The following is a 144,179-nucleotide window of genomic DNA, read 5'->3' on the forward strand; positions in this document are numbered from 1 at the left end:
TAGAATACACGCTTTCTCGTTTGCAACCATCCATATGTTTTGTTTTCTACTTGATACACTCGTACTCCGAAATTGTCGCACGAAGTCATTTTTCAGTGTTTCTTTCGCTATTAACGTGCAGTAGGCGATGCCATGCCATTGTCAAATATTGACGCATAACGAGATTCTGGGTGGAACAAATTCTGATTTTATTTGATTCGTTTGAACATGGAACCTTCTATATTCCGATCAACTTGATTGCTGGATGTACTCGTATCGAGAACAACAATATCGAATATTAAACTATTGTGCATTTGGTAGCCGGTGAATTTCGATTGATAAGATCGCGGCATGCGCACGGAAGTGGAATTAGTTCTAGCCCAGGGGTAGCCGACCAGCGGCCGTTGAAGAAAATTTGTGCAGCCGTCAACACGTAAGTCAATTAGTATGTGTTGGCGGCCATCGTCATGCAAATTGAATTTACGAATTGACCGATGTACTCCCAAAATGCTTCGCGAACGTAAATCGGAAATGTACCAATGCCGCCAAAATCGCTGTTGTAATCTGCAAACAATCGCCGCGATGCGAGCTAATCAACGCGAAGCCAGAAATCGCAAGAGACAACTATATTGATTGTCTGCGCGATTTCGCGTTTGTAATCACCATCATTGTCTGCTTGAAACCTCATGGTCGAGAGTTGTCATGTATTAATTGCGAACTTGCCAGGCCAGTGCGTAGCGTATTTAGTTACTCACAGCGCATTGCGCGTGAATAACATTGATAAAACTCCAAATTCTCGGTGACGTAAATTCTGATTTCTGTTCGGTGCATTCCGTCGGACAGACTAGTAGCGCAGTTATATTGTCGTACAATCGTACTCTCGTACCGTTTTAAGATTCCATTTAATAACTCGACTGCATGGTTTGATATTAATGATCACAGGGCTGGTATTAAAACGCCACACGAATAGTTTAACGCTGCACATAAACCAGCGGCATGTAGTGAAGTGCGTTTTAGTGCGACGATGACGTCATCGATATGGAACAATTATGACGTCACAAGACTTCGCCACCTCGTAAAAAAATAAAAGTCGGCGCCTATGTGAGCTGCTATATTGAAATGACCGGTCTGGAAATGACAACTTCATTGAAAAATCTGTTTCTCAATTTTGGTGCCATATAATAAACCGCACAAGTAGCCTACAACACACGCGCGTCCACGTCGTCCAAATATCATATGATCGACCGAAAAGATCATCGCTTCATCAAATATGCCGGACCTGATGTGTGGAACAGTATCCCGCCGGCCATCCGACAGTCGACGAGCATGTCCACATTCAAGTCGAAATACAAGCAATTGCTACTAAATGAATACAGTCCATCCTCAAGATTACCGGACCACGACTGACCTATCGATCTCGCTTCCCATGACATGCCGCCCTATTTCTTGTCGCATTCTTTTTCTATACTATCTTCTTTACTTTCATTCAGTGTGCATGCCTCCTCTTTACATCGCCTAGGCCAAGGTGGGTGTCAGATTCCATAGACTACTCCTTGTCGCTTCGACATCTTCCTGTCTTTTCATTGTATCGCATTTTTGTGGTGTATTGAACTGATAAAATTGCTAATAAACCAATGATGATGATGATGTTGCGATCGTGCTCAAAGGTATCGTCGGCAGCGTCAGGCGTTAACATTACATTCGCCTCCAAGTTTGTTCATAAAATTTCATCACTTCAAAACTGCAATACAATGAAAGATAGGAATATGCCGAAACGACTAGGAGTAGTCTTTGAGATCAGACACCCACCTGGGCCTGGGCGATGTAAAGAGGAGGCATGCATACTGAATGAAAGTAAAACGACAGGTGGCAAGTGACAGATATTTGCGCAAGACAGATGACGGTTGCAAGATTATTGAGCTAAATTTGAACTAAAACTTGAGGGGGTCCGTGGGGTCCGTCATGGTACAAAAGGGGTCCGCGAAGACAAAGAGATTGAGAACCGCCGCCTTATGGTGAAGCGTTACAGCGAGAGCATGGTATTTTGTTCAGTTTTGCTGACGGAGACAGGATTTCCAGTGAATCGAGGGGTAGTGGAAATAACAAAGACATGGGTTATAAACCATCGCACGCAATGTTTGAAAACAACCCTGTTGACATATTCACTACTATTCAATAATTGTTTAGGTCAAAGATGGCTCCATTCTCTGATAGGGTGACCTCGAAGACATCCGTGAAAAGGTGTGGGTCTGTTTATAAGAATTCCAGTTTTATTGGTAATTTAAGATGCGAGCAATTGTTAAACAGCGATGGATGATCGTATACGCGGTGTTTGATGATAAATTCTTGAAAATAAAATGCTAGGGTGACAATGCGATTCATTTGCGGTCGGTATACTGTGACGGCGTTAGACGGGATTCGTATCCAGCTCACAATACGACAAGATAGCGTTGGACTCACTCGGTAAATTACTGATTTGCTGTGTTCCGAGTAAACTGGATAATAGTTAGTCTGCTCCAAAGTCACTCAACCAGATTTGCTAAATAATTCTAGTTGTCTAGGTAGACTATAATTAGAGCGAAAGCCGCGAATGTAGTTTCAATGTCATTTGTGAAATGTTTTTATTTGCTCTCATTGTAGAATGCTCCACGAGAACTGCATAGTGTGAAATGAGCCAAGCTACGTGCATTATGAGAACCAACTCAGGTTTGATATGAAATGTGGACTACTTGATTTTGTTGTAGGCCTACTTGATTTTACTTCGGAATTGAATTCAATTTCTAAATTTTTGCCAATTTGGTAATTATATTCTAATTCGGAAAAAAACGGAATGGATCGGCTATAGAGTTTTAATTCTAGTCTAATGTGGAAGAGCTGGAAATGTCTAGATGTCCAACTTTGCACTCAACAATGAGATGAGTGGCTTTAGTCTGATCATAGGAAAGTGAACACAAATGCCAAATAGAGGCTGAATAATTTCATTGCTATGCACGCTAAACGTGGAACTTGCCTACTGCGGTCAACTAAGTATTGAAGCAAAACATTCGACATTTACTGAATAGAGTTGTTGCCATTTTTATCAAACCAATTGCAGAACTGGTGCTCAAATGGTCCATGTATAATTTTAGATGTAGTTCTGGTCTCGAAAATTGTAACTTCTGCAAATTTACTAAAATAATAGCAGAACTTAGATGCCTTTATTTTGTCAGCAGAAAGAAAAAACATGCCATTGTAAAGACAAGCGGACAACTGAACTTTTTTATCAGCGAGGTAGGATCGGACATTCGCGATCATGGAGTGCTGGTTCAGAGAGGATTGTCAGAAGGCATTTGTGCAGTGACGCTATAGCGTAGGCCTACCACTGAACTTCAACCACAATAGTCATTATACAATAAACATTTTTTGCAAGTCGGAGAAATGGTATAGTTATTCACAGTGAGTAAAACGTCAATCCAAAACCGTTCTGTGCAATTTACATGGCGCTCTAAGACTATAATGTAGCTTACATGTCTGTGGTCGCACTGCTAAATAACTTCTGTACTTCAAAGGGACCCGGCCTCACAAAGCGATTCGGTCCGTTCTATCTACCGAATGTGCATTTTCAAAGTATATTAGTTGCCGTAAAAATAATTTCGACAATCTTTCGTTTTCTTTAGTGCCGCCAGCAGAGGTGGTAAGGTAGTTTTCAAGTAGAACTAGAAGTAACGCATAAATTTCAACTCAACTCTGATGAAAGTAACGATTCCCAAGACATATGCGCTTCTACCCGGGGACGATTATGACTATATAGATTTCTACACTGCGGATAGACGCGAAAGGTTATGGGCAACCGGATACGGTTAGAAAATTCTGGTCGATTCGTAAACGGATTTACATCGATAGGTGGCGACTTGCGACCCGAGCGCCAACTTTATTTAAGCTGTATGACCTTAAACAAAAGCCACTGTCGAACTTATTCCGGAAATATATATTTTAATCTCATTAGGGTACTGGAACTACGAATAAATTGCCTTTAGACTCGGACGTCGGCATTATTTGGAATCGTGATAGCGCCGCAATACAAGTAGGTCTAGAAGTCTACTCGAAACCAGCTCTCTTCACCATCCGCATTTCTCAGTTTCCGGATTTTGCCTGTCCGTATAAGAGCGTGTTTATGACTGCTTTTCACAACTAGTCTACTAGCTTACTTGGGCAGGTTTCAAATCGAGCAAATTCCGCTTCAAGTTGTTTGCGACTGCTTCTAATAGCACTATACTTCCACTCGTACTTGAGTCGTATTTTTCGTCGCTACTTCTATTTCTACTTGAGTACCTTTCTTGGCTACTTTGACCGCCTCTGTTGTGAGATGCATGCGGACTTGACTGAATCGGGACATTGGTGGTCAATAAGTGGAAAGTCCCATGAGGCAAATCGATGCTGTATTTGACATGGTGTATTTTCAAAGAAGTGTTAAAACTACTTGAAGTAGAAGTAGAAGTAGAAAATGAAAGGCCTCAAAAGTACTGAAGTATGTGGTTTCGAATAGTAAGTTTGCGCGAGATCTCACATATTTTGAACTGTAATGAAACTAAAAATAGTTACTATCTCAGAGAATATATTCAGCAGCTACTTTGGTCACTGATATAGATCCTAAATTTTGCAACAGCATTCGACTATGATTCAAATCATGACCACCCAAACCTTGACCGAGACTTTTAAGGCCTAAGTCGTCGTGTCATATGCCGACCCTTTGACTCATACTTTTATCCAGGGTTAAAACGTATGCTTTGTAGAAGAAGCGTGGTCGATGTCAGTTTATTAAAGAGGTTTCTGATCTATTTTTCAGCTTCTAACTTCTGAAGTTTTGCATCGTTTGTAGATTCAGATGGATATCATGGTCCGTTTCTTGCTGTTTCTATTTGTCTTCAACAATTCTCCAACGTGGGCAAGAAACGCACGAACCTCGCGTTTCTGCAACCGGTGCCAGCAACGGTGTGAGAACACGGATTTGATCACCACGGGAGGCACTAGGGTGGGTAATGCTGGATCTACGGAATCTCGGGGTTACCCTTGGGTTGTCTCTGGTAGAGGCTGGACTGTAAGTTGAATGCGCGAATTTTGTAGAAAAATGAGATTTATTTCTGGTTTCGTAAAAGGTTTTCCAGCGAAGAATGAACGGTGATGTCAATTTCTACAGAGGTTGGGATGATTATGTGAATGGATTCGGCCATTTGCAAGGAGATTATTGGTTGGGTATGATTTGTTGTATAACATTTGTTGCTGGTTATACAATTATAAATGTATTGCACCCAGACACCCATAGTGACTGCAAGGAGGAAGAGCACCTGATATATTTTGTGATATTTATTACGACTCCTGATTCGAGGGAATATGAATCGAGCTAAGTGGACTGCAATAGGTCATAGGCATGGTTCAATATTACAAATATTGTTTCTGAAGAACACGCCATAGTTGAAGGGTTGCAATTTTAACCGGAACGTTGAGATCGTGAGTCGATTACGCAATCAGAATAAGTCTGCCAGGACACGACTACTTTCTTACGCAATAGCTAGGTGCCACTATCGAGTGAAAGTTCTACTACAGTACGAGTAAGAAGTAATGCTTTTCGAAGTAGCGCAGAAGTAATTGTAATGGATTTGAGAAAACAGAATTTGGCTACTCTGGCTCAACGATTTGACTTTCTTTCTATTACAATGTAGCGGAGTCATCAAAAATCCACCGAAAATATAAATTCAAAATCACCCGAGACAATGTTTTCTTGCTGTTATGTGGCATTAACCAACAAAGATGGTGCTTTGTGGTATATATGTCAATCATAAGATAAAGAAATTGATATTATATCAGTATTACGCCATAATGTATAGCAGATGTGGTCAAAGTCGCGAAGAAAGCTACGCTAGAAGAAGTAGTGACGACAAAATTCTAGTCAAGTACGACTAGAAGTATTGATTTTCGAAGCAGTCCAAAATGACTTCAAGTGGAAGTAGAATTGGCTAGCTATGCGAGCTATGTAGAGAACTGAATTCGTGCTGCTACGTCCCAGGAGGTATGAATTTCCAACAGCATAAGACTCGACCCGCTTCACATGGTGCAAATCAGTGGCGGCTCGTCCTATAGGGCAACTGGGGCATTGCCCCACCTAAAATTCTGTTCAATAACAATTTAACCATTTATAGACGCACAGCGCTCAATATATATCGAGATCACAGCGAAACCCGCGTTCTTCTTGTGCTTTCGCTTGCAAATGCCCATACATAGCGAAGTCTCCGCGAAAATCGAATTCTCTTCTGTGTTTTCGCTTTGTGAATGCCTAGCCGGGGCTTGCCCCGGTAGCGCTCATAACAAGCTTTCACTATCTATTCTCTCAAAGCTGCGCACAATTAAGAAACGTTGCTTTACTCTCTCCTATTCGTAAAATGGCCGAGCAACCGGGGCAAATATGCTTGCTGGCCCCTAAGGTGTGATGTAACAATCGTATCTATATCTGAACTCGGATACCGTGATATGCGTTGAGTCGACCGTTGCTAGTACAGGTCGATTTTGATGGTGTTTCACACCATGATAATTCTTGAAACTTGGTATGTCATGTCGTGATGGTGGTATTTAACACTGTCCTAAGTTTCAGGGTTTCTACTCAAAGTTTAGGGTAGTAATTCCGTTTCCAAAGTCGAGTGTGTGCTGATCGGTCATGTATCGCAAACATATTTCACGCAAAGCCGGTATTGGTCTCCATCGATTTTAACGATGCTCCTTAGCTAGATCCGTCATGAACTTTTACATGGTATGTCTTGATTTTAGTATCGAACGCTGTGCCAAGTCTCAAGGTTGACACTCAATGATTAGGGCAGCAATTTCGTTATTAAGTTCGAGTATGGTAGAGATGTGCGCTGATCTGACACTTAGCCTACCTAACGCATTGCGGATTTCACGCAAAAGCCGGTGTATCTGTGTTCCATACTGAGATAGGTGATGAGATGATGATATCATGAAACAGTTTACTAACATCCTCGGTTTGCATTCAAATATTTAGTTTTATTTTATATTCTCCAATGTCAATTTCACCGTGGAATGGTGGCCTTCGGGCCATTTGCTCACAATTACAACCCCTGTCAAGCGCGATAGCTGTTTCGTTTTCGATGGCGGCTAACAGCTGATCGCTTGATCAGCCGATTCCTCAGTAAATATTACGCAAAATTCGGCGTTGATCTGTTCGTATTAATTTTGACAGTGTACCATACCGAAAACGGTCATGAGGCTATACTTCTCGATGATTTCATGTAACAGTGTACCAAGTTTTCGGCTTTCATCCACGTATTTATTCGGTAATATATTTTCCGAAGGCGATTTTGCAGCAGACATATAGACACTATAGACCGTAAGCCGTATGTGTCGTGTGACAGTCTCCAGCCTCAAGGCCAGAATCTCCCAAGCTGTACCGGGACCGAATTTCCGAGGCTGCTATCCGTAGTTCTTCAGAATGATGTTTTGGATTCAATATGACATTTCCTTGTCCAATCTATGAGATAACAATTGCGTATGTGTCCGAACTCGTTGACCTTTCCAGTTAGGCATACGCAATCTCTCGATTTATAGTCATTTCCATTTCTGCAGATAAGTAGTCAGGTCAAGTGCGAACATGAATCGTGTGGAATCTTTGCTCCGTACGCCGTTTAGCCAGCTGCCTTTAGAGCAAAAATTAGAGGTAAAGCGACTAGGTCCGTATCAGCCTAGAAATTGCCCATTGATCCAATCGTACGCCGGAGGAAAACGCACTCGTGCCTTTTCTTCAGCGCATTTCGATAAAAATGAATGGCTTACTTATGGCGAGGATAAAAACGCCTTGTTTTGCTTTTACTGTCTTTTATTCGACAGTGCCGGTACCGGAAGCAGTGGCTCTTGTTGGAACAAAATTGGTTAACGCGATCTGAAGCATTTGTCAGAGCGTCTGAAAACGCACCAAAAATCCCAAGTGCACATGACTAGTGCAGTTAAATATAAATTGTTTGGCAGAGTAAATGTAATGTCGCAGCTCAATGAAAGTTATCGCGTATCAGTCTGGAAGCACAATGAGCTTGTAGATAAGAATAGGAATGTTCTCTCTCGGGTGATTGATGCCATTAAATTTATTGGAGTTCATGAATTGCCCCTTCGAGGCCACGATGAGAAGGAATGCTCTCTCAATAGGGGGGTATTTTTGGATCTAATTAAATACACGGCTTCCATTGATAGCATTTTGCGCGAACATCTCGACACCGCGACAGTAGCTAAGGGTACCTCAAAGACTAGTGAAAAGTGAAAAATTCATCAAGATGAAATAATTTATTCATGAAATTGTTTAATGCGATATGTGCTCGCATTTCAATTTAACAAAATGCTTTGATTCCTGCTTGAATGATGGCAGGCAGACTCGTAATTAATCTTCCATGGATAACAGCTGGCTTTTTATAATGTTTTACGTTTATGGGTGCCACCGCTTTGATTGCCTATCCCCTGGTCGTAACGCATCAGGATCGTGTACCAAACACTTTCGGACGAGGGCAAATCGATTTGACTCGCTTTCGGGACGAGAATCCATATACAAATCGGGTCGGAGGCGCTGCAGCACTTTACAGAATTGCTGAGCATGGAACGATTAAAACACCACAAGGTGTCATGCGAATGCTCTTTGTAGGTAGTTGGTCTGTGTATTTTTGGTATAGTCTTACTCGGCGCTTGCGTAATCTCTACCACGAAATCATAACGCATGCTACTAAGGATAACCTGATGATTGATTCGTGGCATGGGAACGATTCTTAGTTCGCGTACATTTTGTAAAATAATCATTTGAATAAAAAACAATGAATAAAACATTTGTTACCGCACTTCAAGTCACGCCACCGGCAAACCTTTCGCGGCACCTACGTTAAAAATCATTGTTTACGGGAAATTCATGTGGCCATCATGAACGTTGAAAAACGCTACTGTGACGTCATATTGATAACAAGTCGCTTGCGGCCCTTGCCCCACCACCCGATATTGTCACGAGCCGCCACTGGTGCAAATGATGATTTTGCATTTAACAGTGGCTTCAACTGAAGGCCTCATGAGCTGCACTGCGCTACACTCTGGACTATAGCCACGATATCGAACTAGCGTCCCATTGTCCCCCGGTATTTTCTCTCGTCAGTGACATAATCGCCTCAGGGCTGGCAGTGTCCACGTCAATAACCCCTTGCTATTCCGGGTGGAATTGAACCTGGGTAAAGCGTACCAATAAGAACAGTCATGTTAATTCTCAGTCTCTGTCATGGGAAGATCCTGATACTTCTATTTGAGAAACGGTAAATAGCGAATAGTAAGCCGGTAAGTCACAGAATAGGACTAGGTAAAAGTAGTGGAAAATTAGGTGATTAAGGGCTGCAAGTAGATGAAACTGCTTGAGTACCTCGTAAAAGTAAAAGTACTTCGTTATTAGTTACCAACTCTTAGGTATACCGAAGTATGGATAGAAATTAAAGACAACTCTCATGTTAGTGACTTTTTTCAGGCCTGGAAGCAATGCATCAAATGACAAAGAGAGGGAACATGAAGTTGAAAATCAAAATGATCACGAGAGATGGAATTTATAGGGTTGCTAAATACAGGTGAATGTCAATTCGTGTTTTTTAATGAGCCGTGTTGCAGTTGGTATTTGTTCGATTTACCTTCATCAATTGTGTCAGTTGGATTTGGGTGGATTTCATAGAAAACATATTAGACATACACTCTTAGCGAAAAGAGTGTATATTTCCACCTGTGTACCATCCCTGATATACGGGTGTGAATATGCACCCAAGACATGCGAAACCAGAACTTGTCTCAAACTTATGCCGCGGTATCCAAATTATGCACGAAAGAACGTAGGATTTGTGACCAGAATATAATTTTGAATTACGCCCTGAGAGTGTGCAGTTAGTCTTTGTTCGATTTACCTCATGATAAGCTACATCAGTGGTTCCCAACCGGGGGGGGAATTCCCCCTTGGGGAATTTAGAAATTTTCCGGGGGGAATCTTGCTTTGGCGTTGTATCGGAAGATACACAGGGTTCACAATGTGTGGCGAGATAGCGCAGTGATAATCTCCACAGCTGCAACACCAATGGGTTCTGGGTTCGATTCCGACCGCGGTCGACTCCAGTATTCCTACCTAAGTGTTAAAGGCTTTATCTAGGCTCCTCCTTGTTATCTCATCCGTGTAAGCGGTGTCTTATAAAAGCCTAGAAGTGGTCCGTGCTGTAAGTCGGCCGCTACGGAATAAGAAAATGTAGGAAATTTGCCTGGTGTATATGACCATAGTAGTCAACACACACCATGAACACATCAAAACAAACAAACTGGGTTCACAAGGTTGTTAGATTTTTATGGTAGGACTGTTATGTAGAAATTAATTCTTTACAATTGTATGTTTCTTTGGCGAATTTGCATCTGGGTGTATGTTTAAATGCCAGTAGTTAGTATGATCGCTCGCATGCGGCTATTGGTTCTTATGGGCGGGGTGGCGAGCTAACGAGAAACCGGGGGTGGCGAACTACGTTTTCGTCTTATGGCGGGGGTGGCGAACTAACGTTTTCGTCTTATGGTGGGGGTGGCGAACTAACGTTTTCGTCTTATGGCGGGGGTGGCGAGCTAACGTTTTCGTCTTATGGGCGGGGTGGCGAGCGGCTGGGAAACCCGGGTGGCAAGCGGCTCTTTTGTCTTATGGCGGGGGTGGCAAGCGGTTATTGTGTCTTGTGGTCGCACGGTAACCCTTTTCAGCATAGGGATCGGTCGCAAGCGGCTCTTATGTCTTATCGCGGAGGAGTACTTTCAGATCGGATTATTCGCACCTTGTATACCGCTGTTTCGCACCTACAGAATAGTCTGCTGTTCACAGTCGCGACTTCACCGCGATAGCGCAATTTTCGCACCTCGACCAGTAGAACAACACCGCGCTGATTCGAATACCGACAAATTTTCACTTATTTCTGCCCCAACCCTAATCCTCTGTGAAGTTGACGCTTATTCAAAAAAGGTGTGAAATAATTGTAAAATCCTACGTCGGTGACGCGATAATGCATCAGACATAGCGATCTAGTTATAGTACGGTGTCGGAATCCATTCGCGAGATGTTCTATAGGTAAATTGAGATAATCCGAAACGAAATATTTTGACTTTGGCGTAGTGTGAATTGAAATAGGATTGACAAACATGACCATCAACTTTCCCACAGCCCCATATTGATATTATACGCACATTGATTTGAAACAAGTAATGGAACATTGCAACTCTATTCCCGATCCAGCTTTCCGTTTGTCAAAGCGACATTTTAACATCTTACCATACTCAAAAGAATTATTCACAACATTAACAAGTGTTCAAAATCTAGTTTTCACTTACTTGATTATATCACTGCAACTCGCAAACTTGAATTAATTCATCTGGTTGTATTCATAGGACCGATAATTTTTATCCAACTGTAAAGGTCGTTATACTATTCTGTAAGACAGAGTATTTACTAATCGGTGCATATACGATTTGACTTGGGCATATTATATTTTGAGTATACGAGATTTGAGTGTCAGAACAATAACTGAGAATTAAATTATCACAATTGAATCCGTATACGACAGCGTAAAAGATATTGGGATGTCAGCATCTCTGTACGGTTATAGTTACTACCACTAATTTACCCGACCAACTCGTCATGATCATTCCTGAAATCAACACAAATATGACCACTGACTTGAGTTAACCACAAAACAGCATCAAGTTTTAAATCCACTCGTAGCTTACGGATTATTTGAATGCTGGTTATGTTTTGTTGTAATTGAGTTAACGAAATCGTATTACGTCTCGACATCTTACCATCTTACCATATTCAAAGAATCAACCACGAAAACATTGTCAAGTAAATCCGTTAACCGACCAACTCAAACAGTATCAATACGAAAAACAACCAAACATACACGAATCCATACAATCACTAAAACCTAAAATCCATAACAAACTCGGTTGTATTCATATCCCAACGCATCTTTTTTATTCAACTTGAAAAGTTGTCACTATTCTGTAAGATAGAGGAATTACTACGCGATATATTCTGCAAGACAAACTAATTATTACTCGGTATATTTTGTAAGACAAAGTAAATACTACTCGGTGTGCGGTTTGGGATTAACATAATATGTTTGAGTAAACGAGATTTGTCAGTCTAACCGTCGTAGTTGAGAATTCATTTCTTACAATCGAACGCCGGTGCTACATTGAAAGTTATCATGTTGTAAACATCCTTATTGACACATTGATTTGACATATGTAATAGTTGCTCATGACTTGATTATTAAATTATTTGCATTAATTAGATCTGCATTGTGGTAAATGTTATGACAGCAACAAACTTTTCAGAAACATTGTTATTAACATATTGATTTGTAAAACTATGCGTGTCTGAAATGTTTTTGATTTGAAAGATATTCCGTGTTTGTACAAATCACTTTACGTATTACGGATATCAGAAAATATTTTTACAAATGTAGTTGTTTCCAGTAACCAACACTAAAGATGGCACAACAATTTCGTTATCCAAACATTGAACACCCGATGCAAAATGCTTTATTGGTCAAATTCGTGACGGCTATAATTGAAACGACTACGTATAGAGTCAGTATATTACAATTTCATGTCGTTACTATTGAATCCAGCAATTGATACAATTTGTTGTCGGAGTTGTGACAGCGCATTGAAACATACACAACTTACAGAGTGTGAAAATATCACTTTGGGTATCGAGTACCGTTTGAAGCGTGCGATCAATACATAATTCCGTTCGCACTCTCTAAGACGTTGTGAAGTCTACAGATTTACACTTCAAGACTTTGATCAACACATATGCAATTTGGAATATCTTTACTGGATGCATCCTATTCGACTAGACTTGAGTAATACACAAAACTCATAGCATTAACAAAATCGCAATAGGCGCTACACTGAAATCTACGAAATGTTTTTCTATTGTTGTTAGTGATCATAAATTATCATTTGAATAAGTAATTGTAATCATAAAACCAAACTTGCGAAAGTCATTACCATAACAAAAGAATATTGTAGGTTGCTTGCTAAATGTATGCCGGAAATATTTGTAGAACGCTCACGACCAAAGAAATTGGAAATTTTCCCATTGTCATTCGTCAAAGTAAATGTCGTCACAATAATCAGTCACTAAAATACCTTACTTGTATGTGATTGAATCGCCGACAATTAACTCGGTAAATCAAACCCCTGAGAAATTTCACTCAGTCATTGGATAGGAAACAGCGGCACTTAATCGGTGTGAGTCGTTTTTTCCAAATACTAATCATATCTGTCCACCCAAGAACAATTTTCACTCACTTGGGTAACGAAACCAGTGTCCAATATCAATACAAGATATTTTCGTCACACAAAAATAATCAACTTCACTCGATATTCCCGTACTACGAAACTGTACAATGGTTTCATATTTTTTGTGTGACATGGAATTAATACCGATCGAAGTAACCGTATTGGAAATAACTTTTAAACAAACACACTCTACGTGGTTAACATTCTCGTCGATTCTATTGTGATTAATGTATACTTCATGTGATCTGGATTCATTTCGATATGGCTAAACATTCAACCTCGACGGATACGAATTGTCACACACTCAAGTAATATCATACCAAATAGTTATTTACAAGACACAGAAAATTTGTTATGGTCGTTTCGACTTTATTACTGGAGATACTCATCACTTCGCTTAATACAATCTAGATTTAAACTCCATCGAACCTTTGGTGTCTATCGTTTTGCTGGATACGAATTATGTTAGTCTAAGAGTACACAATTTTCATTATCTTGGGTTATGAACTCAGTGTGTTAGCGATCATTCAATATTTTGTAGTATCAACTAGCTACTTCGTAGGATACGAATGATCATCCTCAGAACTCTTACAAAAGTACGAAGGATATTTACATCACACAAAGTAATCGACTTTACTCGATATCCTCACACTACGAAACTGAATGGTTGGTTTGACTCTACAAACTGTTCTGATGTCACAAGAACTTTTTCATACGAATGGTTACGTATCTAAATATTCAAATAATCCAACACACGACTATAGTACTTACAGAAATATCATAGTTCTTGTAACAAAGTTGTATAAGTATAATGTTTATCGTAAGTCCTACATAGCCATGATATCCGTCCGAGTTTGACTTTTAGAAAACATTATACCGACATCGCGACATCTTTCGAAATTAAAACCACGGTGACTGCTTCAGAGACCTACCAATGATATTGCAGTAATACAGTTACTTCCACAAAAGAGTATGTATTCGAATTACTTACCACAAATCTAACGCACAAAACAATTTACTTTACTAACGAGAAGCGCCGAGCCTCACATCAAAACAACTAGAAAGTGGAACTATATTAAAAAACGTCGCTAACCTTTGTGCACCAGCTGTAAATCACACAAGCAACATGTTTCAAGATTCTGGTTATTGAAAAACGTTAAAGTGTTTCTCCTGCACCAAGTCGTTATGTCGACGAAAGCGTATATTGTAATACCATGATCGATTTGCATTCGTTGGTCACAAACTGTCACTACTCTAAATAATTCTTTTTCACTCAAACACAAAAGCATACTTGTCACCAATCGTTTTCATCAAGCACGAGTTCAAGAAGCTTACTTACTACGACATGAATTGTTATTTTTATGTTGTGTAAATAGGTAATAATTTATTTTAGTAACACTACATCAACATCATCGAGTTGTGCGAATAGATTTACATGTGGTTTTAATCGAAGTACACAGCACGGTCTAATGTAGATTCATCTCTATTGTACAGCAACTCGGTAATCGAAATGCATTAACATTTAAACAACGATCTTGGTTCGTCACGCGAAAAATATCTTTACTGTCGCAACACTCTGATACTCTGCACAAGATGTGTAAATCCTTTTCATACTCATAATAATACACTAACGGGATACCGACGTCAAGCAACAACGTTTAACAACATCACTGACACTGAACATACGATACCTACCCAAGTAAAAATAACATTTCAACCAGGAGGTCAGTCGTTACTTGTGTACAATTACCATTTCCCTTTGGAGATTTATCGTTTACCCAGTGTAACAAAACCATTTTCACTTGGAAATATATGTTTTCCCTCAACAACAATCCTTTTTCACTTGGAAATCTATTTTTTTCCCTGGGTAACGATCCTTTTTCACTTGGAAATATATATTTTTTCTCTGGTTAACAAACCTTTTTCCCTGAGCAACACACCATTTTGACTTGGTGGTCGTCGTTTACCCGAGTAAAAATATCATTTTCTTCTGGAGATCCGGCGTTTACCTAGTGTAACAATACATTTTCACTTGGAAAAATACTTTTACCTAGAGTAACTAATCATTTCTCCTGGGTAACAAACCCTTTTCGTCTGGAAAACTATCATTTGCCTGAGTACCAATACAGTTTTCACTTGGAAATCTATCTTTCACCTGGGTAACAATACCATTTTGAAAACTGACAGCCACACCGGACAATTTGATATTTTTGTATATTGTTACAACGGGCAGTGACAAAATATACACCAACAACGACTCCGATACATTTGTCTAATCAAATATTCACTTGCTCTGATGCATCCCATCAAAATCATTGGTTACTCGCATGCAATAACAATGCGCTGTTGTACATCGATATGTATGTTTTCGTAATTGGCGAATAAAGGGGTTTCCGATATGTCCGCGATGTCCGGGTTCGCGCTTTGGATTTTCCAGAGTCAAAAGGTCTGAATAAAACACCTCCTCGACTTTGGTAACTGGTTGGTACACGGATAATGATGTTCGGAAAACGGATGAATTTATGTTCCCCATCGCGCTAACAACTCCGGGTTACTTGTGGGTTTCCTCAGGTCTGTTTACTATATTGTGTCTTTACTGGTCAATACATGTCGCTCCAGTCAGCTGAAACCGGATCACTAATACGAGAAAGTGTGTGGGCCTGATCCGGATATTCACTCATGAACCAACGACCAATATTCAAGTAAACATGTTACAGACCGTGTTTTTGTCTCCATGAAAAATACCAATGCATACACCATCACATACAAGTAACGTCACGATTGTTCACAAGTATTCACGTAAACGAGGTGTACATACAATGTGTCGGTGTACAAACATCATGGAAAACAAATTCATGTTCTCAAGTATCATCATGCGACGACTCTGTACATTCAATGTGGGCATAGATGAATTGGAGACAGGCAAGCAGCCATATTTGGACGTAACACGATCTTAGTATGAATCGACCTCCACCCAACTCGCGAAAAATGAATCTCACACGAGTACAGCCCTTTCACGGGTTCACACCTTGATTTTGCAAGATTGTTCGGATTCTCAGGTAGACTTGCATCGTGATCCAGACTTCGACATAATCGGGTTGTGTAACTCGCTCAACCCCTGCGTATCGTTGGCCATAACCTGCTAACTTTTTCGCCGAGACCGCAGTGTTTCACCTGGCATAATGTATTTGGCGATCATCATCGTTATCAATCTTTCACGCGATGAATATGTCAGATGTCGCTACTCCCACATAACGACTACAGCTAAACATCGTGAGCAGTGACTCCGGATTGAAATCGTAAACAGGGACTCTGTGTGTGTGTGAATCTCGAGTTCGATTACGATTAGATAATGTAATCCAGGGTGTGTCTCTGCGAGCTGAAGGCTTATTTCGTGTTAATCACACCGCAAGAGGGTGCTATCTCGTAACTCGACAGGTCAACATAAATCGCGGTTGGAAACTTTTGGTCTAGTTGATCCAGCTACGTATTGAAACGGTTCACCCACGCAGACCACTGAGAAAGCGTTGTCGTTACCTGAGTATATCCACGAGTAAATATGGGACTACGCGTAACTGTCCATAGATTCCTCTGGCCCCACACCGTTGTTTTACGACACAGACAAGATGCAGCGGTGGAAATATTGAAAATGAAAAACGATACCTTGGTGACATTCGATTTGGATTTTACACCTGATGAACCATACACTCGATTGGTACATTGGGATGACAACTCTATCGTCGAGGTCGAGGGAAAAGAAATGTACAGATTTGTTGTTGTTGTGGATATTCAGCGAAAATCGGGATGCGTGATAGTACACGGTTCACATATTTGACTGAGAATATATCGGTATGCATAATGCACTGTCCATTGTATCATGTCGTGTGTCATCTATGCCCACATTGAATGTACAGAGTCGTCGCATGATGATACTTGAGAACATGAATTTGTTTTCCATGATGTTTGTACACCGACACATTGTATGTACACCTCGTTTACGTGAATACTTGTGAACAATCGTGACGTTACTTGTATGTGATGGTGTATGCATTGGTATTTTTCATGGAGACAAAAACACGGTCTGTAACATGTTTACTTGAATATTGGTCGTTGGTTCATGAGTGAATATCCGGATCAGGCCCACACACTTTCTCGTATTAGTGATCCGGTTTCAGCTGACTGGAGCGACATGTATTGACCAGTAAAGACACAATATAGTAAACAGACCTGAGGAAACCCACAAGTAACCCGGAGTTGTTAGCGCGATGGGGAACATAAATTCATCCGTTTTCCGAACATCATTATCCGTGTACCAACCAGTTACCAAAGTCGAGGAGGTGTTTTATTCAGACCTTTTGACTCTGGAAAATCCAAAGCGCGAACCCGGACATCGCGGACATATCGGAAACCCCTTTATTCGCCAATTACGAAAACATACATATCGATGTACAACAGCGCATTGTTATTGCATGCGAGTAACCAATGATTTTGATGGGATGCATCAGAGCAAGTGAATATTTGATTAGACAAATGTATCGGAGTCGTTGTTGGTGTATATTTTGTCACAGCCCGTTGTAACAATATACAAAAATATCAAATTGTCCGGTGTGGCTGTCAGTTTTCAAAATGGTATTGTTACCCAGGTGAAAGATAGATTTCCAAGTGAAAACTGTATTGGTACTCAGGCAAATGATAGTTTTCCAGACGAAAAGGGTTTGTTACCCAGGAGAAATGATTAGTTACTCTAGGTAAAAGTATTTTTCCAAGTGAAAATGTATTGTTACACTAGGTAAACGCCGGATCTCCAGAAGAAAATGATATTTTTACTCGGGTAAACGACGACCACCAAGTCAAAATGGTGTGTTGCTCAGGGAAAAAGGTTTGTTAACCAGAGAAAAAATATATATTTCCAAGTGAAAAAGGATCGTTACCCAGGGAAAAAAATAGATTTCCAAGTGAAAAAGGATTGTTGTTGAGGGAAAACATATATTTCCAAGTGAAAATGGTTTTGTTACACTGGGTAAACGATAAATCTCCAAAGGGAAATGGTAATTGTACACAAGTAACGACTGACCTCCTGGTTGAAATGTTATTTTTACTTGGGTAGGTATCGTATGTTCAGTGTCAGTGATGTTGTTAAACGTTGTTGCTTGACGTCGGTATCCCGTTAGTGTATTATTATGAGTATGAAAAGGATTTACACATCTTGTGCAGAGTATCAGAGTGTTGCGACAGTAAAGATATTTTTCGCGTGACGAACCAAGATCGTTGTTTAAATGTTAATGCATTTCGATTACCGAGTTGCTGTACAATAGAGATGAATCTACATTAGACCGTGCTGTGTACTTCGATTAAAACCACATGTAAATCTATTCGCACAACTCGATGATGTTGATGTAGTGTTACTAAAATAAATTATTACCTATTTACACAACATAAAAATAACAATTCATGTCGTAGTAAGTAAGCTTCTTGAACTCGTGCTTGATGAAAACGATTGGTGACAAGTATGCTTTTGTGTTTGAGTGAAAAAGAATTATTTAGAGTAGTGACAGTTTGTGACCAACGAATGCAAATCGATCATGGTATTACAATATACGCTTTCGTCGACATAACGACTTGGTGCAGGAGAAACACTTTAACGTTTTTCAATAACCAGAATCTTGAAACATGTTGCTTGTGTGATTTACAGCTGGTGCACAAAGGTTAGCGACGTTTTTTAATATAGTTCCACTTTCTAGTTGTTTTGATGTGAGGCTCGGCGCTTCTCGTTAGTAAAGTAAATTGTTTTGTGCGTTAGATTTGTGGTAAGTAATTCGAATACATACTCTTTTGTGGAAGTAACTGTATTACTGCAATATCATTGGTAGGTCTCTGAAGCAGTCACCGTGGTTTTAATTTCGAAAGATGTCGCGATGTCGGTATAATGTTTTCTAAAAGTCAAACTCGGACGGATATCATGGCTATGTAGGACTTACGATAAACATTATACTTATACAACTTTGTTACAAGAACTATGATATTTCTGTAAGTACTATAGTCGTGTGTTGGATTATTTGAATATTTAGATACGTAACCATTCGTATGAAAAAGTTCTTGTGACATCAGAACAGTTTGTAGAGTCAAACCAACCATTCAGTTTCGTAGTGTGAGGATATCGAGTAAAGTCGATTACTTTGTGTGATGTAAATATCCTTCGTACTTTTGTAAGAGTTCTGAGGATGATCATTCGTATCCTACGAAGTAGCTAGTTGATACTACAAAATATTGAATGATCGCTAACACACTGAGTTCATAACCCAAGATAATGAAAATTGTGTACTCTTAGACTAACATAATTCGTATCCAGCAAAACGATAGACACCAAAGGTTCGATGGAGTTTAAATCTAGATTGTATTAAGCGAAGTGATGAGTATCTCCAGTAATAAAGTCGAAACGACCATAACAAATTTTCTGTGTCTTGTAAATAACTATTTGGTATGATATTACTTGAGTGTGTGACAATTCGTATCCGTCGAGGTTGAATGTTTAGCCATATCGAAATGAATCCAGATCACATGAAGTATACATTAATCACAATAGAATCGACGAGAATGTTAACCACGTAGAGTGTGTTTGTTTAAAAGTTATTTCCAATACGGTTACTTCGATCGGTATTAATTCCATGTCACACAAAAAATATGAAACCATTGTACAGTTTCGTAGTACGGGAATATCGAGTGAAGTTGATTATTTTTGTGTGACGAAAATATCTTGTATTGATATTGGACACTGGTTTCGTTACCCAAGTGAGTGAAAATTGTTCTTGGGTGGACAGATATGATTAGTATTTGGAAAAAACGACTCACACCGATTAAGTGCCGCTGTTTCCTATCCAATGACTGAGTGAAATTTCTCAGGGGTTTGATTTACCGAGTTAATTGTCGGCGATTCAATCACATACAAGTAAGGTATTTTAGTGACTGATTATTGTGACGACATTTACTTTGACGAATGACAATGGGAAAATTTCCAATTTCTTTGGTCGTGAGCGTTCTACAAATATTTCCGGCATACATTTAGCAAGCAACCTACAATATTCTTTTGTTATGGTAATGACTTTCGCAAGTTTGGTTTTATGATTACAATTACTTATTCAAATGATAATTTATGATCACTAACAACAATAGAAAAACATTTCGTAGATTTCAGTGTAGCGCCTATTGCGATTTTGTTAATGCTATGAGTTTTGTGTATTACTCAAGTCTAGTCGAATAGGATGCATCCAGTAAAGATATTCCAAATTGCATATGTGTTGATCAAAGTCTTGAAGTGTAAATCTGTAGACTTCACAACGTCTTAGAGAGTGCGAACGGAATTATGTATTGATCGCACGCTTCAAACGGTACTCGATACCCAAAGTGATATTTTCACACTCTGTAAGTTGTGTATGTTTCAATGCGCTGTCACAACTCCGACAACAAATTGTATCAATTGCTGGATTCAATAGTAACGACATGAAATTGTAATATACTGACTCTATACGTAGTCGTTTCAATTATAGCCGTCACGAATTTGACCAATAAAGCATTTTGCATCGGGTGTTCAATGTTTGGATAACGAAATTGTTGTGCCATCTTTAGTGTTGGTTACTGGAAACAACTACATTTGTAAAAATATTTTCTGATATCCGTAATACGTAAAGTGATTTGTACAAACACGGAATATCTTTCAAATCAAAAACATTTCAGACACGCATAGTTTTACAAATCAATATGTTAATAACAATGTTTCTGAAAAGTTTGTTGCTGTCATAACATTTACCACAATGCAGATCTAATTAATGCAAATAATTTAATAATCAAGTCATGAGCAACTATTACATATGTCAAATCAATGTGTCAATAAGGATGTTTACAACATGATAACTTTCAATGTAGCACCGGCGTTCGATTGTAAGAAATGAATTCTCAACTACGACGGTTAGACTGACAAATCTCGTTTACTCAAACATATTATGTTAATCCCAAACCGCACACCGAGTAGTATTTACTTTGTCTTACAAAATATACCGAGTAATAATTAGTTTGTCTTGCAGAATATATCGCGTAGTAATTCCTCTATCTTACAGAATAGTGACAACTTTTCAAGTTGAATAAAAAAGATGCGTTGGGATATGAATACAACCGAGTTTGTTATGGATTTTAGGTTTTAGTGATTGTATGGATTCGTGTATGTTTGGTTGTTTTTCGTATTGATACTGTTTGAGTTGGTCGGTTAACGGATTTACTTGACAATGTTTTCGTGGTTGATTCTTTGAATATGGTAAGATGGTAAGATGTCGAGACGTAATACGATTTCGTTAACTCAATTACAACAAAACATAACCAGCATTCAAATAATCCGTAAGCTACGAGTGGATTTAAAACTTGATGCTGTTTTGTGGTTAACTCAAGTCAGTGGTCATATTTGTGTTGATTTCAGGAATGATCATGACGAGTTGGTCGGGTAAATTAGTGGTAGTAACTATAACCGTACAGAGATGCTGACATCCCAATATCTTTTACGCTGTCGTATACGGATTCAATTGTGATAATTTAATTCTCAGTTATTGTTCTGACACTCAAATCTCGTATACTCAAAATATAATATGCCCAAGTCAAATCGTATATGCACCGATTAGTAAATACTCTGTCTTACAGAATAGTATAACGACCTTTACAGTTGGATAAAAATTATCGGTCCTATGAATACAACCAGATGAATTAATTCAAGTTTGCGAGTTGCAGTGATATAATCAAGTAAGTGAAAACTAGATTTTGAACACTTGTTAATGTTGTGAATAATTCTTTTGAGTATGGTAAGATGTTAAAATGTCGCTTTGACAAACGGAAAGCTGGATCGGGAATAGAGTTGCAATGTTCCATTACTTGTTTCAAATCAATGTGCGTATAATATCAATATGGGGCTGTGGGAAAGTTGATGGTCATGTTTGTCAATCCTATTTCAATTCACACTACGCCAAAGTCAAAATATTTCGTTTCGGATTATCTCAATTTACCTATAGAACATCTCGCGAATGGATTCCGACACCGTACTATAACTAGATCGCTATGTCTGATGCATTATCGCGTCACCGACGTAGGATTTTACAATTATTTCACACCTTTTTTGAATAAGCGTCAACTTCACAGAGGATTAGGGTTGGGGCAGAAATAAGTGAAAATTTGTCGGTATTCGAATCAGCGCGGTGTTGTTCTACTGGTCGAGGTGCGAAAATTGCGCTATCGCGGTGAAGTCGCGACTGTGAACAGCAGACTATTCTGTAGGTGCGAAACAGCGGTATACAAGGTGCGAATAATCCGATCTGAAAGTACTCCTCCGCGATAAGACATAAGAGCCGCTTGCGACCGATCCCTATGCTGAAAAGGGTTACCGTGCGACCATAAGACACAATAGCCGCTCGCCACCCCGCCCATAAGACGAAAGAGCCGCTTGCCACCCCGGGTTTCCCAGCCGCTCGCCACCCCGCCCATAAGACGAAAACGTTAGCTCGCCACCCCCGCCATAAGACGAAAACGTTAGCTCGCCACCCCCGCCATAAGACGAAAACGTTAGTTCGCCACCCCCGGTTTCTCGTTAGCTCGCCACCCCGCCCATAAGAACCCCATAGCCGCATGCGAGCGATCTATATAACTACTAATGCCTTCCGTAGATATATACACCCCCTTATAAAGTGAGGCTCGCGGGACGATTTCGTTGGGCCCGCGACAACCTCCCGACCAAATTGCTACTAAGCAGGAAAAAGTCAAGCCGAATTCAGCACAAGGCCGCTGATGAAATTGTTTACCTTTTTAAGTCAATATATGAGCCAATGTGAAAAACATCAAATTCATCGATTCGACTCAAGGCCATAGCAAGCGGACATAGTGATTTATGTTTCGTCAGCGGCCACCCGACCGGTAAAAAAACAGTCAAATTTAGCTGTACATTACCACAGTGTAGTGCGGTCCGCATTCGACATAGTTCAGACGTATCTGAATATGATTGTCCAGTAATTGCTCAGTCAACAAATGGTTGTGCGTTAAAAAGCACGTTTTTAGAGACAGGCAAATTTTTCATAGGGGGGGAATTTCAGCTCAAATATCGGCCAAGGGGGCCACGAGACGAAAAAGGTTGGGAACCACTGAGCTACATGTATGATGAGATAAGCCGGAATTGTATGATAAGAACTTTTGACTTTAAACCCGCATCTGAACTTTGACCTATGCGTTTGACCTTTGGCCTATACGTTTGACCTTTGACCCGAATTTCCAATTCTCATTTCCAGCTATTTCCGCATCGGCCCTGGATCCGACAGGTACAGACTGCACGTATCCGGATTCTCCGGGAATGCAACCGGAGATGGTCTCTTACGTCACGACAATTTCCAATTCTCAACGAAAGACGCAGATCACGATGCTTGGTCGTCAGTGAATTGCGCCTCTCACCACGAAGGAGGCTGGTGGTATGACAGATGCGCCTGGAGCAATCTGAATGGAAACTTCAACAAAACAGGCTCCAAGCAGGGATTTTGGTGGTATGGCTATTCCTCTTCCTCCGACAGCCTGCGCTTTTCGGAGATGAAGATTCGCAAAAGATCAACAAAAGAAGGATAGACTTCAACATAAGCGATATCTGAAAAATGCATGAAATCTACTTTGTACATAACTGCGGCCCCTACCCCCACTTTAGGCTTGCCATGACATTCAGAAATATATCGTTATCTGTCGGATTGACGGTCATTCTCATTAGTTTTCGAAATGAGTACTCGAAATATGCTAGAAACGAAGTCGCTTTGAATTCGAACTCAAAATTCAAAAAATATTTCGAATATTTGATTTTCATTTCATCGCATTTTCCGCATGTGACGTCACACAGAGCTACAAAACCGTAAAATGATGACAAACCGAAATCTTGATCGCAATCGATAGACACTTGAAGCGAGCTGCCATTCCTAATTTCGATTTCACGTTTTACATTTTGGTAAGGCCTGATCATGAAATATTGGAATGGAGTCGAGTTTCGATTAACACACCAGTGGATTCAAGTGAAACTGACTGAGATTGATTGCAGGACGGCTGCTGGAAAGACGTAGACTTGTAGAAACCAACTCCTGGAATTTAATTAATTCTAGTTCTAGTCGCGGATACTGAGAAGAGAGTAGTAGTTTTAATGGTGCATTGTGATAATCCAGTAGTATGTACATTGCACAGGTATGCTCCCTGCGATACACAAGCATCGCCCGGGGTCCTCTTCTTTGCATCTCTGCATTTCGACACCAGAAAATTACCGAAAAAAGTGGGTAATTCGGGAGTCGAGTCAAAGTGATCACTTTTTTTAGTCAACAACAAAATTTCCAGTATATATATCAAAATTTGCTGTTTTCAATTTCGGTCAACTAACTTTTATGATTTGGTAAAACTGTCCTCATTTCCCGAATTCTAAATATGGTAACCCTAGTTATCATGCGTTCTCCTTTAGGAGGGTTTGTCCTCCTTTTCAGGAAATCAATAATGTCGTCCGTTATAGCTTTGACAGCCAGGCTAATGGACTGGTACAAAGAAAAAACGCCACAAATGACTTGAAATCTGAAATCTGCAAAGGCGTATCTTTCGATAGTAGGACTAGAAAATCACCTTTTCTTAGTCAACACAACATAATTTTCCGTAAAATTCTAGTTTCTAGCAGTATTCTAGTCCGGTAATATAACTTACGTAATTTGTAAAAAGTGTCCTCCTGTTCTAGATCCCAAAATATGGTAACCCTTATATCCATTCCGAATTCCTTACGGATTCAGTGACTCACAGTTATACATGACTCAGAGGATCTGATACGACTTTTCTGCGTTAACGGCAGCAAGTTGCATCCAGCGTAGACAACACAGGTAAATTAACCGCAAGGGCTGGCGAACACGCAAACATAATTAACAATGTACTACGTCTTAACATAGCAATCAAACAATCATTGACCTAATCCACAAATGAGAGAAACAGAAATAATGAATGAGAGTTCACAGGTCATAAGCACATTAAGCTTGCGGCTTTAAACTACAGAGCTCAGAGAGCTGTTCCGTGGTGGCAAAGGTCTTCGCGCAGTAGTAGTAGCTTACTAGGTATAGGCCTAGGCATTCGTAGATCAGATCGAATTTTGCTCATTTCAAGAATTCGGCGTGGGAGTCGTGTCGGACTCGAACTCCATTTTGAAGAAACACGATTGGTGACGGTCTAGGGAAGCTGTCATTTCCACGCACTATGGCCTAGTTTCATGCGATTATGGAAGTGAAGGCATATCGTATGACCTTGATGAGTTTGCAGATGATGATATGATTGGATCGCGAGGTCTGTGTGGTGTATCTTATAGATATGTTCTAATCAGGTCATCCTGTATCTTAGGGTTGCATTTAAAACAAAAAGCAATTTAACAATAAGGCCCTTGTTTGAAACATGTTTTTCATCGTTTTGTATTGTTTTTTTGTCAAGTCATGACGTCACCAATATTCAATTCAGGGATATCTAGATATACCTGATTAAGTTGTGACGCCATAGTGGATTAACATTGACTATTGAAAATATAGGGTAAACATGGCTCCTTTGACGAAATACGCTTCCAACCTCTGTCATATACGGACCAAAATATCTTTAACCATGACTTTACATCGTCATGCAGCATTCTTACGGAAGGCGATCATCCTCATCAGAACATTCATTCCGTACCAATGATCTAGATGTACGTACTACGACTATTTCGAGGGTTCCAACCATTCCATATCGTATGCGCCGGCCATATTGGGCGTAAATCGTCCGTAGGCTCATACTAAATGTTTTTTGGAAACTATTTACACAATTATGGCATAATTATACAACGTGAAAAAGAATAATCTTTTTAAAAGGCCCTGGATTTAAATGCAACCTTACATGTATCGGTTTATCATTGCTTTCCTAATTTTTAGTTTCCAATTCCCCTGTTACTTGAAATGCTACTGTTGCAGACAGAGTATAATATAATTGCCATTCACAATGTACGCTGGGATTACAGTTAGTAAAAGTCTACGAAACCGGAGTGTTGTGCACACGAGCAAACGACAGTCTGTGATACCGGCTGACAAATTTCTTGAATGTATACCTGTACCTGTTAACGGAATTTCACCCTTCACCATGAATTAATATTTTCATACGAATATTGACCTACCGCTCGACTTTGGCATTGGTATATTCTGTGTGTCGGTCATGTTCGCTAAATCACAAGTAGATTTGTGCCATCTTCTGTCCTCTGGATTATCGCCGACCATCCAATTCTCTATTGCTCCACCACAGCTGCGGATTACCACAAACTTTAATTGTTTGTAGGCGTTCATGATGACGTTTGTAATAGTTTGATTTGCAATATTACTGTTTTCGCTGAGCACTTGGCCTTGTGACTAAAGACAACGATCAGATTTCGAAATATACTATAGTTGATCGTCATAACGGCCCCATCGTCGCATTACAGAGGTACTCTGATAGGCGTCAATTGTAAAGCTATATCGACGGATCAGCGATGGAGTGTAATCAATAATCACGCATCTGAAATATCTGCGGAGGTGAGGTTTCGGAGAAAATATTCATTACCGTTTTTCAAGATTTCCTGAAATGTTCTAATCTAATTGCAGTCATTTTCGATTGATTTACGTCAGTGATTCACAAACTGCAGGATTTGTTATCTTTTTAAAAAATATATATGTAAAAGGAAATGACGTAGTTTATTTTTGTCCATGATGTTTTATTGTGGCATATAATACACCGACTCATGATATACATACGAGCTGTGCATATGCATCAGTGTTGGGATGACTCGAGTCATGACTTGACTCGAGTCAGACTCGAGTCACCTTTTTCGTATGACTTGACTTGACTCGAGTCACTTTGCTAAAATGACTTGACTTGACTTGACTCGGCGAATCAGAAATGTGGATTGACTCGTGACTCGAAGCAAAATTCACGAGTCAATTTCAAGTCATTAAGCAATCGATGTCGATATCACTGTATCTTACAATCGGATTGTTCGCGAAACGCTGGTGTAACCTGTGATAGAGACCAATCATTCAATGATCGTGCGATTTACTGAGCCTCCATTGTTCTCTTACAAATAAGTTGATCGCTAACCAAGTGATCGAAGCTAACAGCTTACGCTGTCGTAAACTAGTATAGTAAAGTAATTTAATAACAAAATGTATATTACTGTTCTCAGTTGTTACCAGTGATGAGCGGATAGTGCTTTTCGAGACTCCGAATCCCTCCGACAACTTTAGTGTCTGAGGAAAACTCCCTCCGACTCCGAAGAGCTCAAGCCCAGACTCCGAGATACTCCGATGAATCTCGTCAAGTATCCGAAACAGTCCCAAGCATGGTACACTTAGTAATGTGTTTTACTAAATTAATGTGATAATATGGTTACCCGTCATATTACAACTTTACAAGGTGTCAACTGTCTGTGTTTTGGTTTGTAATCACAATCAAGAGTGTATTCTGGTTGGACCTATCCAAAGATATCGGAGACAAAAGTTACAATACTCCGAAATTCTCCGAAAAAATATTTGTAGTAAACTCCGACTCCGCTCCGACTGTCACAAAATCAACAAAACTCCGCTCCGATGCTCATCACCGGTTGTTACCTGAACCAAACCTCTTGTTTTATTGAAATTGTGAATTATCGAAGATAGTTTATATAGTCCTCAACCATTGACGTAGGCTCGAATTGTATCAATATGTAAATGGGTAATGCATTGCATCTTGTCAATTCGTTTCTATTTTCTATTTTAGCTGGTAACTATAAACTGAGACTATGCAATTACTTACGTAATTTAGCATTTCTACATATATGTGAGCTATACAGCGCCTTCTGGCGTGTGCATTTAACTTCATATTCGTTCATCGGTTCAGAAACAAGGACCACTCAATCTGTATTTCAGACAGCTAGCAAAATGCAACAGCGTGAGCATGCCTCATACTTCGAAAAGGCAACTTGACTTGAAATGTGACTTGACTCGTGACTTGACTTGACTTGACTCGACTTGACTCGAGTCACCTCCAAAAATCGGGTGACTTGACTTGACTCGAGTCACCTTCGAAAATCGATTGACTTGACTTGACTCGAGTCAAAATGTGCCATGACTCGAAATGACTCGTGACTCGAAGGTAGTGACTTGATCCCAACACTGATATGCATACCATGAGTGCATGATGTGCATATGCCGCTGGACAAAGAAAGTGCAGGTATAATTTCGGATGTTTCCTTCGAAATCCTATTCTATGATAACCGCAATCAAATTTTTTTTGTCATTTGCATCCTGTTTTTTTTTTCGTTTCGGCTGAAATAAAAAGCCGTACCCGAGAAACAGCTTGGAAAACGACAAAATACGGGTATGTTTGTCAACAATTAAACATCGTTTCCGTCGAATACATTTTGTATAACCAAGCATAGCATTCGCATTAACGCGTGAATAGATTCTTCAAGCAGCTTCGTTGTAAGTGTGCCGCGAGCGCGACATAATTTTTCTAGTCTGCCCCAAACTGGAAAAGTTTACGAACCACTGATTCACGTACTTCACCCAGTTTACTGTTGGACGGGCTCAAGTATCATGTTTATAGTGGTGAGGTTCATGTCTGCCCAGAGACATTTTTCGTTTCAGGTTTTAGACATACACTTAGGATTGCATTTAAAACAAAAATCAATTTATAACAAACATGTTGAAAACAAGACCCTTGTTTAGAACATCTTTTTTATTGTTATTTTTTGTTTGTTTTTCAAGCCATGACGTCGCCAATATTCAATTGTGACGTCATAGTGGATTGAGATTCACAATTAAAAATGTAGGGTAAATATAGCTCCTTTGGCGAAATATCTACATACTATAGATGTTGAACCGACTATTTGAGGTTTCCAACCTTACCATATCGTATACGTCGGCTATACAGGGTGGTAGTCGTCCGTAGGCTCATACAACCTGTTTTACACAATTATTGCGTAACTTGAACAAAGCACAATTTTTCTTTGTTTAAAACATGTTTTAAACTAAGTGTTTAAACAACCATTTGTTTCCAATACAAACCCTTCATACACTTTGATGGTGAAACTAACACATTCTGTTTTATACCTTGAATGTAATCTGAAAATGATCACATACGTCAACAATTAGAATTTAAAATTCAAAGACCATATAGTTATGATTAAGATGCTAGTTTTGATATGAGCTCGGGCAAAATGTAAGTATAGGAACGTTCTGTGCATTCAAATCATACCTGAAACATTTCACTATGTCTCTGTAGTCTGTATCCAATGTAATAAAAACCAGCCTTCGCCATTTCTGTTGGTCGCACTACTAGGTTCTTCGGGAAGATTTGAAATGTTGCAAGCCGGCATTGCTCTCTTCGCGGGTCACCTAACAATACACGGTATTATTCTTAGGTATTCAATTAAATGTAGAACGCTCATTGTTCCTACATAGTTCATATGTATCTACTTTTCGTAGCACTTGAGTAAAGCGCCCTCTGTGACATGGCTAGCATGGAAAATCTATAGGCTTTGCTAACAGGTCACATCGCGTTAGACAGGACAGTCTTTGCGCTTGCTTTCTTACATTTCCACAAGCATAAACTAATATATACCAGTCAAATTCTAAGATTTGAAAACTACACCTGGAGGTATACACACGCTCACTTGTCCCGGCGGGTCTCTGTCCAGTCTGTCCTTGTTAAGAAAGGGTTTATTGTTTACATTGTCCCGCCGTTTTATCATGCTTCGTTACGGCGTTACTTTTACACTGTACTCTATTTCTGTTCAACAGTTCCATCACGAGTGTTGTCGATTGACTTTATATACGATATACATAGCAATTCATGACGCGAATTCGAGAGAACCTTCGTTCTTACGAGCACTCGAGCACGTAGCGAATTTAATAGTAAACACAGAAGCTATCTCATTGACGTAAGCAGACCAGCTGACTTCTAGCAGGATACGTTTCCGAGGTTGCGCTGTTTACGTACGGTCAGCGGTCACACATGCTACCAATCAACATAGAAAGGTTTAGGACAGGGGTGGCTAACCTGCGGTCGTAGATGGAAATTTGTGCGGCCGTCGACACGTAATTCAATTACTGTATGTTGGTGGCCGTCGACACGCAAATTAAATTTACGAATTGTCTCCCGACTTTTTGAGAGATTTTAACTAATCTTGAAACCTTTTTCGACTTCATTTTTCGATTGTAATATAGTAGCGCCCTTAGCATTCTGAGCTCCAGAGAACAGATGTGAACAGTAGGGCTCTTCAAAAATGACATTTTTTCTCAAATCCTGCTGGCTACTTGATAAAATTGTTAGGTTACCTAATTTAAGCCTACACACTAAATTTGGGTCAATTCCAACCAGTAGCCGCATTGCTACAGGAGGAGAAAGTTTCGGTTTATTATATAAAAATAAATAATGAAAAAATTGAAAGTTTTCTGTTCGCCCCATGGAAGTGTTACGTTGTCTATAGGAACGATGCTCAACAAATTTGATTCAATTCCAACCAGTGGAAGCGGCGTTATTGCCGTCGAAAAATTTTGGATTTGAATAAAATAGTATTTACGGTGACCGATTCTTTGTTTATTTATTATAGTTGTGCTCACCGTAAATACTATTTTATTCAAATCAAAATTTTTCGACGGTAATAACTCCGATTGCACTGGTTGGAATTGAACCAAATTTGGTGAACATCGTTTCTATAGACCACCTAACACTTTCACGGGGTGAACAGAAAATTTTCAAATTTTTTGATATTTATTTTTATATAATATATAGAAACTTTCTTCTCCTGTAGCAATGCGGCAACTGGTTGGAATTGAACCAAATTTGGTGTGTAGGCTCAAATTAGGTAACCCAACAATTTTATCAAGTAGCGAGTACGATTTGAGAAAAAAAGGTCATTTTTGAAGAGCCCTAGTGAACAGCAGAGACAAATGATGCGCCTCATACCAACTTGGAATCGTGTGCTCCTCGCGAATGAAATTTGTTTCTTCTACGCTTGGGCGATTCCAACACCGACAATCCTGGTGGGAGGTCAATAAATAACATCATGCAACAAAGTGACTAATAACAATCGGCCCACCCGAAGATGCATCATCAGTAGTAATATGTTTGGGCGATCGACGCCCATTCACGATTTATAAAGAACAAACAAACATTATCAAGATAATAAACAGTGTAAGAATTAGCTCATTCTCAATTTTGCAGCAATACTTTTATGACCTTGTGTGCGGCAATAAAAAAAGGGGGAATAATTAACGATAGAGAGAAAACGAATCTGGATTGACCTTTGTACTCAGACTGGAGTACTTCTACTTGTACTTTTCCACTCCTGATTCTACCTCGCCTCTGGACACGAGACTTGTGTATTTGATAGTTATTATATTTTCCCACGAATAACAATGGATCGACTTTTAATTTCAATGGTGTGCACGCCGACGAATCGGTATAGTTCTCCTGGCTTGACTTGTCGCTCCGCGGTGGGTTGATTAATCCAATTGCGTGTAAACATGATGGGATTTGGGAATATTTGCCCGTCAAACATGACGTCAGTATAGTATTTGTTCCTTCGGATCCGTATGGGAGATCCCGGCTCGTGTTTTAGGTGGATGGTCAACGCGTTCGGCCAGACGAAACGATGCAAGGTAACGATTCTGGTCTGCGTCATACTGTCGTAGTTGACCTCTTTTGCTCCCTGGATAGTAGCGAGTATGATCTTTATGATGCCAACGACTCCTCGAGCGCTCGTAAAAAAAGACTATAACGTATGCTGTACAAGGTTTATTGAACATACACAATCTGAAAATACAAGTCACGAGCGTTCACAAAGTAGATTTTTCTTTGTTTACAAAATCAAAAACGAGGCGATCATTCACACGTTTATCAGAACCAAAAGCATCTAAATAATCGAGGGTGCCTACACCTTGACCCTTTCTAATTAGGAAAGCGATACAATGTTCGCCGCACACAAACGAACGTAAAGACTGTAATTGCACACTGGTGAAGGTATAATCGTCCGCGCCCAATAACCTATAGATCTCCTTCTTCAGAGGCGGAATCCCGAAAGAGTCGTGAAAGTGCGTGCCATCTTGATCGGCGAAGATACAGATCCAATGCGAGCCGCCCTTCGCGTTAGGGTCGTAATTGATAACGACTGCGTACGGCTTAAGTAGCTTTGCTGGTAATAAATCGATAGCGAAAGTCCCGGCAAATAAATCTCGCGTGTCGCGATGATTGAATAAAATATGATTAATTTGATCGGTGTTCATACGGACACTACTTCCCGCTTCTCTGAGATCTCCAAAAGTTGTTGGTATTCTTTGAGACACAGTAGAGTCGCTCCTTCCGGCAACCCCGCGGTCAGGGTCATGTGAAGCTTCACGGACCCGGTCTTCTCGAGTTGAAAGCAGCCTTGATGCGTACGGTCTGGGGTCAAATCGAACGCAAACAGAGTGTATCCCGCCTTATAATTCTCAGAGTCGATAAAAAGATCTTCCTGAGCATCCCACTTCCCGGTGGATTGGTAGACGCTGAAAAACCCCTCGAGGTTTGTGTTTTTATCAAAATCGAATCTGAAATTACGCCCGTACAAAAGCTTCCCGTTCACGTTGATAGCCAGATTTCCGACGTGATAGTGACAGAAATTAAAGGGGTTTCGAGTCTTACTACCGTTATAGGCAGCTGTCGGGACCAGACCAATCACGATACGTCGAGGCATGACCCCAGAAATCAGCGTTTTCTCAATGGAGGTATCACCCGCTCCAAAAGAGTGATTACTCATTTCGAGCTTTATAATAGGGTATTTCGCCGTGTGCGTACGAAGCATCGTTTTGTGTGCCAAACTGACAGAGTCTGAAACTTGAATTTGCTTGACGTGCAATTCCACTTTTTTCAGTATGATTTTAGAGTCGGCAGACCCGAGGAGACAGAAATCGTCATCGTTACGGATCAATCGCAACGACAGATCCACGTTATCTAGTAAATATCTGTCCTGGTCGAATAAACCGAGCGGTATCTTGCCGATGACCTCGAGCGTTGCACTGTCGGCGGTCAGGGCTTTTCGTGCCGTGAAGCCGACGTTGTCTGCCGTGAAAGTATCCTGCTGTTTCATCGTATCCGGGATCCAGCCGATACATTTCAGATAGGTTTCGCCGGCCGCGCGAGAGCTATTTAGTAGATGAAAAATGAAGCTTTTGTAGGCGTGATTGTTGTCCGATGTGGTGATCAGCTTCGAGCCCAGATACAGATCGATCTGCTTGAATAAGGCGTCGAATATATCCGACACGACAGCGACGTTGTCTCCCCCGATCGTGGTGCAATCTTTTTTGGTGACTTGCAGTTGTATTTTCATAAACGAGCTGGACAAATCCAAGTAATGATCGCTACCTTTCACGTTAATCTCAATGACATCGCCCAATTTATCCGGGGTGGCGATCAACGTACTGGTGTCGGCGACCGCCGTTTGCGTCGGTGGTACCGTGAAAATATCTAATCCGCTGTTGAGGCACTCGGCCGAATTTTCGTGCATCAATTTAGCCATCGAATATATCTCTCCGTCTACGTTTCTTGTTTGACGAAGTACCTCCCCGCGCGCCCTTTTTAAGCTTTTTCGTGGCTTTTCGTTTACGACCCCCGATCGCGGTATCGAGAAGCTCTAGACCTCCTTCTTTACTCCGTGATATAGCAGATTGCTTGAACGAGCGCCCGGCCACCAAATCTTTCGCGATATTCGACCCGGTACGGAGGATTTGTTTCCCCAGTATCTTGGAGCCTTTTGACACTAGAGGTAAGACCGCCCGGCCTATGGTTCGAAAAATCGACGCGAGTCCGCTACCGCTTTGCCTGGACCCCCGGTAAAACCCGTAATTCCCAGCTCCGGTCTGATAGTGGTGCAATACGGCTTCTCGGTCACAACAATAGTGCACTTTCATAACGACACCCTGAGATGTATCGTGAGGTCCAAACCCGAGATGTCCAATAATTCACCATACTCGTCCCTTATATAGATGTAGAAATACTCGAAACGGTCGAGTCTGACTTTGGCGTAGTATCGATTTTGAAATATATGGTTTTGTCGCTCCCCCTCGTGTAGCGCAACGACTCTTAGCAACGGGACCAAAGCGTCACCCACCGGCGTCGACTCGATGTCATTACAGTAGATAAAGGCGTAGAGGCTTTCGCGCGACTCACGAACAAAGTTTATCTCCATAAGAGCAATCTCAAGACCTTTACAATCCATTCCGTGGGGTAGGGTAAATACGGGCCCGTCACCGGTCAGTGTTTGGAACGTCATCTCGTAAGTGGAGGGTCAATTCAATGTCACCACATTTAAGTTCTTTTCCAAGAGAATCTCTTACGCTGATGCGTACGCTACGGAAGCTCTTGGCATCGGAGGGTAGGTAAAACGGTTTCCTGAATGATACGTGCTGTCGTTTCATTTCCGGTACCGTAACGGGGATGATTCGTAGCAGTCTGGACATATAATCACCTACCGGGAGATGGCGCACGCAATCGCAATATATAAATAAATACTGAGATTTTACTATCGACGGGATATACCACGCATCGAATTCGATGTGCTCAACCTCGCGTAATGAGATCGGAACCTCTCCCTCCTCCGCGATGATGTCGTCAATATCGTATCTCTGATGCTCGTGTATGAGACGGTAGTTACCGAAATTCGCGTAAGGTCCGAGCGTAGATGTGAGCAGAGAAGAATTCGGTGGGAATCCCTCGCATACCAATCGATTCTGGCTGGGCGTAAAGTACCAGTGATAACCGTTCACGAGTTCCTCGCTAATTCTTTGCATTAATTGGTCGACATTATCAAAATCTCCGGTGGGTAACTCATACACTTCGGTGACGTCTTTGACAATCGTATTCCAGAAGCTCATGGCCGGGGTGGGTTCTGTGATTACAATTCTTTCTTGAAAATCGTGGTTGAAGCTAATTTCACGGAGAGCGATTTGTTTACCCTCCGATTCGATTTCAACCGGTAATTCAACCGTGAAATCGGGTCCGCTTCCGAATATCGTGATATAGCTCATAACGCTTTGACGGCTCCTCGACGGATCAGTAAAGTCACTGTAACGGGAGCTGTTTTAAACGCGACAGGGTTATTGTTCTTGTCCCGAAGATATACTCGTATATTTCGAATATTACTCTTGGCCAGGGGAAAAAAGTAAGGTTTATCATAGACACAGTGCTGTATTTTTCCTTCTTGCGCGGTGACCGGAACGCTTCGAAGGAGAGGTACTAGCTCGCTGCCGAATACACGAGGTCTGATCAGATCGGTGTATATATAAACGGTGTCTACATCTTTCACGATGGTTTTCGGTCTGATTAAGAACTCTATTGGTTTTTGTTTCTTCAAAACATGATGTTCCACTGTAAAATAACGCGGAAACGTGTCCTCGATGCTGGTGAGACGCGGACCCGCACCACTGATTTTTTTGACCCGTATCAAGGGCTCGTCGGCCTGTGGAAATCGACTCTTGAGATACCTAAAGCTCAAGCCGAACACGCCACCGGTATATTGCTTGATTGTAATTTCTTTCTCGTATCGCAAGCGAAACTGCTCCAACAGATCCGGGACACTGCGATACTTGCCGGGCGGTATGTAATACACGTGACGATGCCCGCTGTCAGAAAATTCGATACCCGCCCGCTTGTGGTCTACCGTGAACGTGGGCTGGAAGCTTACTGGGAACATGACCTCCGCAAGCGATGCCTCATATCTTTCTGTATCATATTTTAACTCGGAGAATAGTTGGGTTACAAAATCGTTCGCGGTGTTACCCTTAAAAACGCTCATTGAAGAATTACTCGGTAAAACCAGAAGAGTCATCCTCGTCGGCGGTTTGGAGAGACAGTACCCTAGTTAGCGAGGATAGATCCGTCTGGGTTTCGGTGAATAAGTTGTACACAGTTACCCCCACGATAAAAAACAGTATCGCGAGCTGTAGAACCACCAAAGGTATCCGTAACGTACCCCGCTGCGATAAATCCATGATTACCACGGTCGAGTTGTCGTGTCTGTTTTATACAAAACCGTCAACGTAAGAGTCCATCGATTTTGGATAACCCTCCCAGCGCACTAGATATCTCCGCTTGCGCCCCCTCCCGATCACTTTCTGTATCGATTCGACGCGATAGACATCGTCTTTTTTATCGATGGCTTGTAATTCACTTTCGTAGAACGTTCCACTAATTACGTCCCCGTTATAATCTCGGATGGTGTACGTAGCGGGGCTCCCCCATTTCCGTGTGTGTACGTAAAATATCTCGCGAGTCCAAGACCCCGCTGTCCCTTTTGCAAACGTGGCACGTCGGGTGGTAATTCTCACTGGTTGATCGACGGTTAGCTTGGGTGACACCGGAGGTCCGGTTCCGTTGTATAGTCTATCGAACACCAGAGACGCGTTGCTATTGGTAACCTCCGACGGTCGCATTAAAATCGCGGTGTGATACGTTTGGTTATAGCTCTCTGCGATATCTCCCAGCACGTCGATGTAGCGATGTGTGCGGTTCTTGACAAAGTAGCGATTCAATATATTGCGGGTCGTACGAATTACACGCTCTACGACGCTAGCCTTAGTATCGCTGTTGGTAAAAAAGTGCTTGACGTGGTTGTCTCTAAAAAACCTCTGTATAACCGACCCCGTGAATTCTTTCCCGGCATCAGTCTGAACGACGTGTGGCCTCTTATGAGCGAATACCTGGTTGAAGCCCTCGATCATATCTATCGGACGCTTTCGTTTCGTGGCGTATAAAAACATGTATTTCGAAAAACAACAAATTGACACCAACACATAACGATAGCCATCATTGCTACTAGAAATATTAGACAAGTCCATGAGGTCACTCTGGATCTGAATAAATGGCCCGCCGACGATCGTCTTCTGTCGCTGAAATTTGCCTGTATACGGATAGAACAGGGTGTAGCTATCCTCTTGTTTCAAATCCTTCTTGTCGGGGTGCAAGTATTTACCTCGATAGCTCGCCGGGGCTTTGATATCAAAATATTTATCCTTACTCGTCATCGTCGTAGGCCGTCCACGACCCGTAGAGCTGGGGCGGCTTCCTGTTAGCTCGACGGCTACGTTTGATGATCTCTTGCAGTGGCGGTGATCTTTTGGCTATCTTGCTTGTGGTGGGAGTACTTGGAGACGACGGGGCTTTCGGTGTTACTTTCGAGGTGACCCGACCCGGCTTCACTTCGTGCAGTAATTCACGGAGAGTGGCTATCTGATCGTTCGTGAACCCGTTGGAGGTGTCGGTCATCTTCATCTGAAGAGGCTTGTCGATCTGACCCCGTTGACTTTTATACTTTGAGATGGCAGAGTTATATAAGGACAATTTCTTGTCGGCCGAAACGTCCATAGTCAAAATCGCACTGATCGATCGGTCCAACTCGGAGTTCAAATCAGTCGCGTTAGAGAGAGCCAGAGGGTTAGGCGATATGATCACTTTTTTGAAATTCATTTTTTGCCAAAAACAGATTTCAGCAACGATGCCGCCAAGGGGAGGATTGACAAGATACCGCTAATAAAACCGCCTCGTTGGGTGTTGGCGTGTAATACACGTCGCTTGGTCTTCAGGCTCAACTTTTTACTTGTCAGCTTTCGAATTTTGTCTTTATGCGGGTGTAAATTTTGTATATGGCGTTTTGACAGTCGCAGATTGCCGTTCAAAACATTCACACAGACTTCACAAAATGCCTTCACCAAACCGGAAGAGCTTCCCAATAATATATCCTTCCTTACCGCGGGCGACGCCTTGGACAGAAATTTCAAAGTCTCGCCGTGCTTCTTAATATAACAGTGACGTTTCGGCAGCGATTTGGTCCGAGCCATTATGAATATAGTGTCAAAAGTGTCGGCACTTTCGCTATTTATAGTGGCGTGTACAACACGAGTTCATCCCCAGGAAACACCCCTGTTTTAACACGACTAGAATCGGGTGTGGCTTGGGTCAAATCTATAAAAATGTACCCGTGAGCGTTCTTTGTCGCATCGGCATACGCGTCAACTAGAAATTTTGAGTTACCGGGGTACATTTGCTTGCCAAGAACTCGAATCTGAGATCGATCTCTAGGATTACGCATGATAATCAAATACTGGGTACTGAGACTGAGGTCCCTCGATCTTTTGGACTGGAAATATAGATTTTGGACCGCGAATATTGTGGTCACCGAGCCGTGATTCGCGTAGACTGTAAAAAAGGGGGTCACCCTGTCCGAAAATTCCATTTTATCATCAATAATTAATAGAGTAGGACACGGGCGGCTTGTCGCCAACTCATCCAAAATGGAGAGATCCGAGTAAAACTCAACGCCTTGTAGCTCGTTAAAGGAGTCTTGATAAGCCGTATAGCAATAGATAATTCTTTTAATTCGCCCCTTTGAAAGCTGATCGATATTTTTTATGACTTTAAATATAAAAGTACTCTTCCCCGAAAACGACGGTCCTGCCAAAAGACACGCCCTCCCTGTCGAGAAATCCATCACCAAGGCTGTTTTGACGCGACGAGACATGTATTCACAAACACACTTCTATATATAACAAGAATAGGTACACGAAAAAATATGGCGATTCAGAGCGTCACTCAAACCGTCCACACAGCGAATCTTACAATGTCCACGACCCCGTCTTTTTACACCAGAAGCGAGGTGTCATAATCGACGCGAGAAGACGTGGCATCATCAGGGCTCAGCGGTGTCATGGCCAAGACTCGAGGTCTACGAGGGGGAGGGTAAGGTGATACCCGCCCGGGTGACTTTTTTGTTACGATTTTAGTCAGATTCGGTCTTGGTAGCACCGGCGACTGATGTATGATGTCTCTGGCACGCTGCGGTGTCGCCACGACAAACGGGGCGTCCACCACGGTAGGTGATGTGTCAACGGATTTAGGGGCGCGACGATCTTTTCTATGACCCGATCGGAGATAACCCTGGTTCATGAAGCGGTATCGGGTGTTGTCGTTTCTTTCGTGAGTCAAGCGCTGATCACGGCTCTGTACGCTGCAGGCGGCACGATCGGTTGGGTCTGTGAAGCCAACTTGACGACGATTCAAGATACGGGCATCAGTCAGCAGTCGGCTCGTCACATCATCGCCTTCATATGTGAACACAGGTAGAAACTGCAGCTCCGTCACACACCGCAACAGGTCGTCTCGAAAGCTCATCCATTCTAGAACACAAAGGATAGTTACACATATGTTGGGTAATGACTATTACTGCTTGGTTACCTGGTCTCAAGGTGGTGGCAGTGTGTAGACACTCCTGCAACTCTTTCTTGAAGTGAATCGTTTGCTGATCGGTCAGATTGTCTTCCAGCAGAATATCTTTCAGCACAGAGACACGATGCCAGTTGGCTTGGGTGTCGCGGTGAAGCCTATCGAGTGAAAGCTGACCACAGACATGACTAATGAAATCGGTAGCTGAATTATGAGTCATCTGGAAAAAAACAAAAATAACACACATATTACAAACTGAAACGCCGCCTTCGAAAACTAGTCGCAAGCGACAGGCGTTGATGATAGAAAAAGCGTTCAATATGGAACAAAATTTCACAGTGAGCACCAAAAGATAAACAATGTATGCCAACAAAATAGTGTCTTCGTTTTAACATGTCTTTGACGTGCCGCCGAAACACTATAAAATAAAATAATAGTAAGACTCCATACTTGTGTCACAATATACAACCCCACCTGTTTTTAGGAATTCCATGTGACTCGACAGGTCTTGTAGCTGAGACGGGCGAGGAGGACGCCAGCAGATTCTTGTGTCTATGAATAAACGTGCCTTAGCAACGACAGAGAGCTAAGAGCATATTTACACACCCCCAATCTCCTCCAAGATGTTTCTGAGTCTTCTGGCGTCCATGTTCAAAGCCTCTATCTTCAAGACCTCAGCCAAAAGTTCCACCCGGTCTGCCCCACATTCGTGTCGTATGATCAGGCCAAACAGAACGCCAATCTCAAACTTGTCTTTCTGCTCGCACGGAGGTAAATGATCGTACCCAGACATGTACTCCCTCAGTGGGAAGAATTCTGCATGATCAATGTATTGATCCATCTGAGAATTGCGACGATTATGATTTCAATTTATGATGAATCATAACAGTTTCAACTCACCGCGATTCCTTCTATACACTGATAAAATCTGAAAAGAAAAAAACTCATTGTATTATACAATCATGAAACACAATACGCTTTTCCCCACCTGCTGTAAGCTATTGGCCTGTGGAGTTAATGCTATCATCTGTAAACAACGCGAGAAAACGAGCACTATTGTGAAAGATGCATAGAATAATTCGAGTCAACATGAGAGCATAATGCGAAAACAGGTTTAAAAAAAGCACAGAATACGGAAAGTGCACATTTGAAAAAATCATAGTTCCAAGGGTCTCGTATGAATACCGTCTGATTCGACTATTCGTTTACAGTAGAAGTGAGACAGGGCCGATCGAAATTGCTCATAGGTAAAAATGGAGGCATTTTTCCGTACAAAACCCGAATTAATATCCCCATGCGGTTTTTTCTCAAACAAAACTTTCCGGTAGATGTCAGCAGTCAGTTTGTTTACTTTTGAGAGTCCTTTGCATGAGTACTTATCCTCATTGCAATAATAAGTCTTTGCGGACAGACCAACAAAAATATTGGATTGTGCCTCAATTTTGAAAAGACCACTGGTCCGTTGATCATATCGATTACGAGCTTTACAACAGGCACGTTTATCATTGAACGAGAGAGGATTGGACAAAAATTCATTACGGTGCTCGTCACAGGCGATTGCTGGAAAATATTTGTGAAAATTTTCAAAAAATTCTGCTTGTTTTTCGGGTCGTACAACTTTTAGCAGGCTGTCAGAGGAGATAGCGCCGTACCAGGAATCAGTGTCCGAGTATAATAGTTCAATGGACCGTGGCAGGAGGTAGGTAGACAGATACGAATGGAACCGTAATAAGGCCAATTTCGCATAACCATAGACAAAGTACCCAATGTGGTTAGGTTGGCTCCAAACATGTTTTCTCAATTTCATGGACACCTCAAAAATATCTGGTGACAACTCGATCATTGATTTAAATCTGGAGTCATTTACCAAGACCATAGCTTTTTGACGGTTAACAATCTTGACATCAGAATATTTTGTACAATTCGAGATAGTTTTACCTATACAGGAATTTGCAATGTCTTTATAGAACTGCCCCAGTGGCTTCTGAGACGGGTCATCGTCAGCCCGTCTTCTAGCCTCGGTTATCGTATCTACAAGAGAATTGAAACATTCAATGGGTTCAAACTCGATAGCTTGAAATATCTTAGTAACGATTAACCCATTCTCGAGGTACCACTTCAATAGTGGTGTTATTAACAATGTTTTTGTGGCCTGCAGAGTAGCAATCAAGAATTTCCGTGGCCGTTTCAAAAAACCATGTTGTTCAGCAAATGCTTTCATGTATGGACCTATATCATCACGACTTACGTAAGCATGTTTGAACAGGGGACAGAACTCACTAAAATGCTCCTTGAGATGACTAGGCACATGAATATCGACCTCAACGGCCCCAAAAAATTGATCTTTAGACACCAACTCTAAGAGTTTCGAACTTGAAAGGACCCGACATTTCACCATTTTACTAGATTCAAGAGTTTGAATAAAGGCAGCTATATCACTTCGTTGGCGCATAATGACCCATTGACATTCTGTGATGTACTCCAATTTATACCCCACTTTTTGAATATACTGGATTTTACGCTGCGTCGCGGCCCAGCGGGCTTGACGATCCGGGCTGGCTCCCAACTCGCAGCCGTGACCATGGTGAAAACATCCAAACAGCTCAAGTGCAACAGGCCCTTGTGGGGTCCTATAATACCCATCAATACTAATCTGGAGCAGGCCGATACGATGCTCAGGACCATTGAATTGATGTTGGATTTTGACCCCCCGACAGTGCGCAATGTAGCTTAGCCATTGGTGAGCCATTTTTCCATAGAGCGGTGCCGTTTTTGTCCTGGAGAATAGAGTAAAATCTTCATTAGGTGACCACAGACAAGGATAGCCCCCCGGTAATCGTGAACGGAGAGTATCCAAATAAAGACAATTCGCATCGACCCCTAGCACCTGTTCTACAGATAGAGCGTTATCGCCATAGATTTGGGGTTTGATTTTTGTGACTTTAGCCTCTGCATATCGCAATGAAACAACAGAAAGCCCGCCCCGTAGATTTTCACGTATCAAGGTGTGTATATGGCTATACTTTTGATTCAACAAAGTGAATACAGGTGGTATGCTATTAAACACAAACCTTGAGGCCAGAGAGGGCAATGATATACCGTCTTTACTCATGTCAATTGAGTAACGAGCAAAGAGTTGCTTGTGCTTTGTGAGGGCCTCCAGTAACGGGCCGACATCTAAACTGACATAGAAAGAGAGATAGTCACGAAAAGTAGTCATTTGATGTTCCGCCCACTTTGATTGACACCAAAGATATTGTTCATCAGTTATATTAGACCGTTTCAGTTTGTTATAAAAATGTATGTGGTCTGGGAGAGATTTTTCATCCAATACTGATAAATCAGTGAAATAGTTATACGGAAAAAAAGCCTTCGTTGAAGCACAGTTATGACAACGTGTGTATGCGTCATAACTTGTGCCAGCGCCAAGATACAAGGTCACATCCAAAAATCGAAATCGATTAGTCGACAAGGACATATACGACGTGCCCCTCTTAATAATACTGATAGGGTCTGATAAGTACTCCACCAGATATGGGATAATCAAAGGTATATCATAACGAGACCCATTGAAAGAGAATACAGGTAATTGACCCAAATAATTCAAAAAACGATGTTTCAATAAGGTTGCTGGGCTCATACGTTTGACATCCGGCTCAGCGGTATGCATTTCTTCAGCAATACAATCTAATCGCTCCAACACGTCATAAAATTGTTGACATAATGCCTCAAAACACTCACTTTGGATCAATTCAAACCGTGACATCATTCTAGCAACCAGCGCTCCAGGGTCACCATCACTAATCAGTACTTCTGGAGTCTCGTACCCCGGGTAATTACATGCGAAGGCCACCGCGGCCGGAATATGACAGTCCACATAGTGCACATTAGCAGTATCGTTTGGAGTTGAGCCTTTTTGTAATATACTTTCATAGTCAAAAACCAAGTTATACGGGTAGAAACGAGATGGTTTGGGCACGATTATCCCCAACTCGTCCAACGCTTCAAATATAGTAGGCTCAGGCTTGAACATACCTCCACGGTAGTGATTAGGAATGTCTTTAAAACAATTATGACGTTCGAGATAATATTTTGAACTGAACAGGCGATGACAAGTCTCACAGCTATAATTCTTGCAATATGAGTTCACGTTTTTAATATAACATGAATGTGTTCCTTCTAAATGTATGTTAATTTTCAACCCCTCCCGAGCACCGTGTCGTAGTATATAACCGACTCCTTCTTTCAATGTATAGACACAAATAGATACTTTAAGACATGACTCGACTTTATGTAAATCGCTCATGCATACACCCGAATCAGGGTCCCCATATAAAGCAGAATATTGTGCCACCAAAGAGAGCGTTTTAGACTGTAAGTCACCACTACGGTGATTACCACCACAAAGCATAACAGCGACACAGCGGAATATACAGTAATTATCGTCATATGGTACACCACGTCGATTTTTCATTAAAGTTAAAATAGCAAGTGAATTCACAATAGACTCTGGTATGTTGAATGTACTACACCCAATTAATCTGAAGTCTGATTTGTACACATAAAAGGTCACGTTTGTGACTTCCAAGACAACAAATTTAGTATCGTCTCTTTGAAAGCGAGCACTCTCGAAGCCAGCGGCCAGGTCTATATCGTCTACAAATTGGTCAAAGTCACTACGATTGGCAATCATTTTAGGTGTATCCAACATAACACCGGCGTTCTCGGACGCATGATAGTATCTCAATTCGCTTGTCTCAACATTATCAAGTATGTGGGCAAAGGCGTAATTGATTCGAAAACCATACTGTTGTGAGACGAAGATGTCCTGTAGATCGTTGATGACGTCACTTGGGCTGCGGCCGAGTATACGGAAATTGTGTAGACTGCGTATACTGTGCGGTGCGAGTGTCGAGCTGCGAATGGAGTGCCAGTTTTCTTCCACGATCTCGATCAGATTTTCAGGTATACCCAAGCTGCTTGGTTGTGCAAAATCAGACACAATTCTAACAAGGCGTCGTCGACTAGACATTCTGGAAACAAAAATACACAGATTCAATAACAGGTAGCACAAAACACACATATATACATATGATATTACAGCATAAGCATGCGATTAAAACATGATAGCACACCAAAACAGTTACACATTCGTATAAAATTTCATGGTGGCTCTGGCAGCTGACATCTCTTTGAGAAAGGCAACTTTCGCCCGCATGATGCGTTCCAAGGGTAATTGCATACGCAAATCCTGACCGTTCGACTGAGATAGTATTTGCGAAATTTCTTGTTCTATCCGGTTATAATCTTGAGTGAATGTTTCATGAGAAGGAAAACTAGATCTTGAAAGTATATCATCCACTTCCCCCAGAATAGTGAACATCGCTTCCGATGGGGCGATTGAGATAGCCTCAACAATGGTCGCCTTGAGGTGCTCCATCATTCGTCTACTATATTTCCCAAACCTCTCACCCCCAGGTCTACGTCTGGATGGGAATGCAGGAGGTTGGGCTGGATTTTCTATATTTTCTGGAATATCATTTGCAGGGCTAATCGCATCGAGCAGGTCTACCGGATAACCACCTTCCATCAATTCTGGTATCCCGTTATCAGCCATAGTCATGAGCAAAGATTTGTGATGGTAAGTTCAATTTACACTTACTTATAGACACTGTAGCCACATGACAAGCAGAAGAAGGGACTCAACACAGTTTAACAGTGCCAGCAAAACGCGGGGAGGAATTTTATGACCCTCCACTCGCCTTTTCCCCCAACCACTTGAATATACATACAAGCCTCTTTTTTTCTCTCGTGCCATACTCGCATACCCAATTTACACTTACTTATAGACACTGTCAGCCACATGACAATTGGAAGAGGGTATTTAAAACAGTTAAACAGAGCCGGCAAAACTTGGCAAGAAATTTTATGACACTCTACTCAGCCTTTTTCCCCCAACCATTTGAATATAAATACAAGACTCTTTTTCTCTAGTGACATACTTACAGGCATAATTACATCATGGCATGTAAATACAACCCGTACGAAAATACTGCAACCAAGCGCAAGCTAGATATTGACTTGAAACGGGCTACCCCATCTCATATTCCAAATTTCGACAATGCCACCAGTTTCTATGGCACGCAAGTCAGCTTCGACGGACGTGTACAATTGGCGTCGACTAGGCGACATGGACCCAAGATGACTTATGTGAAAGTCTTGATCACAGATGGTAAAAAATCTCTACCAGGGGTGATATTCAATGACAAATTACTGGACTGCATCGAAACTGCATACAGACAAGGTCATACTATGACATTCTGTAACATCAAGATCACTGCTGACGCAAGAACTGATGCCCCGTCATTAATCATTGGGCGCAATTCTACTGCTATGAAGAGCAAAGCACGCTTACCTTGCCCAGAGATGGTTGAATTCCGGTACGTGTCCGCAGAAGATATCCAAAAAGGCTTGTACGACGACAAGATTGTTAATTACAGAGGTCTCTGTAAAGCCCAGGTCTCGTGTCCAGAGGTCAAGCGAGGTAAATCTGGAGGCGAGTGGAAAAGTACAAGTAGAAGTACTCAAGTCTCATGTCTAACCAAAGTTCCAAAGGTCAATCGAGATTCTTTGTTCGTTTTCTCTCTAGCGTCAATCCCCCTTTTTTAATTGCCGCACAGTCAGAAGGGAATTCCCCTTGAGTATTGCTGCAAAACTGAGAATGAGGTAATTCTTTAATTAATTATTATATTGATAATCTTTGTTTGTTTATTATAAATCGCGAATGGGCGTCGATCGCCCAAACATATTACTACTATCATCATTTATAACTTGACCTAAATTTTCGAAAACACTCATTCCATCAACTCTACCGGTGAATCTGATCACATGGGCTGAGAAATGATAAATATTTGATAGTAATATGTGAAACTACTAATATTAACGACGCAATCATTATGTTTCCCACTAACTATACATAACATGACCACTCGCGATTTCGGTGCTTATAGGAAGCTGACATGAAAAAGTAGGTTAGTACGGAGTTTACCGGAAATGGACATGGACAGTTGAACATGGGTATTTATATTTCGGTATGAACTATAACTGAAAACCAGGTATCCTGCATTTGAAGCTCCGTGTTATCAGATTACTGTAAATCAACTTCGGCAATTGAGAATTGACTCCTTCCTTCTGCATAATGCCAGTTGTGTGACAACTCAAGTAAACTTCTTCATATGACTTTGCTTGACCAGAGTCACTTTGCAAAAATGACTTGACTTGACTTGGTGTATGAAAATGTGGATTTACTTGCGACTTCAAGCGAAATTTTTGAGTCCATTTCAAGTCATCTAGTAAATGATACCGACCTAATCGCTGTACCAGTATACATGTACGAGTGTACGTAATGCTCTCGACATAGTGGTGTGACCTGTGGGAGCAACTACAGTCAGTCAACGACTGCGTTCACCGCAGCCTGGTTTTACTGAGCCTCCGTTGGCATTTTGCAAACAAATTGACCGCAAACGAAGTGATTAGAGTTCTATTGTCGTAGACTAGTAGTAATCTATCACAGTGCTCTTCAGCCTTTTCGCAGTGGTGAACCCTTTTAACGTTTACTGAAAACTCGTACACCCCTGACCACATAATACACCAATTCCATAGTAAGTCTAATCCCGGGGTGTTCAACCATATTGCTAAACACGGCCGCATTTCGATTGCATGTATACGATACACTCTAAATTGAAAGCGTCGATTTAGACACACAATTGAGCATTGACAGTAGGGATGGTGTGAACCTCTGAAAGGTTCGGGTTCGTGTGAACGCGAACCTTTTTGAAAGGTTCTGTGTGAACACGAACGTGAACCTCGTGACGTCATATTGCTAATTCCAACCCTATCTTTCAATGAAGTGATAGCCTATATTAATGTACACGATACCTAGCGAAGACTCGGGCCACATAATGTCGCATTGCTGTAGTAGGCTACATATTGGCGTTTTAAACGTCGCTAAATGTATCAACCGCGGTTATCAAAGGATATAATAATCTCATAAAATCAATACATTCCGTCGCTTTGCCAACAATTTCGACGAGGACTTACCATGAAATATAAGCTTACGCCTCAATGGTCTTAGCCAGACCGGACAATGTGTTCGGAGTCTGAGTATTGCTACATTGATGTTGAGCAGAGTGTAAAACGGGTTTCTATACTCGCTACCGATACCATAAACAACAAGTTATATAGCAGTAGCCAGCACCTTAATCGCACGGATTTGGTTTTAATGATACAGTAAAGATATGAAGTCAAGATTGACCCCGTACGCCCACTCGATATTTTACATCAGAAAACGATATCAATGTCATTGATTGGTTGAATAAGCATCATTCGTTGACTACGTATATCGCTCGTGATGTTGTGTGATTGCGGGTCAAGCTCACAGCGGAGAGTCACTAAATATTCAAAACGGAACGCTGAATATTTCGAGAAATTTTTGGTAACAAAAAAGCAAGTAAAACTTTTAAGGTTGTTATGGTGCTTGCTCGTTTAGTGTTGATTTTTTATGCTGCCAGCGCCATGCATAGAGTGACCCGCAGTTGAAATGCAATAAACTTGAACCAAAGAGATCTTATAACGAAGTGCAAATTACAATTTACCAAAAAGGTTCACAGTGCAGAACCTACCAAGGTTCTGCTGTGAACGCGAACCTCTAAATTTCCGAGGTTCACACACAGAACACGAACGTGAACCTCACGTTCACACCATCCCTAATTGACAGATGCAATATGGGACAAACACATAAAGTTGACCGAAATCTTTCACCGCAGTGGTGTCACGGCCGCATTCGGACGGAGAGTCATCACGGCCCATCTGGACGACAAATACTCATGTTAAATTGGCTACCGGGAATTCCGCTCCGCTGAGAGCCCTTGTGGGGTTCCGTGCAGTCACTGATTTCGTGAGATATACCGTGCATATACAAGTTTCTAATTGTAGAAGCAAATTGTTCCCACACACTTACTATGCACCAATATGACGAGTATAAATATTAAGATTATGTCAGGCTTCAGGTTCTAGTCGCGCCGTGAAAAGCCGCGAAAATTTTCTCAACTTAGTGAATGAATTTCGACTACAGCACTGTTAGTTTCACTTATTACTGTCAAATATTTATCCATTCTCAGTCCACGTGTTGTGATTAATCGGTAGAGTTGATTGTCGAGGTGCCTTCGAAAATATTGGGGACAGAATTCATGATGATTCATCTTCTGGCTTTTAATATTCACTTTGTTGCATATTGCTATTTCTTGACCACCCCTCAGGATTGTCGGTATGGTCAAAATAAATCATAAATCACCTAAACGTACCAGGAAAGCCACGAGACGCACACGTTCCAGCTCGGTATTTCTTTATGATGTGCATCATTTTCCTCTGCACTTCGCATTTGTATGGTGGGTAGGGATGGTGTGAACGTGAGGTTCACGTTCGCGTTCTGTGTGTGAACCTCAGAAATTTAGAGGTTCACGTTCACAAACGAACCTTGGTAGGTTCTGCACTGTGAATCTTTTTCATAGATTACCATTTGGCACGTCATTATAACTGCATTTCCACTTCGCGCCACTCTATGCAAGGCGCTGACAGCATAAAAACATCAACACCTAACGGGCATGCACCTTGCCAATCTCAAAATTTTTACTTCCTTTGTTACAAAAGTTTGCTCGGAATATCTATAGCTTTCCGTTTTTGAATATTTAGTGACTCTCTGCTGTGAGCTTGACCCTCAATCATATAGCATCAAGAGCGAAATTCACTACATGTAGGTAGTCAGCGAGTGATGCTCATTCAACCAATCAATGAAATTGATATCGTTGTCTGATGTAAAAAATCTAGCCGGCCAATCTTGATTTTATGTTTATTGTATCATAAAAACCAAATTTCTGTGCAACTTGTTAATGGGGTAATATCGGTAGCAAGTATAGAAACCGGTTTTAAACTCTGCTCAATATCAACGTAGCAATACCCAGACGACGTATATACATTGTCTGGTCTGGCCTAGACCGTTAAGGTGTAAGCTTATATTCCCCTGCAAGTCGTCGTCGAAATTGTTAGCAAAGCGACGGAAGATATTGATATTATGGGATTATTATATCATTTTATTGCACCAGTTGATACATTTGACGACGTTTAAAACGTCAATATGTACTTCAGCATTGTGGCATTATGCGGCACGAGTCCTCGCTAGGTATCATCGTGTGCATTAATATAGGCTATCTCTTCACTGAAATGTAGGGTGGGAACTAGCAATATGACGTCACGTGACGTCATGAGGTTCAGGTTCACGCCATCCCTAATGGTAGGGCTCAGATTGTAAAGACCACTATGATATTAAAAATGAAAAATCCAAGTCTCCCTGAATCGGGCTAAGAGTAAAGAAAATTTCTAGGTTGACCAGTTCATTAATTCAGATTGCATATTGACGGCTACACGCTAATTTAAATGAGTAGACGGCTGCAAATTTAATGCTTACGACTGCATGCGGCCGTACGTCCACAGGTTGGCCAGTTCTGGCCTATAATCGAAGTAATGATGAGTAAGGCTGCAACCATACTAATCAGGGCTGGAGGTTACCGGATCACTATTTAACACAGTGACTCTCAAACTCGACCCTCGTGACTAAACGCTTCTCTAACTGCGCTATTTATAAGCATCTTGAAAAAAAAAACATTGCAAAATGTCTGAGCTATCGGGGAGGTTTCCTCGAGAATCATTATAGACAGATATCAGAAGCTGAACGCATATTAACTTTATTCTGTACTAGTCCGAAGGAAACTAATAATTCCAATACCACCACCGAATCCCCGTCATTCTGAAATGTCAATTCGATCTCCCACATTAATAATCTCATCAGCAGTTACGCAATTGATATCTCGCTGTTGCGTTCCGACCGAACACTATGACACTTTACAAGGCGAAGCCTCGCATTTCTGAACTGGTGTCTGAAAGGGAAAGCAGAAGTAATACTGATTTGCATTTAGGCAAGTTTTTATATACAGTAAAATTGCGAGAAGTTGCACTTAATTTTAACAAGAGTTGCAGTAAAAAGTTGCATTTATAATTTTTTATGAGATGCTCAAGGGTTACTTTGTATAATATAACAGTTTAAGATTTGCGGGCTGTCTGCTTGTTTTTTCTTCGCTATTCAATCGATCACGCATACACTTTTATGTTCTTTAGATTTGATACCAACGGCAACATGTCGGCATTTCGCTGTCAGCTACTGCAGAGCTGTCCTATTCGGTACTTTAGCATTTCTCGGATGGCTTGGCGAGACCGCCGGTATTCAGCATGAAAACAACACAATGAGGAAATAATTTCCCCCCAAAAGCTCAAATGCATAGCTATAACCAATGCACCCCTCTCCCAAAAACAAGCCAAATACCACACCCAAAAGCCCTAGATCTGCGAACTTGACCCAACACATTCCAGCAAAATTTGGTGTAGGCTACTTTAACAAAATCTATTGGCTGAAAAAACGTGAACCAGTGACATTGTAATTTTTGGCGGTCCCGCCTGGGCGTCTGTGACTTGGGAAACTAACGAATCCATCACATAATAGCTCTTCGTTATGCAAATGAAAGAGAATAGAACCATACCATAGAAAAAGTTTTATACCATGTTTTTATAAATCCCTCCTTTACATTTTGCGCAATATTTTAAGTTGCATGAAAATATAAATTAATGAAAAAAGTTGCAATATAAAATTCCTACAAACAGAATAAAAAATCATACTAGATAAGTTCTGAGTATCTAGAAGCTGCCGGAAGCTTTAAAAAAGTTGCCAACACGTTCTCAAATAATAACGTTTTCATTTTGTGTCGGAATAGGTGAGGTTCGTTAGATCGAAATTATATTAGCGTTAGTGTTTGTCTAAGAGCAAGGGTCGGCAACCCCTGGCACGAGAGATGATTTTTCATGGCACGCAAAATGAATTGATGGATATGATATATTACGACCGTGTTTGTTGCAAAAAAGGATTTCAAAAGGGACAATCTTGACGCAAATTCATCAGCTATGATTTTGTTAGCAGGCCGATATGCTACAGCATGGTTGGTACGAAGGGAGTCAAAACCAATGTGGTATTGTGTAACGTATACGTAACATTTATAGCATGGCCCAAATCTTAGCTCATGACTCACGTAACCCAGGATCATTGAAATTGGTGATTGATTTCATAAAAAGAAGGATACTGAAGATAATGCATCAACATAATATACATCATAATATACGACATCTCGACAAAACAATGTGAATGTATAATAAGAGCCAGGTGAAAGTTCGTAGAATAAACTTTGCAGAGAGATCAATGACGGTATATCTGTGTTGTGTACAAGCGGGGCCTACCAGAGCCTACGCTATCGTAGACCCCGGTACAAGATTCAACAAAATATGTCAATACAAACAATAAGCCAAGCGTATATACCGAATAATAGTGTTGCATATAGTGAGATCTATAGCGTAGGCATTTTGATACAGATATAAAAGCATTGCGGAACGTGAAGATACATTGTAGAAATACATACAAATTGCTCAGAAAAAAGATGTCAATGATGGTTAGAACTAATCAGAATTCAATAAAATATCAAGAGTGAAATGAATCTCCCATGCTTTGCATAGATCAGAAATGTGCGCTGGATAATCCAAAGAAAATATATTGTCGAATTTACGCAATGCACACTGCACAGCCTATATATATGCGACGATTTCTCTTATTATAGTCGATTGTGCTACTTATACATATTCAAATACATACATACATGATTTTTCTAACCTGCTACACAAATCATATATAGACAGTATTCGCTTCAAAGGTTGACCGATGTTTCGTTTAAATCTTGTATACAAAAAAATATCATGCAAGACGACGAAATTGCAAACAGTCGAAAGTTAAGTGAGGTATTTAAGATAAAATCGGGTTCTTAAATAAGCATTTCTGAAACATGAATAGTACAAAACAACTACTGCATAAAAATATATTTGGAATAATAATTTAATTGTAAGCTTGGAAGCTAGATGATATGACTATTATAGGGAATCGGGTAAAATCGTCAACTGATGAACGTTACGCTCTGTATGTTCTTATTGTTTCCGTTTTCTTACAGCCGCACAAGGGGCAATTTGTAACATGATCAATGCAGCTCTGGCAGGTGCATATGTGACCGCAAGGAATGATAACAATATTGCTAACTTCTTTTTTACACATCCTGCAGAATCGAGTCTCGGCCAGAGAACGCAGCTGCGAAACTAATTCATCGTCCGTGCTTGGTGATTCAACAGCTTGCTGGTGCAGTGGCATTGCCGACTGTTGTGAAACGAATGGCCCTTTTGGATTCACTTCGTTTTCATCGGCATTCTCTTGTACCTCGATATTTCCAGCGTTAGAAGTTGTCTCGGACGACGATCCTTCACTCGGTAGATTCTCATTCGCAAACACAGCGTCCAAAAACTGGCCCTCTTCTCGGTAAAATTCTCCGTCTTGTCGGTATTTTCTACGATTATGATTAGTCCGAGCGTTATTGCGATATAAGGCTCCAAATGCACCTTTTCGCTTACTGTGTGAGGATTTCAGTTATAGTTTCGATGCTGATTCCCATTTCTTTGGCACTTCTTACGTAATCCAATTGCGTCATGGCTTCCTGCACTTTCCTTGTTACGTCACTATTTCGAGAGTGCGAGTGTGCAGCAGGTACAACGTTAGGATATTGCGATGCTACTCGCTCAATGAATGATATCCCTTTGCTGTTTCGCACATATTCACACCTACGCAGCGTAAAACAAACAAGGCTTAGTAAAGCGCGAAAATCTCCACAGTTGAGTCTGGAATACGTACGATGGGAACCATTTCGCGTGTTCAACCCACGGATCGTCATTGTAATCCCAGTTCTGAAGACCACCATTGCAATACCAACATTTAACGCGGTCTCTCTCGCCGATGTAGAACAAGCCCGCATTTGCCAGTTCTTCTGGTGTCGCGCGGAGTCGCTCTGATGGCCAACGGATTCCGCGTCTGTTGTTGAAAGTACATATTCGTGATGCCAGCGATCTCATGTGTGCGTTCAGGGGATTCGGGCAATTTCGTTGGTCTTCCACAGCTTGCGGCGTTAAATTAGAGCTGTTTCGTGGTGGTGTCAGCGTAGTTTCATGTGACTGTGGCAGTGGATTCCGTTGGGACCTTGATGAGTTTGCAGATGACGGTATGATTGGATCGTGTGGTTTGTGATACTCGTTGAGAAATTTCTTGAATATACCTGTTAACGTAATTATCTATTATCATGAATCAATACTTCCATGCGAATATGGACTTACCGCTCGAATTTTGCATCGGTATATTCTGTGTGTCGGTCATGTTCGCTAAGTCACATGTTGGTTTGTGCCATCTTCTGTCTTCTGGATTATCGCCGATCATCCAATTTTCTATTGCTCCTCCACAGCTGCGGATCAGCAAAAGTGATTGTTTACTAATAGCTTTTAGGTGTTTACTGGCGATCATTCAGGCGCTTCAAATAGTTTGACCACAAAAGTGGTTTCCAACCTATGGGTATCGCGAAGGTACCGACCTTTTCTAAGGTTCCCGGATAGGTCTTGGCGAAACTGCTGACCCTCTTCTAGTAATCAGGTCACAAAACTTCGAACTGGGTTGTGGAACATTTTTAAAACGGAGATAAAGTCGGGACCATAAAAAAGGCTGGGAATCGCTGATCTACAATAATACTGTTTTTATCCGTGTACTTGACTTAGTGACTATAAAGTAAGCGCTCACTTTTTGGAGAATCTTACCTGAAACATTTCACTCTATCTTTGTATCCACTGTAATAAAAGCCTGCTGCTGCCATTTCTGTAGGTCGCATTACTGAGTTGTTTGGGAAGCTTTGGAATGTTGCGAGTCTATATTTCTCTCGCCGTGAGTCACCTGTCAAGGTACGATGCTGTTACTTTACTACGCATTGAGTGAAATTCCAAATTCTCATGCTTAGTTCATGCGTATCTACTTTTCGGGGTACTAAAGTTACTTGTGACATGCTTGCATGAAATGGTCGGGAGGCCACCTCCACTTCGACATAGGCAGTTATGACGTTCAGTTACTTAGTCTCTGCAATTGATTTGTGGCATTTTCCGAAGCATGAACTATATCCCAGTCAAATTCTAGTATGAACAAACCATACCTGGAGGTATATACACGCTCACTTGTCCGGGCGGGTCTCTATTCCCGTTCTGAAAATTTCCGTCTGATGTGATTTCACGACGTTTTATCATGCTTCGTTACGGTGTTACTCTGCAACTGTCCTCTATTTCGGTTCAATAGTTACACCTCGCTGATCGTCGATTGACTTTATATATAGGCGGGTGACCCGTCGCTTCATGTCGCGAATTCGAGAGAACCGTTGTTATTACGAGTACTTGCGCACGTAGTGCGATCAAGTAAACAGTAAACAAGCGCAAACAGGCCATCTAGAACTCTAGATATCCCTGACGCAAAATTCATAAATAATATCTGCACTGCATTGACGAAAGCGTATCAGGGGACTTCTGTCCACATGACAGTTATTATTTCTACCGGTGGCATTCCCTAATAAGAGTGCGCTGCGTACATATTCGGTTACACAAGCTCCCATCGATATAAAGGGGTTTGGGTACTATGTATATGAATGATGTTTACTCATTTGGCTATTGGTTATTTCGGGATCAACTCTACTTAAAAACCAGGTATTGTGCATTCGAAAGTCCGCGTTATTAGATAAATCTAAATTAACTTCGGCAATTAACCATTCATTGGTCAATGCTCAAGTTCATTACAATGTAACATTTGAAATGTACCATACATTTCATTTGGAAAAGTCATGTTTTGTTTGTTATATTTGCATTATACATCGCAATACAGGTTATATATACTTTGTACAATAATTGATAGATACCATAGCCTACTCATTATAGGCATACACTTCAAGGCTGAAACGGATAAAACTTGCTATATAAAGCGGCCGAACTGCGATTGCCCTTTTCCTGCAAGCCCCACTTCATTAGTTTATGTATGCACCTAATAGGAGTTTAATTAGGGGTTTAGAGCTGGGGTGTGCAAATATTTTTACCAAGGGGCCAACTGAGAAGCAGGAATCAGCGTGAAGGCCATCATTCACAATCGTACCTGTAGCCAATGTTCCCTCTAAGCTGCGCACGTGCGCAAATGCGCAGTGCTGAAACGGTCTCTGCGTACAGAAAATTTCAGCTGCGCACAAAAAATTCAAAGTGATGTTCTTTTCAGTCGTTGCGCACTGTTGTCCAAGGGACCGCGCAGACTCGTGAAAAATTAGAAGGAACATTGCAAGGTGCAAATAGTGTTATCACTGAAGTGTGAAACCGAGTTACGAGTGCGGCCCGCAAAGGTAAATATTGCGCTCCGTGAAGAAATGAGGATTTGCAATCACGTGCAAAGTGCACCTCACGAAAGAGATTTTTTTCTAGTATGGTCTCGTACGCGTGAGCGATACTGATATCACTTCAATAGCGCATTATTTTCTGGGAATGGCAAAATAACATGGTTTAACAAAGTTGGGCTAGCTCGAAGTTGATCTGCGAGAAACTAACGAATAGTCTTCTCCGCGAGGCATAAACATTGCGTAAGATTTACTCAGGACCGTAACTGCCGCACCCCAAACTCCCCAATTGGAGGGGCCGAAGGGGGGTCAAAAATTATTTCGCGAATCAACATAAATCATGATGTATTTTTTTGGAATTTTTCCAAAAAAAAAATCGCGCCTGGTGATTGGATACCCGATCCCCAATAACAAAAAGTATATACGGATGATTTAGAGAAATGGGCATGTAACGAAGCCATTAGGCCTATACCCAAATTGATAGGAATATATATACAATTCCAGATCATATTGACCGATTCAATCATGAATTATAAAAAAATTTCGCGCTTAGCGCGTTTACGCGAAATAACCACTAAACGGGCACCCAATATAGACGATAAGTACCGGCAAAAAGCGCAGAGCCCAAGGGGGGTCTGGGGGGCTTCGCCCCCCAGATCTTCGGTTATCATCCTATGGGGGCCTGGTTGCGCACTGTTGTCCAAACGCCTGCGCAGTGAGTTGGCCTGGTTGCTCAGACTCGTGAAAAATTAGAGGGAACATTGCCTGTAGCATTTCGCTTTGTCCCTTGGCCGGTGCCCGAGAGATTCAGAAAACACTGAAACATTTTATCATGTATTGACTCAACTGTGCAATGGGTACATATATATAAGCTCGATTCTAGCAGCGGTGACTGAGATTGAACTTTTGAAACTGTACTAGAGTAAGATGAAGGGATCATATAGAACAGTAGAATAATTCGGTATGGTAAAAAATGGCTGATATTGTATATGACGGAGCTTTTTGCAGTGAAGAAAGAGATCCTTCTGAACAAGTCAGCGTGTACAAACTGTACATTCCTCCAGGTATGTAGTACACTGTACAGCAGGGGCGGGCAACTTCTCCAGTCCGCGGGCCGGATATAGGAAAATTGAGTACTTGGCGGGCCGGATTGCTGAATCGATTTATTCGCCCATTTATCCACATATACAAGGAATAAATCGTATTTAATGAATGTATTTTAACGACTGCAACGTCACTTCACCGCCATTTTTAGCCGATAATGACGAAGACAATGTGGATTTGAGAATGCAGGCGTCACCATGTCTGGTTCTCTCTGATCAATCAACACACGGTGCAATCCTTAATTAAGATTTCAAGACGTTCGATAAGTCCAGTACCCCAAATTTACAAAAAAATAATTCATTAGGGTTCAGTAGGTGACGAGATAGCGTGGTTGTTCAACTGTATGACCTAATTAATCTCGATATTGAATTCATGCGGCCTGCGTCCTCTGCGAAATTTGAATAGTGGCCCGTTTTGAGTTAGCAACCCCTGGCATAAGCGGTATCTTACAAAAGCCTAGAAGTCTGCCGTGCTACATGTCGGCAGTTACGGAATCAAAAATAAGAAATATCAGCCAGGTGTAAATGACCAGTGTAGTCGACAAACACCATGATTACCACAAACGACATTAGGGTTGAGTACATCGTAAATGCCGATAATGTAAGCTTTCTCGCTTCGACGAACTTACGCGTAGGCTCCACTCTCGCACCCTGCGCATACCCGTATATATAATAACATTCAGTCACTAAAATTGGACCTAGTAAGCAAGTTGTGGGGAATCTCAGCAGACTAAGGCCGCGGGCCACATTATCATATAAGACGGAAAACAGTCCGCGGGCCGGACAAAATCCTTTCGCGGGCCGGATCCGGCCCGCGGGCCGTATGTTGCCCACCCCTGCTGTACAGCATGTCTAAAGTAAGAACTTGTAAGAGCTCGTTGAAGTAGTCATTGACTGTAATCAAGTTGTCGTATGGTGCCAAATCTTTTCGTGTAAAAGATGGAATGTCTTAGCGTGAGCGAAAGCAATCCATATTAAGTGGAATTGCAATAGAGAGCCGCAAACGATGCTCGAATAAGTAGCAGAATCTCATGTTGAAGTCTACCCCGAAATGCATCTGAATATAGCGCATAATGGTTCATACAGTTGGTTCAAGACTCAAAATGAGAAGCTATTGCGATACAAGTTGAAGTCGTGGTAAAATCATTTATGGGAATCTGCTGAACTATACGTAACTTGGCGGCGTTATTACGTGCGTTACAAAGTCTTTTGAATTGCATAAGGCGATGTACGAAGAGAAGAATATCGACTTGCAACTTTCCAATGCTTCCCAAAGAACTCAACCGCGCAACCAACAGATTTGGCAGCCGCAGGATTTTACTACGTTGGGTACAGGGACAAAGCAAAATGTTTCAGGTATGATTGTGAAATATCAAGTTGCTGAGTTAACGTTTCGTGTGGACGTATGATAGTGCGTTAATGAATGCATGGAAGCTCAATTAGAATCGTGATTTTCAATTGCTTTCAAAGTTCAATTCATGATTTCGCTACCACGCCTAATTGGAGATTGGGAAACTGTGGTCTCTTTATAAAGCAGTAAACCTAAGGTTGTCGATTTACCCAATGATACGCCAAAAATACAATTAGTGCTATATCGCAAGATTACACAGTTACAGATGAAGGAAATCATAATAAATTGTCAAAGCAGTTATACTATACTATTACACTCTTGGCCAGGGGTCGGCAACCTTTTGCTAGTCGCGGGCCAAATTTCGGGTGTACAACCTTTTGGCGGGCCGGATTTTTTCTTAGTACAATATTTTACGCTCACTTCGGTATATTATCCTACATTGCTGCATTCTCAATCATACCAATCAGAAGACACATGTATTTACACTACAACGACACAGAATAATTGTGACAATTGACGCAGCTTGCTTTGTGAAAGGTTTTCAACTTCTGGTAACAAGTCAGATGAACCAAGAATCAGACCCTATTCAAAAGGGACGTTCGAAATACGTGATCTTAGCTTGCTCTTCGTGAATTTCATTGTTCAAAACTATTGTTCACATGCGTACGTGCTTCCAAAAATCGATGCAATTTCTTTTGCATTGCTGGTCAAGCTGGGATAAAGACCAATTTCAAGAACGTACTCTTTGTCAAAGTCATGCAGCGATATGCTCTTTGTATGAAATTTGTCATTCAATTCAACTGCATCGCATTTCAGAAAGGCCCATTTGAAATTTTCAGGCAATGGTATTGGCGTCCACATTAAACAGAATACTGAATAGTCAGAATTCATTTTGTAGAGAAGGAATGTCGGAAAAGCGGGTGAATATTCAGTAGTTAAATTTCGTATCGCAGTTACAAATGTAGTGTTGGTACTAGGTTTTCTCTCCTCCAGTATAGGAAAGTGAGCATAATTTTCTTTGTACTGTTGCCATTTCCGGAGTCACAGATTTGTTTTAAATGCGCCTCAACATCTCATGTATGTAGTTGTTTTCCCCCTGAAGTTGCAAGTTCAATTTGTTCAGATGTGACGTTAAATGTACCAGGAAAGCAAGATGAGATACCCATTTTCGGTTACAAGATTATGAGTCGGCGATATTTGTATTTTCGAGGAAAGTTGCTATTTCATTTCTCAGTTCATACACTCTTGTAAGCATAGCTGCTCGACTCAATGAGCGAACATGACAGATATAGGCCTACATGACATCGCCATATTGATTCTCTGCTTCTAGTAATATCTGGCGTAACTGATTCAGTTGATGAAACAAAAACCATATTAACAGTTTTCACCATTGTGGCCAAAACACTACTCAGGTATTTTTGTCTTGGCACACAATGCCTTCTGGAAAATCAAACTATAGACAGGCTAACTAACATACGGAGGCTAGTTATCTATAATTGAATAATTTGAGATTCCGTCATTGCGTCTGAGATGCTCCAAGCGTTTTTGAAGCAAAGGAAGAACACCTTTATTGTCACACCCCGTTAGAGTGATTAACCCTTTAAAAAAGCATGGAACACATTCGGTTGCGAGATACACCCGATTGATAAGCACTGGATCAGTGATCTAGTCCATCTCCATCTCCTACTTCAACCACCTTCGTTTTATGGCGTAACAATAGACTAATACGATGTAGGCTACTATTATATAGTAGCAATGCCACATTTTTTCATGCAGCGCTGCACTGCAGATTGAAACTCATTATGAAGCGGCGGGCCGTATTCTTGTGATAACTAATTATTATGTCGCTGGCCGGATCCGGCCCGCGGGCCGTAGGTTGCCGACTCTTGCTCTTGGCGAACACCTTTACTTGTTTATGGTAACTAAGCAATCTTGCAGTTGCGGATCAGCAATTGAGAATTGGATGATCGGCGATAATCCTGAAGACAGAAGATGGCACAAATCTACATGTGACTTGGCGGACATGCGCGAAACACAGAATATACCTATGCAAACGTCAAGAGGTAAGTCAATATTATTAAATTTACGATATTTACAGCGACATCCTATTCTGTTAGGTTTATTCAAAGAATTTCTTACTGGGTGCTTCCGGCCACGCGACCCGATCTTACCCATACCAGCCAACTCAGCGATCTCTCAAGGAGCAATTTCACAACCACAAAGATTATCATCGCATCCAAATGGACAAAGAGAAGATAGGAAAACCTGTCTAAATCCTTTGAATCCACATATGAGATCATTAGCAGCCCGTAATAATACTTTCGACAACAGACGGGGTGTCTGTTGGCTGACAGAGCGTCACCGCGCTGCGCTCGAAGAACTCGCAAATGCGGGATGGTGCTCCATCAGCGAACGTTACCGCGTTAAATGTTGGTACTGCAACAGAGGTCTTCAAAGTTTGGACTCCAATTACGAACATGCGGAATGGTTTCCATCGTAAGTATCCAAGAAGCAACTTCGATTATTTCCGCCATAAACTAAATGTCGTTTTCCTCGTCCACTTTAAGGTGTGAATATGTACGAAACACTAAAGCGACGTCATATATTCAACAAGTAGCATCGCAAAACCCTAACGTAGCACCTATTGCCCAATCGCGTTCTGGAAATAGTGATGTAGCAACGGCGGTGCAAGCAGCTATCACGCAGCTAGACTACGTAGCAGGGTTGTAATGACTCGAGTCATGACTCGACTCGAGTCAGACTCAAGTCACGATTTTCGGATGACTCGACTCGACTCGAGTCATGTTCTTAAAATTCGGAAATGACTCGACTCGACTCGAGTCAATCTGTGTATTGACTCGACTTGGACTCGAGTCATTGCGCATGACTCGAAGCAAGTCATTGACTCGAGATTCAGACGGCGAAGACCGACATGTCATTGTAATTTCGAAGCCAACACACTATTGGGATTTCGTTTGTTGGTACTGGTGCTTGAAAATGCGACCAGAAACTGCTAAAAGTGAGGAAAATTGATATATTATAAATGCGAACCATTCAATATCACCAAACATAGTTAAAAAAGTGGGTTTAGGAAGACTTTAACTGGAAACTGAGCAGTCAACACAATGACTTGGACTCGGACTCGAGTCATAATACCATGACTCGGACTCGATCCTCTGTTCGCTGACTTGGACTCGGACTTGACTCGGTGGGAATTGAAAATGACTCGACTTGACTCGAGTCAAAAATATAAAAGTGAGATTGACTTGTGACTCGGAACCTTGTGACTTGGTTACAACCCTGCTACGTAGCAAAGGCCCGAGAAATAGGAATCGACATCGAAATCATAACTCGAATTCTCACGCAGTGAGTCATATGGTTCAATTCAATGAATATTTGAGATATGCATTATGATTAATCGTTTTGCCAGGAAATATCGACTGGACGGAGAGTTTTACCGGGTTGAGGCCCAGTTTTTTGACGATGTCTATGCATTGGAGACTCCCAAACGAAGGATTTCCGGCGGAGGGAGCTTCAAACGCTGGAAATATGGACGTAAAATAAAACACGGATAAAAAAACGAAGTGAATCTGAAACAGTCAATATAATCACAACAGACTTAGCCCGGATGACGAGTTAATGACGCTGTTGAGTTCTCTGACTGAGACCCGACGCTGACTCAACTGTCAAAACGAACTGTTATCTGTCCTTGTGGTCCCATTTGCATTTGTCAGAATTTTATATCGATAATGCTTTAAATTGTCCATTGTGCGGTGCCATTATGTATTTTAAATTCAACTTCAATACTGTGAATAGTGCACGCAGGACACGCCGCATGATTGCCGAAGCTGCCGATATTAACATCTTGCACTGTGGACTGTGTGCATACATCGAATGTCCGGTACCGATTACCGAATCCGAATAGTCATAACTTTGCAATTCATCCCTAAGTTACAAATGTGACCCGAGGACGAAAATAATTCTCCACGTGACAAAATGCCAATTTGGAATCAAGTACGTCTCTCGATAAGTATTTTTCTTCAGTTTGGACAGGTATAAGTATCAGCGATTCCAATGTAGTCCGAGTAATGACCATTATTACCCGACTTCCGAAAATATCATGTTTTACACGTTAATTGTGAAGAGATAACAATAAAACCAGGGAGAAAGTAAATCGATAAGTCTTATGTGCGCCTTCATTTATTCTCGCTTTTTAGTAAATCGCGTAATAAAAGTTGGCAACGATGAGGTAGTGTGTGTTTGTGAATCTGATCTATGGAATTGATGAAATAACTCGTAGAAGAACTAGGAGCTGGAAACGAAGCCTCTCAGAGGTTGGTCTAATCAACTCGCGGGGATGCAAGACCACGTTTTTCGTGGAATTGAATGTGATTCACGATATTATGATCGCGTTGTCTAAAAACGAACTAAACATCCGAGTCGGTAGCAAACGATCTGCTGAACCTGCCACTAAACTATAAACCTGATACTATAAACATCAAAGTGTTGTTCTGTGATTATTATATCTGAGCCACTCGAGCCAATCTGAAAAATTTGCCAGAAGACCGTTTCGTATTTTCACGCAAGTTTGAGAACCACTGTTCTACCTATAGGGTTGCATTTTAAACAAAGACTTTTTTAAGTTGTATAATTATGCCATAATTGTGTAAATACTTTCCACAAACATGTTGCATGAGCCCCCGGACGACAATTACCACCCGATATAGCCGACGTATACGAAATGGGATGGTTGAAACCCTCGAAATAGTCGGTTCAACAGTTAAAGTACGTAGATATAGAATTATAGATCATTGGTACGGAATCAATGTTCTGATGATGATGACGCCGACCGTAAAAATCCTGCAAGACGAAGTAGTCCTGATTAAAGATATTTTTGGTCCGTATATGACTGAGGTTGGAAGCCTATTTCGTCAAAGGAACTATATTTTACCTATATTTTCACTTGTGACGTCATGGCATACAAAAACAAAACAAAAAATAATGAAAACATGTTTTAAACAATGGCCTTGTTTTAAGCATGTTTGTTTTAAATTGATTTTTGTTTTAAACACAACCCTAGCTAGTTCTACCAGGATAACTGCCATTCGGTTATTTTGAAGGCTACTTGATAAGCGCTATTGCAATCTTTAGTGTTTGCGCATTTACGATGATTAGCAGGCTATAGTTTATGGGGCGGGTTTGGTATGGTGAATTATTTCGAAAGTACGTCCATATTAACGCTTATTTACACGAAGAACTGTCAAACGTTAATGTGAACGTAGTTATAAAATCTGCATTCAAGTTTTGTACCACCCATCAGTTATTTATGGTAAAGTCGTATACCCCAGTGACAGAAATGTAAGGTGAGTCCTTCGCTCTTTCTCTCTGCACTTACTGTCAAGACTTACGAGCACGGTTTTTCAAGTATGTGCAATTGTGCATTGCGCATGATGAAGAACAGATTTAGAGGCTACGTTATTTCCAGAGGGGTCAGGGGTTAGGTATATAGGTTGAGCTGACGGTTAAGTTGGGTTGAGGTAGGCTGATTAGTTAGATTTGGGACATGTTGGTAGTTGGTAGTTGGATTGGGTTAGGTCAAGTCTAAGATTAGGTTCGTGTTTGCACTAGTTTATAGGTCAGGGCTATGATTTGATTGGAAATGGTTTCCAACCTCCTTATGGTCGTGATCCATTTTCTGAATTGGAAATGTTTCGCGCAACACACCTCTGAATGTCAATTACGTAAAAAAGGGTCAGCACCTTCGTTCAGGGAGGCCGAGCGACCGTAAGAAAAAGACAGACGACCTCTCGCCCATGAGATTGAAGTAGACCTTGCGATTAGAGAACCCAACATCAATGCGATTTCGGCAATACATAGCTTTCATGACGAAATCAAAAGATACCAAAATCCACTGTGGACACGATCCACCTGTCCCCAAATCATGCTGTGCCTGCGGCATACTTTATTCGCCGTTTACTCTAGGCCTCAATTATCGCCCAAGAAAGTGTGATATAATGAAATAGAACTTTTCTCTTGTTATGTAGGAAAGTTTATTGTTCTTAATAGCACACATAGGCTATACAAGCCGGTGTGAACCGGCGTCAATATTGCGACATGGTTCAATAACATACACAGTGATACGGAGAAAGGTATTGCGTAACATTGAGGTGAATTGAATGAAGGCATAGTAATAGTTTCAAAACCCGATAGCAATGGGCAATATGATGGGCGAATAGAAATTGGGAAAATGTCGAGAGTGTAATGAATCTTCCGTAATCTTCGTAGATCAAAAATCATTCTTATTGAGCTCGGTATTGTCAAAATTTACCAAGTGCATTAGAATTTCATGTCAAATATATTAACTGTAAACTTGTTCGTGCACACTCGACGATAATTCTCTATTTTCTATATTGGTTTATTTCACTTTTATTATTTAATCTATTATGCATGAACCCTCTTATAAAAATCATAAACAATATTCATTGTAAAGATTGATCGATGATTCGTATAAAAGTTGTGTAAATATAACAGCTTGTCAGACAACTAAATTGCAAACAGTCGAAAGTTAAGTGCGGTATCTACTATCTAGGATGAAATAGAGTTGATAAATAAGCATGTCTGACACACATAAATTGGAACAAAATAACTATTGCATACAAAATATGTGCACTTTTGGGATAGGACCATAAAATGGCAGTTGGATAAAAGAAAAGCTTTTGACAGTATCCAAGTCGAATATAAAATAAATAATATTGTAACTGTAAGTCGTAAAGCTACATGATATGAGTAAATGAGGCATTGGCTAGAATAGTCAGTTGATGCTATTAATACAAAATATCGCTACGCTCTGTATGTTCTTATTGTTTCCGCTTTCCTGGCGCCACACAAAGGGCATTTTGGAACATTATCTATACAATTATGGCAGGTGCAAATATGACCGCATGGAATGATAGCAGTATCGCTGACTTCCTTTCTACAAATTCGGCACAACCGAATCTCAGCTAGAGAACGCAACTGCGATACTAATTCATGGATCGGGCATGGGGCTTCTACATCTTGTTGTGGAGGCATTAACAGCTGTTGTGGTCCGGATGGCTTTTTGGATTCACTTCGTTTTGATCCGTGTTTTCTTGTACGTCCATATTTCCAGCGTTAGAAGCTCTCTCGACCGGTGATCCTTCGTTTGGGAGATTATTCTCCGATGCGAAGACAGCGTCGAAAAACTGGGCCTCGTCACTGTAAAACGCTCCATCTTGGCGATATTTTCTAAAAAATTGAATAATCTGAATGTTTTTACTGAAACAATCTATAATATTAATCGTATGACTTACTGCGTGAGAATTCGAGTTATAATTTCGGTATCGATTCCGATTTCTCGAGCATTTTTTACGTAATCTAGTTGCGTGATAGCTTCTTGCACTTTCGTTGCTACATCAGTACTTCGGTAACGTGATTGGGCAGTCGGAGCTACATTAGGGTATTGTGATGTCACTTGTTGAATATATGACGTCCCTTTAGTGCTTCGCACATATTCACACCTGCGCGGCAAAGGAAAACGGGGTTTCGTAAATCACGAAAATAACTCAGGTTGCTTCTTCAATACTAACGTTGGAAACCATTTCGCGTGTTCAACCCACGGATCGTCGTTATAGTCCCAATTTTGAAGACCGCCGTTGCAGTACCAGCATTTAACGCGGTCTCGCTCGCCGATGTAAAACAAGCCCGCATTTGCGAGTTCTTCGGGCGTAGTACGGAGACGCTCTGCCGGCCACCGGCCTCTACGTCGGTTGTTGAAAGTATTGATACGGGCTGCTAATGATCTCATGTGTGGATTCAGGGGATTTATGCAGGTGCTCATGTCTTCTGTTGTCCCATTTTGATTTGGCGATGATCTTTGCGTTGCTTGATATGGTTGTTGAAGTGAAGCAGTTCGTTGAAGAGGACTCACTGAGTTGGTTGTGGTTGGTAGGATTGGATCGCGTGGGCGTGGGTGTGGCCGTAAATAGTCAGCCATATATCCCTTGAATATGCCTATAAAAATATAATTTAGTTCTTGTTAGCGTAACTCTAATAGTATTAGTTGAATATTGATTCACCTCTGGACTTTTGCATGGGTATATTCTGTGTTTCACGCATTTCCGTCAAGTCACATGTTGATTTGTGCCATCGCCTATCTTCTGGATTATCGCCGATCATCCAATTTTCTATTGCCGCTCCGCAACTGCAAGTTAGCATAGAGTTTACTTGTGTGATAATCTAACTGCTTTAGCAATTTAGTCTGATTTTCTACGGCTATGGCTATCTCAATATTAGATATATAACAACATGTGTATTTTTGCTTATAATTGGATCAATTGACACCATACATCAGTCTGAATACAAGCATTAAATTTATTGAATCTTATTCAACGGTGACCGTGCAATTATTTTTTTTGTCTCGCAGTTTCGTTGCTCGAACATGTTGAGACTAAAAATCCATATTATAGTTTAGAGAGGAAATTGCGACTAAGGAAATTTCGATTTAGGTCATTGTGATTTTGGTAGTTACTATTTCATAACGATATTGCCGTTTGCAGTAGTAAAATCGTAAGTTACATTATGGATAGAGTTTTGAAAGGAATTAAAAATCGTTTTCTATAGTCGAGCTTCGGTAGTTTCATTTACACACAGTAATTTGTGGTGAATAAGCCCACATGAGCCTATATATAACGTGACCGAGGTAATTTTATATTTCGCCATACCTGAAACATTTCGCTCTGTCCCTGTATCCGACGTAATAAAATCCAGCAGCTGCCAAGTTTGTTGGCTGCACGGCTGAGCTCTTTGGGAAGCATTGGAAAGTCGCAAGTCGATATTGTTCTCTTCGTGAATCACCTAACGCAATACAAAGCACTTCGTTAACTAAGCAATAACAATTCAAGTTACGTGCATCACTAGATTCCTCTAGTTCAGTGGTTCCCAACGTGGGCGATATCGCCCCCCAGGGGGCGATTTGGCGGTCCAGGGGGGCGAAAATGACGAAGGGGGCGACAGGGGGGCGAAAATGGACAAAGGGGGCGACGGGGGGCGAAAATAGCGAAGGGGGCGATGACGCGTCAAAACGGCTGACCTTTTTTTTTTTTTAGTCAACCCACGGAAATTTAGTTACAAAAGTGTGTCAAATTAGACGTCGAGCCGAAAATTTGACCTTTTTTTTTTTTTAGTCAACCCGCCGGTGATTTCAGTTTGTATGCCCAATTTTCGGGGGGCGATGATCGGTGTTGACCTTGATAAGGGGGCGATGGGTCGAAAAAGGTTGGGAACCACTGCCTAGTTCGATATGCCCCACTTCAGAAATATCTTCGAAGCCCCAACTTTAAAACCGTTATGAACTATAATCAGATGCACCTCCAAATTGAATATGTCGTGGTTGTTCTACTTTTTAAAACTACTTATTGAAGTACTGTCTACGTCTCTCTCTAGCATTTCAGTGGAAGTGGTTTGCATTCGCCAAGGCAAAAACACTAAGTGTTTTACATGAAAATATTTGGCCCTTTAATTCGACTTGAATGTCGTCAACGACGACTTTTACTGATTGTCCTCACTTTAGGCTAGCGCATGCTGCATACTAGTAGTCCACAACTTATGACTGTACAGTACAGTACAGTACAGTACGTACCTGGGGGAATGTACACACTGACTTGTCCTGGAGGGTCTCTTTCTCCGTTATAAAAAGCTCCATCATATGCAATCTCAGCCCTTTTTACCATGCCAAGGTACTCTATAACTCTTACCAGACTCAGTTACAGTTTCAAAAGTTGAATCTCATGCACCCTTGCTCTGATTTATCCTTTTATATCACCGAGCGATGACGAGAAAATTTTAGAAAATACCTGCTACTTTGAAAGTGTAAATATTTGCGACTCTGCATCATTTGATTGCTTTGTTTCCATCGCACAAACAAGAGCCTTTCTCATAAACTCATGTAGTTTACCCGCAGGGATACTATAGGGTTCTAGATATCCCTGAATACCCCGGGAGCTCTCTGCTATACTAAAAAAAATTCTGTCGGGTTGACGATTTTTATTATGTATTGACTAATTTTGTGACAAATTGGTGCATATACTAAAAACCAATTGGTTGAACGCGTATTACGTAATGGAAGTGAATAGAATGATTTAACGTCTCACTAATCTTCTAAACCAGTATTTTTAACCTATTTTCCTGTGGCGCCCCTTTCAGAATTACGTATTTTGACGGCTGTACTAAAGACCATGTGATAGAAGACGAAAAATCTTGGGATGGATATGATCATTTTTGTCAGAACTGAATTTTCAATGACCACTGTATTGGAACACTGCTCCCATAGCATACCATCCACCACGTCCTCCCCTTACAAATCAAAGTCGCACCGTGGGGGTCAGTAGCGCCACGGTTAAGAACCGGTTTTCCAATCAGAAATAACTAGAAATATACACCTTCCAGAGTGCATAGCAAGATAACATCGTACTCATTAGCGCAGCTCACCATGCACCCTCCAATTTCTGCAGGCAAAGATTGGTGGGGGGATGGGGGGGGGGGGGTGCAATTCAACTCAACTTTGTCTGAGTTGACCTATGTACAGGCTGTATTCGATCAAATTACCTCGCTATACTGGATAGTTTTCCACCATGCGTGCAAATAACCATGAGCGTAAACTGGAATTTCCATAGAGTGACCTGAATCAACTGATACGTCGGTTGCATCGATTTGCGGCTGACTGCGACATTAGCATTGAGCATTCAGGCTGAGCTTCATTCTCGAATTCGATTCCTCTCGATGGGATGCCATCACAACGGCGTGGTATTGGCTAATGCCAATCAACTGCTCCAAATGTATATACTAATATCGTCCACCTGCGACATGAACATCAGTACAGGGCAGCGATATATTCTGACAAAGAATTGGCTACATATTATTGGTGCGCGATTCACCGCGAGCAGAAATGATTGGCTCAGAGATGCTTTCACCAGTACTGCGACTGCAACACGACGAGGCCACTTCGTGATCGGTGGATGGATTTATACAGCATCCGAGGACACAACAAATTGCTGTTTGACATGCGTTAACGAATAACCTATTACTAATAATCTTAAACACTAGCGTAAATACGTTCGTCGTAATCGACTAGATTCGCGTAAGCGACATCTTACGAATGGGATCACCGGAACAGGGCTTCGGCACCTGACGAATAAATATAGGAATATCGGCATTTTTCGTCCTGTAAAATGACCGATGATGTTGAAGCAGCATGAAAAAAGCCACAATCATTAATTTGCAACGACACGGACCGATCTTCGCCGTTGTAATAGTGGATCAGCTAAGTGGAGTAATATCAGGTTAAATTATGTAGGCTTTCCGTGTACAATGTTTACGATGCCATGAATCTTGACTATTCTCCTCTCCGATGAAAAAATATCGAATATGAGAGAATGATCTGCTGAGCCATTTTTAAAAAATATTTTACAATCGAACATGAAGATACCAAGCATGAGCCAAATAATAATATGCAATGAACGGACCGATAAGACGCAGATACGCGCGCAGGCGCGATCAGAGAGGCAAAGGTGAAATCGTCAGTTAAACCTGAATTTGCAATGCAATATTCGTGCAATATTCTTCTTTGTCATTCACAGTCATGATATTTTTGGTACTTCGGAAACCATATGCTGCCCAGACTGCCAAAACAAAATTGGGTAAATACAAAAAAGTGATAAAATGTCAACTTATCTTAACTTAAGGTGTTTGTATGAAGCTACAAAACAAGTGTGTAAAGCAGGGAAGGGGACCATACACACAGTTTCCCGTCTTATGCGATAATGTGACCCGCGGCCGCAATCCCCCACTACCTGCTTGCGACGTCAAATTACAGTGGTTATAGGTCAGGGGTGTCAAACATACGGCCCGCGGGCCGCATCCGGCCGTATTAGTGATTTTTATTCAGATATATACACAAAGAGAAATAATTTCATAATGTAAAAAGGCAATTCTTTCAGTTTGCATCGTCTCATCAATTGGATCGTCTCATCAGAATTGTGGTCGCGGTCGTCGCTAGCTGGCGTTCGTAAGCATCCGGCCCGACAGATGATTTCATCCTGCCCTAGAAGCAATTCTGAGTAGATTGAAAAATTGCTATATTATCCAGCACTTTTGTAACAAATGTTGAGATTCAGGACACGTTATGCTACAATGTTGAAGTACATGATGACTTTTTAAACGTCACCGAATGTATCAAGTTGAGCACTCAAATGTTATAAAAATCACATAAAATCAATATTTTCCTTCGCTTCGCCAACAATTTCGATGAGGACTCGCAAAGGAATATAAGCTTACGCATTAACGATATGACTATTGCTACATTGATATTGAACAGAGTGTAAAACGGGGTTCTATACTTGCTACTGACATTACCCCATAAACAAGTTATACAGCAGCTAACACCCTAATCGCACGGATTTGATTTTGATGATACAATAATCATATCAAATCAAGATGGATCACGTACTCCTTATCGATTTTCAACATTAGACAGCGACGCATTCTTAATATCTATTTCATTGATTGGTTGAATAAGCATCATTCGCTGACTACCTATACATCAGAGATGAGCATGGATTAGGATTAGGTTTTGAAAAAACAGGATTTGTGAAATTTTGTCGGATTTGGATTGAATTTGGATTAGACATTTTTTTCAGAACGGATTAGGATTTGGATTGGATTTACCTATTTTCTGGGAGATTGAAATGTCGTGTGGCGAATGGCGACAAACTTTATTCAGATCAGTTATTAATGTACTTATGGTTACTAAGTTATCTTGAATCAAGTGAATCGTTGGTTGTGAAAGAAAATTTTCGAATCCCTCCATTGCTTAAATTACTATTTTTTCTGAATTTCCAGTTGGAATCGGATTAGGATTGGACATGGACTTGAATATGAAAAAGTTATGGATTAGGATTTGGATTTGGATTTGAAGGTTCGGATTTGGATTGGATTAGGACATAGAAATTTCAAATCCGCTCATCTCTGCTATACATGTAGTGTATTTCATTCTTGATGTTGTGTTCTTGAGTTTCAAGCTCACAGCAGAGAATCAAGAAATGGTCACAATCGGGAAGCTGGATATTTCGGGCAAACGTTTGTAACAAGAAAATATTTTTTTAGATTTGCGAGGTGCATGCTCGTTTGGGGTTGATATTTTTTGCATGCCGCCAGTGCCATGCATATAGAGTAGTCCGAAGTTGAAATGCGAAAAGCTTCAACGAACAATGCTATAATATGACGTGTAAAATTGTAAGATATGAAAAAGGTTCACAGTGAAGAACCTACCAAGGTTCGTTTGTGAACGTGAACCTCTAAATATCTGAGGATCACACACAGAACGTGAACGAGAACCTCACGTTTACACCATCCCTATAGTAGAAGGGTTTGAGTATTGCAAAAGACATGCTCGATAATTATTATATCTCCCATGAAGCAGGAGTGGAAGTACCCGGTGCGCTGAATGAACATAGGTTCACAGGATTGTTATGTCACTGCACTCCCGACTGTCGTAAGATTCCGAATTGAGTCCAAAAACAACATTTGGTACTGCTTGAGACCGTTGAAGGCTGCCTACTTCAACAATTTTGATCCTAAAACTCAGTCAGTGTAGTTTATTCTGGATGCACTTTTTCATAGTGAAATCAACCTCGAACTAGTTAGAAAATCGCGTGAGGGGCTGGAGTATTTTCAGGTGTAATAAATGCAGATAAAAGCAGGGCATATAGTATGGTATAGCATAAAAAGGGAAATTTCCATATTCCACACCGTCTCACTGCCTAGAAGTGGGCCAACCTGCAAGTCGACAGATGCGAAATCATGATAAATAATGTCGGCCTGGTGTAAATGACCATTGCAGTCGAAAAACACCAATAATACAAAAAGCGACACACACGAGTGATTCTTGTAGCCTGCAATGAAAATCATACACGATGTTCGTTGTAAGCTTAAGCGATTTTATTTTGAAAGCTGTACAAAAATAGCAGCCTATCGAAATGGCGTATAAGCTACGAAATTGCAAAAATTACCAAAATGCAGTGTGTAGGATTAAATAAGATTCATAAATAATAATTTCTAAAACACAAATACAGTAAAATAAAATACTGCATACCAAATACTGATATACTTGAATTTAAACTAAGTGTAATATTGACAGCTTTCACAGTGAATATAACTTAAATCATAACGAAAATGTAAGTAGGGAAACGGAGCATGACTGTATGAGGCATAGAATAGGATTGTTAACCAGAGTTGGATCAATTGTAATTTGTAATTGAGCTGAATGTATTCAATAACATTTTTTCATGTAATTGTAATTGTAATAGTAATTAAAGCATTTATATTTTGTGTAATTGTAATTGTAATTTGATAGAAATTTTGCGCAATTACAATTTCAATTACATTGTTATGGAAACCGACAATGACAACTTACAATAATCAATCAATCATTTATTCGTCATACCAGTGAAAATCCGGTACGGACCAGGATGACGACGAAAGGCCGCAACCCGCAAGGCCTTAAGGCCTTAGTACACAGTCGCCACCTGTAATAGTTAGCCTATTTATATCGGTGTTCTATGCGTGCCGCGTTATAACTAGATAATTCAGCCGTGCTAAACTGTTTCCCATACTTCAGTAGCAACAGAAAACTTTGTGAATTACAAGATAGGCTAAACCAGTGGTTCTTAAACTGGGGGCGTGCTCCCCTTGGGCTGCGTGAAAGCATCTGAAGGGGGCGCGAAGCTCCGGTAAACTGAAATTTCTCCTCGATTGGCGCGATTCACCTCCATTTCAATGTTATTGTTCTGAGTATAGTCCGAATTTCATATTGGAGAATTCTCTCATCAACAGTCATAACCTTCCATACCATCAAACTATATGTAAGGATTGCTAACATTCTGGTTTCATTGTGTGATATGGCGATAAGGGGGGCACGAAATATTTCACTGTCATAAAGAGGGGCGTGTCTAAAAAAGTTAAAGAACCAGTGGGCTAAACTAAAACCTAATATTTCAAAAATGGATGAACAGCAAATAAACTCTTCTGAAACCTGTGCTGAACCATTTCCTACGCCACGGTCAGAGTTAATTTTTTATTTTTATCTCTGACCAGTACCGAGGCTTGCTGCAACAATTGCAAAAAGAGATTCAAGTTTCCAACCAAGGCTTTATCAAACTTGATCACGCATTTGTAGAGATGTTATCCCAATCTTAATTCCAATCTTGGCCAAATTTACTGGGGCCAGAAACTTTTCGCACCCTAATGTTCATCAAATGCAATCGAACAGTTTCCGAGCAAGTGAAAATGTAAATGCGAACCAAAATGTTGTAATTCGCAGCTATCATGAGGTTCTTTCCTTTTTGTTGTTAACAGTCGCTTGAAACATTTTTCTCTGTTCGCAGTCTTCACTTTTCATGATTAGGAATAGTTCGAATACGTTCGAGTTTTTTTTTAATTAAAGGGTATTCTACGTATCATGAATGAAACATGAATAGCTTGAGATAGTTGTTAATTACGTCGCTACGGTTGTCAAAGAACACCTCTCTACCGAGTCAATTACATGTTCAACTTATTGTAATTGTAATTGTAATTAATTACATGTTTAACAGTAATTGTAATTGTAATTTGATATTTTTAGCATTGAGTAATTGTAATTGTAATTAAACTGAACTATTGTAATAGATCCAACTCTGTTAACTAATATTTTTAAAATACAAAAGAATGTCAGGCCCTATAAGTTCTTATAGTTTCTGTTTTACTAGCACCACACAAGGGACAATTTGGAACATTATCTATACAATTATGACAAGTGCAAATGTGACCACATAGAACAGGGGTCACCAACACGCGGTCCGCGGGCCGCATGCGGCCCGCGAGGTCCTATTTTGCGGCCCGCGACCTGATTTGAAAAAATTTCGGAAAAATGCTTAGTAAATCATTTTGAAACGCTGAAATTGATTTCAGTTGAAACATATTGTTGTTGTTGTTCAAAGTAAGTCATTCTACTGTGCTTAATATCACTATTCCTCACCAGAGATGGGCGGATTCCCAAATTTCGGGATCCGAATCTATCCGGATCCGGCTGTCAATGTGAGATTCGGAGTCCGGCTGTTGAAGGTCCAGCTTGGAATCCGAAAAAATCCTGCCATAACAATGCTAAATAATCATATTGCAGCAAAAAATCCGGCTAAAATCCGACCATCACCGCAAATTCAAAATCCGGATCCAGTCCGGCCAGGTAAAAATTCAATGAAATCCTGCTCCGGCTCCTGAACCGGACTGTGGCCATCTCTGTTCCTCACTAGTTGCTACGGCTTCGGCATGGTAATATCATTCCAAGGATCAAGAATTTGCTGGTACGAATGGGCATATTGCCTTGACGTGCAATGGCCCACCAGTGCCAAGACCGAGACGCTTGGAAAACGACTTCGGGCTCTCCAAAAGACCACGCTTTACGAGAAGATAGTTGTCCAGCAAGTAGGCTAACCCCAATATTGATTCTTTAATACAGGGGTGGCCAATCTGCAGCAGTACAAGGGAAATTATGCGACTGTCGACACTTTTAATAACTACCTTAAGTTTTTGAAGATACCCCCGGCATGAGTTCTATCGGTGAATCTGATCACATTGGCCGTAAAAGGAAAAATATTTTATAGTAATATGTGAAACTAGACTAATATTTGTTGACGAAATTCACTCATGAACATAAATATTTTTTCGCGCTTCGCGCGACTACAGAACGTTTACCTGTGGCTCTTTACAACATAACTACTAACGATTTCGGTGCGCATAGTAAGCCAATATGCGTAAGTCGATTAGTTCGGAGTGTACCGGCAATGGACATGAACAGTATGACGTGGGTATTTGGCCCCAGCTAGTTTGTCACGACTAACCACCGGTATGCGACCGCAGGCTACATGAGTAATCGAAATGCGGCCGTGAATAGCAAAAATGTTAGCCACCCCTGTTTTAGCGGCTACAGAGTGTTGTCAGGTATCGTATACAGCTCATAGTTCAAAATATAATGAAATTGATGATCATGATACTTTTTGTTGTATTTGTGTTTGTTTGATAAAATATTAGTTCTTTTGTGGTCACTATAACCGTCGCCCATGTTAGAGAGCAAAGCATTGCAATAACGTAGAGTTATCAGACGTGGATGTTGAACTGCGTTGCCTACTTTTATCTCGATATTGATAGCATGCGGCCCGCGGCCTCTAGGAAATTGAAAAAGTGGCCCGCGACCCCTTTTGAGTTGGCGACCCCTGACATAGAATGATAACAGTATCGCTGACTTCTTTTTTTTTTACAAATTCGGCAGAATCGGGTCTCAGCTAGAGAACGCAACTGCGAAACTAATTCATGGTTCGGGATCGGGGATTCTACAACTTGTTGTGGAGGCATTTAACGACTGTTGTGGTCCGGGTGGCTCTTTTGGATTCACTTCGTTTTGATCCGCGTTCTCTTCTATGTCCATATTCCCAGCGTTAGAAGCTTCCTCGACTGCTGATCCTTCGTTTGGGAGATTATTCGCCGATGCAAAAACAGCGTCAAAAAACTGGGCCTCGTCACTGTAAAACGCTCCATCTTGGCGATTTTTCTTGAGAAATGATTATTCTGAAATAATATTTGGAATTAATCGTATGACTTTACTGCTTGAGAATTCGAGTTATAATTTCGATATCGATTCCCATTTCTCGAGCATTTTTTACGTGATCTAATTGCAGATGGTTCAGTATTTCGAGAACGTGGTTGAGCAATCGGTGCTACATTAGGGTATTGTGCTGCTACTTGTTGAATATATGACGTCCCTTTAGTGCTTCGCACATATTCACACCTGCGAAGAATGGATCGCGTGGACGTGGTCATAAATAGTCAGCTATAGATACTCCTTCAATAATCAATATGCCTAACAAAATATAGTTTAGTTGTTGTTGGCGTCAATCTAATGGTATTGGTTGCATATTGATTTACCTCTGGACTTTTGCACAGGTATTGGAGTATTTGGTTGTATTAAGTTTACAGGAATATCGAGTACCGGTAGCCTATATTAGAATATCTTGATATATCTAATAGTTGCAACAGCATTGTGAGGAAACCGACGCGCCGCCAATCACCTGATTGTTGATCTGCCAAAGACAATGTCGTGCACCAGGAGAATGAGTACCGGTAATTTCACAAGAACAGGCATCACATCAGCCTTAAAGAATACACTAAAGAGTTTGAACATCTATAAATACCCCAATCCAGCTAAGCGGGGACCAACAATATCTCTTAACCATATACTCCACAGGATGGGATGCAGTGATTCAGCACCATCCGGAAGTGTTCCGAATCGAAAATCCATCAGAGACCAAGACAAAAGATACTGGAAATTTGGAACTATAAATGTCAGAACCATGAGAGAGGACGAGAAAGCATACGAAGTCGTCAAAGCAATAAGCGACGCAGGCAGTGGCGGCTCGTCCTATAGGGCAACTGGGGCATTGCCCCACCTAAAATTCTGTTCAATAACAATTTAACCATTTATAGACGCACAGCGCTCAATATATATCGAGATCACAGCGAAACCCGCGTTCTTCTTGTGCTTTCGCTTGCAAATGCCCATACATAGCGAAGTCTCCGCGAAAATCGAATTCTCTTCTGTGTTTTCGCTTTGTGAATGCCTAGCCGGGGCTTGCCCCGGTAGCGCTCATAACAAGCTTTCACTATCTATTCTCTCAAAGCTGCGCACAATTAAGAAACGTTGCTTTACTCTCTCCTATTCGTAAAATGGCCGAGCAACCGGGGCAAATATGCTTGCTGGCCCCTAAGGTGTGATGTAACAATCGTATCTATATCTGAACTCGGATACCGTGATATGCGTTGAGTCGACCGTTGCTAGTACAGGTCGATTTTGATGGTGTTTCACACCATGATAATTCTTGAAACTTGGTATGTCATGTCGTGATGGTGGTATTTAACACTGTCCTAAGTTTCAGGGTTTCTACTCAAAGTTTAGGGTAGTAATTCCGTTTCCAAAGTCGAGTGTGTGCTGATCGGTCATGTATCGCAAACATATTTCACGCAAAGCCGGTATTGGTCTCCATCGATTTTAACGATGCTCCTTAGCTAGATCCGTCATGAACTTTTACATGGTATGTCTTGATTTTAGTATCGAACGCTGTGCCAAGTCTCAAGGTTGACACTCAATGATTAGGGCAGCAATTTCGTTATTAAGTTCGAGTATGGTAGAGATGTGCGCTGATCTGACACTTAGCCTACCTAACGCATTGCGGATTTCACGCAAAAGCCGGTGTATCTGTGTTCCATACTGAGATAGGTGATGAGATGATGATATCATGAAACAGTTTACTAACATCCTCGGTTTGCATTCAAATATTTAGTTTTATTTTATATTCTCCAATGTCAATTTCACCGTGGAATGGTGGCCTTCGGGCCATTTGCTCACAATTACAACCCCTGTCAAGCGCGATAGCTGTTTCGTTTTCGATGGCGGCTAACAGCTGATCGCTTGATCAGCCGATTCCTCAGTAAATATTACGCAAAATTCGGCGTTGATCTGTTCGTATTAATTTTGACAGTGTACCATACCGAAAACGGTCATGAGGCTATACTTCTCGATGATTTCATGTAACAGTGTACCAAGTTTTCGGCTTTCATCCACGTATTTATTCGGTAATATATTTTCCGAAGGCGATTTTGCAGCAGACATATAGACACTATAGAGCGTAAGCCGTATGTGTCGTGTGACAGTCTCCAGCCTCAAGGCCAGAATCTCCCAAGCTGTACCGGGACCGAATTTCCGAGGCTGCTATCCGTAGTTCTTCAGAATGATGTTTTGGATTCAATATGACATTTCCTTGTCCAATCTATGAGATAACAATTGCGTATGTGTCCGAACTCGTTGACCTTTCCAGTTAGGCATACGCAATCTCTCGATTTATAGTCATTTCCATTTCTGCAGATAAGTAGTCAGGTCAAGTGCGAACATGAATCGTGTGGAATCTTTGCTCCGTACGCCGTTTAGCCAGCTGCCTTTAGAGCAAAAATTAGAGGTAAAGCGACTAGGTCCGTATCAGCCTAGAAATTGCCCATTGATCCAATCGTACGCCGGAGGAAAACGCACTCGTGCCTTTTCTTCAGCGCATTTCGATAAAAATGAATGGCTTACTTATGGCGAGGATAAAAACGCCTTGTTTTGCTTTTACTGTCTTTTATTCGACAGTGCCGGTACCGGAAGCAGTGGCTCTTGTTGGAACAAAATTGGTTAACGCGATCTGAAGCATTTGTCAGAGCGTCTGAAAACGCACCAAAAATCCCAAGTGCACATGACTAGTGCAGTTAAATATAAATTGTTTGGCAGAGTAAATGTAATGTCGCAGCTCAATGAAAGTTATCGCGTATCAGTCTGGAAGCACAATGAGCTTGTAGATAAGAATAGGAATGTTCTCTCTCGGGTGATTGATGCCATTAAATTTATTGGAGTTCATGAATTGCCCCTTCGAGGCCACGATGAGAAGGAATGCTCTCTCAATAGGGGGGTATTTTTGGATCTAATTAAATACACGGCTTCCATTGATAGCATTTTGCGCGAACATCTCGACACCGCGACAGTAGCTAAGGGTACCTCAAAGACTAGTGAAAAGTGAAAAATTCATCAAGATGAAATAATTTATTCATGAAATTGTTTAATGCGATATGTGCTCGCATTTCAATTTAACAAAATGCTTTGATTCCTGCTTGAATGATGGCAGGCAGACTCGTAATTAATCTTCCATGGATAACAGCTGGCTTTTTATAATGTTTTACGTTTATGGGTGCCACCGCTTTGATTGCCTATCCCCTGGTCGTAACGCATCAGGATCGTGTACCAAACACTTTCGGACGAGGGCAAATCGATTTGACTCGCTTTCGGGACGAGAATCCATATACAAATCGGGTCGGAGGCGCTGCAGCACTTTACAGAATTGCTGAGCATGGAACGATTAAAACACCACAAGGTGTCATGCGAATGCTCTTTGTAGGTAGTTGGTCTGTGTATTTTTGGTATAGTCTTACTCGGCGCTTGCGTAATCTCTACCACGAAATCATAACGCATGCTACTAAGGATAACCTGATGATTGATTCGTGGCATGGGAACGATTCTTAGTTCGCGTACATTTTGTAAAATAATCATTTGAATAAAAAACAATGAATAAAACATTTGTTACCGCACTTCAAGTCACGCCACCGGCAAACCTTTCGCGGCACCTACGTTAAAAATCATTGTTTACGGGAAATTCATGTGGCCATCATGAACGTTGAAAAACGCTACTGTGACGTCATATTGATAACAAGTCGCTTGCGGCCCTTGCCCCACCACCCGATATTGTCACGAGCCGCCACTGGACGCAGGCCTAGACATCGTCGGTTTACAAGAAATCAAACGACTTGACAGCGGAGAAAAAGTTATTGAGGCGAATGGATGTAAATACAAATTTTACTGGCAAGGCCACAACTCCATTCGAAAACATGGCGTCGGCATATTAATTCGACAATGCAGCTTCATAAAGATTCGAGACGTAATTAACATATCACCCAGATTGATTGCGGCAAAACTTACCGTACACAACCTTGACATAAAATTTATTATCACCTATGCCCCGACGGAAGATAAAGTGTCATCAACCAAGGCCGATTTTTACAATAGTCTTTCCAAAGTCTGCCAAGCAGATGACGGTGAAAAGCATCGGAAAATTATTGTAATGGGAGATATGAATGCAACGACGAACCTATGCGAAACACACAGCTCATTCAATGGCAAGAATGGCATAATGAACTGCACAGTGCACATACAATGATAACGGTGATCGCCTGATCAACTTCTGCAGAGAGAAAGACCTATGCGTTTCTAGCACGTTCTATATACATCACGAACGGAAGAAAACAACATGGACTAGCCCAGATGGCAAAACGCGAAAAAAATTGGACTACATTCTTTGTGAATCCTGGCTGAGACAATATATGACCGACTGCAGTGCAAAAAGATCTGTTCAAATAAATTCAGATCATACAATTCTAGTGGCAAAAATGAAAACACCATTTACTAGACAAGAAAGTTTCAGACCACGGAAACTTAATAAAGAAAAAGAGAGCGGGGCTCCGGACCTCGGCTACCTAAATGATACCGACTACAAAAACAGGCTAATCGAAGATGTAGAACAATCTCTTTCAACTGACTGCCAGCAAAATGATGTGGACGCACTATACGAAAAGCTAACAGTATCGATGCAAATGTCCACGGAGAATATACTCCCGAAATATAATAAGGAAAAATTCGGAAACATATGGGAAAGTGATCAAGCACTGAACGATCTGCTACAGCAGTGTTTCCCAACCTTTTTCCACCCACGTACCACTTCGAGGTTTTATGCAGTGCTCGCGTACCACCTACATAAGTTACGCGCGCCGTAGGCGGTCAAAAATGTTTCCACTATTTATGACGTCATAATCACGTATTTGACCTATGTGGTGTAATAGCTATGGCGATTTTTACTCAAAAAATGGAGGATTTTGACCTAAAAAACTTGAATTTGAGCAAATTTTGACCTCACGTATGCAAAGTAGGTGTTTTTGCGCATGATGTTAAAACTGTACTACTTCATTTCTGAATGGGAGAGTATGTCCTTACGAAGTAGTTTGGCCTGAAAAGGCGTTTTTGACTTGGAAACTGACAAATATTTACATGATAAAACTTTATTTTAAGGATATCTGGCGCTATAAAGAATTCCAATAGTCACACTACGTATTATGGTAGAAGTAATTAAAACTTGTTGTAGTACAACGAAAGATACTTTTCTACATTCTGGGGTAGAAAGTGTCTGTCCTTACTAAGTAACTTGCCAAGAATGGAGAAAGAACGTTTAACAGCAGCAGTTGTTGGTTGACAACACTGAAGTTGTGCGTACACTGCTGGTGACAACCCGCGCTGCTTCATTGTGACAATGCAGTCTACATCACAATTTTTCGCTTCTTGATATAAGAACCATGCAATGCCCAAGCAGTCTTACTTCAGTTAGGATATTGCGCTACGTTCACCATAACACCATGTCAATTGCCAACCTATTTGTTACGTTTGACCGTTTATGATTCACGATTAGCAGACATTGGGCGTCTATAATGGTAGGCCTATAAAGTAGACTAGAAGCTGTAAAATATCGAATGATAAGTTCACCGACAGTGCAAAATCTACGATAAAAACGAATTTGAATTGGAGGAGTCAGAAATATTTTGGCTGTGTAAACAGAATCTACCCGCGTACCACCTGGAAGACCTTCGCGTACCACTAGTGGTACGCGTACCACAGGTTGGGAACCACTGTGCTACAGAAACTGAAAGACGTGGGACGGAACAATCCAGACTCTCAAAGTGCCATAACACTCCTCAGAAAGAAAATTAGAAAAAGGAAAAACTTTTTGATGAACAGGCACTGGAAAACTGAAGCAGAAAAAATAAATCCAAATGCGATAAACAGGGAAACCGCAACTCTATTCAAAAATGCTAAAACACACGACTGTACTCTGGGTAAAGGCAATACCACAAATTCCTGCCAGGCGAGCAAACTGGCGGAATTCTTCAAAAACCATTTTGACGAACAAAGAAATGAGAAATCGGATGGGATGCCAAATGATCTGGAAAACATTCCAAATGCTTTAAAGTTGATGCGAGAAAATAGTTCCACTATCGATGAAGACCCACCAACACTCGAGAAAATTAAACGAACTATTGAAAAACTGAAGCGTAAGAAATCCAGTTCAGACGTACCACCGGAGATTTTGAGAGCAATGGCGCTATCAAAATTGATCATGGATAAAATTACAGAATTGTTCCAAACAATATGGGAGATTGAAAAATTACCCCAATCATTCGGCCATAGCAAGCTAACTGCCATATGGAAAAACAAAGGAAGCAGAACCGATCCATCAACATATCGCGCTATTCAAGTTGGAAGTGTATTCTGTAAACTGTTAATACAAATAATCATATCAAGAATAGAGGAATGGTATAACCAGCAAATTCTCGAATTCCAATGTGGCTTTAGAAAAGGGAAGGGAACCACCGACTGTATATATGTCACGAAGCAGTCTCAAATCATTGCGGAAAAAACTGATATACAAACATATGCCTTGTTTGTCGATCTCTCCTCTGCGTTCGACCACGTCAACAGAACCTGGCTAATTCAGTCGCTACGAAATCGAATCGGTGAGGATAAGGGAACCAAAATCGTGAACTTACTTGCCTCTCTATATCGATCCACAACAACCGAACTGAAAAGCCACCCTAACCAAACTTTTTCCACAAAATCTGGAGTTCGACAGGGCGGTCCCGAGTCCCCTATCCTCTTCAATCTTTACATGGACTATGCCGTGAGGGTTTTCCTACACAGATCGGAACTAACCGATATCGCTTTCAGCCAGTATCATTTTCGCACACCGGACTATGCACGAGAAAATAAAAGGGACAAAAACTACTAAGGAACAGCTGTCAACATGGGCTCAGGCTATGCGGACGATCTTGAATTCTTTTTCAAAGACCAATCTTCTCTCCAGGAAGGCCTGGAACTGCTATCAGAAGTTCTTACTGATTTCGGATTACAAATTAATGAGTCGAAAACAAAAACTATGATATTTAACCACAATGAAGAACTGGCTTACCCGACTTCAATCTGCTTTCTGCATAATCATCATATTGAAAACGTAAAAACTTTCAAATACCTTGGGTGTATTGTTCACTATAAGGAAACGAATGTGGGAACAACCGAAATCAACAACAGGATGAGCTCGGCTCATGCAGCTTTCCAATCCAATAAATACCTGCTTCGAAACTTCAGAATTTGGATTGGATCAAGAATAAAAATTTTAAATGCTTTTGTGAGAAGTCGACTCACATATGGCTGCAGCGTATGGTCTCTTTCAGAAAATCAAAGAAACGTCCTGGATGTCTGCTACAGACAATTTTTGCGAAAAATGATACATGGAGGCTACACTCGAAAGGGAACCGGCCACGCCTTCAAAATTAGTAATAAAAATCTTCATAAAATCTGTCGCACTGAAGATCTCTCATCCTTTATTAATCACCAACAAGCTAAATTTCTTGCCCACATAATTCGGAAACCTAATGATAGTGTCGTGAAGTCGATAACCTTTGAAGATGAAAGGAGAACCAAGAAAGGAAGACCGTCTGCAACGCTGATGAACAATGTCCTTAATCGGAACGATACCGACATCAGAACATTTTCGAAAGCAGCACTTTCACGCGAAATTTAATTTATATTTGAAATCTTTATTGCTGTGTCTTTTTTCGATGGATATTTCCATCACCTCGGTGATGGTGCTCTTAGTCTGAATGCAGACAGAGCTAGACCTATATATATATATATTCTGTGTTTCGCGCATTTCTGCCAAGTCACATGTTGATTTGTGCCATCGCCTGTCTTCTGGATTATCGCCGATCATCCAATTTTCTATTGCTGCTCCGCAACTATGCAAGTTAGCATAGTTTACTTGTCTGATAATCTTACTGTTTCGGCAATTTAGTCTAATTTTCTACGGCCATTGCTGTCTCAATAATGGATATACAACATGTGTATGTGTATTTTAGCTCATACGATTTACGTCATTGCGATTTAGGTAATTACTGTTTCATAACGATACTGCAATTTTACAACACCACTCAGTTGCAGTAGTAAAATCGTAAATTAAATTATGAATAGAGTATTGAAAAGAATTAAAAATCTTTTTTTTTTATATAATTGAGCTTCAGTAGATCCATTTACACGCTGTAATTTGTGGTGAATAAGCCCACATGAGCCCATATAAAACGTGACCTAGGTAATTTTATATTTCACAATACCTGAAACATTTCGCTTTGTCCGCGTACCCGCCGTAATAAAATCCCGCAGCTGCCAAATGGTCAGTCGAATGACGCGTAGTTTATCGATGCTGATGATGCGAAAAAATAGGCAGTGTTGGTTGCTGTAAACTGCAATAGTTTAGTGTAAAAATAGTCACGAATGCAGTCAGTCATTTCTATGGAGGCTAGTTATTTGAAGTCAGCCACGCGGTTTACAACGCATATCGATGATGACGCAGCAAAAATTTGCTATCTCGAAATAGCCGGTGTTTGCTAAATCGCGCTATATAATATAGCCTCGATTCGAGATACGGTGCATGAGAGTTAACAGTTGAACCTGTAACATAGTCTGCTATCACGCTCATATGGTATTAGATTGAATTGGGATGGTAAGAAGGGCTGAGATCACATATGACGGAGCTTTTTATAACGGAGAAAGAGACCCACCGGGACAAGTCAGCGTCTACATTCCTCCAGGTATACAGCATATTCAGAGTAAAGACTTGTAAGAATTGGTTGAAGTAGTCAAGTTGAACTGTAGCGTCCAACTTTGTAGTGTATAAGACGTACTCAATTACCGTGGACGAAAGCAAACCATTTCAAGTGAAATTGCAAAAGAGAGCAACAAACAGTATGCCCGAATAAGTAGCTTTAAAAACAATGAATTCTACTCCAAAATGCATCTGAAATTTGCTCATACTGGTTCATACAGATAATGAAAGATCACTTAGCTAGACAAATAGGCAGTGTTTTCTTTCTCGAAATAGCCAGTGTTTGCTATTAATCGCTATATAATATAGGCTCGATTCGAGAAACGGCGCATGTGAGTTTAACCGTTGAAACTCTAACATCATCTGCTATCACGGTCATTGACTACTAGATTAAATTGAAATGGTAAGAAGGGCTGAAATAACATATGATGGAGCTTTTTGTAACGGAGAAAGAGACCCACCGGTACAAGTCAGCGTGTACATTCCGCCAGGTATTACTAGGGCGGAGCATGGACCGAAACCGGTTTGGATATCCGACCGGATTTTTTCATTTTTAGCCGGAGCCGGATCAGTACTTTTTCTGGTACGGCAGGAACCGAATCGGAGCCGGATCAGTACTTTTTACTAGGAATATGACAGCCTTACCCATTTCCACCCTCGAATAGATAGTTACCCTTCATGGAAATTAACCACATGCTAAGTCCAAGTTGGAATAATCACTTCAGATAAGGGTCGGGCTTGATATTTGAATTTTTAGTTTCCTGTTTGAATTCTTTCAATCAATATCCAATACACTTCTATGAGTAGATAATTATTGTCGGATATTTCGGACAGGATCACGGTCATTTCTAGAATCCGGCCTATATGAGTCGGAACGGAGTCGGACCAGAGCTTTAAAATACAGGATCGGAATAGGACCAGAGAATTTGTCGTTTCGCCCGCACTAGTGTGTTTCTGTTTACTTGTACCGAATGTTGAAAGTAAGGACTTGTAAGAATGCGAAGTCGATAGCGCATTAGTATACCTGCGCGGGGATTGTCGGATTGTTAGTCATCAGTGGGTAATGGGTATGTCAAATCCATCTCTGTCGAACCTGGTCATTGTTTCTCTTCGCTGTTATTGAAGTAGAAATGTCGAATCTCACATTCCCTGGCGATTTCTGGTGCTCTGATATTATTAATATTTAGATTTTCAGCATCAGTGCGACAATAGCATTCGAATAATACCAGATATTTCAAATTCTGAGCTGTTTAGGCTGAATTGCGCCATCACTGGTGAGACTTGACCAGCCTGTGCGGCTCATGTCTCCTTTCGCACTGTATTTTTCAACAATATATATGCAAATGCCGTGATTTCGTATGCTACGATGCGTCAAAATTTGGCATTCAATAACATCGGTGCAAAATGCACACAATTCTGGGTATTATAACCATTGAACGTGTCACAATTTCTGTGACTCATCCTGACAACAGGTGAGGCACTGCCTCCCTTACCTCATCTGACCGCACGTCACTGTCCGAAATGCATCTGAAATTTGCGCATAATGATCTATAGCTATACAGTTAATGAGAGAAGCTGTACGATACAACTAGAGGTGGCGCTAGAACCGATTATAGAAATCTACTAATGGCTATAACTGTGTTATTACCACGCTACGTGCTCGTCACAATGCTTTGTATTGAATCAGGCGATGTACGAAGAGAACAATATCGACTTGCGACTTTTCAATGCTTCTCAAGAAACTCAACCGTGCAACCAACAGATTTGGCAGCTGCAGGATTTCATTACGTCGGGTACAGGGACAGAGTGAAATGCTTCAGGTACGATTGTGAATTATCAAATTGCCCAAGGTAACGTTTCATGTGGACGTATTCACTACAAATAATAGTGTGCCAATGAATCATTGGACGTTCAATCGTAATAGTGGTTTTGGATTGACAAGATTCATGATTTAACTTACAGATTAGGTGCCACAACTGAGTGGTGAACGGAAAACTGTGGTCTCATTGTAAATCAGTAATTATTGCTAAAATAGTTATTTTATACCTAGAACTATAGCAGTTACATCTCGAGATTTGCATGGTCGTTCAACTCTAATAACACGAGACGTAAAAGTAATGGCACATCTGGCTGATTGATGTATGGAGCAGTGTTGGGATGACTCGAGTCATGACTTGACTCGAGTCAGACTCGAGTCACTTTTTCGTATGACTTGACTTGACTCGAGTCACTTTGCTAAAATGACTTGACTTGACTTGACTCGGCGTATCAGAAACGTGGATTGACTCGTGACTCGGAGCAAAATTCACGAGTCAATTTCAAGTCATCAAGTAATCGGTGTCCATAAAAATCATTGCATATGTTCGGATTGCTCGCGCAACGCTGGTGTATCCCCTGAGAGCGGCTAATCATTCAATGATCGCGCGTTTTACTGAGCCTCCATTGTTCTCTCACAAATATATTGATCGCAAACGACGTGATCGAAGCTTACAGCCTACGTTGTCTTAACTATAGTATAGGAAAGTAATTTAATACCAAAATATCTATTCCTGTTCTGTGTTCTTAACTTAACAACCAAACCTCTCTTGTTTTATTAAAATTGAATTCAAAAATAGTTTATATAGTCCTCAACCATTGGCGCAGGCTCGAATTGTATCATATCAATTTGCAAAAGGGTAATGTATTACATCTTATCAATTCGTTTCTCTATTCTCTATTTGGGCCAGTGGCGGCTCGTCCTATAGGGCAACTGGGGCATTGCCCCACCTAAAATTCTGTTCAATAACAATTTAACCATTTATAGACGCACAGCGCTCAATATATATCGAGATCACAGCGAAACCCGCGTTCTTCTTGTGCTTTCGCTTGCAAATGCCCATACATAGCGAAGTCTCCGCGAAAATCGAATTCTCTTCTGTGTTTTCGCTTTGTGAATGCCTAGCCGGGGCTTGCCCCGGTAGCGCTCATAACAAGCTTTCACTATCTATTCTCTCAAAGCTGCGCACAATTAAGAAACGTTGCTTTACTCTCTCCTATTCGTAAAATGGCCGAGCAACCGGGGCAAATATGCTTGCTCGCCCCTAAGGTGTGATGTAACAATCGTATCTATATCTGAACTCGGATACCGTGATATGCGTTGAGTCGACCGTTGCTGGTACAGGTCGATTTTGATGGTGTTTCACACCATGATAATTCTTGAAACTTGGTATGTCATGTCGTGATGGTGGTATTTAACACTGTCCTAAGTTTCAGGGTTTCTACTCAAAGTTTAGGGTAGTAATTCCGTTTCCAAAGTCGAGTGTGTGCTGATCGGTCATGTATCGCAAACATATTTCACGCAAAGCCGGTATTGGTCTCCATTGATTTTAACGATGCTCCTTAGCTAGATCCGTCATGAACTTTTACATGGTATGTCTTGATTTTAGTATCGAACGCTGTGCCAAGTCTCAAGGTTGACACTCAATGATTAGGGCAGCAATTTCGTTATTAAGTTCGAGTATGGTAGAGATGTGCGCTGATCTGATACTTAGCCTACCTAACGCATTGCGGATTTCACGCAAAAGCCGGTGTATCTGTGTCCATACTGAGATAGGTGATGAGATGATGATATCATGAAACAGTTTACTAACATCCTCGGTTTGCATTCAAATATTTAGTTTTATTTTATATTCTCCAATATCAATTTCACCGTGGAATGGTGGCCTTCGGGCCATTTGCTCACAATTACAACCCCTGTCAAGCGCGATAGCTGTTTCGTTTTCGATGGCGGCTAACAGCTGATCGCTTGATCAGCCGATTCCTCAGTAAATATTACGCAAAATTCGGCGTTGATCTGTTCGTATTAATTTTGACAGTGTACCATACCGAAAACGGTCATGAGGCTATACTTCTCGATGATTTCATGTAACAGTGTACCAAGTTTTCGGCTTTCATCCACGTATTTATTCGGTAATATAATTTCCGAAGGCGATTTTGCAGCAGACATATAGACACTATAGACCGTAAGCCGTATGTGTCGTGTGACAGTCTCCAGCCTCAAGGCCAGAATCTCCCAAGCTGTACCGGGACCGAATTTCCGAGGCTGCTATCCGTAGTTCTTCAGAATGATGTTTTGGATTCAATATGACATTTCCTTGTCCAATCTATGAGATAACAATTGCGTATGTGTCCGAACTCGTTGACCTTTCCAGTTAGGCATACGCAATCTCTCGATTTATAGTCATTTCCATTTCTGCAGATAAGTAGTCAGGTCAAGTGCGAACATGAATCGTGTTGAATCTTTGCTCCGTACGCCGTTTAGCCAGCTGCCTTTAGAGCAAAAATTAGAGGTAAAGCGACTAGGTCCGTATCAGCCTAGAAATTGCCCATTGATCCAATCGTACGCCGGAGGAAAGCGCACTCGTGCCTTTTCTTCAGCGCATTTCGATAAAAATGAATGGCTTACTTATGGCGAGGATAATATCATTTTGACCACCCCGATTTCATCCGCGGAATCCGAGCGCAGTTTCAGCACATTGAAACGTATCAAGACCTTTCTCAGAAACAGGATGGGCCAAGATAGGCTTAATGCGTTGGCTGTTCTCTCGATTCACAACGACGTGGTTCTGGGAATTCCAGATTTCAATAAACTCGTTATTGAACATTTTGCTAATAAGAAATCACGTCGCGCACAATACTTATACAAGACATAAATTAATGCTGGTGGGCGGACGACTGTACACATCATGTTCTTTCCGAATAATTTCAATCAAGTGAGCCCAGGTAACTCAACCATGTCTATGGCTAAGGAAAAGTGAGTGGTTTTCATCCTTATTACTCGAGGCACACTGACAGTTAATTTACCGATATATTTTGTTATGGCTATGGAAAAAAAGTGAAAAATTCATCAAGATGAAATAATTTTTTCATGAAATTGTTTAATGCGATATGTGCTCGCATTTCAATTTAACACAATGCTTTGATTCCTGCTTGAATGATGGCAGGCAGACTCGTAATTAATCTTCCATGGATAACAGCTGGCTTTTTATAATGTTTTACGTTTATGGGTGCCACCGCTTTGATTGCCTATCCCCTGGTCGTAACGCACCAGGATCGTGTACCAAACACTTTCGGACGAGGGCAAATCGATTTGACTCGCATTCGGGACGAGAATCCATATACAAATCGGGTCGGAGGCGCTGCAGCACTTTACAGAATTGCTGAGCATGGAACGATTAAAACACCACAAGGTGTCATGCGAATGCTCTTTGTAGGTAGTTGGTCTGTGTATTTTTGGTATAGTCTTACTCGGCGCTTGCGTAATCTCTACCACGAAATCATAACGCATGCTACTAAGGATAACCTGATGATTGATTCGTGGCATGGGAACGATTCTGAGTTCGCGTACATTTTGTAAAATAATCATTTGAATAAAAAACAATAAATAAAACATTTGTTACCGCACTTCAAGTCACGCCACCGGCAAACCTCTCGCGGCACCTACGTTAAAAATCATTGTTTACGGGAAATTCATGTGGCCATCATGAACGTTGAAAAACGCTACTGTGACGTCATATTGATAACAAGTCGCTTGCGGCCCTTGCCCCACCACCCGATATTGTCACGAGCCGCCACTGATTTGGGCTGGTAACTATAAACTGAGGTTGTGCAATTACTTACGTAGTTTATTAGATCTACTTATATGTGAGCGATACAGCGCCTCACTTGCGTGTAGATTTAACTCTATATCCCGTCATCGGTTCAAAATCAATGACCACTTATAATCTGTATTTCAGACAGCTAGCAAAATACAATGACGTAATCACGTCTCATACCTCAAAAGGCAATTTGACTTGAATTGTGACTTGACTCGTGACTTGACTTGACTTGACTCGACTTGACTCCAGTCACCTCCAAAAATCGACTGACTTGACTTGACTCGAGTCACCTTCGAAAATCGATTGACTTGACTTGACTCGAGTCAAAATGTGCAATGACTCGAAATGACTCGTGACTCGAAGGTAGTGACTTGATCCCAACACTGGTATGGAGTAGAATGATTCTATGATAAGTCAAAAAATATACTTGGTGGTAAACGCCTATAGATATAGGAAATCAGAAAAAATTGCCAAATCAGTTATTTTATCAAAGTATCATACTCCAAACAAGTAACGAGAATGCTCATGGCAAACTGTGCCAACTTGCAGTTGCGGAGCAGCAATAGAGAATTGGATGATCGGCGATAACCCAAAAGACCGGCGATGGCACAAATCTATATGTGACTTCGCAGACAAACGCGAAACACAGAATATACCTATGCAGACGTCCAGAGGTAAGATTATATTTACCTATCACTATAGTACAGGGACGGGCAACTTCTCGAGTCGGCGGGCCGGATATAGGAAAATTAAGTATATACTTAGCGGGCCGGATTGCTGAATCGATACAATATTCGCCCATTTATCCACATTCCACATATACAAGGAATAAATCGCATTTAATGAATACATTTTAACGACAGTATTGTCACTTCAAAGCCATTTCTCGCCGATAATGACGAAGACAATGTGGATTTGAGTATAGCATTGTCATACAGGCGCCGCCATGTCTGCTTCTATCTAATCAATCAACACACGGTGCAATCCTCAATTAAGATTTCAAGGAGTTCGATAACCCCGGTACCCCTAATTTACCAACACATATATTCGTTAGGGTTGAGTAAGTGACGAGATAGCATCGTTGTTCAACTGTGTGGCTTGAGAAATCTCGATAATGAATTCATGCGGTCCGCGACCTCTACGAAATTTGAAAAGTGGCCCGCGACCCGTTTTGAGTTGGCGACCCCTGGTATAAGCAGTGTTTTCGTCTTACAAAAGCCTAGAAATGTGCCGTGCTACAAGTCGGTGGTTACAGAATGAAAAATAAGAAATATCAGCCTGGTGTCATTGAGCATTGTAGTCGACAAACACCATGATTACTACAAACGACATTAGGGTTGAGTAGCCTACATCGCAAATGCCGATAATGCAAGTCTTCTCGCTTCGACGAAATTACGCGTAAGCTCCACTCTAGCACGCTGCGCATATACGTATATAATAACATGCACTATGCAGTCACTAAAATTTGACGTTGTAAGCAAGGGAAATCTCGGCAGATTGGGACCGCGGGCCACATTATCATGAAAATCGGAAAACTGTCCGCGGGCCGGAGCCGGCCCGCGGGCCGTATGTTGCCCACCCCTGCTATAGTAGATAGACACTGATAACAGCTAAATTCGATTTCGTTAGGTATATTCCGCAAGTATCTAGCTGACTATTTACCGCCACGTCAGTAGTTATATAGATCGCTCGTGATTTGCCTGGGGCTCTTATGGGTGCGGCGGTGAGGTGCCTGGAAACTCGTGTTGGCATATCGCGCTTTTAGACCCCCCTTCCGCTCGCACATATCCATTGGTTCTTATGGGTGCGCTCGCATGTCGCACTTTCAGGTATAGGCATCTCTCGCACATCGCATGGAAACTCGTGGTGGCATGTCGCACTTTCAGGTATAGGCATCTCTCGCACATCGCATGGAAAACTCGTGGTGGCACATCGCCCTTTCGGGTAAAGGCATCTCTCGCACGTCGTACTTTCGCATGTCGTGCTTTCGCGTATAGGCTGTGTTGGTGATTCACCATGTGTTCTTATGGGTGCGGTCGTGATTCGCACTTTCAGGCATCTCTCGCGCGGTGTTGAATATGTACGAGTCACCAACAATAACCGCACAAACGGAAACGTGGCTTGTTGTGAGGATTAAGCAGTGCGTGCGACCTATATTTCGAATGACCTGCGCGCTGAATTGTTTCCCGGCCAGCCGCGTGCTACTATCGATTATTACACTATTCCATTCAGTGCGAAATAGTTTGCTAAATCTAGGAATCAGTCTCATGGTGTTACTTTAGTAATTAGTTTACCACAGAGCCGGCGTAGCCGGTGATTCGAATACCGACAAATTTTCACTTATTTCTGACCCAACCCTAATCCTCTGTGAAGTTGACGCTTATTAAAAAAGGTGTGAAATAATTGTAAAATCCTAATCCGAAACCGATTATTTCGACTTTGGCGTAGTGCGCATTGAAATAGGATTGACAAACATGACTAGCAACTTCCCCACAGTCCCGTTTCGATATTATACACACATTGATTTGAAACAAGTAATGTAACATTACAACTCTATTCCCGATCCAGCTTTCCGTTTGTCAAAGAGACATTTTAACATCTTACCATACTCAAAAGAATTATTCACAACATTAACAAGTGTTTAAAATCTAGTTTTCACTTACTTGGCTATATCACTACAACTCGCAAACTTGAATTAATTCATCCTTGTGGTATTCGTATGACCGATAATTTTTATTCAACTGTAAAAGTCGTTACTAATCTATAACACAAAGTAATCACTACTCGGGAAATCTAGTTTTCACTTACTTGATTATATCACTACAACTCATAAATTTGAATTAATTCATCCTGGTTGTACTCGTATGATCGGTCTTTTTTTTATTCGATTGTAAAGGTCGTTACTATTCTGAAGACAAAGTATTTACTAATCGGTGCATATACGATTTGACTTGAACATATTATATTTTGAGTATACGAGATTTGAATGTCCGAACAATAACTGAGAAATAATTTATCACAATTAAATCCGTATATTACAGCGTAAAAGATATTTGAATGTCAGCAACTCGGTAAGGTCATAGTTACTACCACATTACCTAATTTACCCGACCAACTCGTCATGATCATTCCCGAAATCAACACAAACATGACTACTGACTTGAGTTAACCACAAAACAGCATCAAGTTTTAAATCCGCTTGTAGCTTACGGCTTATTTGAATGCGGGTTATGTTTTGTTGTAATTGAGTGTACGGAAATAGTATTACGTCTCGACATCTCACCATCTTACCATATTCAAAGAGTCAACCACGAAAACATTGTCAAGTAAATCCGTTTGTAACTTACCCGACCAACTCAAACAGTATCAGTATGAAAAACAGCCAAACATACACGAATCCATACAATCACTAAAACCTAAAATCCATAACAAGCTTGGTTGTATTCATATCCCTACACATCTTTTTTTATTCAACTTGAAAAGTCGTTACTATTCTGTAAGATAGAGGAATTACTACGCGGTATATTCTGCAAGACAAACTAATTACTACTCGGTATATTTTGTAAGACAAAAGTAATTACTTCTCAGTGTCGGCGACTTGGGATTAACATAATATGTTTGAGTATACGAGATTTGAAAGTCCGACCAACGTAGTTGAGAATTCATTTCTTACAATCGAACGATGGTGTTATATTCAAAGTTATCATGCTGTGAACATAAGGATTGACACATTGATTTGACATATGAGATTTTGTAATAGTTGATCATTACTTTATTATTAAATTATTTGCGTTAATTAGACCCGGCGTTGTGGTAAATGTTATGACAGCAACAAACTTTTCAGTATCAATGTTATTAACATATTAAGCTGTAAAACTATGTGTGTCTGAAATGTTCTTGATAGGAAAATTACTCCACCTTGGTAAAAATCACTCTGCGTATCGCGGATATCAGAAAATATTTCCAGTAACCAAGACTAAAGATGAAACGACAATATCGGTATTATTACATTCAACAATCAGTACAATTATTAAAATCTATCGTTTGCGATAAACAGCACTAAAGATGTAATAATTCCAGTATTCATACATTGAACATCCGATACAAAATGCTTTATTATCCCGATTCCCAACGGGTAATTGAAACGACTAAGTGTAGAATCAGTATATCACAATATCGTTACTATTGAATCCAACGATTTATTGTCGGAATTTGTGACAGAGAATTGAAACATATGCACTTTGCAGAGTGTGAAAATATCACTTTGAGTATCGAGTACCGTTCGAAGCTAGCGATCAATTCTTAATCATTTCAGTAACTCCCCATTGTGCGTGATAAATGTAAAATATCGCGAGGTTATACACTCTAAGACTTTGATTATTGCAAAAGTAAATTGTGATATGTTTGTTAGATGCATCCAATTCAACTAGAAGTGTCTGGTGCCCAACACTCGTAATATCGAAAAAGTACTTGCTACACTGTTATTTGCTAAACGTGTTTTGCATTGTTGTTCATTTCTAGTATTGATTGAAATCATTCTCGAACCCTCAAATAATAATTCCCGACAGGAAACCAAGCCGCTGAAAGTCGTTACCATCACGAAGAAACAATGTGTACGATGTTTGTCAAATGTGTCCAACCTGACCAACAGAAAACAATTTTCACTCACTCGAAATGAAACCAATGTGATGGTCTCCATTCGATATTTTGTTTGTGTCAAATACTTTGCAATGAACACATTTGCGTGGTTGAGCTTTACATCATCAAGCTGTTATTTGTAAATCAAGATTTCGGTAAACTTGTAAATGTATCGTTTAACTAACCGACATTTAGTGATTGGTGAACATACCAAACGATACACACTAGGGCTGTTCAAAAATTACTTTTTTCCCCCGATTCAAGCCGGTCACCTCTTAAATCGTCAGGTTGCAGTAGAAAACCTTGCTCACTAAATTTCACTCGATTCCAACCAGTAATGGCCTCCGCAGATCCAATTAAAATTTTTAATTTATTATGGAAAATTAAAAAAAAAAATTCCAAATTTTTTTGCTAACCCCATGAAATTGTTAAGCTGTCTTCAAAGACGTTGCACAACAAATTTGAGTCAATTCCGACCAGTAGAAGCGGAGTTATGTGGGTTTTTCGTTGACAAATCGCGGATTATCCACCGACCAAGGATAATCCGTGGAATATCATCGAAAAACTCACATAACTCCGCTTCTACTGGTCGGAATTGACTCAAATTTGTTTTGCAACGTCTTTGAAGACAGCTCAACAATTTCATGGGGTTGGCAGAAAAATTTGGAATTATTTTTTTTTAATTTTTCATAATAAATTAAAAATTTTAATTGGATCTGCGGAGGCCTTTACTGGTTGGAATCGAGTGAAATTTGGTGAGCAAGGTTTTCTACTGCAACCTGACGATTTAAGAGGTGACCGGCTTGAATCGGGGAGAAAAAGTTATTTTTGAACAGCCCTAATACACACCCATCTCCGAAATACTGCATTGATCTTAATTTCCACCATCGTGATAATCGAAGTACATTTCTTTCGAATTCGTAACAGTCGGTGTTTCTACGACACGATAAATTTTTGACAAGTTACGCTTAGAAGATTGGTTGCATATCGCGAAAAAAATAATATACCACTCATATTGATACTGTTACTCCATTGATCGATATTTTCAAACGAGTGAAATTTATTACTTGAGTTTCTCCGCTTAATGTAAATGAAAACTCAGCCGTCTTTTAACATCACAAAGACATTGATAAAAAGTAGGCAATCAAACACAACACTTTGTACGACACTAATTATTGTTCCACACATCTCATTTCATACTAAGTGTATACGAAAGATATTCACGACACATGAAAATATTCGCTCATGCTACGAACATACGCAATGATTGGTGGTGCTTTCAAACTGTTTCGATATCACAATAACTTTATTGTCTGAATGGGTGTTCATGTATCTTAATAATCAAATAGTTCAACACAGAACTAGTACTAACAGAAACATCAGAGAGTTGTTTACACAAAAGTTTGTATGTGTACAGTATGCGAATACCATGTGTAAGTCCAGCACAATTGCAGTATCCATCCGAGTTTAGTTAACACAAATTTATTACAACGGAGCCACGTAAACTTTCGTGAAAGAAAAGCATACTCACTTCCAGATGGATATGTCAACACCATAGTAGTAAATCAGCTACTCCAACAACAAAGTACATATGTTTCTAGCCACGGTCCTTACATCTTTCACATAGATCAATCTACTTTGCTAACGAAAAGTGCTGAGTCATCACATGATCGCCCTCACAACAAAACAGCTAATAGATATTATCATTCAAAATATTCCTAACCCTTTACACACCAGTGACAAATCATACAAAGAATATCTTTTGTGGGTCGAATTGTTGTTCAGTGTCAAGTCTACCTGTTGAAACGTACATTAAAACAACACAGTCACAATTCAATTAAAACCACGAATCTATTTTCGTTTCCTCACAAACTGTCACATACAGAAAAATAAATTTTATTCCGCCAAAACATACTTGTAACCAATCGCTTTCATTAAACACACAACACCATAAAAGTATTTACTTTCTACAACATAGACATTCCGATGTAGTCAAGAAATATTTTTATTAATCAAAATCATCGACTTCTGTTTACGGCGTTAGTGTGTGCATGTCATACACGTGGGATCCGTATTAAAATGGACACGACACGACTGAATGTAAGGAGATAGAAGTCTATCGCATAGATTTACATGTGGTCTTCGCTACGGTTTCAAAAAACTAATCATCTCTTTTGCATTGATCGAGACCGAGCAAGTTAGTTAATGGTCATGATTGTGTTTGTCATATGCGAATGATAGGGTTACTGTCAAATCTACATACAACAACCTTCTGGCACTCATAATAGCAATTTCATTCTCTCCCTTCGTAATTGTAGACTCACGACAAGTATATTGTACAACTCGACAGCTACTTTTAACAACACCAACGACACTAAACATACGATACCTACCCAAGTAAAATTACCATTTTCACCTGGAGGTCAGTCGTTACCTGAGTAAAAATACCATTATTCTTTGGAGATTTATCGTTTAATCAGAGTAACAAAACATTTTCACTTGGGGGTCTATCGTTTCCAAGAGTAACAAGCCCCCTTTCCTTTGGAAATCTATTTTTCCCTGGGTAACAAACCTTTTTCACTTGCAAATATATTTTCCCCCCCGGGTAACAAACCTTTTTTCGCTTGGAAATATATTTTTTCCTTGAGCAACAGATCATTTTCACTTGGAAATATATTTTTTCCTTGAGCAACAGACCATTTTTACTTGGAAATATATTTTTTCCCTGAGCAACAAACCATTTTCACTTGGAAATATATTTTTTCCCTGAGCAACAAACCATTTCACTCGGCGGGTCGTCGTTTACCTGAGTAAAAATATCATTTTCCTTTGGAGATCTGGCGTTTACCCATTGTAACAATACATTTCACTTGGAAATCTGTCGTTTACCTGAGTACCAATACCGTTTTCACTTGGAAATCTATCTCTTCCCTGGGTAACAATACCATTTTCGTTTTGAAAACTGACAACCACACCGGTCAATTTGATATTTTTTGTATATTGTTACAACAGCCAGCGACAAAATATACACCAACAACGACTCCGATACATTTGTCTAATCAAATATTCACTTGCTCTGATGCATCCCATCAAAATCATTGGTTACTCACATACAATAACAATGTGCTGTTGTACATCGACATGTATGTTTTCGGAATTGGTGAATAAAGGGGTTTCCGATATGTCCGTGATGTCCGGGTTCGTGCTTTGGATTTTCCAGAGTCAAAATGTCTGAATAAAACACCTCCTCGACTTTGGTAACTGGTTGATACACGGATAATGGTGTTCGGAAAACGGATGAATTTATGTTCCCCATCGCGCTGACAACATCGGGTTACTTGTGAGTTTCCTCGGGTCTGTTTACTATATTGTGTCTTTACTGGTCAATACATGTCGCTCCAGTCAGCTGAAACCGGATCACTAATATGAGAAAGTGTGGGGCCGGATCCGGATATTCACTCATGACCCAACGACCGATATTCAAGTAAACATGTTACAGACCGTGTTTTGTCTCCATGAAAAATACCTATGCATACACCATCACATCAAGTACGTCACGATTGTTCACAAGTATTTGCGTAAACGAGGTGTATATACAATGTGTCGATGCACAAACATCATGGGACACAAATTCACGTTCTAAAGTCTCATCATGCGCCGACGCTGTACATTCAATGTGGGCATAGATGACTTGGAGACAAGCAAGCGGTCATATTTGGACGTAACATGGTCTTAGTATGAACCGACCTCCACCCAACTTGTGAAAAATGAATCTCATACGAGTACAGCCTTTTCACGGGTTCACACCTTGATTTTGCAAGATTGTTTGGATTCTCAGGTAGACTTACATCGTGATCCAGACCTCGATATATAGTAAAATCGGGTTGCATAGTTCAATTACTCACTCAATCCCCGCGTATTCTTGGTCATAACCTGTGAACTTTTTCGCCGAGACCGCAGTGTTTCACCTGGTTTTAGGTATTTGGCGATCACCATCGTTATCAATCTTTCAGGCGATGAATATGCCCGATGTTGCTACTCCCACACAACGACTCCAGCTAAACATCGTGAGCAGTGACTCCGGATTGAAATCGTAAACAGGGACTCTGTGTGTGTGTGAATCTCGAGTTCGAATACGATTAGATAATGTAATCCAAGGTGTGTCTCTGTGGGTTGAAGACTGATTTCGTGTTAACCACTCCGCAAGAGGGTGCTGTCTCGTAATTCTACATGCCCTTATAAAACGTGGTTGGAAACTTTTGGTCTCGTTGATCCAGCTACGTATTGAAACGGTGCACCCACGCAGACCACTGAGAAAACGTTGTCGTTACCTGACTATATCCGCGAGTAATTATGGGACTACGCGTAACGTTCCATAGATTCCTCTGGCCCCACACCGTGGTTTTACGACACAGACAAGATGCAGCGGTGGAAATATTGAAAATGAAAAACGATACCTTGGTGACATTTGATTTGGATTTTACACCTGATGAACCATACACTCGATTGGTACATTGGGCTGACAACTCTATCGTCGAGGTCAAGGGAAAAGAAATCTACAGATTTGTTGGTGTTGTGGATATTCAGCGAAAATCAGGGTATATGGTTGTGTATGGTTCGCATATTTGACTGAGAATATATCGGTATGCATAATGCACTATCCATTGTATCATGTCGTGTGTCATCTATGCCCACATTGAATGTACAGAGTCGGCGCATGATGAGACTTGAGAACGTGAATTTGTGTCCCATGATGTTTGTGCATCGACACATTGTATATACACCTCGTTTACGCAAATACTTGTGAACAATCGTGACGTACTTGATGTGATGGTGTATGCATAGGTATTTTTCATGGAGACAAAACACGGTCTGTAACATGTTTACTTGAATATCGGTCGTTGGGTCATGAGCAGGCCTGTTTATTTTTGGATTTCTCCAAAAAATAACAAAAATAGCTTATTTTTGGATGTTTTCAAATTTTATTTTTGGAGGATCTCCAAAAATAAGAATTGAAGGTGTTTTGAGCCCTATTACTACTAAAAAAATCCACCAAAAGTATGTTATTATCATGTATTCAAGTCCTCCAACACATAGATATCATCAGTGATCTTGATCCAACTTTACAATACATTCTTCACAAATTTAGTCTTTGGCCTGGAGGATGCCTTCTAAAGAATATTAATCACTGCGAGACGCCCCCCCCTTGATTTTCGAGATATCGGCCTCGAACGTCGCAATTGTGGGAAACATCGAGGTTAGGGGTCCAAAAATGGAGGAATGTCTAACTCTTCAAATTTTCCAATCTTCCAAGCCTTTGCTCCTGAAAAGCGCTCGTCAGTAATGCGCTTGAAACGTCATACCATGCGTGCCTCATTGAACTTGACAGCCCAACACCCCAACACCCTCTGACCTTCCTTGTGGCGGTCCTCGTCCCAGTCCTCACCTGGACACAGGAGTTCGACCAGGCGCATGAGCTCCTGCTGCTCCATGATCAGAACGTCAAGACCATGAAGCTTCGTGACGGTGGTGCTCAGCTATGTGCGAGCGTGACCATGCGATCGAGAACGATCAGATGGACCACAGCAGCGAAGTTGCACACGCCGGACTGTTTTCGTCCATAACACCAAGGAGTTTGGTACGGTTTCCAGTCAACCAAGAGGCCACCCTCTTCATTGACAATAAACGAGCGTCAACAAACTTGGGGCGCACGCTTTCCATCTACTCTGGATCAAGTTATGTTGCCGTCTGAAGCATCAGCAGATGAGTCCCGTCATCGTGTGGACGAAGTGATTGTGACAGAGGTGACTGTATATGATTTCGCCGTTCCCTTTGCCTCTCTCAAGCTGCCTTCCCGTCTTCTCTACATGTCGCACTGTGAAACTTATAGGAGTACAAAGGCGGAGGGGCGGGCAGGCAGGCAAGGTCAGCAGAAACGTGAAGTGGATTGAGTGGAAGTAGTTTTAGCGTTTCGGTGACCCCTTCCCCCTCACATATATGCTGTTTTGTGTGTTTTTATGAGTTTTCTGGTCGTTTATATCGCTCTGACTTGTTTATTTCACTGAAAAACATCATCCAAAAAAATCTTATTTTTGGATGTTTTCAAATCTTATTTTTGGAGAATCTCCAAAAATAAAATCCAGTATCCAAAAATAAACAGGCCTGGTCATGAGTGAATATCCGGATCCGGCCCCACACTTTCTCATATTAGTGATCCGGTTTCAGCTGACTGGAGCGACATGTATTGACCAGTAAAGACACAATATAGTAAACAGACCCGAGGAAACTCACAAGTAACCCGATGTTGTCAGCGCGATGGGGAACATAAATTCATCCGTTTTCCGAACACCATTATCCGTGTATCAACCAGCTACCAAAGTCGAGGAGGTGTTTTATTCAGACATTTTGACTCTGGAAAATCCAAAGCACGAACCCGGACATCACGGACATATCGGAAACCCCTTTATTCACCAATTCCGAAAACATACATGTCGATGTACAACAGCACATTGTTATTGTATGTGAGTAACCAATGATTTTGATGGGATGCATCAGAGCAAGTGAATATTTGATTAGACAAATGTATCGGAGTCGTTGTTGGTGTATATTTTGTCGCTGGCTGTTGTAACAATATACAAAAAATATCAAATTGACCGGTGTGGTTGTCAGTTTTCAAAACGAAAATGGTATTGTTACCCAGGGAAGAGATAGATTTCCAAGTGAAAACGGTATTGGTACTCAGGTAAACGACAGATTTCCAAGTGAAATGTATTGTTACAATGGGTAAACGCCAGATCTCCAAAGGAAAATGATATTTTTACTCAGGTAAACGACGACCCGCCGAGTGAAATGGTTTGTTGCTCAGGGAAAAAATATATTTCCAAGTGAAAATGGTTTGTTGCTCAGGGAAAAAATATATTTCCAAGTAAAAATGGTCTGTTGCTCAAGGAAAAAATATATTTCCAAGTGAAAATGATCTGTTGATCAAGGAAAAAATATATTTCCAAGCGAAAAAAGGTTTGTTACCCGGGGGGGAAAATATATTTGCAAGTGAAAAAGGTTTGTTACCCACGGAAAAATAGATTTCCAAAGGAAAGGGGGCTTGTTACTCTTGGAAACGATAGACCCCCAAGTGAAAATGTTTTGTTACTCTGATTAAACGATAAATCTCCAAAGAATAATGGTATTTTTACTCAGGTAACGACTGACCTCCAGGTGAAAATGGTAATTTTACTTGGGTAGGTATCGTATGTTTAGTGTCGTTGGTGTTGTTAAAAGTAGCTGTCGAGTTGTACAATATACTTGTCGTGAGTCTACAATTACGAAGGGAGAGAATGAAATTGCTATTATGAGTGCCAGAAGGTTGTTGTATGTAGATTTGACAGTAACCCTATCATTCGCATATGACAAACACAATCATGACCATTAACTAACTTGCTCGGTCTCGATCAATGCAAAAGAGATGATTAGTTTTTTGAAACCGTAGCGAAGACCACATGTAAATCTATGCGATAGACTTCTATCTCCTTACATTCAGTCGTGTCGTGTCCATTTTAATACGGATCCCACATGTATGACATGCACACACTAACGCCGTAAACAGAAGTCGATGATTTTGATTAATAAAAATATTTCTTGACTACATCGGAATGTCTATGTTGTAGAAAGTAAATACTTTTATGGTGTTGTGTGTTTAATGAAAGCGATTGGTTACAAGTATGTTTTGGCGGAATAAAATTTATTTTTCTGTATGTGACAGTTTGTGAGGAAACGAAAATAGATTCGTGGTTTTAATTGAATTGTGACTGTGTTGTTTTAATGTACGTTTCAACAGGTAGACTTGACACTGAACAACAATTCGACCCACAAAAGATATTCTTTGTATGATTTGTCACTGGTGTGTAAAGGGTTAGGAATATTTTGAATGATAATATCTATTAGCTGTTTTGTTGTGAGGGCGATCATGTGATGACTCAGCACTTTTCGTTAGCAAAGTAGATTGATCTATGTGAAAGATGTAAGGACCGTGGCTAGAAACATATGTACTTTGTTGTTGGAGTAGCTGATTTACTACTATGGTGTTGACATATCCATCTGGAAGTGAGTATGCTTTTCTTTCACGAAAGTTTACGTGGCTCCGTTGTAATAAATTTGTGTTAACTAAACTCGGATGGATACTGCAATTGTGCTGGACTTACACATGGTATTCGCATACTGTACACATACAAACTTTTGTGTAAACAACTCTCTGATGTTTCTGTTAGTACTAGTTCTGTGTTGAACTATTTGATTATTAAGATACATGAACACCCATTCAGACAATAAAGTTATTGTGATATCGAAACAGTTTGAAAGCACCACCAATCATTGCGTATGTTCGTAGCATGAGCGAATATTTTCATGTGTCGTGAATATCTTTCGTATACACTTAGTATGAAATGAGATGTGTGGAACAATAATTAGTGTCGTACAAAGTGTTGTGTTTGATTGCCTACTTTTTATCAATGTCTTTGTGATGTTAAAAGACGGCTGAGTTTTCATTTACATTAAGCGGAGAAACTCAAGTAATAAATTTCACTCGTTTGAAAATATCGATCAATGGAGTAACAGTATCAATATGAGTGGTATATTATTTTTTTCGCGATATGCAACCAATCTTCTAAGCGTAACTTGTCAAAAATTTATCGTGTCGTAGAAACACCGACTGTTACGAATTCGAAAGAAATGTACTTCGATTATCACGATGGTGGAAATTAAGATCAATGCAGTATTTCGGAGATGGGTGTGTATTAGGGCTGTTCAAAAATAACTTTTTCTCCCCGATTCAAGCCGGTCACCTCTTAAATCGTCAGGTTGCAGTAGAAAACCTTGCTCACCAAATTTCACTCGATTCCAACCAGTAAAGGCCTCCGCAGATCCAATTAAAATTTTTAATTTATTATGAAAAATTAAAAAAAAATAATTCCAAATTTTTCTGCCAACCCCATGAAATTGTTGAGCTGTCTTCAAAGACGTTGCAAAACAAATTTGAGTCAATTCCGACCAGTAGAAGCGGAGTTATGTGAGTTTTTCGATGATATTCCACGGATTATCCTTGGTCGGTGGATAATCCGCGATTTGTCAACGAAAAACCCACATAACTCCGCTTCTACTGGTCGGAATTGACTCAAATTTGTTGTGCAACGTCTTTGAAGACAGCTTAACAATTTCATGGGGTTAGCAAAAAAATTTGGAATTTTTTTTTTTAATTTTCCATAATAAATTAAAAATTTTAATTGGATCTGCGGAGGCCATTACTGGTTGGAATCGAGTGAAATTTAGTGAGCAAGGTTTTCTACTGCAACCTGACGATTTAAGAGGTGACCGGCTTGAATCGGGGGAAAAAAGTAATTTTTGAACAGCCCTAGTGTGTATCGTTTGGTATGTTCACCAATCACTAAATGTCGGTTAGTTAAACGATACATTTACAAGTTTACCGAAATCTTGATTTACAAATAACAGCTTGATGATGTAAAGCTCAACCACGCAAATGTGTTCATTGCAAAGTATTTGACACAAACAAAATATCGAATGGAGACCATCACATTGGTTTCATTTCGAGTGAGTGAAAATTGTTTTCTGTTGGTCAGGTTGGACACATTTGACAAACATCGTACACATTGTTTCTTCGTGATGGTAACGACTTTCAGCGGCTTGGTTTCCTGTCGGGAATTATTATTTGAGGGTTCGAGAATGATTTCAATCAATACTAGAAATGAACAACAATGCAAAACACGTTTAGCAAATAACAGTGTAGCAAGTACTTTTTCGATATTACGAGTGTTGGGCACCAGACACTTCTAGTTGAATTGGATGCATCTAACAAACATATCACAATTTACTTTTGCAATAATCAAAGTCTTAGAGTGTATAACCTCGCGATATTTTACATTTATCACGCACAATGGGGAGTTACTGAAATGATTAAGAATTGATCGCTAGCTTCGAACGGTACTCGATACTCAAAGTGATATTTTCACACTCTGCAAAGTGCATATGTTTCAATTCTCTGTCACAAATTCCGACAATAAATCGTTGGATTCAATAGTAACGATATTGTGATATACTGATTCTACACTTAGTCGTTTCAATTACCCGTTGGGAATCGGGATAATAAAGCATTTTGTATCGGATGTTCAATGTATGAATACTGGAATTATTACATCTTTAGTGCTGTTTATCGCAAACGATAGATTTTAATAATTGTACTGATTGTTGAATGTAATAATACCGATATTGTCGTTTCATCTTTAGTCTTGGTTACTGGAAATATTTTCTGATATCCGCGATACGCAGAGTGATTTTTACCAAGGTGGAGTAATTTTCCTATCAAGAACATTTCAGACACACATAGTTTTACAGCTTAATATGTTAATAACATTGATACTGAAAAGTTTGTTGCTGTCATAACATTTACCACAACGCCGGGTCTAATTAACGCAAATAATTTAATAATAAAGTAATGATCAACTATTACAAAATCTCATATGTCAAATCAATGTGTCAATCCTTATGTTCACAGCATGATAACTTTGAATATAACACCATCGTTCGATTGTAAGAAATGAATTCTCAACTACGTTGGTCGGACTTTCAAATCTCGTATACTCAAACATATTATGTTAATCTCAAGTCGCCGACACTGAGAAGTAATTACTTTTGTCTTACAAAATATACCGAGTAGTAATTAGTTTGTCTTGCAGAATATACCGCGTAGTAATTCCTCTATCTTACAGAATAGTAACGACTTTTCAAGTTGAATAAAAAAAGATGTGTAGGGATATGAATACAACCAAGCTTGTTATGGATTTTAGGTTTTAGTGATTGTATGGATTCGTGTATGTTTGGCTGTTTTTCATACTGATACTGTTTGAGTTGGTCGGGTAAGTTACAAACGGATTTACTTGACAATGTTTTCGTGGTTGACTCTTTGAATATGGTAAGATGGTGAGATGTCGAGACGTAATACTATTTCCGTACACTCAATTACAACAAAACATAACCCGCATTCAAATAAGCCGTAAGCTACAACCGGATTTAAAACTTGATGCTGTTTTGTGGTTAACTCAAGTCAGTAGTCATGTTTGTGTTGATTTCGGGAATGATCATGACGAGTTGGTCGGGTAAATTAGGTAATGTGGTAGTAACTATGACCTTACCGAGTTGCTGACATTCAAATATCTTTTACGCTGTAATATACGGATTTAATTGTGATAAATTATTTCTCAGTTATTGTTCAGACATTCAAATCTCGTATACTCAAAATATAATATGTTCAAGTCAAATCGTATATGCACCGATTAGTAAATACTTTGTCTTCAGAATAGTAACGACCTTTACAATCGAATAAAAAAAAGACCGATCATACGAGTACAACCAGGATGAATTAATTCAAATTTATGAGTTGTAGTGATATAATCAAGTAAGTGAAAACTAGATTTCCCGAGTAGTGATTACTTTGTGTTATAGATTAGTAACGACTTTTACAGTTGAATAAAAATTATCGGTCATACGAATACCACAAGGATGAATTAATTCAAGTTTGCGAGTTGTAGTGATATAGCCAAGTAAGTGAAAACTAGATTTTAAACACTTGTTAATGTTGTGAATAATTCTTTTGAGTATGGTAAGATGTTAAAATGTCTCTTTGACAAACGGAAAGCTGGATCGGGAATAGAGTTGTAATGTTACATTACTTGTTTCAAATCAATGTGTGTATAATATCGAAACGGGACTGTGGGGAAGTTGCTAGTCATGTTTGTCAATCCTATTTCAATGCGCACTACGCCAAAGTCGAAATAATCGGTTTCGGATTAGGATTTTACAATTATTTCACACCTTTTTTAATAAGCGTCAACTTCACAGAGGATTAGGGTTGGGTCAGAAATAAGTGAAAATTTGTCGGTATTCGAATCACCGGCTACGCCGGCTCTGTGGTAAACTAATTACTAAAGTAACACCATGAGACTGATTCCTAGATTTAGCAAACTATTTCGCACTGAATGGAATAGTGTAATAATCTATTGTAGCACGCGGCTGGCCGGGAAACAATTCAGCGCGCAGGTCATTCGAAATATAGGTCGCACGCACTGCTTAATCCTCACAACAAGCCACGTTTCCGTTTGTGCGGTTATTGTTGGTGACTCGTACATATTCAACACCGCGCGAGAGATGCCTGAAAGTGCGAATCACGACCGCACCCATAAGAACACATGGTGAATCACCAACACAGCCTATACGCGAAAGCACGTCATGCGAAAGTACGACGTGCGAGAGATGCCTTTACCCGAAAGGGCGATGTGCCACCACGAGTTTCCATGCGATGTGCGAGAGATGCCTATACCTGAAAGTGCGACATGCGAGCGCACCCATAAGAACCAATGGCGATGTGCCAGCGATAGGGGGGTCTAAAAGTGCGATATGCCAATACGAGTTTCCATGCGACATGCGAGCGGGCCCTATACTACCCCATGCAAAAATTAGCCGCTCGCGACCGATCGTACTAACTACTCACGTCCACGCGATCCAATCTTATCAATCAACTCAGTGAGTCCTTCTCAACCAACTGCATCACTTCAACAACCATATCAAGCAACGCAAAGATCATCCTCAATTCAAAATGGGCCAACAGGAGACATGAGCACCTGCATAAATCCCGTGAATCCACACATGAGATCACTACCAGACCGTATCAATACTTTCAACAACAGACGTAGTGTCCGTTGGCCGGCAGAGCGTCTCCGTGCTACGCCCGAAGAACTCGCAAATGCGGGCTTGTTTTACATTGGGGAGCAAGACCGCGTTAAATGCTGGTACTGCAACGGCGGTCTTCAAAATTGGGACTACGACCACGATCCTTGGGTTGAACAAGCAAAATGGTTTCCATCGTAAGTTTTCCATAAGAGATTTATGTTCGTGGTTTACTAAACCTCGTTTTCCTTTCCCTCGCAGGTGCGAATTCGTGCGAAACAGTAAAGGGATGTCCTTCGTTCAAAAAGCCGCATCGCAAGACCTTAACGTGGCGCCTATTGCCCAATCACGCGAGCGAAATAATGATATTGCGACGACTGTGCAAGAGGCTATTACGCAATTAGATTACGTAACAAGGGCCCGAGAAATGGGAATTGATATAGAAATGATTCGGCAAATTCTCACGCAGTAAGTTATACGTTTCATTTCTAGGATTATTTCAGAAAAACACTCCTATTAATCGTTTTGATAGGAAATATCGACAAGACGGGGAGTTTTATCGGGAAGAGGGTCGATTTTTTGACGCTTTCTTCGCATCTGGGAATCTCCCAAACGAAGAGTTTTCGTCCGAGAGAACGTCTAACGCGGAAAACACGGATCAAATTGGAGCGAATCCCACAGAGCCAGCCGGATCGCAACAACCAGCAATCCAAGCACCACGCGCGGAGGACGAATTAGATACACATTTGCGTTCTCTGGTCGGGACTGGCCGACTCCCAATAGGTTTAGTTTTGATGCTGTCATTCAACAGTGCAAGGTCAGAAGACCACGTATTTTGTCCATATGTGGTCGGACCAGTTGATCTCCAAGGTCGTATCGATCATCTCCATCCCATACCAAACACTGTGCTGCATGTTTCCTTTGTCATCATTGTCGCCGTCTGTTTGCTTTTAATTTTGGTTGGACTCTTTCTAAGTATTATTTTGTAATTTTTGTTTAGAAACACGTACTTCTGAATCTCATTTCATCTTGCATTCCGCTATTTAGTTAGGATTGTTTCATGATTTACATCGCGTGTTCCTGTGATCTGCCGGACTTAAATGCCTGTCAGCTCTCTGAATAAGAAATCGTATGACGCTCTATACTGTGTTAGTGATACTGTTTGAGAAGATTAAATATGGATTTGTGCGGTAAGTTCATCGTGCGTGTTTACTGTTCTAATAAAGCAGTGGTTCTTGAACTTTTCAGACCGCGACTCAAATCTAAGTTTTACTAGCAGCTCGCGACCCGAGCCTCGCTTACCGAAATTGATGCATTTCTGTTGTTACCGTGCTACGTGTCTTCGGAGACTTGGGGCAGGGGTGTCAAGCAAACGGCCTGCGGGCAGCTTCCAACCCACCGGACGATTTCATGCGGCCCGCGAAGCAACTGCGTGTAGATTAAAAATGCTTGGATTATCCAGAACATTTCTAACAAATTTTGGGATTCTTAGTAAGAAATACTTCCAATATATATTCCATCAAAACAGCTAATCTCTGACAAAGTAGAAGTACTTGGTCACTGAAAACCTCTGTAATAGTAAATTTGGAATGATCAGCTTGAATGAACAACGTCATTCGCGCTGCTTGCAATTTAGAAATACAACCAGCACCAGCAGTAAAAAGTTTAAAGTTCAAACGTTTGGCTCTGCCCGCCATCACATTACCTGCTTTTCATTTGACCCCCACGGAAAAATAATTGCCCGCCCTTGGTTAAAGGCTACGTTATAATCACATGGCTTCAGGGGACAGGGGTTGAGTAGGTTTAGTTTGTGGTTAGGTTAGGTTAGGTTAGGTTAGATGTTAAATAATCTTAGGTTGGTAGTTGTATTAGATTGGGTTAAGCTCGGTATTAGACAGAGGCGGTCAAAGTATTCATCGTTGGCACTCCAGTAGATAAAGAAGTAACGTTGTAAAGTTATACTTAATTACAAGTAGAATGGGCTATTTCCGAGACATGTGAAAACTGCTTCAAGTGGAAATAGCAAATGAAGATATAAATAGTACTCGAATAAGTAGTTTCAAAAAGTTGATTTCGCCGATACGTTGCATACTTTTAGTAGCCTATCGGCAGTATCTACTATTGAAATTACAAGGTACATAGGCTATTCGCAACTATAGCAGATTGCCTATAATGACGCTTCAAATTGGTGCAAATTTCGAAATTATATTCAGGAACTGTCATACCGGGGCTATTAAGTAGAGCTCTCTGACAATTTCGCTTTAAACGTGATGGAAACATAGCCCCTGATGTAATTTCAACTCTACAAAATTAAAAGTCGGAAAAATAAGTAGTTTGCCCAAACATCCATTAAGTAGAAGCGGAAATAGTCCAATAAGTAGGCAAAACCTACTAAAGTACTCCGTGAATAAAGAAGTTCATCGTTATTGACCATCAGGTTATGGTTAAAATTGGGATCCGGGGACATGATTAAGACATAGGTTACGATTAGCGAACTAAACGGCATTGCGATATCGTAATTTCAAAACTCTTATGGCACACGCGGTTAAAATCCGAAGACGCTGAAATCCATGGTTAATCTTGCCATGTAAACAGGTTTATTATTCCTTACATCAGAAACATGCAAGAGCCCTCGATACGATTACATACTCGGAGAGCAAATTGTCGAGTCAAAGGACACCCAAGGATATGCATGAATATAACAAAAATAACATATTCATCACTGTCAAGCGACATTTCGAGGAAAACGATGTTTAGGTAATAGGTAAAAGTTCGGAGAAGTGCAGAGTCGATCTGATATTGCATATACATACATGTGTAAAATCAATAAAATATGATGACAATGAGTCCAGCAGCATACATATAGCGAAAAACACTGTTCATAGTAATAAGTTGCATCAGTTGAATTGATTTATATCTACACTACAAGTGTTGCATATAGGCAGGTCTACCCTGAATATGCTGATATAGATTATAGGAAGACATTGCGCAACGTTGAGGTGAATTGAAGGAAGACATAACCATCGTACGGAAAACCAATACCAGTAGTGGCTAATATGATTAGCAAATATAAATTCTGGAAAATATCAAGAGTGAAAGGAATCTTCCAGGATTTGTATATACCAGCAATGATAATATTGCGCTTGTTAATCAAAAGAAAATATAGTCAACATTTACGCAATGCATATGAATTTTATGACAGATTTCTTATCTGTATTCATGTTAGTGTGCAATGTGCATATGCTTCGATAATTTTCTATTATTAGATGCGTTTGTTCTACTCTTAAATAAATGATATGTGCAACCTGCTATAAGAACTATACACAGTATTCATTGTAAAGGTACATCAATGTTGGGTATAAAATATGTATAAAAATAGCTACATAGGAAAGCAGCATATAATACGGCGAAATTGCAATCAGTCAAACCTTATGTGCCGTACTTAAAACGAACTTTCATAAATTATTATTATTATTATTATATATGGTAAAAAATGAAGTGCTGGTGCATATCACCATGAAAGACCTAGTGCATCACTTGCAAAGTTAATCGTAAAGAATAGTCAAATCAGGACAAATACATATGAAAGGGTTGAATAAGTCACAACAAGACGTTACAAGAGCTAACGAATCCGGTGACAGCCGTAAGAAGTAGCGGGTTAACTAAAAGGTTATAGGCAGTGAACGAGATATTCAGTCCCTCACAGTACTGTTTTACCATATGTTTATGGTGAGCGTATTTACAACATGATAAAAGAAAATGATCGACAGTGTCTGGTACAAAGTTTTCATATATAATAATTGGTATAAATAGTAAAAATCATCTATTGCATAAACAATTGTATATTCGTTTTAGCGCAGCGAACCGTAAATGGCAGTTGAATAAAAGTACAAACTTATTAACAATGAATATAAATTACATACCAATGTAATCAAAATGTCGCAAAGCTGGATAGACCAGACTAGACTATATTAGGTATTGGATATAATTCATTCTAAACTGATGATATTGATACATGGGAACGTTATGCTCTGTACGTTCTTATTGTTTCCGCTTTCTTGGCGCCACACAAGGGACAATTTGGAACATTTTCTATACAATTATGGCAAGTGCAAATGTGACCGCATGGAATGATAACAGTATCGCTGACTTCCTTTTTACAAATTCGGCACAATCGGGTCTCAGCTAGAGAACGCAACTGCGAAACTAATTCATCGTTCGGGCTTGGGGATTCTACAGCTTGTTGTGGGGGCATTAACGACTGTTGTGGTCCGGATGGCTGTTTTGGATTCACTTCGTTTTGATCCGTGTTTTCTTCAACGTCCATATTACCCGCGTTAGAAGCTCCCTCGATCGGAAATCCTTCGTTTGGGATATTCCCAGATGCGAAGACAGCGTCGAAAAACTGGGCCTCGTCTCGGTAAAACGCTCCGTCTTGCCGATATTTCCTAGCAAAATGATTAATCGAAATGGTATTTTCTGAAATAAGCCTAGGAATTAATCGTATGACTTACTGCGTGAGAATTCGAGTTATAATTTCGATATCGATTCCCATTTCTCGAGCATTTTTTACGTAATCTAGTTGCGTGATAGCTTCTTGCACTTTCGTTGCAACATCAGTATTTCGAGAACGTGATTGGGCAATCGGTGCTACATTAGGGTATTGTGATGCTACTTGTTGAATATATGACGTCCCTTTGGTGCTTCGCACATATTCACACCTGCACGGCAACGGAAAACGAGATTTAGTAAATCACCAAAATAACTCACATCACTTCATCAATACTAACGTTGGAAACCATTTCGCATGTTCAACCCAGGGTTCGTCGTTATAGTCCCAATTCTGAAGACCGCCGTTGCAGTACCAGCATTTAACGCGGTCTCGCTCCCCGATGTAAAACAAGCCCGCATTTGCGAGTTCTTCGGGCGTAGCACGGAGACGCTCTGCCGGCCAACGGACACCACGTCTGTTGTTGAAAGTATTGATACGGGCTGCTGATGATCTCATGTGTGGATTCACGGGATTTTGGCAGGTGATCATGTCTTCTGTTGGCCAATTTTGATTTGGCGATGATATTTGCGTTGCTTGATATGGTTGTTGAGGTGATGCAGTTCGTTGAGGACTCACTGAGTTGGTTGTGGTTGGTAAGATTGGATCGCGTGGACGTTGCCGTGAATAGTCAGCTAGATACTTCTTCAATATGCCTAACAAAATAGAATTAAGTTGTTGTTAGCGGCAATATAATAGTATTGGTTGAATATTGATTTACCCCTGGACTTTTGCATAGGTATATTCTGAGTTTCGCGCATTTCCGCCAAGTCACATGTGGATTTGTGCCATCTCCGGTCTTCTGGATTATCGCCGTTCATCCAATTCTCTATTGCTGCTCCGCAACTGCAAGTTAGCACAGTGTAGCATAAGCATTCCCGTTACTTGTTTCGAGTATGATAATATAAATCAGGGGTTCTCAACCGGGGGTCCGCGGGTCCCTAGGGGTCCACGAAGCAGTTTCAGGGGGTCCGTGAAGCCTATAAATTTACTAAGTAGTTGATAACCAAATTTGTATTTTTATAAATTAGGAAAATCACGAGTCAGTTTCGCTTCATTACTATTAAAACTCCAGAACTTACATCAACAGAATGGCCGTCTGAGGTGAAATATCCTACTGTGTAGATTGATTTTAATTGCTAAATTACCAATAGCCTAGTTATATATATATATATATATATATATTGCTGTCTAGAGATATTTTGTTGGGGATTGTGGAAAAATATAAAGTTGGATTAATAAGGTCAATCACGGTGACTTCGAAATGTTAAAAAAATCCATTTTCTCCTGTCATATACTTAACCATCTTTACATAATAACTTCAAGATGAACTGCTAGATAGAAATGACCAGGCTAGACGTTGTATGTTCATTCATTCGTTCACTCATTCGTTTGGTGCCATATTTGTTGCGATCATGCCCAAATGTGACGTCGGAGGCGTTACGCTTTAATATTACATTCTCCACCACCTATCCTTACCGAAATGGATTTTCGGCACTCGTTCATATCAAATCGAAGGCGCGGATTTTCAAGACACGACCACGTATTTAAATAAATGCTGTTGCAAAATTCACTTCAAAATAATAAAAGTCAACCCAATTTTCATTAAAAGTCATTTTGGTGCTGTTTATCACTAGCCTGCGGATATCATTTGCAGAAGAGAGATGATGATTGCGCGATAATTGAGCTGAATTCGAACTAAAACTTCGGGGGTCCGCGGGGGTCCGCGGGGGTACGCGACGGTCCAAAGGGGGCCGCGAAGACGAAAAGGTTGAGAACCACTGGTATAAATGCTTTGGCAATTTATTCTGATTTTATACATCTATAGCAGTCTTACCTTGGGATATATAACAATATGTATATTTTTGGCCTATAATTGTATCAATCGACCCCATACATCACCTTGAAGACCAGCATTAAATGCAATCAATCTGATTCAACTGTGACCAACTGGCCATGCAATTACTTTTATGTCTCGTGGTTTCGTTTACAGACCGAGCAAATCTTGAGACAATACATCCATATAATATAGTTTAAGGAGGAAATTGCGATTTAGGTAATTACTGTTTCATAACGATACCGCAGTTTTACAACCACCACTCAGTTGCAGTTGCAGCAGTATAATCGTACGTTAAAGTATATGTATAGAGTTTCGAAAGAAACTAAAAATCGTTTTCCAATAATTGAGCTTCAGTAGATTCAATGACCAACTGTGATATGTGAATAAGCCCACATGAGCCCATATAAAACATGAACTCGGGCTAGGTCATTTTGTATTTCACAATCGTACCTGAAGCATTTCACTCTGTCCCTGTACCCGACGTAATAAAATCCTGCAGCTGCCAAATCTGTTGGTTGAACGGCTGAGTCCTTTGGGAAGCATTGGAATGTCGCAAGTCGGTATTGTTCTCTTCGAAAATCGCCTGTCGAAATACAACTCATTTTGTCAAACACGTAATAACACCCCCAAGCTACGTATCTGAAGATTCCCATAGTTGGTTTCAGCCTACCAACTACCACATATACTTGTATAATTATAGCTTCTCATTTCTAGGTTACTTAACGCAAACTATATGAACCGATATGTGCTATATTCGAATGCATTAATCAATTTGCCATGCAGTTCTACTTTTTAAAAGTACTTATTGGAGTATACAGTTCGCGGCTCTGATTTGCAATTCCACTTGAAATGGTTTGCTTTCGCCCGCGTAAAACCGTACGTCTTTTAGCCGAGAAAATTTGACACGGTAGTTCAACTTGATACAACGGCAATGTCTACTGTAACCAATTCTCACAGGTCCTTACTTCAGACAAGTTGTACAAGTGTACAAGTACATACCTGGAGGAATATACACGCTGACTTGTCCCGGTGGGTCTCTTTCTCCGTTATAAAAAGCTCCGTCATGTGTCACTTCAGCCCTTTTTACCATTCCAGGTTAATCTATTACTCTATGATCTTAATACCGGACGCTGTTACAGTTTCAAAGGTTCAAATCTTATACTATATGACCTTGTTAGCAGACTCTGTTACAGTTTCAACGGTTCAATCACGTCCACCGGTTCTCGAATCGAGCCTTTATATATAGTAGTGAGGAATGGCAAACACGAGATTTCGAGAATCAACATTTTGGCCGAGTCATGCGGATCAACAGGTATCGCAATAAAGTACGTCACTGAACTCGTGATTGAATTGGTCGATTTCTCCTAAAATAGCCAACAAAATGACTGCAACGCTACCAGTGCTATTACTAGTGCCATTACGGTATCGCTGCTGTGGTAACTATTTGTCCATGATGTACTTGAACATTATATATATTTTCGTTCTCAGATACATTCAACGTAGCAAACCTATATGTGCATAAATGTTTAGCTAGGGTTACCATGTACCAATAAATTGAAAGGGTCCTCGGAGAACTTCTAAATGACCTCTTATTTTGGAATTGGTCCTCTTTTTTTTTATAGAAAAAGTGTTAAAATGCATTCAAAAACTGGACTCCGACGCAGCGAAAGCCAGAGTTGGCAAGACAATCAACGAAAAATACGGTGCGACGGCGGTGGGAAAGATAAACTTTTTTATTTTTATTTTTTAGTCAACACCGCTGAAATGGTGGTATTTATTTTTAGTCAATTTATATTTCTTTTTAGGCAACACAATTCTATGGTCGAAAATTTTTCGAAATCACCAGTTTTCTTTTGCGGTACTGGAGATTTCAGAATTTTTCAAATGTGCCTTCTTTTTCGGATCTTAAAATATGGTAACCCTAGTTAAGCGTCCCTTAACTCTTCTAAACTGACCCGTCTCAAACCATATGATGTTCAAGGACGCAATACTGTAACCGTATCCACTAGACCAGATTGCCATAAACCGTTACTTTCGGACGAGTAAGATTGCCAAGTGATGACAACTCAACGTAAATGACTAATAGTTTCCACTCTGCGCGGGATTCACTATGAAAGTAATCTGTATTTTCCTACACGTTCCTGCCACGTCGACAGTATCGATGTATAGTACAGTTCAGCTCAGTTTATTAAGAATTTTCATCAGCTCTAAACACCACAAGACTACGATACAATGAAAAGATAGGAATATGTCGTGACTTGGAGTATAGTCTTTGGAATCAGTCACCCACCGGGCCTACCGGCGATGTAAAGAAGAGGTTGTACTATGTACGATGTAATGTACCTTGTACACATCACCCCGATATCTGTACTACTCAACTCACTGAGTCTCATCTTCTTTCGCCAACTCGATGATAGATACGCGTATGCAATATGCATATTCCCCTCGATAGCTAGCCAAGACGAGGGAGAGACGTAGGTTTAATGTTAATCAACTGCTATATGATGACTCGAAGCTCAAATTTGGCAGTTGAAGAATACTAAGAATTTCAACCTAGCGCAAAATGAACTTAGCTGTCGAAACACTATGAATACTTAACAACAACTGCTCGAAGTGTATTTACTAACCTGCGACACCGTTGGCATCATTTTTAATAACGTACAGTCCTGCAGGCTATCTCGACAAACGTCTGCTATCACCTACTAACCTACGTCTGTATTGTGACGCGACGAACCACAGTCTGATCAATGGATGAGGTTTACGGCACTCGAAACTTAGGCTTCATTACATGAAGCCCAGGAGCGCTATCACACAACGTCCGAGAAACACCAAACTGTTGTTTGATGTGAGTTTCCTATGACAAATCGCGAAGTTGTTTCATTCAATAGATTGGCGTAAGCGGTGTCTTATAAGCGCCAGAAACAAAATAGACAGTGCTACGGCACCTGGGTAATTTTTTAGAATATCCGTCTGATGTAAATTGACTGCATGCATGATGATGTCGAAACACAATGATACGCATCGTCGAGTTCCCCCCTTTGTGTCGCGGTTGGGCACATAGATGGGGGAGCACCAGGTAAAACACCACTTTATTGTTTACTATGCAGTAGCTGTTCTCCCGACTCATCATTCTCATTCATTAAATATATTCCGACTTGAAAGACCCCACAAGAATTACTTTACAATGAAAAATAGAGTCGAAATAACTATCATGAATATACCAAATAAGTATCAACTAGTCTAGTCGCATAAAAGAAACAGATAGATAACAGTAAGGGCGCGCATCGGCGATAGGGCGAAATGATTACGTCAACAAATTGAGCCTACAAAAATAAGATACTATTATTACTATTTGTCAGTTGGCTTCTCCCGTGCGGTGGTTGTTACAGCGGAAAAGCGCAATGATTTGGCTGGAAATTTGCGCGGGATGCCCTTCCTGTCGCAACCCTTCCGACTGTTATGTTAACGCATGCCAGTATTTTACGCAGCCCACTGATCCTTTTATTTTGCAACAACAAATTTCACAGCGGATGATGATACTGGCATGATTACAACAGAATACGAAATTGTCGATTTGTCAGCTCATCTTCAGCTGTTTCAAGCTCGCGGGATTACAGGAAAAGACCTATAGTATAGAAATAACATAGTGTAGTTGTCATAATTCTGTCGTAAATTTAAGTCCCGCCGATTTGAAAATTCTTGTCTTGTTTTCATCTTTTACAAGCTTTCGGACCTTCGATCGACAACTAGCATGAAGCACCTACAAATATTGGACGTACTTATTCCGGGCTCAGATCAGTCTGGGATTAACCTTCGGGTTTGGAACGGGTATTGGCCCAATGTAATGAGGGTAATAAAAGCCGATCGGCGTAGCGACAACTGAGTGTGCTCAGTGAGGAGAATAGTGAGTGAGATCACAGACAAAAAGCCTTTCAGGTAATCCAAACATTACCGTAATACGATCTCTGCAACCATCACAATACGATCTCGGCTATGTCATACGCCTTCGTTGGGAAGGTGGACAACAAATATATATGACGAACTTGCATACGAACCCAATAGATGCTATCTTCGACAACAGAAGTACTAGCACAGGAGAGCACGGTACGATTATTTACTGAGAAAATAGATAGACATGAGTCGGATAAATTGCGGACCATTTCGTGTAACTACGAACACAAAGAACACGAATGGAACGATGGTTGGTCAATGGTCAGCCATTATTAGTAGTCTTTTACAAATCTGAGGCAATGGATACCAAAGTATTAAATGCACGAACATAACAGATATCCCATTAAAATCTGATTTGCGCGGAAACATCAAGACGCTATCAGTCATCACCATGGTTTATAAGAATACCATCATAGAACACCACAGAACAAGGACCACGCAATATTACTTGTTCTAGCAAAGCGTTGGTGCTATATGGGTCAGCTTCTTTGAGGTACAGAACTTCAATATACAATTGAATAGTATCTTCATATTGAAATGAACCCGAATATTTTCGGCTGACACTCGTCAGGGGTAATCGTCAGCAACTAGTAGAGAATTCGAAAGAACAGCGTATATCAACAATCGTAACACAAAATATGACGTCACCAGCACGAAATGTCGAATACGAGAGCGTTCAATGTACTATTTTTAGATGATACACGAACTCTTTTTGTTGACACAGCCTTGGCTGGTGTATTTTGATAAAAGTCGACTCCAAGGCACACAAATGAAAGTGTGAGCGACCCTTTCCGAGTATGCGAAATCTGTCGTCTCGATAATTTTTCGCACAAGCGGGATTATCCAACAAGTGTTTGCCAATTGCAGAATTTATGGCCTTTGATTGTTCCGCATCAATCTTGAGCGAAACCAAAACATCATAATGAATATTTAATTGCAAGTCAGAGTGACTTCTATATACAATTGAACAGTAAATTCATATTGAAATATACCCGAATATTGTCGGCTGACACTCGTCAGGGATGATTGTCAGCAACTTAGTAGAGAATTCGAAAGAACATTGTATATCAACAATCGTATCACAAAATATGATGTCACCGGCATGTAATTTCGAATAATCGGGTCGAATGGAAACGCTTAACCTCAATCTAATATTTTTAGATTGTACACTAACTGCATGCGGTTTCCTTTCGTGTACCGGCTAGGAAATTCGAGGCTTCACCTTGGAAAGAGTCATCGTATTGTTCAGTTGAAACACAACACCGTGATACCAATTACTTAATTGCAAATGAGCTTATGAATATTGGAGATCGAACTGGCGTTTCAGAATAATGACGGCGTTTCGATTTCGAAACCCCAACCTTCCCTGTATACGCTTCTATGCGTGACCTGCCACCACAACAGTCACAACTCGACTACTGATCGGCCTAATTACCTCAACATATGGTGACCAAGATTGCTGTGTCATCACGAGAGAGAGTGGGGAAGCGAGTGGCGCAGTGTGCTAAGCGGCACAGTCACGACACCAGTGGTTGTTGGTTTGAGCCCAGGCTCTGCCTATAGTTTCTTCGTGTTGGAGTTTTATCTGGGCTCATCATCGCCGACCTCACTGCATATGCGGTGTCGTACGAAAAGCCCAGATAGATTAGGTGAAGTCGAGGCTTCGACGATCGACAGCAACATACACTGACGAAGACGCAAGGAAGACCGGAAGTCGTCCGGAAAAGGGGACCAACAGTAAAAGACCTATGAACGATACAATATTCATGATCGGGGTACAAATGACCGAATAGGCGATAAACGCCAAAAACAGTTCAATAAAAACATTACCGCGGCAGTAGAGAACCAGAAATCCTCTACAGTTAATTTAGATGAGGCGAGTAACGTTACATGGTGATTTAAGCTATAATGAAATCGGACCTAGGTAAGCTTAAACTTTTTCTCGCTTCTTACATAAACATTATAATTGCTGATGCAGAAAATTGTCACAGTGCCGGAAAAATTTAGCTATCTGCCCTCCAAGTCTGAAATATCGGCATTGTTCAGAACAATCGGGTAACCGCAACACAATGACCGTAACAATGACCCGTTGCGACTCTCCGATTGTTCGAACAATGCCGATATTTCGACTTTGAGGATTGATTCTAGGTGGATCAGTGCCTGATCATTATTTTAATTTATATTTTCGGAATCGGTGCAACAGTGGCTTTCGATCAAAACCATATTTAATAATTTCTGTGCTCGGGAAGATAGCTTTTGGATTGCCAGAAATCCTACAGTCGCTTACGCAAAACCACTCTCCACTCCAGCCTCGGCGGAGCGGAACGAAGCTGCAAAATCGGTCGTTGCCGTTCCATGTTTAATTTCTATAGTAGCACTATATGGCTATATCGGATTCGTAGTGATCGCCATATTTTTCTTCCCACATGCGTAGGTGGAGCCAAACATGGTCACCACAGCAGCACTGCAGTGACGTGGGTATAGGGGCAGCAAGTGGGGATCTCGTCCAGGATGAGTGAAGGAAAATTGTGAAACCTTTAATGATTATCGGTATTTTCTATCGATATTTATGAATGACAATATTTTGAACATTTATATTCCCAAAATCACGGAATTTTCATATTTATTGTTCGAAAATAAAGCCGAGAGGAGAGGCAAGACACAGATGAGGCGCAGGCGGGCCGAATAGCTTAAAATTGATAAATACCATATTAATCAAATATAATTGTCGCGATGATTCCGAAAATCTAAGTATCGATCGACTTATAAAGTATTAGCAATCCAAGATTTCGAGGCGCGCAATGGCGGGTAGGTCGAATTCGCGAGTGGTGTTAGTCGCCGGTGCGACAGCTACTTAAATTTAGGGATTTGGGGATATCCCACTGTCTTGACGTCTAAAAGACGTGTTTATGCTGTCACGAGAATAGTTATTCTGGCCGTAATGAAAATTTACTAACAAGTTGTTGCAATGTTGATAAATTAGGCACAAAATTAAAAAATTCTCAAAGAGCCATATCATATCATATAAATACGCGATTAATGTATCGATTCTGTATTCCGGACTTCATTTTACCATATCAAGCCCACCGCCCGGAAAAGTTGCCCGCCGCTGTTTTAACTGCGGGTTTGAACGGCGCTACGGCGCGGTATGATAAGATTTGACGCAATTCTTACCATGTGTAATAGACTAATAGAGCAATAATTTTATTATTATTATTATTATTGGCACTTATCACCTTAAACTGCAATGGTACGACATGGCTAGGGTGTATAGAATCGAATCGCAACGCAGAATATCACATTGAAACATCCATAAACAATAAACATCCATAAAAACGATGCAAATGTATTATAAAAATGATCGCTGTTTCCAGCAGTTTTCAGCAGCATGAAGTTCGAAAAAGCATGGTACGGTACCATAAAAACTTTCAATGTCGTACCATACCGTATAGCTGGCGTTAGGGTTGCATTTTAAACAAACGGTGTTTTAAAATACCTTGTTTAAAACATGTTTTAGACAGTGTCTTATAGAAACAAACGCCCTTAAAAATATGTTTTTTAAACGTTGTATATTTATGCCATAATTTTGTAAATACCTTCGAAAAAACATGAAGTATGAGCTTACGTACGATTTGCACCCAATATAGTCGCCGTATACGATTTAGAGTGACTGGAACCCTCGAAATCGTCGTCGGTTCAACAGTTATAGGAAGTAGATATTCATCATTGGTACGGAATGGGTGTTCTGATGATGATGATGACCGCCGACCGTTAAAAATAATGCATAACGATGTAGTCCTGGTTAAAGATATTTTTGGTCTTTTTGGCCCTTTTCGTCGAAGGAGCCATATTCACCCTATATTTTCAATAGTCTATGACAATCCACACTGACGTCACAATTAAAGATTAGTGACGTCATGATTATATAAAAAAAATAAAAAAAATAAAAACGTGTTTTAAACAAGGATCACGTTTTAGACATGTTTGCTTTAAATTGATTTTTTTGGTTTAAATGCAACCCCAGCTGGCGAGATAGCGTATAGTGGTATAATCCGCAGCTGCGATACCAATGGGTTTCGGGTTCCAGTCCGACCGAGGTTGACTCCATAATTCCCATACCCAAGTGTTGTAGGTTTATCTAGGCTCCTCCTCGCCATATCAGCCGTGTAAGCGGTGTCTTATAAAAGCCTAGAAGTGGGCCGTGCTACAACTCCTACAAATCGGCATCTACGGAATAAAAATGAAGAAACGTTGCCTGGTGTAAATGGCCATAGTAGTCGAGAAACACCATGAATATCACAAACAACCACAACAACAACCCCAGCTGGCGAAGAATATCGTACTGTACCAATTCCTTGATCAACATTAGTTCAGGCTACGTGATAGTGTAAGTCGTCTAAGGTATTGGCTCTTAACCTTTTTTTACCTCGCGTCACCCTCTGATAGGAAAATATAGCAATTACAGCACCCTAAATCTCAGAAGTTCTTCAACCCACGCTGTTCAGCCCCAGATTCTGACGTGGTGAATGGTGACTAGAGAGAAAAAGTCATCCCTTTCCGTCAAACCCCAATATCGCAGATCAAGTGTCCGGGTGATAGCTTCTTTCTTTGTCATCACCTTCCCAAATGCTACGATATGTCAGCGCAATGGTGAATCCACCGACAATCCGACATCCACGATAAAACTTAGTTACGGTCCTCCTCCTACGTTGCTCACAGCGTCGTCTTCGCATAGAAGCCCAAAAGAAAGACCAGATTAGGAAAGATTTCAAGGAATCACTTGGCGAGATTTAGGTAGGAATTCTGGAGTCAACCAGGGTCGGAATCAAACTCGCAACGCATTGGTGCTGCAGCTGTGGAATGTACCACTACGCTATCTCGCCTCACGTATTGTGCATTGGCAATATAATTGAACTGTCAATTATGTCATTTTCGATTAGGTTGAACTTTTCGCTCCAGGCACATGTATTTCACGTAATCGTCGCTTTTTGCGGTGTAGTCCGACGCAAATCGGCCCGAATGTTGCAAAGCGAATATAGTCGAACTGAATAACGCCTTTAGTCGCTGCGGCGATATCAGTTTAATTTTTCTTGGTACATGAAACTATAGTATCCATAGGCTAACTTTACGTATACCAAGGAAGCCTATACCAAGCCGAGCTAGAAGTAGGGTTGGAATTTTGATGTTCAAATTGGGAAACATATTTCGGGCTTGAATAGGGTCGAACGGCCAATCGACAGCATTTCTGTAATCTGGAGGAGGGTTGGTTCGATTTGTTTGAAATAAGGCCAGTTTTGTTTGAAATAAGGTCAGTCTGATGTTTGAAATGAGGATAGTCATGTTTGAAATAAGGTCAGTCTCATGTTTGAAATAAGGTCAGTTGCAGTACCAACATATCCAAGTCACGATTTCCCAGTGGTAACCCAGTCCGAACACATTCCAGACATGATGTCCGAATGGCAACACAGACCGAACACACCTCAAGTCTGAACATGCCCCAGACACGATGTCCGAGTGTCAACACGGGCCGAACACACTCCAGAAACCATGTCCGAATGGCAACACAGGCCGAACATACCTCATACATGATGTCCGAACACACCCCAGACGCGATGTCCAATTGGAATTGCAGTCCGAACACACCCCAGACACAATGTAAATTTAGTTAGTAATGTTTGAAATAACGTCAATCACATGTTCGAAATAAGGATAGTCATGTTTGAAATAAGGATATTCATGTTTGAAATAAGGATAGTCATGTTTGAAATAAGGATAGCCATGTTTGAAATAAGGATAGTCATGTTTGAAATAAGGTCAGTCTCATGTTTGAAATAAGTTTATTAATGTTTGAAATATGGTCAGTCGCTATATTCACTACAAGGTCAGTTGCAGTACAAACATATCCCAGACACGATCGGACATCGTGTCTGGGGCTCAGACATCATGTCTGAGGTGTGTTCGGCCTGTGCTGCCATTCGGACATGGTGTCTGAGGTGTGTTGGGCCTGTGTGGCCATTCAGACATGGTGTCTGGGGTGTGATCGAACTGTGTTGAAAACTGGAGATCGTGTCTTAATTGGGGGCGTGTTCGGACATCATGTCTGAGGTGTGCTCGGCTTATGCTACCATGTCCGAATGGCAGCATAAGCCGAGCACACCTCAGACATGGTGTTTGTTTGGGGTGTTTTCAGACAGTGTTCCACTATAGAGTATGACTGGAGTGACGACTCGATTGTTCTCCCATTGTTAGCCGGCAGAATGGTCACGGTCAGATGGATCCACCCAAAACAGGATAGCTCAGTGCTTGTTTCAATGGCGTTCAAGGCGATTCGTCGTGTATTTCTTGAAGTTGCGTCGGAATTAGTTAGACAGTTCAACATTTAGGTAGCGGTGGCGAGTCGTTATGACTAGTGAATAATACTGTGTAGCCTATGTTACATTTCTCACGAGATTGTTGTGATATTGTGGCTTTGATCCTTTGTAGAGTTTGCTACGTATATGAATATGATGACAGAAGGTATAGAATATCTGGTTCGTGTGCATTGGCTATTGTGAGATGAACTCATGGAAAGAAAGACTGAAGAATACTACAAAGTGAACAAGTGGAAAGATCTTGAACTATACCGATATGCAATTCACAATATCGTTGATTGAAAATATGTCCTATATTAACTGCAGAAACTCGAGTATACATGAATATAACAAATATTATTGCAACTGTCTTGTAGTCTTATATAATGCCTGTCCGATAACCGCAGAAACTTGAGTATGACTAGCAGGACCGTAACTGCCGCACCCCAAACCCCCCAATTGGGGGGGGGGGCGAGCTCAAAGGGGGCCCAAAATTATTTCGCGAATTAGCATAAATTATTGGCTATTTTTCAAAAATTTATGCAACTTTTTCAAAAATTTTTCGCGCTGCGTGTGATTTCAAGTTGCCAACTTTCTTAGTTATTTGGTAGCCTACTTTTCCCTAAGACAAAATACGCAAGATTTGTCGAAATGGACATATCGGCGAGACATTTAAAGTTTTAGAACATGTAACATGCGACTCCAAGAAGTGTGCCAGAACGATCGGCAGCGAGAAAACCTGGGCCAAAAAGGACTGCCCGCTTACGCTGACCGAAAACTTCGTTATATATGCAAAATGCATATAGGTTTAATTTTCCATAGGCGCCTAAATGACTGGCGCCGAATGTTCCTGTCTTGGCAATCTGAACCTCAGAAGACAAATACCATTCCGCAGGGAAAAATTGTATGCCCGTAAAGAAATACCAATTTGAAATCGCGTGCGTCGTTAGTCTAGTACAGTGGTTCTTAACCTTGCCTCAAGCGCCCCCCCCCAAGGGGCGCTGGCGATTTTGAAGGGGGCGGAAACGCTCAGGGGGCGCTGGGCTCTGGGGGCCGGTATGGGGGGCGCTGGAGAAAAATGTCTTGGCAGTAGATGATGTGGTGGTAGGACATATCCTTAATGAGTATTCAGAGCAAATTAACACCTAAAACTTCGTTATATATAACCTACAAAAGATATATAGGTTTAATCGTCAATGGGCGCCTAAATGACTGGCACCGAATGTTCCTGTCCTGGCAATCTGAACCTCAGAAGACGAATTCCATCTGGCAGGGAAAAATTATATGCCAGCGAAGAAATACCAATTTGAAATCGTGTGCGTCTTTTAGTTTAGTACGATTGGACGACAGGGATATATAAAACTAGATTAACTGTATTTTTTGATATAACAGACAGGATATCACGAAATGACATCATGAAACGAAGTCATACCAACGGGGCCGCCCGCCCGAATATGTTCAATTATTATTTACGGGCCCTACAGTTTCCAAGCCACCTCATTCAGCTCTACCGGTAAATCTGACAACGTGAACAGAGAGAACAAGAAATTGATAGCAATATATTTGCAATTCCCAATATTATTAACCGATTTTATCATAAATTATCATTAATAATTTTTTTGCGCTTCGCGCGTGTGGACGTCCAAAGCTGCCCCACTAAACGGACGGTGAACACAGATGATGAGTAGCGGTACACAGCATATAGCCAATGGGGGTCTGGGGGGCGAAGTCCCCTAGAAGTTCGGTTTATCACCCTATGAGGGGCCCATGACCAACGTTTTGGGGGGGGGCTGACGAAGTGCTGTTACGGCCCTGATGACTAGAACAAGAGCCTTGTGTAATGTTAGTACTGCTTGAGCTCGACTTACAATAGCCAGAGCTTACTCCTTGAAAGGGTGCAAAATCGCACATGAAGGGAACTCGTTGTCATTGCCAAGAACACAGGAAGACGTCTGCCGGTCGACATTAGTAGTAAGCCAATGCACCACGTCAAGGTTTCGACCAACGCATTGGTTTCCTTTTTTAGGTAGGGAACCTCAATGTGGATAGGCAGCATTTGCCACAGAGAGAAAAAACTACCATACTGAAAGAGCATATTGTTCATTTTTTTTTCAAGCCGTCTCGCAAACTTTTGGAAAATTTGGAGGACTTTTTTTGCTTCTCATGCAATGCAAACTTTGCAAAATTGTGAGACAAGATGTTATTCAAGTGTCTCATTGCCTTGTCCATGACATCCTCAACCTCATTTAGGTCTGAGCCAGATTGAAGTGACACAGTATGAATTAATTTGTTAAAGAATGGATCACAGTGAATTGCGTCCAAGTACCCTGAAAAAATTGATCGTTTTCAGGGGTTTTGCCATTTCTTTACTGTGGATAACATAAAAGCGGAGAACCATGCCATGAAACTGTTCAGACGGGCTCTTCAATCCACCGACTTTCTTCTGCATCACTTTAATGAGGTTTCCCGATGGCGCTGCAGATGTTAGGCATGTGGCAATTGCTTCGCTAGCTTGCTTAGAAATGGCTCCCAAAAGCACTCCACCAATATATTCAAGTATGTCTAAAAACATGTCAAAGTTTTTCCATGGAAAGGCAAAGTATCAAAAGCTATTTACTTACCAGATTCCTTGCTGTTGACTCCTCCAATCTCTGTGATTGGATCCTGTTCTTTACCACACACGAGAGAATCAAACATTTTCAAAAGTAATGCTGAAGCTGGCAATTGCGGCAAACCCAGCAACTTGTTAGCTTGGTGACAGATATTAGAATAATGTTGATAAAATCCGTCAACACCAAGTTTGCAATATTCAGAATGGAGTTGTTTCACCAATGGAACAGCTTTGGTCACGTCTAGTTCCTCGAATGATGGGGCGCATTCAAAGTATTTTTTGGTATTTACACAAGCCCTCTTCAAAACAGCAATTACAGCATCCTCAGATATATCCCAAGTACTGGTGGGAACTTTATGATTTTTGTAATGTTTTTTCAGAGCTTTCACAGTAGGAAAGGATGCTTCGCATTCCTCACAAATCACACCTTTCCAGTTATCGAGTCCTTCGAAACATTCTTCAATTTCCATTTCAGTCAGTTCCTCCCAGTCATCCCAAAGTGATGCAGCTGAATCAGTCATGATACCGATTTCTATCCGTGACGAAATCTGATCTAAATCTGGCGAAAAATAAAACAGAGGCTACACGGTATTATTCACTAGTCATAACGACTCGCCACCGCTACCTAAATGTTGAACTGTCTAACTAATTCCGACGCAACTTTAAGAAATACACGACGAATCGCCTTGAACGCCATTGAAACAAGCACTGAGCTATCCTGTTTTGGGTGGATCCATCTGACCGTGACCATTCTGCCGGCTAACAATGGGAGAACAATCGAGTCGTCACTCCAGTCATACTCTATAGTTCCACTCAGACATCGTGTCTGGGGCGTGTTCGTAGATCATGTCTGGGATGTGTTCGGAGTGCGGTACCACTGGGAAATCGTCCCTTGGTACTGCAACTGACCTTATAGTGAATATAGCGACAGACCTTATTTCAAGCATGAGACTGACCTTATTTCAAACAAAATTGACCTTATTTCAAACAAATCGAACCAACCCTGTAGTCAGACCTGGGCAAAGTGCGGCCCGCGAAGCTATTCTGTGCGGCCCGCGAAAGGTTACTTGGAATTCAAAACATAAAACTTGCTTTTTGAATGACTAAAACCATAGGCTGTATCAAAGAAGGTTTAAATTTTAGAGCCCTAGTTATTTGTATACTGGAGCCAGGGGTAAACCCGTTCTTTTAGTTGTTGCCTAGCATGTTGCCGAGATTAAGGATTTTGATAAAAGTCGGTCTCATGACAAAAACACGAAACACTCGGCCAAGGGTGGGGGGTGAGGGCAAAGTTTATAAAACCTGCAAGCTTCGCTCAACATCAAGGCCATTTAAGCTGCACACCGCTCGGAAGACAGCGACCAAGAAAATAAGCTTTGTAATATTACATATACATTTCAGTGCAGTGGTTCTCGAACGGGGGGGGGGGGCATCAGAAGGGGGCGCAAAGCCGAAAATTATTGAAATTTATTTCCGCTCTCAGCGTGAATTACCCCCAGCTTATAGTTATTGCTCTGTGTATTGTCCGACTTTGTTATTTAAGAATTATCTCATCAACAGCCATAACATTCCATGCCATCAAACTTACCGTTGGGATTGCTATCATTCTGGTTTCAGTTTTTAATATTTTGCGATATCATGATAAGGGAGCGTGAAATTTTTTACTATCATAAAGGGAGGCGTACCTAAAAAGTTTGAGATCCACTGTTTTAGATTCTTAATAGAAGAACGCGGATAGGGGTATAAAAAGAGTCAAATGTATCATGTTTAACATTGTTTCGAATCATGACGGCAAATAGATGGTTTTGCAATTAACTGTCACTTTCTCATAACCTAAAATCAACACATTCACTGAGCAGCATTTATTAACAATGCAATTTAAAAATAAAATTAAAATGAGCTTGAAGATACAGCTAAAAAGTTTCAATCGGCCCGCCAACGTATTTTCTACTTGTGTTTTGACCCGTGGAGGAAAATAATTTTCCACCCCTGCTGTAGGTAATCTGTATGCATTGATTTATTTTTGGTCATTGCAGAGTGTAGAGTCTACACTCTACCGACATAATGCAGACGTTAAACAATCACTTAGTATGTGAATTTTCGCACAGTTATTGGCGATGGCACGACGGACTAACTAGTCAGGCCAGTCTTCGTACGCTTGAAGTCAACACAAGAGCATCGTAGGCCCGGGTATCCCCGAATTATGTGGATGAATCGGTCTGTCTCAGGTAGATTTCGCTACTGATTCATCCGGGAAAACACTACATAGTTTCTTGAATTGCGTCATTCCACCGATATTAAATATAAAATGCTTTAATAAGGTCACATAGGCATTGTGGAATCTGTACATAGTGATGTAGGCCTACACTTGTACACATAGTAAATATCATCTGACTATTTCCTGACATGAGTATCGCAGTCAGGGCCATCAATACATCAGACAAACCAACGAACGACATTAACTCTTGCTTTTCAAAGTAGTATAGGAACTTGATTAGCAACGTTTATCATATGTGAGCTATTAGGTGAAACTCCCAACCTTGTCATTCAAATGAACTCGATCGTACAGAATAAACAAGGACAAAATAACAAAGCGTAGTAAACATTTCCGTGAGCATTGCCTTTGCCGGTCTCGTCGTCAATCGTACGTTTACCCGTATACACCGTACAGCAGTAAACAGCAAGTTTTCGAAATATCGTCTGACGTCTGTAGTGTTTATATCGCCATGCGCATGATGTTAATCAAATAGTCTCATGTTGCTGGGTTTTGTCATGGGATACTAGCCGGTTAAAGAAGCCATACGCGGCCAAGTCAGTATCGATTGTAAACAGAAACGGAAAGACCCATGCAGATTGCAGATACCAAGGAACCGACATATATGTGTCATGTGTCACGTTAATAACTAATGATAAATGATGACACGTGATGACACGGCCGACGGATTTTTTTTTCAAAACGAAGCCTCGGCAGACGGCAATCGTCTAAAGCAGTGGTTCTTGAACTTTTTGGACCGAGACCCGAATTTGAGTTTTGTTGGCATCTCGTGACCCAAGCCCCATGAATCGTAATAATGCATTTTTAATGTCAGTACGCTACGCTTTGGCCGGTATGTATGAAATAGAGAAGGTGCATACAACTAGTTGTACGCAACGCAGGTGTATGAAACATGTGTGACGCAGCGATTACCAATTGGGGCATTACTTTTCTCATGGGCCGAGCGCATAGATTACAAGCACGGCACTGTATGGTCGCGACCATTTCAACAACAGGACATATCAATATCAAAAGTTTTGGCCAACCAGCGTCAAGGTTTCATAACCACCGAATTTTGAGGGACACCGTACTTTGTCGCATGTTGGTCAAAACTTCATGTGCGCAAGTGTCCTGGAGCAGAATGAGTCAGCCACGGAATAACTGGGATACCGCGCAAGTTAGGAATTTCCACACAAGCCAATGCAGACAATATTATCACAGCATCAAAGCAATAAGTGCAATACAAAGATAGGCACATTTTCATGATCAAGCCATATCGTCGTTACCACGTCTCACTAATTGGCTAGAGTACACAACACAGTGAATTTGCACACGTAAAAACTAACTGCAGGAGATCGCGCGAAGCGCGAAGAAAATGTATTGCTGAAAGAAATTGAACTCTAGAACTCTAGATATCCCTGTTCTCAACCTTTCACAAAATTTCTGGTGAGTATTTCTTTAATGTTACTTTTTCTCCATGCGACCGATTGTCTGTCTTATTCCCATTTTATTAGAAATTACGGGGAATCTTCAATATGCGCTACCCACTTTGCTTCCACATGATGCAACACCACAGACTCTCATTGCTACTCGAATAGCATGGCTTTATTCCATGATTTTTTATACTTACAAACTGATGGAAACCACAATTTTTCTGTTCCGTGACAAGCATCGGTGTAGGACGATGGACACTTTTGCGTTTGCCCCCTCCAAATTTGTGACTTATCATTGTGCCGTCATCTGCAGTCACCAATTCATAATAGATACGTGACGTCACTTCATTCTTGAAAGAATTTCTGCAAATAATTATACCAGCTTTGCGAAAAATGTTCTTTTCAAAAATGCTTCTGTTGCTTAAAACATGTTTTTAAAGGTGTGTTTTAAAACAGGTTTCGTTTAAGATGCAAACCCGTGCCTATCGCGCCATCTTGCGGTCGAGTCGAACATTTTGGAAGTGGAAAAGAAGCTATAGTCAAATAGTACTCCTCGAAATGCTCGTCATCTGTTCTGCGGTTATATACCTACCAACTACTTGTAGTTAGCTTTTTTTGACAGGTTGCAAATAACGTATTTGTTTACAATATTTTCCAGCAGTTATTGTGTAGGCCCACGTATGAGTTTGCTCGAAGCATGCAAAGCATCATTCAAATTAAACTCAAGTTACACATTCAAGTTGGGCGGTGGTGAATAGCGTAGTGGCAGCTTACGCTTAAACGCTCTGCTGCTGCAACACTAATTTGTTGCAGACGTCTGGCCGAGATCGACTCCACAATCCCTTCCTAAGTGATGAAGGTTTATCTAGGCTCCTCATCGCCATCTGACCTGTAAAAGCGGTGCCTTCCAAATCAAAGACAGTGGGAGTGGGCCGTGTTGTGAGTCGGCAGCTCAGGAATCGTGATTAAAAATTCTGGCCATGGATGTCGAAAAACCATGAATTTTGAACAACAACTGCTAATTCGTGTTTTAAAAATTGGTTTGGTCTTTTGCTCATGGTTGTATAGTCAGAGGGAGATTGGGAAAATATTTTTGAGCGTTAAATTTTATTCTGTCTTATTCTATTATGTAACTGACAAGAGCAGTCATTCTCAACATTTTTGATCTTGAGGTCCGGCGAACCTTCAAAAATCAAAATTAACCCAAAATGTATTGACGAAAAATGTATGTAACTTGCAGGGCTTTGGAGCCGGAGCCGTGCATTTTACCGGAGCTGGAGCCGGAGCCGGAGCTCTACATAAAGTTCAGCCGGAGCCGGAGCTGGAGCCAGTTATTTGAGGGGTAGCTCCGGCTCCGACGTGTTTCATAAGTTGCTATTATATACGAAACAACCAGATCTGCTGAGTTCACATAATTCAACAGCATGCCTTCGAGAAATTAGGAATCTTTTCCTCTTTGGCGCTACCTTTTCCGACTAACCATATTCCTGGGGATTTAACAGCAGAGCAGTCGTATGTTCAATTTTCAATGTTCAATTTGCATACGTGAATGCCGAACCTCGGTATGCTAAATATGTCTGTGAATATTGTGGGTATTCGGCATACCCACAAATTCATCATCAGCACAACCTTGTTGGCCAATTGTATACGGTTCGAAAATAATGATCACTATATATTTTCGTTGCACATGTCGATATGACGAGCACGAGCCGAGAAATTCCATCTCATCGTTGCTATGAATCGGATGAGCAAATACTCGTTTTATCGTGATAGTTCTTTAATTGGCCGCGAAATTGGACAGTGTTATTAAGTATGCAATTATGCATGCTAATTGGAATTCATTACTGCGCATCATCGTCATTCACTCCAGTAAGGATTGCCGAGCGTAAATAGGGAATGCCAGAAGAGTAGCCCAAAACCCCATGGTATATTATGTTGGAGACAAATTACTGATTTGATGCGCGATTTCCAATTTGTAGGCTAATCTCCTGTTTCGTAAACTTGTAAATGTGCAATGTGCATTAGGGCTCTTCAAAAATGAATTTTATTCTCAAATCCTACTGGCTACTTGATAAAATTGTTAGGTTACCTAATTTAAGCCTACACACCTAATTTGGTTCAATTCCAACCACTAGCCGCATTGCTACAGGAGAAGAAAGTTTCGATTTATTATATAAAAATACATAATGAGAAATTTGAAAATTTTCTGTTCACCCCATGAAAGTGTTAGGTTGTCTATGGAAACAATGTTCACCAAATTTGGTTCAATTCCAACCAGTGGAAGCGGAGTTATTGCCATCGAAAATTTTTGTATTTGAATAAAATAGTATTTACGGTGACCGATTCTTTGTTTATTTATTATAGTTGTGCTCACCGTAAAGACTATTTTATTGAAATCAAAATTCGGTAACCTAACAATTTTATCAAGTAGCCAGTGCGATTTGAGAAAAAAAGTCATTTTTGAAGAGCCCTAATGTGCATACTGCATAGTTTAATTCGTTATGGGCATGGCGCAATGTGCATGGCTCAGTGTTTATTTCGATTATTCCATTCGTTTCAATGGGAAAATATTATATTCCGATAAACTTGATCGACACCGGATGGACTGGTAAGTAGTTATATAGATCGGTCGCGAATCGCCATGGGGTTCTTATGGGCCCGCTGGTGAGGTGCCGCGAAACTCGTGTTGGTGATGGCACCCTTTTGACCCCCCCTTCCGCTGGTGAGGTGCCATGTGCTCTTATGGGATCTCTGGTGATGGTACCCTTTCAGGTATAGGCTGCGTCGGTGATGTGTCGTGAAAACTCGTATTGGTGATGGTACCCTTTCAGACCCCCTATCGCTGATGACCTGCCGTCTCGTCGGTGATACCACTCTTCCAGGTATACGTTGTGCCGATGACCTACCTGATAACGTTACGGTATAGGGATCTCTGGTGAAGTGGTGTTGAATATCAAGTATAGTAAACAGTGACGCCATTACTTGGTGTGTATATTCAAAAATATTATATATGACCGATTCGAGGTAATCCCAACGTTTACGGTGAGTGCGACAATGATATATCGTTATTCTTATGGACGCGGCGATGATTCGTACTTTCGTTGATAGAATGCTAGCGGCATGTCGTACTTTCACCAAAAAGGGTGTGAAATAGTTTGCTAAATCTAGGAATCAGTTTACCACGGAGCCGGCGTAGACGGCGATTCCAATACCAACAATAACCGCGTTCACATATTAACACTCCAAATAGGTGTGAAATAGTTTGCAAACCCTGCGATCGCTGACAAGATAATGTCTCAGACATACGCGACTTGATGTTACAGGCATATCGATCACTCACGCGGTGAAATTTTCGTAAGCAGTTTGGGACAGAGCTTGATTTCACTCGTAAGATTTAATAAGTAACGAATAACAGACCACCAGTGTCGGTAACTTGAATAGCGACAAATTGCCACTTATTTCCGCTCTAACCCTAATCCTTTGTGAAGTGAACGCTTATTCAAAAAGGTGTGAAATATTGGTAAAATCCCGCGACCGCTCACAAGATAATACCTAAGACATAACCATCGCTCGCGACTCGCTGTTACATACACGCCGATCGTTGACAATGTAATATTTTGGTAATTGGTTTGCCACATAACCGGCGTAGACGGTGATACCAACAATAGCCGCGTTCACAAACTAACACTTCAAAAAGGTGTGAAATAGGTTGCAAACCCCGCGATCGCTGACAAGATATTGTCTCGGACATAACCATCTTTCGCGACTTGCTGTTACATACATTCCAATCACTCACAAGATACTATTTTGGTACTTAGTTTGTCACAGAACCGGATTTCGCTGGTAAAATTTAATAAGTAACGAATAACAGAGCCGGCGTAGACGGTGATTCGAATACCGACAAATTTTCACTTATTTCTGTCCCAACCCTAATCCTCTGTGAAGTTGACGCTTATTCAAAAAGGTGTGAAATAATTGTAAAAATCCTACGTCGCTGACACGATAACGCATCAAACATAGCGATCTAGTTATAGTACGGTGTCGGAATCCATTCGCGAGATGTTCTAGAGGTAAATTGAGATAATCCGAAACCGAATATTTTGACTTTGGCGTAGTGTGAATTGAAATAGGATTGACAAACATGACCATCAACTTTCCCACAGCCCCATATTGATATTATACGCACATTGATTTGAAACAAGTAATGGAACATTGCAACTCTATTCGCGATCCGACTTTTCGTTTGTCAAAGCGACATTTTAACATCTTACCATACTCAAAAGAATTATTTACAACATTAACAAGTGTTCAAAATCTAGTTTTCACTTACTTGATTATATCACTGCAACTCACAAATTTGAATTAATTCATCCTGGTTGTATTCGTATGATCGGTCTTTTTTATTCAATTGTAAAGATCGTTACTATTCTGAAGACAAAGTAAGCTATTTACTAATCGACACATAAATGACTTGACATAAACATATTATATTTTGAGTATACGAGATTTGGATGTCTGAACAATAACTGAGAAATAATTTATCACAATAAAATCCGCATATTACAGCGTAAAAGATGTTTGAATGTCAGCAACTCTGTACGGCCATAGTTACTATCACTAATTTACCCGACCAACTCGTCATGATCATTCCTGAAATCAACACAAATATGACCACTGACTTGAGTTAACCACAAAACAGCGTCAAGTTTTAAATCCGCTTGTAGCTTACGTATTATTTGAATGCGGGTTATGTTTTGTTATAATTGGGTGTACGGATAAAGTATTAGGTCTCGACATTTTAACATTTTGCCATACTCAGTCAATCAGGAAAACATTGGCAAGTAAATCCGTTTGTAACTTACCCGACCAACTCAAGCAGTCAGCCAAGCATACACGAGTCCATACAATCGCTACAATCTAAAATCCATAACAAGCTCGGTTGTATTCATATCCCGACACATCTTTTTTATTCAACTTTAAAAGTCGTTACTATTCTGTAAGATAGAGGAATTACTACGCGGTATATTCTGCAAGACAAAGTAATTATTACTCGATATATTTTGTAAGACAAAAGTAATTACCACTCGGTGCAGGTGACTTGAGATTAACATAATATGTTTGAGTATACGAGATTTGAAAGTCTGATCAACGTATAGTTGCGAGTTCATTTCTTACAATCGAACGCTGGTGTTATATCGAAAGTTACCATTCTGTGAACATAAGGATTGATACATTGATGTGCCATATGTAATAGTTGATCATGACTTGATTATTAAATTATTCGTGTTAATTAGACCCGGCGTTGTGGTAAAGGTTATTATGACAACAACAATCTTTTCAGTACCGTTGTTATTAACATATCGAGTTGTAAAACTATACGTGTCTGAAATGTTCATGATTGAAAAATTATTCCACCTTGGTACATATCACTCTGCGCATCGCGGATATCAGAAAATATTTTACAAATGTAATTGTTTCCAGTAACCAAGACTAAAGATGAAACAGCAATTTCGTTTGCTGATTAACAACCGGTGCAATACTTTATTGTCGGAATCTGCGACATCGAATTGAAACATACGCACATTACGCAGTACGAAAATATCACTTTGGGCTCCGGGGCGGTGTCATTTAATCTGTGTTAAACTCTGTTCACACTCTCTGTCGAAAATGCGTGAAATGTAAAAACATTACGAGGTCACACTCTAGACTTTGATCATCAAAAAAGTAAATAGAGGTATCTTTACTGGATGGATTCTATTCAACTGGTCTTGGTTAATACAAAACCCATCACAATAATATCGAACTATGTGCTACACTGAAATCTACAAAAATGTGTTTGTATTGCTGTTCATAGTAGCGATATCGATTTGAACCTCCAGAATAATTGTCATCATGTAACCAAACTAAGGAAAGTTGTTGTCAATTTGTATGATGTTCACTGAATGCATACTAGAACTAATTGTGTAACGCACACGACCAGAGAAATTGGAAATTTTCCCATTGTCATTCGTCACAATACTCGGTCACTAAAATACGTTACTTGGATGTGATTGAATCGCTGGTAGTTAACAGGATAAATCAAACCCCTAAGAAACTTCACTCACTCATTGGATATTAAACAGTGTCACCTAATCGGTGTAGATCGTTTTTCTAAATGTAAATCATGTAGGTCCAGCAGAAAAAACATTTTCACCCACTTGGTTAATGAAGCCGAGGTCGACATTCGATATTTTGTTTGCGGGAAATACTTTGCAATAAACACACTGGAGTGGTTGAGCTTTAACATCGTCAAACTGTCATCTGTAAATCGAGATCACAGCCGACTTGTAACTGTATCGTTTACCTAACCGAGTTGTATGCACAGTTTCACATTTTTATCATTTAGTGATTGCTGAACATACCAAACGATACACATTCACTTCCGAAATACTGCGTTGATCTCAATTCCCTTTGTCGTGATAACCGAAGTACATTTGTTTCGAATTCGTAACAGCCGACTTTTCTATGACACGATAAATTTTGACAAGTTATGCTTAGAAGATTGGTTGCATATCGCGAAAAATAACATACTGCTCATATTGATACTGTTAATCGGTATTTTCACGCGAGTCGATTTTCAAATGAGTAAAATTTATTACATGAGTTTCTCCGCTTAATGTAAATGAAAACTCAGTCGTCTTTTAACATCACAAAGACATTGATAAAAAGTAAGCAATCAAACACAACACTTTGTACGACACTAATTATTGTTCCACACATCTCATTTCATACTAAGTGTATACGAAAGATATTCATGTTACACGAAAATATTCGCTCATACTACAAACCTGTACAATGATTGGTGGTGTAAGTCCAGCACAATTGCGGTATCCATACGAGTTTAGTTAACACAATTTACGACACCGAGGTCGCCTCATCCTTCGTAAGACAACAAACCAAGGCTTCAGGATATGTCCATGTCATAACAATAAATCAGCTACTCCAACAACAGAGTACATATGTTTTCTAGCACGGTGCTTACATCTTACACACAAATCAACCTACTTTGCTAACGAAAAGTGCTGAGTCATCACATGGTTGTCCTCACAACAATACAACTAAAACATACTATCATACAAAATGACCGTTATAGTTTGCACACCAACGATACATCGTACAAGTAGCAAGTCTCGAGAATCCAGTTATTAAAAAAACGTGAAAGTGTTTCTACGCCAAGTCGGTATGTTGACGAAAGCATATATTGTAATATCATGATCGATTTACATTCGTTGGTCACAAAATGTCACTACTCTAAATAATTATTTTTCACTCAAAGCCTACTTGTCACCATTCGTTTCATCAAGCACGAGTTCAAGAAACCTGCTACGACATGAATTGTTATTTTTATGTTGTGTAAATAGGTAATAATTAATTTTAGTAACACTATATCAACATCATCGAGTTGCGCGAATAGATTGACATGTGGTCTTGTGGTTTTAATCGAAGTATACAGCACGGTCTAATGTAGAGTCATCTCTACTGTACAGCAACTCGGTAATCGAAATGTATTAAAATTTAAACAACGATCTTGTTTCGTCGCACCAAAATATGTTTACTATCGCGATACTCTGCACAGGCCGTGTAAATCCTTTTCACACTCGTAATAGTATGCCAACAGCTACCGGCGACAACGTTTAACAATACCAACAACACTAAACATACGATACCTACCCAAGTAAAATTACCATTTTCACCTAGAGGTCGGTCGTTACCCGAGTAGAAATACCATTGTCCTTTGGAGATTTATCGTTTACCCAGTGTAACAAACCCCTTTTCCTTTGGAAATCTATTTTTTCTCTGGGTAACAAACCTTTTTCACTTGGAAATATATTTTTTCTCTGGGTAACAAACCTTTTTCACTTGGAAATATATTTTTTCCCCGGGTAACAAACCTTTTTCCCTGAGCAACAAACCATTTTCACTTGGTGGTCCGTCGTTTACCCGAGTAAAAATATCATTTTCTTTTGGAGATCCGGCGTTTACCCAGTGTAACAATACATTTTCACTTGGAAAAATACTTTTACCTAGAGTAACTAATCCTTTTCTCCTGGGTAACAAACCCTTTTCGTCTGGAAACTATCATTTACCTGAGTACCAATACAGTTTTCACTTGGAAATCTACCTTCTCCCTGGGTAACAATATCATTTTCGTTTTGAAAACTGACAACCACACCGGACAATTTGATAGTTTTGTATATTGTTACAACGGGCAGTGACAAAATATACACCAACAACGACTCCGATACATTTGTCTAATCAAATATTCACTTGCTCTGATGCATCCCATCAAAAGCATTGGTTACTCACATACAATAACAATGAGCTGTTGTACATCGACATGTATGTTTTCGGAATTGGCGAATAAAGGGGTTTCCGATATGTCCGTGATGTCCGGGTTCGTGCTTTGGATTTTCCAGAGTCAAAATGTCTGAATAAAACACCTCCTCGACTTTGGTAGCTGGTTGATACACGGATAATGAATTTATGTTCCCCATCGCGCTAACAACTCCGGGTTACTTGTGAGTTTCCTCAGGTCTGTTTACTATATTGTGTCTTTACTGATCAATACATGTCGCTCCAGTCAGCTGAAACCGGATCACTAATACGAGAAAGTGTGTGGGGGCCTGATCCGGATATTCACTCATGAACCAACGACCAATATTCAAGTAAACATGTTACAGACCGTGTTTTGTCTCCATGAAAAATACCAATGCATACACCATCACATCAAGTACGTCACGATTGTTCACAAGTATTCACGTAGACGAGGTGTACATACAATTTGTCGGTGTACAAACATCATGGAAAACAAATTCATGTTCTCAAGTCTCATCATGCGACGACTCTGTACATTCAATGTGGGCATAGATGACACACGGCATGATACAATGGACAGCGCATTATGCATATTGATATATTCTCAGTCAAATACGCGAACCATACACAATCATATACCCTGATTTTCGCTGAATATCCACAACACCAACAAATCTGTACATTTCTTTTCCCTCAACCTTGACGATAGAGTTGTCATCCCAATGTACCAATCGAGTGTATGGTTCCTCAGGTGTAAAATCCAAATCAAATGTCACCAAGGTATCGTTTTTCATTTTTAATATTTCCACTGCCGCATCTTGTCTATGTCGTAAAACCACGGCGTGGGGCCAGAGGAATCTATGGACAGTTACGCGTAGTCCCATATTTACTCGTGGATATGGTTAGGTTATGACAACGTTTTCTCAATGGTCTGTGTGGGTGCACCGTTTCAATACGTAGCTGGATCAACGAGACCAAAAGTTTCCAACCGCGTTTTATAACGACCTGTAGAATTACGAGGTAGCACCCTCTTGCGGTGTGATTAACACGAAATAAGCCTTCAACTCGCAGAGACACGCCTTGGATTACATTATCTAATCGTAATCGAACTCGAGATTCACACACACACACAGAGTCCCTGTTTACGGTTTCAATCCGGAGTCACTGCTCACGATGTTTATCTGTAGTCGTTATGTGGGAGTAGCGACATCTCACATATTCATCGCGTGAAAGATTGATAACGATGGTGATCGCCAAATACATTACGCCCGGTGAAACACTGCGGCCTCAGCAAAAAAGTTCGCAGGTTAGGACGAACAATACGCGGAGGGATTGAGCGAGTTACGCAACCCGATTATGTCGAAGTCTGGATCACGATACAAGTCTACCTGAGAGTCCGAACAATCTTGCAAAATCAAGGTGTGAACCCGTGAAAGGGTTGTACTCGTGTGAGATTGATTTTTCACAAGTTGGGTGGAGGTCGGTTCAAACTAAGACCATGTTACGTCCAAATATGGCTGCTTGCCTGTCTCCAAGCCATCTATGCCCACATTGAATGTACAGAGTCGTCGCATGATGAGACTTGAGAACATGAATTTGTTTTCCATGATGTTTGTACACCGACAAATTGTATGTACACCTCGTCTACGTGAATACTTGTGAACAATCGTGACGTACTTGATGTGATGGTGTATGCATTGGTATTTTTCATGGAGACAAAACACGGTCTGTAACATGTTTACTTGAATATTGGTCGTTGGTTCATGAGTGAATATCCGGATCAGGCCCCCACACACTTTCTCGTATTAGTGATCCGGTTTCAGCTGACTGGAGCGACATGTATTGATCAGTAAAGACACAATATAGTAAACAGACCTGAGGAAACTCACAAGTAACCCGGAGTTGTTAGCGCGATGGGGAACATAAATTCATTATCCGTGTATCAACCAGCTACCAAAGTCGAGGAGGTGTTTTATTCAGACATTTTGACTCTGGAAAATCCAAAGCACGAACCCGGACATCACGGACATATCGGAAACCCCTTTATTCGCCAATTCCGAAAACATACATGTCGATGTACAACAGCTCATTGTTATTGTATGTGAGTAACCAAAGCTTTTGATGGGATGCATCAGAGCAAGTGAATATTTGATTAGACAAATGTATCGGAGTCGTTGTTGGTGTATATTTTGTCACTGCCCGTTGTAACAATATACAAAACTATCAAATTGTCCGGTGTGGTTGTCAGTTTTCAAAACGAAAATGATATTGTTACCCAGGGAGAAGGTAGATTTCCAAGTGAAAACTGTATTGGTACTCAGGTAAATGATAGTTTCCAGACGAAAAGGGTTTGTTACCCAGGAGAAAAGGATTAGTTACTCTAGGTAAAAGTATTTTTCCAAGTGAAAATGTATTGTTACACTGGGTAAACGCCGGATCTCCAAAAGAAAATGATATTTTTACTCGGGTAAACGACGGACCACCAAGTGAAAATGGTTTGTTGCTCAGGGAAAAAGGTTTGTTACCCGGGGAAAAAATATATTTCCAAGTGAAAAAGGTTTGTTACCCAGAGAAAAAATATATTTCCAAGTGAAAAAGGTTTGTTACCCAGAGAAAAAATAGATTTCCAAAGGAAAAGGGGTTTGTTACACTGGGTAAACGATAAATCTCCAAAGGACAATGGTATTTCTACTCGGGTAACGACCGACCTCTAGGTGAAAATGGTAATTTTACTTGGGTAGGTATCGTATGTTTAGTGTTGTTGGTATTGTTAAACGTTGTCGCCGGTAGCTGTTGGCATACTATTACGAGTGTGAAAAGGATTTACACGGCCTGTGCAGAGTATCGCGATAGTAAACATATTTTGGTGCGACGAAACAAGATCGTTGTTTAAATTTTAATACATTTCGATTACCGAGTTGCTGTACAGTAGAGATGACTCTACATTAGACCGTGCTGTATACTTCGATTAAAACCACAAGACCACATGTCAATCTATTCGCGCAACTCGATGATGTTGATATAGTGTTACTAAAATTAATTATTACCTATTTACACAACATAAAAATAACAATTCATGTCGTAGCAGGTTTCTTGAACTCGTGCTTGATGAAACGAATGGTGACAAGTAGGCTTTGAGTGAAAAATAATTATTTAGAGTAGTGACATTTTGTGACCAACGAATGTAAATCGATCATGATATTACAATATATGCTTTCGTCAACATACCGACTTGGCGTAGAAACACTTTCACGTTTTTTTAATAACTGGATTCTCGAGACTTGCTACTTGTACGATGTATCGTTGGTGTGCAAACTATAACGGTCATTTTGTATGATAGTATGTTTTAGTTGTATTGTTGTGAGGACAACCATGTGATGACTCAGCACTTTTCGTTAGCAAAGTAGGTTGATTTGTGTGTAAGATGTAAGCACCGTGCTAGAAAACATATGTACTCTGTTGTTGGAGTAGCTGATTTATTGTTATGACATGGACATATCCTGAAGCCTTGGTTTGTTGTCTTACGAAGGATGAGGCGACCTCGGTGTCGTAAATTGTGTTAACTAAACTCGTATGGATACCGCAATTGTGCTGGACTTACACCACCAATCATTGTACAGGTTTGTAGTATGAGCGAATATTTTCGTGTAACATGAATATCTTTCGTATACACTTAGTATGAAATGAGATGTGTGGAACAATAATTAGTGTCGTACAAAGTGTTGTGTTTGATTGCTTACTTTTTATCAATGTCTTTGTGATGTTAAAAGACGACTGAGTTTTCATTTACATTAAGCGGAGAAACTCATGTAATAAATTTTACTCATTTGAAAATCGACTCGCGTGAAAATACCGATTAACAGTATCAATATGAGCAGTATGTTATTTTTCGCGATATGCAACCAATCTTCTAAGCATAACTTGTCAAAATTTATCGTGTCATAGAAAAGTCGGCTGTTACGAATTCGAAACAAATGTACTTCGGTTATCACGACAAAGGGAATTGAGATCAACGCAGTATTTCGGAAGTGAATGTGTATCGTTTGGTATGTTCAGCAATCACTAAATGATAAAAATGTGAAACTGTGCATACAACTCGGTTAGGTAAACGATACAGTTACAAGTCGGCTGTGATCTCGATTTACAGATGACAGTTTGACGATGTTAAAGCTCAACCACTCCAGTGTGTTTATTGCAAAGTATTTCCCGCAAACAAAATATCGAATGTCGACCTCGGCTTCATTAACCAAGTGGGTGAAAATGTTTTTTCTGCTGGACCTACACTCTAAAAACTGGGCCCACCTTTTAAGGTGTTTCAAAAAAAACCTTCAAAAGAGGAGGGAAATTTTCCACCTTATTCTCACCTGGTGGTTATTTTCCCACCTCATCACAAGGTGGGCAACTTTCCACCTTGCCCTATCCGGATTCCGCTTCATCCTACCCGGATATCCTCGAGGTACAGCATACAACCACACTTTAAGCCTTCACAAAACACTAAATCACCTTCATTCCAATGCCTTTATTTGCAAATTAGTCACGAATGTGATCCAGTTTGGCATACTCTGCAGTACTGATGTCTTTTACACCTGGCAAACGCGCCAGAAAAACTGACATGACAGTCACAAACTGCATTTCGAAGATCCAATGAATTTCTAGCATCACTGCAAATGCCTCATGGAAGCTCTCGATATTCTTCACCTTTTCAACATCAAACCAGACGGCCCACTCTTTCTTCGTTGTATCGTAGCAAATTGTAGGGCACGCGGATGTGGGTGTCTTGAAGAAATATATTATTATGTGAAAGAAGCATCAGGTCAAACATACACTTAACACACACACACATTGATGTTATTTCAGTAT

General features: G+C 40.6%; 10 protein-coding genes and 3 long non-coding RNA genes across 21 annotated transcripts in view; 4 read left to right on the plus strand and 9 right to left on the minus strand.

Moving 5' to 3' along the window:
* The first annotated feature begins 1,634 nt into the window (after positions 1-1,634).
* Positions 1,635-24,425, plus strand: LOC145439224 (fibrinogen-like protein A). 5 transcript variants are annotated; one of them, XM_080316725.1, is made up of 6 exons: positions 1,635-2,442; positions 3,189-3,249; positions 4,838-5,056; positions 5,115-5,211; positions 9,506-9,602; positions 23,667-24,425. In XM_080316725.1, exons 1-6 carry the CDS (start codon positions 2,351-2,353, stop codon positions 23,992-23,994), a joined length of 894 nt encoding a protein of 297 aa, XP_080172851.1. In that variant the 5' UTR covers positions 1,635-2,350; the 3' UTR covers positions 23,995-24,425. The 5 variants fall into 5 exon arrangements, with proteins under 5 accessions (XP_080172851.1, XP_080172852.1, XP_080172853.1 ...); XM_080316726.1 differs by having other exon boundaries at positions 3,192-3,249; XM_080316728.1 differs by lacking the exon at positions 3,189-3,249 and adding an exon at positions 2,620-2,685 and having other exon boundaries at positions 2,369-2,442.
* A 2,138-nt stretch (positions 24,426-26,563) lies between these two features.
* On the minus strand, positions 26,564-30,230 carry LOC145439226 (uncharacterized). 2 transcript variants are annotated; one of them, XR_013915119.1, is made up of 3 exons: positions 30,052-30,225; positions 29,656-29,795; positions 26,564-26,691 (listed from the first exon to the last, which is right to left on the minus strand). It is a non-coding gene; the product is annotated as an uncharacterized LOC145439226 (long non-coding RNA). The 2 variants fall into 2 exon arrangements; XR_013915120.1 differs by lacking the exon at positions 26,564-26,691 and adding an exon at positions 26,698-26,940 and having other exon boundaries at positions 30,052-30,230.
* LOC145439232 (uncharacterized) lies at positions 28,630-28,908 on the plus strand. The gene is made up of 2 exons (XR_013915122.1): positions 28,630-28,807; positions 28,838-28,908. It is a non-coding gene; the product is annotated as an uncharacterized LOC145439232 (long non-coding RNA).
* Positions 30,231-32,683: 2,453 nt separating the features above from the next.
* Positions 32,684-33,946, minus strand: LOC145439988 (uncharacterized protein F54H12.2-like). Its single transcript, XM_080317653.1, has one exon. The coding sequence runs from the start codon at positions 33,944-33,946 to the stop codon at positions 32,684-32,686; it is 1,263 nt and encodes a 420-aa protein (XP_080173779.1).
* A 4,988-nt stretch (positions 33,947-38,934) lies between these two features.
* LOC145439989 (uncharacterized) lies at positions 38,935-49,074 on the minus strand. Its single transcript, XM_080317654.1, has 8 exons — positions 49,017-49,074; positions 46,070-46,160; positions 44,463-44,687; positions 40,555-40,582; positions 40,261-40,495; positions 40,129-40,206; positions 39,667-39,874; positions 38,935-39,608 (listed from the first exon to the last, which is right to left on the minus strand). Exons 1-7 carry the CDS (start codon positions 49,072-49,074, stop codon positions 39,864-39,866), a joined length of 726 nt encoding a protein of 241 aa, XP_080173780.1. The 3' UTR covers positions 38,935-39,608; positions 39,667-39,863.
* Positions 49,075-50,664: 1,590 nt separating this feature from the next.
* LOC145439220 (putative inhibitor of apoptosis) lies at positions 50,665-55,028 on the minus strand. Its single transcript, XM_080316718.1, has 6 exons — positions 54,870-55,028; positions 54,484-54,616; positions 54,013-54,137; positions 53,537-53,954; positions 53,260-53,466; positions 50,665-53,195 (listed from the first exon to the last, which is right to left on the minus strand). Exons 1-6 carry the CDS (start codon positions 54,958-54,960, stop codon positions 52,769-52,771), a joined length of 1,401 nt encoding a protein of 466 aa, XP_080172844.1. The 5' UTR covers positions 54,961-55,028; the 3' UTR covers positions 50,665-52,768.
* A 1,761-nt stretch (positions 55,029-56,789) lies between these two features.
* LOC145439225 (E3 ubiquitin-protein ligase XIAP-like) lies at positions 56,790-62,780 on the plus strand. The gene is made up of 5 exons (XM_080316729.1): positions 56,790-57,142; positions 58,405-58,537; positions 60,471-60,595; positions 60,650-61,028; positions 61,963-62,780. Exons 1-5 carry the CDS (start codon positions 57,052-57,054, stop codon positions 62,105-62,107), a joined length of 873 nt encoding a protein of 290 aa, XP_080172855.1. The 5' UTR covers positions 56,790-57,051; the 3' UTR covers positions 62,108-62,780.
* Positions 62,781-64,652: 1,872 nt separating this feature from the next.
* On the minus strand, positions 64,653-76,307 carry LOC145439228 (uncharacterized). The gene is made up of 2 exons (XR_013915121.1): positions 76,242-76,307; positions 64,653-65,798 (listed from the first exon to the last, which is right to left on the minus strand). It is a non-coding gene; the product is annotated as an uncharacterized LOC145439228 (long non-coding RNA).
* On the minus strand, positions 65,828-68,298 carry LOC145439229 (inhibitor of apoptosis protein-like). The gene is made up of 5 exons (XM_080316730.1): positions 68,191-68,298; positions 67,274-67,406; positions 66,629-66,753; positions 66,140-66,563; positions 65,828-66,070 (listed from the first exon to the last, which is right to left on the minus strand). The coding sequence occupies exons 1-5, from the start codon at positions 68,279-68,281 to the stop codon at positions 65,860-65,862; spliced, it is 984 nt and encodes a 327-aa protein (XP_080172856.1). The 5' UTR covers positions 68,282-68,298; the 3' UTR covers positions 65,828-65,859.
* An 8,429-nt stretch (positions 76,308-84,736) lies between the features above and the next one.
* Positions 84,737-109,283, plus strand: LOC145439222 (uncharacterized). 4 transcript variants are annotated; one of them, XM_080316723.1, is made up of 6 exons: positions 84,737-84,959; positions 86,661-86,787; positions 91,153-91,283; positions 107,997-108,173; positions 108,238-108,444; positions 108,509-108,650. In XM_080316723.1, the coding sequence occupies exons 1-5, from the start codon at positions 84,869-84,871 to the stop codon at positions 108,378-108,380; spliced, it is 669 nt and encodes a 222-aa protein (XP_080172849.1). In that variant the 5' UTR covers positions 84,737-84,868; the 3' UTR covers positions 108,381-108,444; positions 108,509-108,650. The 4 variants fall into 4 exon arrangements, with proteins under 4 accessions (XP_080172849.1, XP_080172848.1, XP_080172847.1 ...); XM_080316722.1 differs by lacking the exon at positions 84,737-84,959 and adding an exon at positions 85,008-85,464 and having other exon boundaries at positions 86,661-86,793; positions 91,159-91,283; XM_080316721.1 differs by lacking the exon at positions 84,737-84,959 and adding an exon at positions 85,011-85,464.
* A 1,267-nt stretch (positions 109,284-110,550) lies between these two features.
* On the minus strand, positions 110,551-115,589 carry LOC145439221 (baculoviral IAP repeat-containing protein 7-like). Its single transcript, XM_080316719.1, has 6 exons — positions 115,365-115,589; positions 114,816-114,948; positions 113,247-113,371; positions 112,767-113,181; positions 112,491-112,697; positions 110,551-112,424 (listed from the first exon to the last, which is right to left on the minus strand). Exons 1-6 carry the CDS (start codon positions 115,453-115,455, stop codon positions 112,001-112,003), a joined length of 1,395 nt encoding a protein of 464 aa, XP_080172845.1. The 5' UTR covers positions 115,456-115,589; the 3' UTR covers positions 110,551-112,000.
* An 11,225-nt stretch (positions 115,590-126,814) lies between these two features.
* Positions 126,815-127,852, minus strand: LOC145439233 (uncharacterized). The gene is made up of 2 exons (XM_080316732.1): positions 127,288-127,852; positions 126,815-127,228 (listed from the first exon to the last, which is right to left on the minus strand). Exons 1-2 carry the CDS (start codon positions 127,796-127,798, stop codon positions 126,969-126,971), a joined length of 771 nt encoding a protein of 256 aa, XP_080172858.1. The 5' UTR covers positions 127,799-127,852; the 3' UTR covers positions 126,815-126,968.
* A 15,966-nt stretch (positions 127,853-143,818) lies between these two features.
* The window catches only part of LOC145439234 (uncharacterized), a 3,664-nt gene continuing 3,303 nt past the window's right edge, over positions 143,819-144,179 (minus strand). The window contains exon 4 of the mRNA XM_080316733.1: positions 143,819-144,095. Coding sequence (XP_080172859.1) covers positions 143,850-144,095 — 246 coding nt within the window. The 3' untranslated portion in view covers positions 143,819-143,849. The remainder of the gene's footprint in view (positions 144,096-144,179) is intronic.

This window comes from Botryllus schlosseri, chromosome 5, assembly GCF_051294905.1.
Source record: "Botryllus schlosseri isolate E-star chromosome 5, Bs_hap1, whole genome shotgun sequence".
In the NCBI taxonomy this organism is placed as follows: domain Eukaryota; kingdom Metazoa; phylum Chordata; class Ascidiacea; order Stolidobranchia; family Styelidae; genus Botryllus; species Botryllus schlosseri.

Bases quoted from the DNA above. Each gene is read 5' to 3' on its own strand.
- LOC145439224 (XM_080316724.1), top strand. From the start codon at position 3,094: ATGTATAATTTTAGATGTAGTTCTGGTCTCGAAAATTGTAACTTCTGC. The intron at 5,212-9,505 runs GTATGATTTGTT...GACTTTTTTCAG, and splicing joins GCAAGGAGATTATTGGTTGG to GCCTGGAAGCAATGCATCAA. The intron at 9,603-23,666 runs GTGAATGTCAAT...TCTCATTTCCAG, and splicing joins TATAGGGTTGCTAAATACAG to CTATTTCCGCATCGGCCCTG.
- LOC145439988 (XM_080317653.1), bottom strand. From the start codon at position 33,946: ATGCACGAAAATTCGGCCGAGTGCCTCAACAGCGGATTAGATATTTTC.
- LOC145439989 (XM_080317654.1), bottom strand. From the start codon at position 49,074: ATGATGCACATCATAAAGAAATACCGAGCTGGAACGTGTGCGTCTCGT. The intron at 40,583-44,462 runs GTATGGTTTTCG...TTTTCTTTTCAG, and splicing joins GACATCTTCGTCTCACAACA to ATTTTATCAGTGTATAGAAG. The intron at 40,207-40,260 runs GTGTGTAAATAT...GTTTATTCATAG, and splicing joins CATCTTGGAGGAGATTGGGG to ACACAAGAATCTGCTGGCGT.
- LOC145439220 (XM_080316718.1), bottom strand. From the start codon at position 54,960: ATGATAAAACGTCGTGAAATCACATCAGACGGAAATTTTCAGAACGGG. The intron at 54,617-54,869 runs GTATGGTTTGTT...GTACCTTGACAG, and splicing joins GAGCGTGTATATACCTCCAG to GTGACTCACGGCGAGAGAAA. The intron at 53,196-53,259 runs GTAAGCGAAAAG...TCATAATCGTAG, and splicing joins ATAACTGAAATCCTCACACA to AAAATACCGACAAGACGGAG.
- LOC145439225 (XM_080316729.1), top strand. From the start codon at position 57,052: ATGGCTGATATTGTATATGACGGAGCTTTTTGCAGTGAAGAAAGAGAT. The intron at 57,143-58,404 runs GTATGTAGTACA...GAATTGCATAAG, and splicing joins CAAACTGTACATTCCTCCAG to GCGATGTACGAAGAGAAGAA. The intron at 60,596-60,649 runs GTAAGTCAATAT...CTATTCTGTTAG, and splicing joins ACCTATGCAAACGTCAAGAG to GTTTATTCAAAGAATTTCTT.
- LOC145439229 (XM_080316730.1), bottom strand. From the start codon at position 68,281: ATGGTAAAAAGGGCTGAGATTGCATATGATGGAGCTTTTTATAACGGA. The intron at 66,754-67,273 runs GTATGGCGAAAT...GCTAACTTGCAG, and splicing joins GACAGAGCGAAATGTTTCAG to TTGCGGAGCGGCAATAGAAA. The intron at 66,564-66,628 runs GTGAATCAATAT...ATATTTTTATAG, and splicing joins ACCCATGCAAAAGTCCAGAG to GCATATTCAAGGGATATATG.
- LOC145439222 (XM_080316720.1), top strand. From the start codon at position 107,923: ATGAGCACCTGCATAAATCCCGTGAATCCACACATGAGATCACTACCA. The intron at 108,174-108,237 runs GTAAGTTTTCCA...TTTCCCTCGCAG, and splicing joins CAAGCAAAATGGTTTCCATC to GTGCGAATTCGTGCGAAACA. The intron at 108,445-108,508 runs GTAAGTTATACG...TCGTTTTGATAG, and splicing joins ATTCGGCAAATTCTCACGCA to GAAATATCGACAAGACGGGG.
- LOC145439221 (XM_080316719.1), bottom strand. From the start codon at position 115,455: ATGGTAAAAAGGGCTGAAGTGACACATGACGGAGCTTTTTATAACGGA. The intron at 114,949-115,364 runs GTATGTACTTGT...GTATTTCGACAG, and splicing joins CAGCGTGTATATTCCTCCAG to GCGATTTTCGAAGAGAACAA. The intron at 112,698-112,766 runs GTTAGTATTGAT...GTTGCCGTGCAG, and splicing joins CATGCGAAATGGTTTCCAAC to GTGTGAATATGTGCGAAGCA.
- LOC145439233 (XM_080316732.1), bottom strand. From the start codon at position 127,798: ATGACTGATTCAGCTGCATCACTTTGGGATGACTGGGAGGAACTGACT. The intron at 127,229-127,287 runs GTAAGTAAATAG...ACATGTTTTTAG, and splicing joins AGTCAACAGCAAGGAATCTG to ACATACTTGAATATATTGGT.